The 144179-nt window shown below is 38.7% G+C and overlaps 1 protein-coding gene across 1 annotated transcript; it reads right to left on the bottom strand.

The window, feature by feature from the left end:
* Positions 1-62377: 62377 nt before the first annotated feature.
* On the bottom strand, positions 62378-64345 carry LOC134536424 (basic proline-rich protein-like). Its single transcript, XM_063376137.1, has one exon. The coding sequence runs from the start codon at positions 64343-64345 to the stop codon at positions 62378-62380; it is 1968 nt and encodes a 655-aa protein (XP_063232207.1).
* Between the last annotated feature and the right edge of the window lie 79834 nt (positions 64346-144179).

Raw genomic sequence — 144179 nt, 5'->3', positions numbered from 1 at the left:
ATTGTCTTCACACGTGTGACTGCGTCAAATGCAACTCGCCTGTGTGTCGATTGAATGGACTACAGTGAAGAACCTTCCAGAACTTTCTGTAACTGTTCCAGACTTTCTATTTCAATCTAGAGAGTTTGAGAGGCAAAAAGAGTGAGAGAGGGATACATTTAGGGTACAAATTCTCGGGGGTTTTAGGCAGTTCAGGATGGAGGAATATATATATATATATATATATATATATATATATATATACACACACACACATAATAAAATTTGTCAACGTCTAGCGTTTGAGTACTTTTAAAGTTGGTTAAGTTGGAAAGACTTGGTTTTTAGAACAGAAAATAAAATATAAAGAACTCGTCTACCATGCCAGTTAAAGACCATCTTACATTGGTTGTTAATTGAAAATCGGTGATGCTTAGAAATAACAATGTCATGGCTAGAATAACACTATTATCCTCCAGACAACAATTACTATAATGCTTGGTCCAGGAATAGTGAGCAAGTTATGAGCACGCACATGCGCGGTGTGGAGTACTCGGGGTTTGGGAGCTAGCTGTCCACGCTGTGACGGCTTATTGGAAGTGAAGAAGTGAGAGCAGCTGCCGAAGCGAGAGAGGGAAAGGGCGGGAAAGCTGTAAACACGGACTCAATCCAGGCGCGCAGGAAACATCGGGAAACGGGCTCCTGAAGTGTGGATTTCACGGCACTTTTTTTTCTTTAGATATTTTCTTCTGGTTGTTGCTGGCTTGTAGTACAACCAGACTTCACTTCTTGTTTCAAAACTTGTTTACCCTTTTATTTTGTGCGTACCTAGGTGCATTTCAAAATGTTAAGATATAGAAATATAATTTTTCTACTTGGTGTTAGATTGGTGCATATTTTTGGTTCCAATGAATTAATGTTTGTTACTTAGTTTCTTTACAGTTTAAAGTGATGGCATTATCCATGAGTAACAAACTCTGTTAGCTTCTTCTGGGGTCACTGCAGTACATTGGGTTGTTACAAACTGTTGAAAATGATAGCGAATGAAGTCAAATATATATTTTAATTTTCTTCAAAAGAGTTTTCTAAAAAAAAAAAATTATTTCTGTGTTTTTGTGAAACACGCTGACACAAGATACAGCAACTTTTGCTGATTTCATGATTTGACACCAAAATAAATAAAATTAGATATTTTGTTTAATTTTAGGAGTGGTGACGGTAGAAATAGTACGTGCAGAGAACCACCCAGTGACTGCGACTTGGTAGCTTATCACGTGACATGTGAGGTGGTACTGTAGCGACGACGTATTGGATTGGTGGGGGAAAGAGAAGTATCCCCGAAAAAAAAAAAATCCACAGACTCACAGCGACGCTTCCACCAACTATTGAGGCACATCAGCATCAACTGCGTGCGTATTGTTCCATAACACGGATTCTGTGCACCAAACATAGGTGCGCGCCAGTACACACTGCATCCAGATTGTTTTATTCCACGGATTCTGAGAACAGTCCGGCTGTGGCCACGCCGGGAATGAAACCCGGACAACTCTATTGGGAGGCGTTCAACCACCGCGGTCCGTATTGGAACTAGACAGTCCTGAAGATTCACCACAGGGAGAATTAGTCGGAACAATTCTACGCTTGGGTTACGGAACAGTCATTTAAACAATCGATAAATATTCATTTATTTTTGCATTCGGAAATTTCAAAACGCTTTTTTTTTAAAGACTGCATAATATGGCAGTATGATAAAAAACAAAATAAATGAAAAAATGCAATCAGTCATCAGATTTAAAGTGTCTGTCTGTCACATGAGTAATTTTTTATCGCCTTGTAACCAAATACGCCAGACCACCATTTTCAAGGAAAATAATAATTTGGTCACCATCAACTTTAGAATATTGATCGAAAAAAAAGTAGTTCCGCGTCACTTGTCCTGCAATTGTTCAGCAAGTAATTTAAGGAAGCAGTGACAGAAAGAAAAACTTTCTGACTTCGGAAACACCACAATTCAGTCATTCCGCGCCTGAAGGCCGTATTACGTGCGTCAGCTAGAGGACAATGAAGACCATAAGCCGCAGGAAAAAAGAGCGCTTTTGTTGAATACTTTCCTGCGGGGCTGCGGGGGGATCATTGAAAATAAACTTTCTACGGCATTTATAGGGGGACATTTGGTGGAATAAAACTTCGCGTCCAACGAAGATTACTCCACAGCATGCAGATACATAAGAGAAAAAAAAGAAGATATAAAAGTTATTTCACAACTTTCAGCAGGAAGAAATCGAGGGAACAAAAAATGTATCCGAGAGGAGAAATTCGGTTTGACAGTGGACGAAACGAGGTCCAACAATGACAAAGTTTGAGCAGCTGTCTGAGGACTAACCTTGTGAAGTCACCGTGTCTCGTAATTCAAACAGAATGGACGTTAACTTAAAAAAGTAAATATAAAATACAATTTAAATATATGAACACAGTTTAAAAAAAGAGAGATAAATCTTTCTTGCAATGAAGGTTGGTTGAATTTACTTAGTGGCAGAACGAGTTAAGCTATGAAAATGTTTTATAGTGCTAACAATATTTAAATGCATTTAAAAGAAGAGTAGTATATAAGTGTATTTACGGGGTCAGGGTTCAGGGTGGGGGGGGGGGGGAGGTGGTGTAGACCGTCATCTTGAATTGTGACGTCACGGCCCCAACTTGGATGAAATTGACCCTGACCTTCCACTTTGACCTTCATCTACAAATCTAACAAAAATAGAAAAAAAAAAAGAATCAAAATCTAAAAAATATGCCAAAATTGGCCAAAATCTGCTAAAATTTCCAGTTATAAAAAACCGCCAAATATCTAAAAAAAAATTGATGATAAATTTTTTTTTGAGATTTATTTTTGAGAGAAGATTTTATTTTGAGAGAAAAAATCCGCAAAAAATTCATAAATTTGGAATTCTAAAAATCTCAAAAGACTTTTGCCTTAGGAAAAAAAGGGCCTAAAAGCAAGACGCAATAAGTCACTGAGGTCATAACCTTGACATTTAGGAAGCAATGGCCGACTTTTTAAATTATTACGTAATCATTGCAATTTTCGTTACGGCCGCCAACTTGAATATTATCTGATTTCAATGGGAAAAATTTTAAAATCAATAAAAAAATTATATAATAAAATTATAATAAAATACATTCCCGGATTTTGAATTATGATGTCACGACCGCCATCTTGAAAATCCGTAATTATTTAGCTAGAAAATCAGGGAATATTTAAAAATTATAAAAAATTTAAAAATAAAAAATAATTTTTTTTTTTTAAATAAAAACGCACTTAAATCATGTAGTAATCGGTTCGAACACGATGAGTGTTAGGTAAATAAAAAAAATGACGCCAGATCCTTCCTCCATGGAAGCCAACGACAGACTGACGTCCCACCACTAATCCTACTAATATTATAAACGTGAAAGTTTGTCAGTATGGATGTTTGTTACTCTTTCACGTAAAAATTACTGAATGGATTTTAATGAAACTTTACAATAATATAGCTTGTACATCAGAATAACACATAGGCTACATATTAATATGAAATTCCATCCGTAAGGGAGTGAATAAGTGAAAATTTAATTTTATAACAGAAAAAATCATAGGTCATAGACATACAAATAGTGAGTGAGTGTCATTTCTTTATGTCTGCCACACGATCATACACATAGTAAGGTCTTGCAAATTCATATTATTCTCCTTGGTGAGACCAGCCCGTGGCTAGCAAAATAAAGGTGCTAATAACAGTTTGGTTCTTAACCTCGTCAATAGATAGAGTTAGCTTGAATTTTAAACGTACCTTCGTTCGATGCGTTTGTCATGTCTTTAATTTTCTTTTGTTTGTGCCGTATGCGTTCCTATACCATTTATCCGATTGCGATTAAATTTTGGTGAGTTGTTATGCGGATGCCCGTGAAGGTTTCTGAGACGGTATAACTATTTTGCAATAGTAGGAGCACGAATCGTTTCAAAAAAATGTGTTTATTTCATATTATAAAGCGGCACTTCGTCTGTTTTTGTTGTCTAAGTGCGCACGCATGACACAATTTATTTAAATATAAAAGAGAGACAGAAATAGAGTGATATATATATATATATATATATATATATACAGAGTGAGATTGAGAGAGACAGAGAGATAAGTTGAGATAGAGCGAGGTATAGAGAATGAAATGGGTTAGATAAAGAGATATATAGATGTATAGTGTTATATAGAGATTTATATATAGAAGAGATATAGATAGTGGGAGGTATGTATGTAGATATAAAGAGATAATAGAGATAGAGAGATACATAAATAGAGATAAATATATATTTAGAGATATGGATGGATGATTTGTATATGTGTAACTACTTTAAACATATTACAAAACAAAATTGAATGAGACATAGCAATGCATGCTGAGCATTAGTTAGATAATGGAATCATTTCAATATTTGTAATCTCTTATTTTTCAGCTTTTTTCTATAGTGCTTTATAAAGTCTAGATTACATACAGACCACCAATTTTTCGATATATATAGGTAAATAACTATACACTGGCAGAACGTCTGTCGGGATCTGAAAGTGATATAAATTATTTTGCACACTTGACATTCAAATTAAGAATACAATTACTAACTACATCTGAATTCGAAAAAAAGTTCCCTTTCACTCTGTTTTCAGCCCGGGCAACGCCGGGTACTGCAGCTAGTGCCTAGAATAATGTATCGCCAGCTAGTATGACACAACACCCGCCAACTTGTTTTCGTCTGCTGGAGGCCATTTCTTGTTTTCGTTTGCCAACAGTATGTAATAGTTCCTCCTGCACCAGGCTTCAGTCTGTGTATTGTGAATCCGGACGCCATCTTGGATCGTGACAGCCATTTTGGTGTCAAATGTTCTCATAATTCCTAATAAATGACTCAAAATGACTCAAAATTCCTAGGAATTTCCCTATTTCGAGGGGAAATGTACTTTTTTAAGGAAAAATTTCCAGTTTTAGTCTTTAAAAATGCCAATGGCTTGAAAAGTCCGCAAAGTGGCTTAAGAATCCATATCTACAAACTACCCTAAGACACCGAGGTCATAATATTGAAAATTAGGATACCATGACCGCCATATTGAATTATGACGTAACCGCTGCAATTTTCGTTAAGGCAGCCGTATTGAAAATTTATAATATTTATGCTAAAAAATCGAAAAAATTATTAAATATATAAAAAATTCATGAAAGTTTAAATAAAAAAAACAATCCGCTATCTTGGATTATGTCATCACATTCACCATATTGAAAATCCGTAAGATTTATAAGAAACATCCGAAAAAAATTAAAATTAATAAATATTTAATTAATTACTTTTTAATAAAATTAAAAATAACGCACTTACGTCATAAAGTCCTCGGTTCAACCTGGCAAGGACAAAATAAAGTAAATGACGACAGATCCTTCCTCCACAAAAGCCACCGACAGACTGGTCTCGCACCACTAATGCCAAGGTACATATCGCCAGATCGTATAACGTTACGTCCGCAATCTGTTTTTCGTCTGCTGGAGGCCACCGTCTTGTTTTCGTCTGCAAGAAAGAGCTACCACCATGTTAGTTTCATTTTTACCCACTAGAGTGCATAATCTTTTATAATTACTGTGGCAATCGCCACTTGAAATTTAGATGCCATCTTGGAAATCTGTATTTATTTAGCTAAAAATTCGGAAAAAATTCAAAAATTCATAAAAAAAAACTTCAATTAATATACTGATTGAGTCGATCTATTTCCGTCCTTGGTTCAATACTTGATCAATGCAAAATATTATTTTAGACAAAAAATACTTATTTAACAAATCATGTTCAAAATACTAAAAGGAGCCTAAGTTAATCATATACCAGCTTCCTATAAGTTGATATGACCACCATATGGAATATTGGTATTTATTTAGCTATAAATTCGGAAAAAACTCCAAAATTCATCAAAAAATAACAATAAAATAATGATTGACACGATATATTTCCGTCATTGGTTTGATTCTCGGCCAGTGATAAGGAAAAATTAAAGCTTAAAATAAATTTAATCACTCCAAGATGGCGGTCTGCATCACGGCACAACTGCCTGAAGTTTGTCCTCGGGGCCCCATTTATATACAACTAAGATGTTTCCTTTATATCCAGGTAATTCTTACGTGAACGCAAGACATGGCTTCAGCAGTGTCGAGTACAGCTACTGGGATGCGGAATATATGCGCGCACACACAGAAACCTGCGATGGAGGCGCTCAGCATTGGCGGTTTTCTCACTTTCCCGTGTCCTTCGAACCGACTCAGCGGCTGCTAGATTGCTGCGAACCTGGGAACTGGGTCGTCTATCAAATAAAATCGCATACCATCCTTCCAGCCAGCATCGAATAAGTCGTCGCTTCATCTTCACGCGCAACACCAAACTGTGCAGGTCGAGGCTTGTTGTAACCTGTTGTGACCTGCGATGAATCCACGCAGACATCTAAACGTCAGATGGCGCTTACTTAGGCGCAGCTGTTCCGGCAGTCTTCCTGCGTCCAGGCACCATGTGGCACCCGAGGTCTCACACGTCTTCGCCCTCTGAGGCAGTCATCACCGAGAGTAATGACAATGACCAGTCCAATGACAGTGCTGCTGTTCCCGAGACCAGTGAACCAGTAGGAACGGCAGTCTGTGCAGCATTAAAGGATCTACTTATAAAAATGTTACGTGCCTTAACTTGAGGCGTTTGCTACGCCTCCATTAGTTTCACTTTTATAATTAATTTGTAGTTTTAACGTCTTTTGTATTATTAACGTCTTTTTAAATTGATTTGGTTTAGATTATATTATATGATATTATAGATAGTTTAGCGCTTGTCTCACACTCGCCCTGAAGTATGGTTAAAACAAAAAAAAAAAAAACATTACGGACTTTTGCGGCTCTGCGTTTGTGTTTCCACGAGCCAACACCGCGGCGCGCGCGGAGCGGTGTGACGTCATGGGGAGGCGTGGACGAGCGAACGACTGTGGCTGGCGAGCGGACAGACGGGGCTAGCGGCTGGTGGAGTGCACTTCGGCTTGCGGGAGCAAGCGTGTTGGACTGCAGCAAAATGGAAGCCAGTATTCCATTCACCAACGCTTCGAGCAGTGCCCAGCCCGGGGCTGTCATCCAGCGTGCTGCATGGACTGAAAGTAAGCCTCGACGCACTTGATATTAACAACCAGACATCGGGTTGAGTTTTCAATGGAACGAAAAGCAGAGCGACTATAGTGATCACTAACTCAGATCTTAATAGCATCAGAAATCTTTAACGCCGTGAACTAAACTCTATTTCTTTTTTATGTTGGGCCGCACGAGAAAACTATATTTACTGCAAGTGAGACTTGGACGTTTTTTTTATGCTGTGGTGCGGGATGTTAGGCACGGATTATAGCATCACAACTAGAGACCGATTTGACGAAGAGAATTGGGGATGTGTCAAAAAACATTTATAGACAACTACGTTATCCATGATTACTTTTAACGGAGTTGTTAGGGAAAATCTAAGCTTTCTTAAATGTTTGTAAAATTAAGCGTAATTGGTAGTTGTTATGATTGGTTATATTAGATGCATTTTTTTAAATGCAAAATCGCGATCTGCAAATTTGTGTCAGTTGTCCTGTAGTCAATGTGCCAAGCCAATACCAAGCCGTAAAATTAAATAGCAAACAGGCAGTGATGTACTTAATTATTTTCCATGCCGTCTTTTCCTGCTTAGGGGCTGTTCTTTTCACTGCATTTACACTACTGACCCAGCTGCGATTTCTGGCTTTAAACCCGAGCGCCTCAAGCAAGGCCTCAAACTTTAAAAGCAATTTTGACGTTGTTCTACCACTGTATATTTATTTACCCCCCTCTCTCTATCTCTCTATATATACATATATATACACACACACATATATATATCTATAATATAAAAATGAATCGCAAAATGTGTTGGTAAGTGCATAACTCAACAACGCCTGGACCAATTTGGCCTTTTTTTTTTTAAATGTTCGTTGAAGTTCAAAGATGGTTTTTACGGCGAGAAAAATTCGAATAATTGCCGGAAAAACCCTAAAACCAGCCCTTTTCTTTTTCCCATACAAACGTTTTCTAACTAAAACGAGCACTCATTGTTGTTTAAACAATGTAGGTATGTTCCTAACGTCAAAGAGTCAATTTGCACTTTATTACCTCTGTACAAAGTTCAATCATATCTATCAAGACAGTGTGCGTTGGAGCACAGATAAACAAAAAAAAAAACCGAAATCGAATAGTTCAATTTGGTCGGCTTCGCGATATTATTTCATTTGTTTTATTTTAAAATTCATCAGTTTTCAAATCATTACATCAGTAAAACAAAACCAGCGTTACCAAAAGTATTTCATAAGTTTAAGTTTTTATTATTTCATTTCCCTATTTTAAATACGGCTTGAAGGATTTGACTTCAATTCATATCAAATTAAAAAAAAGTTGAAACAACAAACTGTCAATTTCAGTGTTTTTTTTCTTGGATTTTAGGTTACCTACCCTAATGAGTTTGCTTTTGTCAACTTATACACGAAACAAATTCTTACCTATATAGTGTTTTGTGCAGTGTTTATTTACCTATGATCGTTAATTATTGCATGTGACATAATAATCTATAATATAGATATGCCTCCTATTAGACGAATCAATTTAGGTAGAAGAACCCGAAATGCTACAAACCAAGCTAATTACCGATCTAATCATGCACTACAATGAAAATAAAAATTATTATATTTCACATGATTAAAAATAAAGAGATTACTAATTTTTTATTTATCTTTTTATTTATATGTTTTATTTAATTATATTTCTTATTCACAACACCCTATCACCAGGGTGACGGTTCTGTTCAGGAGAATTTTTTGCCCCGACTATAAAATATGTAGGAACTAAAAAATGTCACATTACAAATCATTTTGACAGGACTTTATTGCAATTTAATTAGGCAGTACGAAGTCTGCCGGGTCAGCTAGTATATATATATATATATATATATATATATATATATATATATAAATGGATGGTCTGTATGTAATCTAGAATTTGTAAAGCGTTGTAAAAAAAAAGTGGAAAAATGAAAAACTACTGATACTGAAAAGATCCAATCACCTAGTTCATGCTCGGCATGGGTGGCAATACATCATTATTTTTTTTTAATATGTTAGAAGTAGGTACATACACTCATACAGAGCATCTTTCTTTATATCTCTCTAAATATATATCTAAGACCTATGATTTTATGTTATAAAAAAAGATTTTACCTATGGAAATCGGTTGAACGATATAGAATTTGAAGCGCTGTAACTACATCTAGTGGAGATTTGCAAAAATTTATGGCATAACGAAATTCTACATGAAAAAAACAAAACAAATCTATGTGCCAAATTTCATAGTGGTTGGTCAAACGGTATCGGAGTTTATCAACGTCTTGTATACCAACATCAATTCAGCTATACTAATAATAAAACTGTTCGAGGTAAAAACTCTTAAATAGTATGAAATGATGAAAAAACTATTGCAATTGGTTACTTACATTATTGAGAACTCAAAAATATAGTTTTTAAAATTGCTGTCTGTTTGTCTGTTTGTTCTAGCATAAATCAAAAAATACTGGACGTAATTTGATGAAATGTTTTTTAATGGTAAGCTCTTTGGCTAACTTAGAAACTAGGCTATGTCTGAATACAAAAGTCTACCCCTAACGGAGTGAAAAAGTGTTATATGGTTTAATTATAATTAATTATATCTCTGAAACTCATAAAGCTTAAGAAAATATATCGGGTACCAATAATTAACATTCGAAAACTACTCACAACAATTTTTATATTTTGCAAATTTCAAACTCTAAGTGGTGAAAAATGGTAAGTAAGTTTTAAAAGTTAATAAGTATATCTTCGAAAATTTAAATAGGCATAATGAATGATTTCAGTTACCAATAATGGCCATTTGAAAACTCTCATCCACTATTTATATGTTTTGCGAAATTCAACCCCCAATGTTAAAAAGGGGTAAGTATGTTATAAAAATTAATAATAATATCACCAAATTTAGTTAAGTGTATTGAATTATTTTGGGTACCAAAAATAAACATACAAAAACTTACAACAACAATTTTTATAGTTTGTGAAATTCAACCTATAAAGGACGAAAAAGGGGAAAGTATGTTTTAAATATTAATAATTAATTCAACCCTTAATGAATGAAAAAATTGGTAAGTATATTTTTATTAATAATTATATTTCCGAATTAAATTATTAAGCATATATTAAAATATTTTGTCTGCCAATAATAAACATATGTAAACTATAAACTACAGTTTTATTATTTTTACAATTCCAGCCATAAAGTGTGAATAAGTGGTAAATATGATTTGAAGATAAATGATTTAAAATTAGAATTTAATCAAGCACAATAAAAAAAAAATGGTTACTAATAATACACACACGAAAACTACCAATCACTTTTCTACCATTTCGCTTTCAAACAGTTAAGTGTGGTAAAAGGGGTAGGTGTATTTTTAAAACAAAAAAATTGGAACACTTTCAATTCAATTAGATTTTTAAGTAAGATACTAAAAAAATCTTAAGTTATATATTGCTAATTTTTTTCGTTTATCAAAATTCGTCATTTAATTTGGGATTACGGAGAAAGTTTTCATTTATTTAAAAAAATCTTGTCTCTAAAACTAATTGTTTTATTTAAATTAATTGGTAAAAATAATAAACTAAATATTATTAATTGCAATATTCATCCCCTAACGGGTGTAAAGCTGTAACGTTAGGAGTAAAGAATAAAATGCATATTTCCGAATTTTCTAGATCTAAGGATTCGATATTTAGAATGAACAACAAGAACATAGAGTTACGAATTGTAATTTTTCAGTTTTTCCTGATTTCGTCTTTTAAGAGTGAGAAAAGGGGGCAATATTTGTTTTATAATAAAAATTTCATAGCTCAAAAACAAATAAATCTATGTATATAGACACAGTGCATGAATAACGTAAATAATAAATTATGTAGAGTTTGTTTAACCTTTTTTCTATATTCGTCTCTAAACCCAGTATAACGGGGGCACGTTAGATTTTATAGTAGTAAATCATTTATCCAAACAAATTAAGATGATGGTAAACAACTGAGGAAGAACAAGGTAAAATGTAAGATTAAATATTACTTTTAATTTTTAAATTTTTCTATATACGTAGTAAAATATGTAAAATGTATTTGATTAATTTTATTGAACAAGTCGTATCTCTAAAGCTAATCGAACGGAATGTAAGTTATGTGGTATTATTTACAGCCATGCAACATCTACCAACTCTTTCTTACAACATGCTCAAGTTTTACTGTTTAAAAGGTGAAATTTTGAAAATAGTTAACATTAAAAAATATATTTTTATCAAATTAAACTTAATTTAAAATAGGAAATGTTTAATAAACATACTTTAACTTAGCTTCTATTATACAACATTTTCCGAAATATCAGCTTTTAAGTTATAACAGGGGTTAATATAATTTAAAAAATAAAATTGTTATGGTATGCATAAAATCATTATTGAAAACAATAATTTTAACTCAATGTAGTATAAGTTAGTTATAATTGTTTTAGAGTTTACATCTGTGGTTAAAAGAAATAAAAAGGTTGAGTTTGGTTTTTGTCTGGTTAATAGACATTGCGATATTTATTTAGTTCTTAATTTTTACATTGGCGTCCCTGTAAGAAAAAGCGTGAGGGGTAAAAAATTTGGGAATTTTGTTTACGTAATACTAAATAAACTGAGAGTCAACTGATATGTTGTATAATGAATTTGATATCTATATTTTATATTTCAAAAAATATGTGATTTTAATAAACATCCTTAAGTACTTGGAGGCGTTTATAATAAGGTGAAATTATTTAATAATTCTAGGAATATCTTTAACCATAGTAAATTATATTTGTATAGCAAACGATGGCATAAACTTTGTTAAAATAATTTAGGCGAGAGTTTAAGAATTTTTTTAAATTGTCTATCTCATGAAATGAAAAGAAGGTTAGTGAGATTTCCTCAAGATAAAATATATCTTCTAACACTCTGAAACAGAACTTTTAAAATGAAATAGTTAATCTGTACTAAAAAAATGGCCCTACGAATAACTACTTGAAAAATATCATTCTTAAACTGTTAAGTTATGAAATAAATATTTAATGCATCTGATAATTTATTTTGTCTATTTATTCAGCAAAAAAATTTGGAATTTAACCCATAAACTTTTCAATTGTAAGATTTTAGCAATACTCAGAAATTTTGCGAGTGAAACCGCGGGTTATTAGCTAGTGTATACACGTATATGTAGCTACATATAAAGTGTAGATCAACCAAGTGTTTGTATGTTATGTATGTTATGCGAGGACTCTAGTGGTACACGGAATTGTTACGAGGCGCTAGCGACGATGCCGGCCGGTCAGGCGCGCAATAGCCACCAGCCTCCGGGAGGGGCGCGATGCAGATAGCACCCTCACCTCTGAGGTAATCCGGTTAGCACGGCGCCTCTGTACCTCCTCGAGAGTTTTGCACGTTTCCAGAGCCCCGTCTGCCTGGAGTGGTTCACACTGATAAAGAGTTTGGCGACTATTAACAAAAATAAATATTTCACGTTGTGGTAACCAATTACTAACGTTGACGGCAAAACCTTATGTGCAGTTATGAAATAACAACAGGATTTTTGAGTAAATAAGAAATATTTCTGTCACGATTTTGGAAACACATATGCTTAAAGGGTGCAAAGTTTTATATTGACAGACTGTATGGTAAGCATTTCAAAGAGGATGTTATTTTCAGTGAACTACATTATCATGATTACCAAAAATTATAGAGAAATTAGTTCCATATTCTATCGTCTTATAAACCATCAAATACGTATTGCTAATGTAAATTTAGCTATGATAAGATAAGTGAAACACGATTCGATCACCAGGTAAGTGAAAGCGTAACACGAACTTGCAGGTAGCGCTGCTTTATGCCCGAGCGTCTTTATGTGACTTATATTCTTACATTTAAAAATCTTTTTCTTCACATATTTTTTTGATGAGATAAGTAAACTTTTATTGCTAACAAACTAACAGTCTTTGTAATAAAAAGAGCAGCGGTATGATTTACCAAACACACGAAAATATAAATATTTTGTGAACTGAAATGAAATAAAAAAGCACAAACTTTTTTGATAAGGTTAAATAAAGAGCAGCAGCACTTAAAACAAAGTTCATATTACTTGACATGTAAAGGACATGTAATAAAAACATGATGTATTTGCATTCTAAGAGCCTGGTAGATATTTTAACAGGAAGAAGTTGCGAAGTATAAACAACACACATTATTAATGAATCGTAGCACGGATTAAAGGGCAGGAACTCATATAAAAATGATGCTACAGCCACGAGAGTAAAACATGAAGAAATAACTAGCAGATGAAACAGTAAAGGCGGGCAAGATAAGGATTTACAGGACAGTGGCTTTTAGAGACAAAGTTTCTAGTATAATTACATCCCTATTAGTACTGAATATTTATACAAGTTTATTTAAACGAACGTTAAAAATATTTCTTGTAAATAATAAATATTTTGAATAAAAATCATTACTTTTATGCAATTAAATTTGAGATAATGAATAACTGGACAAAACAAAAAACAGCAACCAGTCACACTGAAGACCAAATTTTTTATCTATGTGTTACAGAACCACGTAAATAAGTCTGAAAATTGTCAAGTTTTCTTTTAAAGATAAACATTTCACGTCTGAAACATTTTTCCTGAAAAGTTATAAGCGATTGTCTGCAAAAACGTTCAGGATTAAGACATTTTCATACAAAAAACATAGGAAAATAAATAATAGTGAAACTGACATATTTTTTTTTAGGGTGCCGTAACTTCCTTAGTAAAATTTACATCACTTTTTTTTTTTTTTTTTTTTTTTTTACAGAGATTGAATGTGTCTATAAAACATAGAGCAGCTTTTTGACTTAACAGAGAATAGCAAAACCCATGCAGGAATAAGTACTATTTTATAACTATAAAGTAAATATATTATAAATAAACGTCGGAATCCAGTTATAAACTTACATTAATGATATTGTTAAGAACGCGAGGACCGCGATGCCAGGTTCGGAGCTGGCTGGCAGCCCTGCATGGCCACTGGAGTCAGGCGCCGTGTCACGTGCCGTCCACTGACGTAAGACATGCCACGCGTGCCTGGCCGGTCGTCACTACCTCCTCCCCCCGTCGCTCCCCGCACATCGTCCTTCCTCGGCACTGTTATCCATCGCTGAGCAGCCTGGGGAATTCCGCGGGCCGCCACGCGGAGTGGCGTGAACAAGCGACGCCTTTCTCGTTGTTTCTATCGTCGGATCAGCCCAGGATGACGCGACTCGTCTCAGCTGCTCTCGTCGGTTCGAGAAGGGCACCTAAGAAGCCGACGCCAACCTCCGCGACAGTTCCGAGCGAGTTCCGAGTTTTCGGAGAGTTACACGAGTGAAGGGAATTGCCACATCGGTGAGGGTGAGAGACCGCCCTGGGAGTGGCGCGACCCGGAGTTCGACTGGATCAAGAGAGTGCGACTGAGTGGCGCGAGACTGCGTGTGTGGACAGGCGCGAGGTAAGGGGCGAACCACTGTTGAGCCAAGCTCCAGTGAGGAGTGCGAACTGCGGAACTTGACAGTTATCGAGTGACTTGTGAATACACATTTATAAGTACCCAACGATTTGTGATGGGACATTTTTAAGAACAATTATTTATTATTATTTTAAATATTAGTAATAAATAAAACTGAAAAACCTGTTTGGACTATCCCCTACGAACGTAGTTCTCCTCACATTTTGAATCCAAACAATATATTTATGTTTAGGATTATTATTCAACTGAATGTCTTCGTTACAGAAGAAAACTGCAAAAACACAGATAAAGAGTATTGCGAAAGTAATCGCACATGACCTTGACTAAGAATGTGAAAGGGCCAAACCACTACGAATTAATGTAAGTTAAGTTTCACACAAGTTCAAAACTGTTTAATATTTATAGCATACATGCCATGAAAAATTTAATTTAACCAAAAAATTGGGTTTAATGGTTGTTTAATATTTAAATTGTATTGTTTAATAGGTTTAAACATTTTCATATATATATAAGGTAAGATGTGTACATTAATATTCGAAATATTTTTCCTGGAGTGATCTCAGGGAATTATGGACAGCCGGACAGGATGGTGGGCAGAGGTTTCTCTCCATGTCCTCCGCTCAGTTACTCGTGTGTCAATATTGCCTTTATAAATATAACCATGCCACTACAAAACCTTGTTACGATCTATTTGGGAATGTATGGGTTCGTAAGAAATAGCCCAATTAAGTTCTATTAATTACTAATATTTACATTAGGTACTAATAAATAATTATACTTACAAATGTCCAATAACCTATCTTTGACACTTAAAAATGTTAACTCGCAAGTCTGTCAAGTTCTACAGTTCGCACTTCTCACTGGAGCTAGGCTCTTCAGTGGTTCGCCCTTTACCTCGCGCCTGTCCAAACACACACACACAGTCTCGCGCCACTCAGACGCACACTCTCAATCCCGTCGCTCCGCGACGCTCCAATCTGAAAGGGGGTCTCTCACCCTCTTCGCCGATGTCGCACTTCCCTTCACTCGCGGAACTCTCCGAATTCTCGGAACTCGCTCGTAACTCGCACGGAAATCGCTCGGAATTACGCGGAACTCGTCGCGGGACTCAGCTCTCACGCGGCACTCTGCATGGTGGCTGGCGTCGCTGCTTGAGTACTGGTGGGTTGTCTTTCCAGAACCGGCGAGGGCGTCCGTGAAGAGTCGCGTCATCCCGGGATGAAACGACGCCCGAAAAGTCCAGAAATGTAGCGACCATTCACGCCACTCCACGCGGCGACCCGCGGAATTCCCCAGGCCGCTCAGCGAAAGATAACAGCACCGAGGAAGGACGATGCAAGGGTGTGTGTAGGGGTAGGGGGAAACGAAAACCCTTGTAATCCAGCCAGGCACGCGTGGCATGCCTTATGTCAGTGGACTACACGTGACATAGCGCATTTCGTCAGTGGCCGTGCAGGGCCGCCAGCCATTTCCGAACCTGACATCGCGGTCTTGTCTATCGCGTTCTTAACAATATGGTTGTTTGTGTCCATAGGTAGCACAATAAGTAAAACCGGGTAGCTGCCCAAACGTCAATCAAGTTCCGAACAAAAAGCAGGCAAGAAGAATGCGAGGACTTCTGTGGAGCTGCGTGATGCTCCATTGGTGAGATCAAGTTAGACAAGCCAGGCAGGCAGCATAGGCTCGGCATGGATTAGCAGGGATTACAAAAATTCACGGGTAAGAAAATATCTGTGATAGGCTGCACATTTGCACCCACTTGAGCCCATAGTGTTTATTGTTTATTTCTCGTGTTGTAACAAGTTTTGAATGCGATGGGTGGGACTAGGTTCTCTTACTAAGTTGTTTGACATAAATCTGAGACTCCTCTATTGCTTGTGCAATTGGCACCAAATACTATGATAGATCATCGCTAGTCTAGCTTAAGGCGTATCGATATAAACTTTGATTTGCTATTACCATGTATGCCTGCACTTAGATGACTACCCAATACGTTAAGCAACGTTAAATAATATTCCCAGACATAATTTTTTTCAAGGTGGTTCAAGATTTCTTAGTTTTTTAATGTAAAAATATAAATATTACGTATTTATACGTTGCTAATGATATGTCATGGTTAAAAGATATCTTTTATTCTAGGAATATTTAGGTTCTTTTCAAAATTAAAAAAAAATATAATAATGACACCTATTATCTGCTTCAAACTAATGTTTCACAATAAAAGGTTAAACATACATATTCAGCTAAATATTCAGTAATAGTTTGTTACAATTTTAGTATAAAAAGTCTATTTATTTTCTCACATAAGCGCCCAAAATAGTCAATGGCACGCACCCATCCGGTGCCACTTGCTAGCCAAGAAACCACTAGCGGTGTCCCGTGCGAGTCAGATCACTAGCGGTGTCCCGTGATAGCCGGGAGATCACTAGCTATGTTTTCTAGCGTCTACTGTATGTGCGCGCTATGCATATTTCAGTGCGTAGTGACCGGGACCACTCTACATGTTCCTGTTCAAATTAACACTTTATGGGCAGCTAGTCTTTAACAAGAGATTTAAAATCAAGAGTATTATAAATGTTACAGTTTATTCTATTAAAAGCTAGATAAAACAACTAATTAAAAAACATGATTGGGTTTGTGCTCAAATTTTTTCAAAATAAATGTGTAAATTGGTCTCATGTATTAAGTCTCAGGGAAACGCCAAACAGAATAAAAAAAAGTGACTGAGTCTTTTAATCTCGCCAGTGATATGTAAACTTTTAAACTCGGAACGAGAAAATTTGTGTGTTCTCATGTTGTTCATTCTGCAAATAAACTGATAGTAAGAAAGTCGGATAAGATATTTAATGTAAAATTCTTTAAAATAATGCCGAGTGTGATAAATATATGGATAAATGATTATTTGATTTTCAAATACCAAAATTTCTGTATGCAACTCACACACATAATTTCTGCGCACACTGTTAGAATTCACTGCCTCAATCGTAAACTTTTCTTACCAACACAAACGCAGATAAAAGCACGAAACAGAAGGTAATTTTAAACTCTTAAAAAATGCCCCAATTAAAACCAAAAATACTTGAAATTAAAAGTTATAAAATGCTGTTATGGACCTGGTTTACGTAAACTAATTTTATAAAATTATTGCCTATACTTTTAAAATTGACAAACAGTTAACACATTCGAAATTATACTTTATGGCACTATTAAAAAATTAGCCTGAACAATTTTAAATCACATATTATAATACTAAGTATATGTTTTATATATTTTTTTGCTTACATGACTGAAAACAGTCAGAACATATTTCCTGCAAACAATATTTATTTATGTCAATGACGTAGTCGATATATTATCAATTCGTTAGCGAAATCAGCAAGCATTGAAAACTTTGACTACAGGAAATAATCAAATAGTAATATTATTTATTTACTACAAGCTAATGCCCGGCATGCATTGCATTGCCTCATTAATTATTATTTTTTAATTGGTTTGAAGTAGGCTCACATTTACAAAACATCTCTCTATCTCTCTCTTATTCTCTATCCCTTTATTTACCTCTTTATGTACATCTCCATTGTACGATAACCTATTGCATAGTATATGCTGAAAACTTTGTTTTATTGTAAAGTAATTTTATTGTTCGTTGACCACAAACTGAGATGACCTCATTTCGGTATCCCAGACAGTATACTCTATGTATACATGCTCTTTGCATTGTTTCTAGTCGTTCACCCAGCGTTTGTTGACTGGATTTATATTGAAAACTATATTATTCTATGAATAAATTACTACTTATAAGAACCATATGAACACTGATATTTAAGTTAACCATTTCATGGACAGTTCTGTACAACTTTGTAAGTATTTTGATGTTATATGTCATATTGGCACCCAGTTTTGGAGGTAACCTTTAACGGCACTCATTTTAAATGTAAGCTAAAGTTGTTCAGCATTGTTAAGTAACATAATTTTAAAAAAAAAAAACACGAAACGAAACGAAAAGAAAAGAATAGAGACTGGTTCACAAAATGGAAGTTTTGTTTATGTTAGCTTTGTAAATTGGAGCATATTAGTAACGTTAAGTGTGATAATTAGCTATTATTCTGACAAGAGGAATAACTTGAAAATTTCTCTACTTTTTGGTGAAACATATATCGCGTCAAATTACATGCATGATAGTATTTTTCAAGATTAAAAATATAAGCTTAAGATTGACTATTGTGCTTTTGATAATCCATATTCAATGTAGGATGAGTTTTAAAATTATATTAACTATTCTCTCATCATCATGTAATCCAACGAACTTAATTACAAAATCTTATTAATTTTGTCCTCATATATATAAAATTGATAATTTTTTGTCTGTATAATATAAATATGTAATTTATATCAGTGTGAGATGAAGATTCCTATCTTTTAGCGATTTCAGTTTAGTCGTGCACATAAAAATATAACTGATGAAAAATATTACTAAAACCCCGAGAATTTAACAACTTTAAAATATACTTGAGATTTTTGGTGCTTTCTTACCTAAGACCTATTTGAAGTTAACTGGAAATTTGCTTACATATGTGCCCATTCTATATCTTCATCCAACTAGTTTTAGGTTGTTGATATTATCATGATTAATTGGAATATGATCATAATTTATTACGCTAAGAAGAATTTTTATCCGTGAAGATTAATTTGTGGTGCTTAAGTGTAATGTTGTATATTATGTGTATATTCATTATGTTATGCATTACCATTGGTAAGAATAATATGTTTAAAAGGCCAAATTAAATAACAAAAGTAAATAATTCATATTTTGTTGGTTTGTTACCGTTACACTTAGTTTGGCATCTTCTGATGTAAAATCATATTTTAACTAAAACACGCTCATCACATAAAGTAGTAGTACACCACGTAACTCTCTATCTTTCTATATTTCTATGTACATATATACACACACATATCTACATCTCTTTACCCCTTTATTACTACCACTCTTTATCAATCTATTTTTCTCTATATATATTTCTTTATTTATATCTATACTTCCCTTTATACACATCTATCTCTAATCTCTATAACTTTATCTATATGTGTATCTATATACGTCTACATATGTATATATCTTTTTCTCCTTAAATATATCTCTATCTAATTCCCAATGCTTTTTTCTAGCTCCCTCTATCTCGATATATCTCTATATCTCCATCTATCCCTTAACCTCTATTTAGTTCTCAAAATATTTATTATTCGATATTTCTCTATCTTTTTGTATCACTATCTCTCTTTTTTCTTTTTTGGGTTAATTTAACTCAATTGTGTCATGTTTGCGCATTCATACACCGAAAAAAAAAAAAACGAAATACCGCTAAACTATATGAAACAAAAATATTTGTTAAATCCTCTCACGCACCACCTTTTTTTCATATCACACACGAACTAAAATTACGGTTTTTGTATCTGATAGCAATTATAGCGCATTCATTCACCAAAAACACATGGACTGCCACAAAATTATACGATATGCACACGCATGTAACGATTCGTGCACCACCTACTGTGGAATGGTGGTAATAAATCAGAAACCTTCTCGGGCATGCGCATAGCATCTCACCGAAGTTTCATAGCAATCGGATGAATGGTATAGAAACACAAACGGGACCAACCAACAAACATTCATTTTGATATGTATAGATTAACCTTTTAAATTCTACGAATTGTTTTGCTATCTTATTTATTACCAGTTGACTTCAACTTCAGAACAGACACTCACTCCTCAGACTAATACCTAAATGGATACGACTCGTGCGCTATCATTAGAGGAAAGTGCCCAAAAGTGGACCCCCATTTTTTTTAAAATAAAAACACATATAAAACTGTAAAAAAAATGTTTTTAAAGCATGGAATATTTACTTTGTTAAGTTGTAAAGCATTTACATTTGTAATTTTGGAAAATATAATTAAAAGTTGCTTTAAAAAAATTATTTACCAAATCCTTACACTTTGACGATTTTAAAAATAGTTGCCTAAATCAGACCCCTTGTAAAAACAATGAAAATTACAGAGTAAAATAAATAAGGTATTAAATTAAAGAAAACATAATATCCATAGTTTCAAAATATACGCAATATAAACAGTTACTGATTAAGTTTCAAATAAACCTACAGAATGTAAAGATACAGAAGTTTTAAACAGAATTACATCATTTAGCGACAAAAGTCGCAAATATAAACGTCCTGTTCAGCCCCTGCACAATCCACATGGGCCCAAACTAAGCACATAACACACATGACCCAAAGTTCCCCTTTAGATTCCTCCGTCAGACAATATAAAAGAGAAACTGTCATAAAATATTTACTGGTAATTAGGTAATTATCCGATACGATCCGCGCGCTACCTATAGTACACAAACCCCCCCCCCCCTCCGGTTCCTCATGTTTCGAAGGTCAAATGCGCGAAATATCATAGAGATAGGTTGAACGGTGCGGTGCATTAACAATGAAATGGCGAAATATCATCCAGATTAATTAAATTCTTCATTAAGGTTTGGCTTTATAGAAATCTCAATTAGACAGTGAGCCTCCTCGAATTTCAAAGGTCAAGTGTGCAAACTTTCATCGCAATCGAATGAATGGTATAAGAACGCATAAGAGACAAACAAACAAACGATAATGCATATATTAATTTTTTTATTTGTATCACGCTGATACAGGATCATAACTTGAATATTCATATGTTCAATATAAACATTTTTACATACATACAAAATAGAAAGTGAGATAGGTACAAATTAAATAAATACGATTATTAAATTTATAGATACAAAGTAAGCACAAAGAAATTAGCCACCTTACTACCATTAAAATAATTTTATTAAATTAATATTAATGAATCATTTTTATTTAAAAAAAAAATAATTTCATACATTGGCATTAATTCTATGGTCGTTTATTAAAGAGACAATTTTCGGTGCGATTAAGGGTTTTTACAAGTAAGATTTTGCGAGTTCATTTATTGATTATTGTATGAGCTTAAGTAAAAAAATTATATAATTAGTTTATTCAGAGTGTAGGCATTCATAAAACCTTTAAAAAAAAATCTGACGCAAATGAGTGATTTTCTTGGCACCATCTTACTGTTTTATTTATCCGTACTTCTGATAAACGTTCAGGGGGGTCACAAGAAGTTTATTTATTTCTTTATTCCAAGAGGGTCCTTATTACTTAAGCTTTAGGCAGTCTGTCCGCGGCCAGTTCTGCTGCGCTAAGCGGCCGGACGACGCTCTATAAGCAGCGGGTCATGCTTGTCTCGCCTGGCCGCACGCACCGCCTCCAGTGTCCCGTGCATGGTGCGTGCCTTCAGGCACGGCCGGTTAGACACCCGTGTTGTGTTACTATACCACCTGCGTGCCAGAGCGGCCAGCACCACGCCAGGGTGGTCCCCACCCCCCTTCCGGGGACAGCTTTAACCAGGCTCGTCGCTAGCCTCCTGGTGCAGTGGCCTGGTGCGCTTCTGCTGTTCTTCACCATCTGAGTCGGGAGTGCGTCCGCGGCAAATTAATCATCATGCAGTTACTATAATTACGGGATTTAATCTTTTGCCATGTTACTTTTTTTAATGTTGAAGTATTTTTAGTGTGTTTTGACGTGACAACGTCTAATAAATCGATGAACGCCGGCTGCACGCACGAAAAAGGATAACTCATTGTCCCTGTTACGCACATTGTTCCGTTACGCTCATTGTACGCTTGCGCCGCATCTATCTCTCTTCCAATCGATTGGAACAACCATCGATTTGACTTTTTCGAGGCACATTAAACTTTAAACACTCCCATTCGTTTCCTACTTTTCCCATCATCGTCCTATCCTTAACAGAATAACACAGATTGGAAGAAGTTAAATAGCAAACATGTATAAAAGTTATAGTTAAAATAATCTCTTCGTTAATGTAATAAACATATTTGAATTAATGAGTGCAAATAAAAGTAAATTTATCAATTAAATTGTACATTTAATTTCACTCCTTCTTTGTATCCATACAAAAAAGTGATAATTCAATAAAAATTATTCAATTTTATTCATAAAATTATGCAATCATTTAATCAATGTTTTGTTATGACGTTGTCACGTTAAACTATCGTCCGTAAACCGACTTTACAGACAACCAATTTTTAGTGTGTTTTTTTTTCTGGTTTTGCTACTGCCATATTCTTCGGACTTTGAGTTGGTTTTCGCCACTATGGATTAGCTTCTAGACATCCCCACGTTTGCGGTAAGTGGAACCACCAACCTAACTTAACTTTTTGATCGAGTTTTTTTTTATTCATAATTGACATCAGTTCGTTTCTTTATCAGCTCTGAATTTATCACTGCCTGTTCTCGTGTCCTCAATCAGTTTAACTGTTGAAGATCTTTCTACTTCGTTTTCTCCTCTAATTTCTCTGTTAGAACTTTCCTCAGGAGACGCGCCTCTGCCAGAAGCAGGAGCTGATCAGAGACCTTCCCTGATTGGCGGCCAGCCCTCCGCACACACCCCCCCCCCCCCCCAATACGTCCGGCGCGCAGTATCCAGCTAAGTGCAGTGGGATGTGAATTATCTAAGTACACCGGTTTAATTTTGGACAATGAAATTTAAGTATAAATAAAGACATATTGACTAAGACACATCCATTAAAGCTCATCTGCTAAAATGCATAAATATTTGGATTTTATTATTAAAATAATAACATTTTTTATAAAGTTATAAAATATTAAAAGATAATAAATTATGATTATAACTCTGTTATGATCAGTAAAATTATGTAAACTCGTAATTACTGAAAACATTTTGTTACTGTCACTTTTATTTTGCATTTAGCAGAACACTTTTTTTTAAAAATATACTTAACTTTATTATCTGTTGTTTTTGTTAACACATCAATGGATTAAAAATCTACCTTTGAATCAGCAAATACGAGCTACAAAACCAGAATTATTTCATTTCTGTCAGACATACTTTTATTACTAGATTTACCTTTCGATCCACTTAAATGTAGTTTTGTTATGGTGTTTTCCTTCTCATGCGCGTCTTCCACTTTAACAGCACATCTGATATCTGGACACACATCCAAACCTCTAGGTAAGCTACGGTGATAATAAGCTCTTCAGTTAGTGGAAATTACACATTTTTTTTTTAAAACACAGAAATAATTTTACTTGAGTAGTATTTTTACATCCATTGTCATTTCTTATATGCAAATAATGATTTTTTTAACGATGCTTCATCAGCTCATTAATTTTTTTAAATATTTATAAGTTACTTATAGGTTGTTTGTTTATTAGTCTATAATTCTCCAATGCTTGTTTTATTATTTTTTTTTCATCTACAAAATTCGAAACCGTAAAAATTTCATCTGTAAAATAGAGGAAATCAAGTACAATTTAATAAATCTTAGAATGAAAAATTAAAAGAGAAGTTAAGCAAAGGTATGCTTAGTCATTAAAAACAGTTTTTTATTTTAAAGAGTAGCAAAATAAAGAATTTATACACTATGACATGCAAAATTTTTTTTTTTTTAAATCTGCGAGGTAAAATTTGAGATATGAAGCAAATTTGCTATCTGCATACTTTATTAAACCTTTCAAAATATATTTTAAAATAAGTTTATAACTTTAATAATTAAAAACAAATAATAAAAATGATAATATATAGGTAGATCATTATTTTTTTATTATGAAATTAAAATTTCATTTAATAATCTTCTCTCTCAAAAGCCTCCAGAAAATTAATTTGGCACTTAAGTTTTAAAAAAGCTCTTAGAAAAATAATTGAAATTGTGATTGGGCGTGGATGGCTTTTTAAACTATCAGCTGTAAAAATGAAAAAAAGTTCCCTGTGAGGGTGTTTTCTTTCACTGGAAAGAATTCAATAATAATTTACAATCAGCCGCAAACTCATACGGTTTCTTTCTTGCGCGCATTAGAGCCCTTAAGAAGAAAACAGTCGCTGTGCACTGAGTTTAGGAACTTGCATGAAAACTAATGAAATATTTAACACAAGTCCAAGTGTGTCATGTATCTGGAGCTGCTAGTTGGAGATCCAGGCTCCAATGACATGCATTAAGGCGTAATAAATCTCAGCGTGTTTAAAGTAAAAATGACACCAATTTCATCACCGTTATACTGTGCATATTTACTGACTATATTTTTAGTAAAGAAAGTAAACTAAACGAAACCATTTAATAAAACTAACGAATAACGTAGTCAATTTTTTTCAACTGTTTCAGTGGGATTGTAAACATGTCAGACCTTTGTGCTACTAGAAGGGCTTATTATACAAATAATATAACTTAAATAAGCCAAGCATACTGTAAAATGTCTAGCTCGGACAATCATCGAGTTAGGGAAAAAGCCTAAAATTTTACGAAGGTATTTGACAAATTAAGCTCATTATTATAGTTAATGTAAAATATTCCTTTACGTTAAGACCTTTTAAGAATTATTTTTTCAACCAAAAAAAAAGGTTACTGTGTTGTATCATAATTTTTCTACGGCACACTTTAAACTTTTTTTCTTATTACTCAAAATGAAAACAAAGTGAATTGTGGGACACAACTCTTGATTTTAAAAGGCAATCTTTTTGCATGTGTTTAATTTTTATCAGAGCAAAACAAATTAGTAGTTTTGGTTGTTTTTGATGTATCAACAAATTACGCGGGAGTTTAACACAGGAAAAATTACTATTAACTTCATGAAATAGCCAGTAGTATTGACGCTTAGTCTTAAGTTTTCTGTTCTGAGATCCAATTATTTTTCTTTTAAATATGTTGAGATAGGGGAAAGTGAAAATTTAAAAGCAAAATATAAAACGTAATCAGTTATTTCATTTTCATATTTAAAATAAAGTATAATTATTTTAAAAATAAACAAAATATATTTTTTAAACATTTAATATTGAACTTATAGTTGGCAAACACCCGTAAGCTGAATAATAGCTGGAAATTGTACAAATTTGTAATAAATTGTTAGAAGTCGAGTCTGAGGAAATCATTTAATGGTGATTATACTTTGTGCAAAATATTAAAAACTGTTATTGTGAAATCAGTGAATGGTTTTTTTTTTGTCAGAAAAGTGGTTCCCTTGGGTTTTGCGACGAGTTTCCCACCAGTTTTCAGAAGCTCTGCGTGTGCTGCAATGATGATCAACTAACCACTCTAATCGCTGGCATTCGGCAGCACATAGCAGGATCGTTCTCAAGCCACGTTATCTGAAGTTATTGGCGGTACTTATAGTTTGGAGGATTATCAATGAGTAAACATTTCAAGAAGTGACTGCTTTCCAATAATCATCCATCAGAGAGCAATGCCATCATTCATTAACATGAAACATTTAAATTTGCTAAACGATCACTTACATCTCAGGAATCGATATAAGAAATATTACCAGATTTTTTAAAATATTGAACTAAGTAAAAAATGTTGCACTTAAAATATTTAATATTTATAAGTTCGTTAAATTTTAAATTATAATGATCATACATGCATGGCTGCAGTCACTGACAACTAATTTTTTTTTTTTTTTTTTTTACTTCTAGCCGCGGATTATTGCTCGTTCACTAACAAAGTGCTCAAATGAAACGTACATTTTCCCTTCTCCGGAATAGGTATTTCTGGCCCATGTTTACATTAATGCTACACGTGCCTCGTCGTTTTTTTTATTTCCACGTCCGCGCACTCGTTTCCGTTCGACCAGGCACATAAAAGAGTACCGCAGGAAAAAAAAACGAATGATATTTTTGAAGCGATGATTCGCGGGCCGTCATACGTCGGCCCCGAGGAAGACTCGGCCTGTAATGGACAAGTTGTCAGTGGCGTGCGTCGCGCAGACTGCGAGGGAGGGGCCTGGCTGCCAGAGTCGCCGTCACGCCAGATCTCCCGCGGGCAAGATGGCGCCGCCCGGAGTCGCGGCCCAGGGCAGAGACAACTACTATCTGACAAGCAAACATCATTTCACTATTATCTTTGAAAGATTTGCGCAATGGGAGTGCAAGACTTGATGTAAGCTTTTGGACATACGCCATTGCTAAGCACATGTATGTCTGTAGAAGAAAACTAAAAAATACCCAAAAGACAAAAACACATATTAAGCAAAAAAATTTGCTGTTGTCAACAGGATATAAACACCACATAATATTCCATAACAGGAATATCGTCAACAAACAAAGAAAAACAAAGAAAAATGGACTAAGAGAACGAAAAAAAACCCCACAAATATTGACAGCACAAAGATATTGAAACCAAAAAAATTCAGCACAACAGTTGAAACGAGACAAAAACACAACAAAATGAAAAGACGAAACAAACACAATAGTTTTCCAAAACAGAAAATAGCATTATGAATCGATTTTACTCACGGCAATTTCACACCTAATTACACATCATATAGGATGTGCCCTATATAAATTACATATAATTATGTTTAAACGACGATTAAAAACATCCCTTCAACTGGATGATCTGTTTAGCTAGTAGAATTATCAGATTTTCAAGGGGATTGAAACCCAGGCTGTCTAGCCAACGCCGTAGTCATTCCAAACCTTTTCTTAACTTAATTAAGGACGCTAAACCTAAGCAACATGGCCTCTCATTGATCGTTGACATAATCAACACATTAAAACAAAATACAGACATTCAACAATGCATATTAAAATACTAAAATGTCTCAAATTTAAAACGTTATTTTTCAACAATGAAAGTTCTTTTATACAAATTAAGTGCAAAAAGTTCAATTTGCCGTTTAAGTCATTAGTTCCCTAGAGGGGTCCTGCTAATTGAGGCCTCAATTTCACTTGGGCTACGCCGTAGAGTGTAGTACTCGTAGATACGTCCAATAAACAACAATAGAGCAAAAACATGAAAATGTAAACAAATAATAATAATTAAAAAATGTTATTTATAATAAAAACAATACATTTCTGTGCACGGGATAGTCATACAACAGCACAATACCTTATTAAAATATAAATAATTTTTAATTAAAATAAAACGCATTATATCACGGAGAATAAAATATGTAAGCTTTAACTGAAAATTATGATAAAATATCTAAAAAATTATTAAAGAATTACTTATTAAATAAAGTTTTATATTGATACATTTACATCCTTGGTTTGATTCCTTGTCACTGCTAAGAGCAATTAAAAGTTAAAATCATTTTAATAATTGATCAATACTTTTCGTAGAATTTTTTATTAATTCCTACTACGAAAAATGACTATACAGCATTCCTGCATAGCTGAGTAAATACGTTAATATCATTTTGTATAGCATTAGGGCTGCATTCGGCGCAACTTATAAGAGTGCTAACTGCAAACATATAGGCCAAGTGTCATCTACCCACGAGGTCTTATTTATTCATATTAAGTATGCAATATACCCAAGGAAAACACAATTGCAATCATACAGAACGATGTCTCCTAACCACGAGGCCTAATTTTTTTTTAAAACAAAGGCATTAGTTACAAACAAATATGACCTGTTTAAGTCAGAAAAAACATGAGTTTACATACATCAGACCTACAGTATATATAATCTATTACAAGCAAACAGACCAACTTACTGAGAACGTTATGTGCTAACTATAGGACCGGATGTCCCTGAAAAAATGTTTTACGGATTACTATCAGACTAAGAGGTATTAAATAATTAACTATTCAGTCCTGACTACAAATTTGACTATGAACATAAGACAGAAAAGACTCACATATAAACGAGCATTCAACTCGGTAGGATAGAATCAGTAGGATACAATCGGTAGGATACCACGTGTCGCTTAAAAGCTGTTTTTTTTTCGGGATTTTATTTTATTTTTCTTTGATTGAAGACTTTTCAAACGACTCTGGGATAAAGCTTTTTGAAGGTCAACATGGAAATAACTTTTGTTTGTAATCTACTGAGTTTTGAAGTGAAGCTGTACTTTTGGTTAGTTGTCAGTCAAGGCCCTGCCTCACATTCCAGCGCGGGCCTACCTTGTGTTACCATAGGCTTCTCATGCAGCGCTAGACAGTCTCACTATTATCCACGCTCCTGGTCACACACAGACGTGCAGTCTCGTGCGCTACCAGAGTCCATCACGCACATCATGCAACAGGTTTGCACTCCTACTGTCAGCCTGAGCGTGATTAGAAGAGACCTGCAAAATTCGCGGATTCATTTCGTGATATGATAAAATTCAAATAATTATACCTTAGTGCTGCTTCTACCACTGGTTCACTGTTAATCTCGAGTAATGAGGGCCAATCAGAGACCCTCGCTCAAAGAAGTGTCGAATCACAGACACTCAGTCGAGACGACTCACAAGTCAGCAGCCAATGAACAGTTGGCATTTGCCCGAGTGTGTAGAGTGTAGCAGAGTCTATCCTGGAGGTCACTGAATCCTCGAATTTTGCAGGTCTCTAATGATTAGGTGTCACGGCTGTGTTATGCAACTTCAGTCAAGTTTTCCATCTCCAGTTGTGGCTCGTTTGAGCACAAGAGAGCACGCAGGGCGCTGCGTTGCGAGACGCCGCATTCAGCCAAGCAAACACGGGTCTACTACGCTCGATGTTACCCCCCCCCCCCTAACACACTAGTGTCGACCGCTCTCTGTCGCCAAGCTCCCTCCTTTTCTTCTCTCCGACAAGACCACAACGGCCGCTACTTCTACCTGGTGCAAACTTTATGGACTAAACTAATGCCTCCGTAGTTCTTACATTCGCCGTAAGGAGCGCCACCTCTCGGGGCATCCACCACTCTAAGGCCTCTCTTCCCATTCATACGACCATTTAAGAACGCCCTTATCCTCCATTGCTCTGAGCGCACTTGTAACTTCTGTATGTTTGAATCTCCACTAGTTCCCAAGATCGCCATGCAGCCCAACCTTACAAGGCGTTGCCAATTTACACCCCCGCTTTCAGCCTAGGCAACGTTATCTTTTTTTTAATGACACAAACCACCACCCCCCCTCATAAATAGGCGTGACCTCTATCCTTCACGAGCCGTCTCTTCTAGTACGCGATTATGACTGTTCATCTCTCTTCGTGTCTTCGCCTTTTCTGCTCGAAATTTTGGCGAGGAAATGTCTGTACCGCAGTAGTCGCAATGTAAGTGAAGGCACTTCCTTTTTTTCATAGTTTTTTTTTCAATATTGAACCCGCAGACTGACTTTTATTTCCTTTTTACTCGCAAGCATGCTTTTTTTTTGCGTAGTGTGGGTTCAACTTAATATCCCCTCCTCCCTCCCACCAAGTCAACCTCCTCGGATGGCCTGCAGCCAAATTCTCCGACATCTCTCGGATCCCTGTAGCCCACGATTTCCGGGCCCTTTTATTTTTGGGCTCGCTTTTAATCGCTCACTACTACACGCGGATCTCCTCCTTGGAGCACGCAGGGAGATAAATCTCTGCGAAAATGAAACATAAATGGTTAAAAATGAAACGTAACTGTAAAGTCACACATTTATCTCGCTTTATTGTAAGTGAACACAGTACTTCCAAAATTATTATTAAAAAATCACTTTTATCATTAAGCAGCCGGCAGTTCCTTTTTTGGTAGCTTCATGTTTTTCAGTTAGTAAGCCTAATCTATTTAACCCAAAAATAATGTAAATGTACTTACCTTGTTTAAGTTTTAAAATTCATTATTAGTAATAAACCTCGGAAAAACTATAAATTACTGCCTTACTTATTATTTGTTCTCGATCGGTTGGATCGTCCATAATGCCATAACATAAGTGCAGAAACATAAGTGAATTTTGTTAGTAAAAATATTTTTATGTAAATTTTTTCATGTGTGCAACGTAACATACAATTTTTTATGTAAGCGACATAGGTATGCGCTAATATTGCCGCCTGGAGGCAGGCTAGCCGCCAGCTTCTTTCATCGCCGCGGGGGTCCAACGCCACTTTCAGAAGTTGCCTGCCTGCGTCGGCCCTGACGTCATCACCACGTGACCAAGTGGCGGCTACTGTATGGGACATTCTGGAAAGAAATGCTCGTTACGGGGCTCGCTGGTATAAAGAGGGGAGCCCGGAAGACCAAGAAGCAGAAGCAGAGGCAGAGGGGAAGACTGTGTGTCCACTACCCGAAGCTGCCTTCACACCGCACCGACCGCTGCCACGGAGTGTCATGCTGCCAGTCAGAGAGGCATCGATAACTCAGCTGGACTTAGCCGCTGAGCTCTGGTAAGACACCGATCTTCATTTTGCAACAATGACTTAGCCCATCTTAGTCCGAGGACGAGTGCAGAACCTGGAACGAGTACACCAAAAGCGAAGAGGTAACGAGTAACGCGACTTTGGAGTTGTATAAGTTACGTCTACAAAATACATGTGCAGTACAACTAGACTTCGGGAACTTGGTAGCAAGTAAGCCAAGTTGACAATACCGGAGTCTGTAAGCAAATGAAGAGCATTGCAGTTTGTTGTTAAAAGACCCTGTTGGAAACTCACTTGGATGATGATTTTTGTAAAATACATTACTTGCGGATGATAATATAAGTAGCAAAAACAAATACACGTGCCAAATTTTAAGTCTGTAGGTTTCGTGATGATTGAGTCAGTGAAGTGGTATTTCGCATACGTATAAATGTAAATACCAAAATATAAATATAAACTTGATTATTTTTAAATTTGAATTATTGAATCATAATTAACCAAACATTATACTTAGATCAATGTGTATTTTTGTTTCTCACATAAACCTCCGTTTTGTAGTCAGTTAAAGCGCAGATGCGCTCGATGTTATGGGATTTAAATCCATTGTACAGCATGGACGTGCGCAATGTTTGGGGTGTAAGATTATATAAATATATGCTTTTAAGCCTCTCGCTGATCAGCTCCCAGTAAAAAATCAAGAGCCTTAATATGCACAGTTAATTTTTAACTAGTATAATTGAATTGACTTGTAAACGCGTGGTAGCATTAGAAATGTGTTCTTCCTTGAAGGATCAAGAATCAGTATTAAAAAACGTAATTTTGTATACTTCTCAAGTGTTTGAAACATATTGAATCAAGCACTTATATCAGAACAAAGAACAATTTTTTAAAATTAAATGTTAAATAATGGTAAATCAAAACTCACATAAAATGTACGCACTTATTATTTTCACAAAAATTATTAAATGTTTAATAAATATAAAAAAGTTCATAATTCGTGGTACTTGCGATAGGGGGTGAAATATTGCGAATACAGGCAGAAATAACAATACAATTTGGCCTGTTTTTTGAACTCAAATGGTGCACCGTTAAAAGGAACTTCTTAGCAGATGATATATACGCGCAGTTCACAGCAGCCATAATTTTTTCTGCGGATCTCCAGCGAGGTGGATGCGCACAGGAACAAAGAGAAAGCTTAAATGCATGACATGCACGGGCATGTGGACGGCAATGCAAATCAACACAAACATTGCACCGAGGAGGTTTTTTTCCAACAAGACGTGTGCGATGCCTGCACCACTGCTGAATGCCGCAATTTTGAGCAGTTTTTGTAATGTTTGCTTGTGTGATTGTAAGCTATTTCAAAAAAAAAAAAATGTTTTGAAGTGAAACATTTTTTGGGCGCGATGGGAGCAAAATTTGAGGCCAAATTTTAATCCAACTTTTTCGTGAAACATTGTTGTGAAACGTTTCTTACGTGAAAATGGTGAAAATAGGTTGCGGACGGTGTAGAGAACTCGCTCCCTTGAGCGGGCTCCACGTGGCGGCGTGCGGCTCAGGTTGAACCCCGCCATGCTGCAGGGATAGGCGGGTCGCGGCGGTAGGGACCCGCCTGCGCCTGACTTTCTGGCATCTAGTAAGGGAGTATGTGGGCAGAGGGCAACACAACCGGGTTTGAGGTTATTTTGAAGTGAGTAAAAATTTTGTTAATTCATGTTTATGTAAAAAAAAAAAATCTCTTATATTTCTCATTCTCTCTCTCTCTCTCTGCCATTTTACCCCTTACAAAATACTTACGAGTCGATGTTTGAATTGCCAAAGAAGTTTTACCTTTCCATGTGTACTGCGTTACGCAATCTCTTTTTTAGTACGTCTGTATACTGTCATTCCATCTCATTCGGTCTTGTTTCTCTTAATTTTGTAAAACAGCACGTACTGCCCTCTAGCGCATCATCGGCATAATTACGAACATAAATTCCACGGTGATATTTGATTATCTAGTTTTGTTCTATATCTACATTGCGAATGTACCGCGAGTTTTGAAACATTCTGTATGTGTATTGTATCTGTGGACTGCGTGCTCGGTATTGCTGGCGGAGATGTGGCCCAAACAGCAGGCTACCAGAGTATCGCGTGACCGTGTGAGGCGGGGTGTTGTTCTGCGAGCTGGCGCTCGTTACCGGCGCAGTTACCGGGGTAACTACATCTCCGGTATCCCGCCACCCCTACCAGCGCCACCCCTACCAGCGCTACCCGGGAAGGGGTGGTGCTGCCTCGCCAGTCAGCGCGCCACTAGCTGGCAGGCAGCCAACCGGCGGGCGAGAGAAACTAATTATACCTACTGATACCGCAGCATCCCGCGGATTAAATTGCACCGGTAGAAATTACAGTAATTTAACGTGCTTTTTTATATTGAAGAATGCACCACGAATAAACAAATAGTTCTTCCAAATTGCAAGAAAACGGGATCTTCGCAAATAATACCCAGCAGTGTTCCGACATTTAAATTATGTTTTTTCTTCTACTTTTAAAACAATGTAAACACTCTTGTGGAAGAAAGAAGAGTTTGTTTGATGTAGAAATTGAGAGATTTGTTTTTAAAGTTTTATCACTATTCTAAGATTTTTCTTGTGCATATGTAACTAAAGTACATGAACTCAGTAGACCTACTCGCATATTTAAAATGATATACGTAAATTTATAAACATTCCTGGATAATTGGTACCTACATTTCTTCCTAAATCTAAGATTAATTTTTTTATGGAATACTCGTGAGTTTTACCTAGAACGTAAACTTAGCAAGCTCTGCTAAAAAGTAGAAGCTAAGTTAAAAACTACAAGATTTTAAGTGCTCATTAATAAGCTACGCAAGACACCAAAACAAAACTCAAGTACTGGGAATATTTTTAATTACTTCTATTCAAACAAAAAAAGCACGTGTAAAGCAGTACCTGTGATAGAAGTGAAAATTCTTTGGCAATTAAAACCTTGACGTATGTATGCATGAATGTAAGTATGCATATATGTATATATAATATATTCATATATTGGCATCTCGGAAAAGGCTCTTTACGATTTGAATGAAAATTCGTACTTTGATAACGTTTTGCTTTACAGATATATCCATACTGATGTCTTCTTTAAGACAATTTTAACACAACAATTTTTGTTTCAAAACGTTGCTTTAAACCAGTAAGCGCCAACTTTTAAATTAGCTACTCAAGTTGTAAATTTTTAATTAGATACTCAACAACACATGGTGTAAGACTCATTGCGACAAGTCTGTGTAATATCATAATAAAGAAAATAAAGTACATACTTTTGACTTATCAAAAGGTCAACTGAAATGTTCCATGCAGCGACACAAATTAAAAATATAATTGAATTTGCCATGAAACTACACAAATCTGAAGACCAAACTTTTTAATTTCTTGGAGTGGACTTAAGATTATCAGTTTTTATGCCTGGAATGTTGTATGTAGCATTTTACCGAGTAAAGCGAACAAGTAAATTAAAAGTACTACTCCAAAATGAAAATCCTCGACATACCCGCAACATAGTATTGAAGGAAATATTAAGTTAAGTACAACAATTTTTAATTAATGACAACTGTGAAGTGAAAATGAATAAAAACCATAATATTTCTGATTATTTAAAAAAAGTATTGAACTATGATCATTAGAGATGTTTTTTTATTTTTCTGACAGCAGTTCTTAAGTAGGTAGGAATATAGTAGTGATAGCAAAATATTGATATATATATAGATATATATAGATATAACGTATTTTGTTTATACATGTAACGTATATAATTTTAAATCCAGTGATTGGAATAGGTAGAGTTATGGGTAAACTCTAACAGGTAAACACTAATATGTAAAATCTATCTATTCCGGTCACTGCACAAAATATTCCACACTAATACCTCGTATAAATAAAGAAATAAATAAATACATAACAAATATTTTTTGATAAATATAAAATATCTTACATATTATGTACCTTGGAAACACCTCTAAATATTTGGATGAAAATTAATATTGTGTTAAAATTTTGCTTTTAATTTTATCTGAATATGCATCTTCCTTCAAAAACCACGATTTTAACAAAAATAATAATAAAAAGACGCCGAGCGAAGCTATGTTGCACAGGTACTAATTAAAATACGGTGTGTAATATATTAATTCGTGAAAAATAATTACGCTGTCAAACTAAAGCGCGAAAAGCATTATACTAGTAAAAATATTTAGTTCCACAGCTAAAAAAAATATTTATAAAACCCTGTTTAGAAATACTGATAAACATAAGTAATTAAAATAATACGAACTTAAAAGAATGCCATTTTCTTGTGAATATGGCCCGTGGCATGGTGCACGACAATAAGCTCAAACTCCGCTGCGTTGCCCTCAGCCCAAACACTCCCTTACTAGATGCCAGCAAGTCAGGCGGCGTCAGGCGCAGGCGGGTCCCTACCGCCGCGACCCGCCTATCCCTGCAGCATGGCGGGGTTCAACCTGAGCCGCACGCCGTCACGTGGAGCCCGCGGCCCGCCAAGTTCTCTGCACCGTCCGCAACCTATTAGAATCAGAAATCGTTTCACAACAATGTTTCACGAAAACGTTGCAGTAAAATTCGGCCTTGAATATTTACTCCAATCCAACCAAAAGACGTTTCACTTAAAAAAAAGAGCGCGTTTAACTCAGTACACGCATTAAATATAAATAATACTTATACAAGTCACCAAACTATGAGACAAATTGTGTGCACTTTTAAAGTTAGTAGGACTGCCCGCCACGAGATGGCATTGTAATCGCCTCGACAAGCTGGTGGCGCCGTTGTGCGGTGGACAGGGGAACTACCTTAAAATATTGCTCTTTCACTGTCCGAACAACACGCGAGTAGAAAAAATGAAATAAAATAACTGTGCCTTTTTACGCTAAGGAGAATTATAATTGTTATTTTCAGCATTTTTTCATTGTGTATGGCTGAAATATAGTATGAAGGATAGTAAGTGATATTTGACAGCCAAACCTGTGCTTTAAAAGGGTATAAACTGAATGATCCCTTTAAGTACGTTGAAGGGTATGATCGATTAAGACGACACATGCGGAAATGTGCGAAAAACGGACTGGACTTGTGTTCCTGCACGTGCTTTAGACTTCGATTTCCACAAGGCCGTGCGCACCCGAAAGAAAGCTTTAGTGTTGGATCAGCGGTGAAGAAATGAGCTGTTTCAGACGGCAGGCCCGAGGCTGGGTCCGATTTATGGAATCAATCATTTATGTTTTATATTTATAACGTTTAGCCGACATTAAGTCTTAAGAGACGATTAAACGGTACCACAGTGAGTTAAAACTGTGGTGACATGCATTAGTGCGGAAAACAGGAATACCAAATATTAAAAAAAAAATATCGGCTGAATTCACCTTTTACAATTGCAGAAAAAAAAATTATTTACGTCGGGAGTGTCCAATGTAATAAATAATCGTTTGGGTTTAAAAAAATAATTATATTACATTACGTTAAAAAAAACTAGGATTTATTTACATTAAGTAGACTACAGTTATTAATTCCAGAAGAATTAAAATTACAGATAGTAAACATAGCTTGTTTTTTAAACTTCTCGTATGTGGCGGCTTTATAATTACACATCATATTGTTTTACTCGCGTAGTGTTTAATGGATAAACTTTATTTATTTTAAAAAAGGGCTTTGGTAGCTTCCAATTAGCAAATAATTCCTTTTTTAAAATTGGACAGGTTTGGTCAGAAATTTGAAAAATATGGTGAGGAAAGATATTTTAAATCGGGAAATTATTTGTGAGTCCCCTAACAGACATACTAATTACACAAAGGTCAGGAGTCGGTGAATCGTGTTTCAATTAATTTTTTCTGAGCAGATTATTTTCATTAAATATTTTCCCAATCATTTTAAATCCATATCATGTCACTAAATTATTTTGTCATTCTCGTTGTTCCCTGTGTTGACTGTGAATTTTTGGTAGACCTGTATGTAAAAAAAAAAGATTGCAGTTTAAGAGCTTATCGTCAAATAAGTATATTTAGCAAGATTCAAATTAAATATTAGAAAAATAGCAGACTAGTTCCCGCGTCAAGAACTATCGCAAGATTTGCGAATAATGGGGGCAGAATGCGCCGCGCTACTAGTCCACCCGCCTCACAGTGGCGTCATGAGGGAGAGGGAGAGGGAGGTCCAGGCGCTGGCCATGTGTCTCTCCTCACGGGCGGCTAACTTCTTCGAAGAAGGCATTGAGAAGCTTGTTTTACAATGTGACAAATGCCTCAACAGATTTGGCAATTACATTTAAAAAAATAAGTAAGATCCTGCTGATTTGTTGGTAGTGAAATTATAAAATTTAACTTTGTCTTTTATTATAGCCCATCGGATGTTGAGAAAAAAAAAACACTGCCCTCGTATGATAAGCTGTTATGGGTAGAATCGGAAGAATAACATCTGAAACAATATATTTATTTAGTAATCCATTTTAATTAAATATTTTTTATTTTGATTAGTATTTTGCGATTTATTGTATACTTACAACAGGAACACATCAATTTCCAAAGTTGCTAGTCTCTTGCTATTTTGGGTGTGCTGGTTTTATTTTAATCCAACATTGATTAAATGAAAACTTCATAGGTTGAAGACCTTCACAAATTTCATCATAAAATAAAACAACCAAAACTTTCTACAGATTCCCAAGGAGAAAGGGGGCAGCTTGTTCCGTAGTCTGTTTTCTCCAAGGCCATTCATAAACCAGCGAACTTTATTTATAAGACCAAAAAAAATATCTCGGAATAATAAATGATTTAAAACTTTCCCTGTCCACCACAACCAGCTTGATGAGGCGATTACAATGCCATCTCGTAGCGGGCAGTCCTACTAACTTTAAAAGTGCACACAGTTTTTCTTATCGATTGACGTCTTATAGAAGTATTAGTTATATTCATTGGCACACGTGATAGAAGAAAAACTTCTTTGGCAATTTATACCTCGAGTTTATCGTAAAGAGTATATCTTTTTGAATGAGTATGTACCTATTCTCTGTACATTTCGCGTCAGAAATGTTTCACAAAAAATTGCATTAAAATTTGGCCTTGAAATTTTACTATCATCGCGCGTAAAGAAGTTTCACAGAAAAAGTCTTTTTCTGCGTCGTAAAAATTTTACGTGAACATTTGCGAAGAACACTGAGATGTTCGTAAAATAACGGGTAGCTTCATACGTGAACGAATTCTAAAATAACTTACTTTGAACATTAACTCTCAAGAATTATCTTGGAGTATCAACAAAACCATAACATCGTTTTTATGCCTACAGCTTTAACTCAATTTTTTCTTCCACGCGCATACTTTTCATGATTTCAACAGAACACACAATACATAAATTTCGTAACTTCAGTAGCTGCTAAGAATACCCGGTTATTTGAAACTACGGAAAACAATTAATTAATTTTATGATAACTCTTCGTTGAAAGCACTTAAATTTACTGTAATTTTTAACACTGTGCAATTTGATTTTTAAAAATACGGCTTGTATAGTGTTAAATGAATTAAATAAATGAGATTCTTGAGAGCGAATCGCGTCTTGCTAGAATGTTATAAATCATGCTATTATGGAACATTTTTGTTCATGTTCCCACTTGACACAGGCTACCACTTATCTCTGTGGACGCAAGATGGTAACTATAGCTCTCAAGCGCAATGCCACGTCACCAGCATTGAAAGCATTAACATGCCCGAGCGGAATTGCCGCTCCATTAGCATAATGACTCTCGCAACAAGGAGATGAAACGTTCGTCCGTGAGACTGAAAATGTTATGGTTTCCACGTCACACGGTAATGCCAGGCTTAAATAGGGGCTGCGAATCTCTTGAGCACCATCCCTTCCCTCGCAGATAAATACCACTCCAGGGGCGGGACTGGATCTACGACCCTCATGCGAGATTCATGGTCCCCGAGGATCTATTATTCAAGCAACCTGCATTTGTTCTATCTATCTGTAGGAGTTTTCACGTTTTATGACCCTGGCTTGAATAACGGAACAACTTTCTTAAAGACAATGGTGAAGTCAGAAGGTAACAAAATAGAATGCCATAGGTAAAGAAACGAATTAAAATCCCAGTTAGTCGAATACTGAAAAACTACGTTTGTCTCCTTTTTTTAATTTATTAATAAAAAAACAAGTCCACCACAGTAAAATAGCAACAAAATTAAAAGGCAAAACCAATAACACAGCTCTTAGTTTACCCACCCACACCACCAGAAATTTCGGCGGGAAAAAATATAAACTCTTCTACAACCATATTTGAAAACTAAACAATATTTTTCAGATATTAGCATAGTTATAAAATATTTATGCATTGTTTTTTATAGGAAATTTCAAATGATATAATATGGTGGCCAGTTTTACAAATTTATGTGGTTCTTTATTACTGCTTGAAATATTCTAATAATGTAATAATGTATTACAATAATGCAATAATCAAAAAATGGCGGTCACCACTGTAGTAAATAATACTTTATTCAAGTAGGTGGAAATTAAACTAATATGATGTCTGTGCCCTCTAGCAGACAAAAACATGATGGTGGCTGTATCGTTATCCAAGATGGCTGCCATGAACTCGTACTGGCTGATGTAATATCTGCCTTGGCATTAGTGGTGAGGGGTCAGTCTGCTGGTAACCTCTGTGAAAAAAGGATAAGTCTCAATTCTTTTTGCCCTCACTGGGTTCGAATCAAGGACTATATGTTGTAAGAACATTTTTATTTATATTGTATTACATGAATTTTATTATAAAATTTCTAAATTTTTCTAGATTTTTCTCATTACAATTTTTGATTTTCAAGACAGCTGGAAATGTTGTCATCCAAGATGGCGGTCGATAGCAAGGCCAAAGTTAAAGGTCTTTACCAGAGGCTTACTGGAGGCTTGTAAATGGGGAATTTAAGCCTCTATGGGGACAATTAAGTCCCCTGACATTTTTTGGGGAATAAATGGGAAAATTTTCTTTGTAATGGGAATTATTCCTTTAGAATAAGGACATTTATAGGAATTTTGATTATTTTTGTGTCATTTTTGAGGTTTTTTTTTAAAGAATTTTAACCAAAAATGGCCGCTGTGACTAAATGATGGTCGGTCATTGACTCCATCCATAATCCTAAACCAGGAACCACTTCCAGGAGAAACCAAACTATTCTACTTATTGGCCTATGGCAATGGATAATGCTGACGGCCATTACCTAATCGTTACCAGATCGTGAGCTACCAAGACCCACCCTGCGTTTCGAAAGATTATAACCAGTTTACAAATCGTGAATATTGGCAATGGCTAAGGGCGTTACATCGCGTTGTTTTCCACAGATGCTTAAGAGACGTGACCTAAATAATAAAAACGGACCTGGAACCACTTTATTGTAAGGTCGATGCTCATGAATGTAGTAATGGTGGGAGGATAGTATACAAGTCGTGACCCTCGCAACATGAGACTGACGTGTTAGCGACCATGAACATCGATCCTCGGTCAGCCGGGGGGGGGGGGGGGGGGGATATGGACACACTATTGAACCGAAATCATGTTTATGAAAAATGCCCATAAGGAAACTAAAACGTTATCTTTTTTTGAATATTAACGTGAGTCAAAGTTCATCATTTTTTTTACTGAATATTAACAAATATAATTGTGTATAATTTTTATCTCTTGTGTGAAAACAATTGGTAAATTTACTTAAAAATAATTTTCGTTTAAAGTTGGAAAATGTAAATCTTTGTGGTGGTTCCATTGACGAATTGCAGAACAAGTATCGATGTTCCAACTCCACACGCCAGATGCGAAGTGTTACGAGTAGCGGGTGAAGGTGGATAAAAACCACCGAAGGAAAGGAATTCTTTGCAGGGTTAGCGTTCGAGGGCGAGAACAAAGAATTTTCACGAATAAAATGCACAGGACGCGCGCCGGCGACTGGTAGTGAAAACACGGCTGCCTCGCGATAGTTGGCCGCTGTGATGGATGGATCCCGAGCACGGAACCATGGCTGCTGTGACGCCGGTGTGAATGGTCCATGCGCTAAGCGCACCAATAACAATCAGGTTCAGGAGCTTGGGCTAGTGCCAGCATCCGTGGGCGTCACAGCAAAGTGACAGGAATTACCACGGAAAAATATGCAACATCGCAAAACAGAAAACAGCTACACAAGTTCTAACGAAACATGGTAATTAATCATGAAAATATGTGCCGATTATTTTTCGTCACGGGTTTTGCGCACGCGATAATAAATTGTTTCGAAATATTATATTTATAAAATTAATTTTTAGTTTGTCAAATACTTTTTCTCGAGTGAGAAACTGCCGTCCAACCCTCTGATCCGGTGATGCTCGACTTCTGTGACGTCAAGGCAGCTGCGATTCATTTAGAAATTGACAACATGCATCAAAAGTTCCGTTGTCAACAGAATACAAGGACCATAAACAAGGTTATCATTCGTTATCACGTATTTCAGTCTAAATTCACATTTAAAATAAAAAATTAAAAATAATTAATTCCACGTGAAAAAAATAAACACATGTCTAAGTTTGTACACAAAAACAATAAATGTAACTAATAATATAAACATTTCAAATAAAAATATTTGACTAAATATACAGTTTATAAAAGAATGGTTTTTATCGTCTAACAGTTTTCCTGTTAAATATATAGGAAAGATGATTTACCGTAACATAAAAAATATGTTAATTCATATATATTTACTATTCATTGAAAAAAATTAGTATTGATCGGCTTAACGAACCATCTAAGACGTGATCAACGTGCTTTGTAAAATAAAACTCAACTTTTTAAAATGCACGCACATTTTTATTACTGACATGTGTACTTAACTTGAGACATGATTTTTGACCGTTGAAACTACGCTAAAGGTACGCATTCTGTTTTGCCTGGAAGTTTCTCTCGAATATCTTCACGAGTTGGTTAGCTAATCGATGAAGATCTGGCATTTGGTTATTTTAAACGCGTTTGGCTGACTGAGCACGATACGGGATACTATGTGTAAGGTTATAAGGTAGTTTGGTGTTTTAGGTTCTAAATTAATTTTTGGCTCTGTCTTTCAAAAAAATTCTTTCAATTGTTTAAAAATTAATTTTGTAAACTTTATGAAATAGTTTTTTTTCTCGTACGAACCCACCTTCCAATTTGACTAATTAGATACTGCAAATGTTATTTTTACATAATTATTTATCTCAAGAAGATATAGCTATTTGTCGCCAGTAAATTAATTTAGCGTATTGTTGTCAATCAACGTGTTAAAAATTATCCGTGGTTACTATATCTTTTGGACGATTTTCCATCATCTCAAACAATGGTGTTGCCATGACGTTTCTTCTATTAAAAATACTTGAATGGCCTGGATTTGGTAGATTTCTGATGGTATTTAATTTTTTAGCGGGGTTAAAATTTGAAATTTTCGTATTTTTCCCGTCGGTTTAAAATGTATAGTTTATAGCACACCTAAAAGTGGTTTAGAATGTGTATAGATGAGTGAGTGAGCCAGTGAGAGAGTCGAATATCAGGCTGTAGTACATGGGCGACCGATAATTACTCGGTGTTTTTTGTTGTTGTAATTTCTTGGTTTTTCAGGGAAGATACCTAGTTAGATAAACTTATAAAGCAAAACTTTAAATAAATATAAAATTTTATCCAAAATGTTTCAGCCGTTTCCGAGATACCAGAGTTGTAAGTATTTTATTTAAAAAAAACATTCTTTGTGATATATGTATTAATTTATTCGAGCAATTTAAAGATTAATGTTTTATGCTGTGATGGGAATAGTGTACTTATAAGAGTTTACCCATAACTATACCTATTCCAATCACTGGATATACGAGTAGATAGATTACATATATAGACAATATATGTACGTTATACATATGAATATTATGCAATCCTCACTATCCTTCATACCTACCTTCATAAGAACTGAAATTGGTGAAATTAAAAAAAAATCACTAATTATCATAATTACAATTATGGTTTTTATTAACTTTCACTTAACAGTTATTATTTAAATTTGTTTGAACTTAACCTAATACTTCCTTCTATACTTTGTAGCGGTTATGTCGAGGGCCTTCATTTGGGAGCAGTAACTTTAATGTACCTGGTCGCTTTACTCATGAGGTGAGTCTTGGTTGGGTGAAGTTTGATTAAAGTTAAATGTTTTTCTTAAAGGTTTCCTGGACATTTTGAACTGCACGCATTGGCTAACAAATGCAAACATACGACCAAAAATAAAACTAACACGACTCATTGACTGCATAATATAACACAATAATATTGTATTGATATTGGACGAGAGTGTCATCTATTGAGTATCTAATTTAAAAATATAACTTAGGTTGAGTAGCCAATTTAAAAGCTAACAACAGATGGCTCTAACGAGCTTTAAAGCAAAGTTGGGAAAAATATATATTGTTACGAACGTGACAGACCGGACCGCGATGCCAGGTTCGGTGCTGGCTGGCAGCTTGCCCACTGACGTAAGACATGCCACGCGTGCCTGCCCGGATTACAAGGGTCGTCGCTACCCCCCTCCTCCACTCCGCTCCCCGCGCGGCACCGGACAGCCTGTGGGAATCCCGCGGGACATCACGCGAGCGGCCGATACCCTTCTCGAAGCTTCGGGCGTCGCTTAGCCCCAGCCACGCTCGTCACTTCTGGAAGGGCGCCAGGGTCTATATAAGCCTGGACGCCGGCCTCCGCGACAGTTAGTGCTCGGTGAAAGGAAGTGCGACGGCGGCGACGGAGGTCCACGAGGAGTGCTGCGGCGAGAGTTGCGCGAGGGGCGCGGCCCAGCGAGGTCTGCGGTGTGTAAGGACTTGAGATACTGAGTGCGAGTCATTGATTGGTAGGCATTTCAAGTAATATTATGTATTAGTTTCTTAAACATTAGCATTCAATAAACATTTACAAAAAAAATAATATATTTTTTTGCGTTAGTTTCGTTTTTCAAGGGAAGACATCTACACACATAAACTTGAAAAGCAAAACGTAATCAAACATAGAAACAGTTTCTTTGCTTGCAATACATTCTTTTTTCTACTTCTATATAAATTTTCTGCGATTTCTAGAATAAAATGGAATTGTGAGAGATTTTAGTTATCCATTACAAAACGTGCATGCAGATATTCGTCGTCGAAGAAAATGTCGAGACGTTTTGGCTGTGGTGACTAAGTTACGAGCGCATATGAGTTCGCTTGCAGAGTATGCACGCTCCAGCAGCTGTTGGTGAGCTGCTTGCTCCGTCCGCCATCTGAGCCGTCCTAATTCACCGTGAATGAACTGTACACGGCTCCCGACTCAGGCGGGTTAGTGGCGCAGGGATCTGATTGCCTGGGGGGTGGGATGGTTGTGTATAGGTGGTTGATGGAGGGAGGGGGCTGAATAGGGGGATTGAGGAGGGGGGGTGTATAGGTGGTTGTAGGAGGGGGTAGGGGGTATAGGTTGACGAGGGAGGGGTATGGTATGTATAGGAGGTAGGGAGAGGGGTTGAGAAAGAGGAAAAACCAGCCGGCGCCCCTCATTAATTGCGAACTGCCGCAACTCGGCTAGAGTTACGGGGTCAGGAGGTCGTGTGGGGGAGGGGGTGAAACACCAGCACCTGAGCAGCGACGGCGGGTCTGCGCCTCGTGCGTCCTATGCAAACAACGGAACGCTCGCTACTGCGGCCCCGAGGAGGCGGGTTGTTGGTTCTACCCTCCACTTCTGTCGTGAAACTGCACGGCGGATAGCGACGAGACAAGAATTAGCGCTTTTATGTCCACGCGGTCGTGGCCAAAACTAATACTTACACTACAGTTACTACTTGCTCTTAAAGTGATCTTTGTTCAATCACATGGAATCTCCTATTAATTTTTCACGAATGCCTCACGAAAGGTTTATAATGTCTGCCAAATAAAACACCTCTTTTTGCTGTTTCATCAAAGAGTCTTTATTTTAAATTGAAATTAGTATATCCTACAAATATTATAAACGCGAAAGTTTGTAAGTATGAATTGATGTTTGTTACTCTTTCACGTAAAAACTACTGTTGGATTTGAATGAAATTTGGCCTACAGCTAGCTTATAACCTGGATTAACACATAGACCCCATATTAATATGAAATTCTATCCCTAAGGAAGTGAAAAAGTGATAATTTCATTTTATAACAGAAAACATCATAGGTCATAGACATACAAATAGTGAGTGAGTGTCATTTCACTATGTCTGACACACGATCATACACATAGTAAGGTCTGGAAAATTAATATTTTTCTCCTTGGTGAGACCAGTCCGCTTAGGCGCTAATAACAGTTTTGTTCTTAACTTCGTCAATAGATAGAGTTGCCTTGAATATTAAACGAACCATCGTTCTATGCGTTTGTCATGTCTTTAATTTTCGTTTGTTTGTGCCTTATGCGTTCCTATACCATTAATCCGATTTCGATGAAATTTTGGTGATTTGTTATGCGCATGCCCATGAAGGTTACTGAGACGGTATAACTATTTTTCAATAGTTGGAGCACGAATCGTGTCAAAAAATGTGTTTATTTTATTTTATATAGCGGCACTTCATCTGTTTTTGTTGTATAAGTGCGTACGCATGACACAATTTATTTAAATATATAATAGAGAGAGAGATAGAGTGATATATATATATATATAAAGAGTGAGATAGAGACGGAGAGATAAGTTGAGATAGAGCGAGGTATAGAGAATGAAATGGGTTGGATAAAGAGATATACCTATATATGTATAGAACTATATAGAAGATATAGAGATAGTGGGAAGTATATATGTTGATATAAAGAGATAAATAGAGATAGATACATAGATGTATATAGATGTAGATAGAAATAAATATATATATATAGAGAGAGATGGATAGATCATTTGTATATGTGGAACTACTTTAAACATATTACAAAACAAAACTGAATGAGGCATTGCAATGCAGGCCAAGCATTAGCTAGATAATGGAATATTTTCAGTATTAGTAATCTCTTATTTTTCAGCTTTTTTCTATATTGCTTTATAAAGTCTAAATTACATACAGACCAGGTAAATAACTATAAACTGGCAGAACGTCTGTTGGGATCTGAAAGTGATATAAATTAATTTTCACACTTAACATTCAAATTAAGAAGACAATTACTAACTACACCCTGTGTTCAGCCCGGGCACCGCCGGGTATTGCAGCTAGTGAAACAATATTTTTAGAAAGTAATATTACAGATATAACAGAAGCAACAATGAATAAAATAAAGTTAAATTATAATTGTAGCAATGCAAAAATATTTTTGTTTAACATGCCTGCTTTAAAATTTAATTCCAGGGCACAAATTATATATTAAGAGATGTTAATGATCTTACCAAGCTGTTTAGGAGATGAATACGTATGCATGCATATTTAATATGCTAAGCATATCAATGCACATTTTATGTATATGAGTATTTGTAACGAAATATGTGCTACGCGTAGTAGTAATGTAATATGAATATGCATGCTATATATACATATATGTATTAATCGTCTGGATGACCGAGCTTCTCGTTTTTTTTTGTAAATTGTGTTTTTTAGAAATTATATTTAAATACGAATAACATTCTGATGAAATGATGAAATATGAATGGTATTTTTTTCAGCGGCCACACGCTGTGACGCACGCTCTCGTGAAGCATCCAAATCGTAAGACCTTTCTGCTCGTGTAATGTTAGTCAAGTTTTGCAAGCATCTTACTTTAGCAGCACGTGTGGGACGAGCGGAAACCTGATTATTTTCATGAAGGTTTTCTTGAAATGAGTCTTCACTGTATGAAGTTTGAGAAACCTGACCAGTTTGATGACGATGTTCTTCAAGGTGTTCTTGAGACGAGTTGCGGCATCGTGAAGTTAGATTGTTTGTAAGAGTTTTTTTTTCTAAGGTCGTTTAGGCGGGATTTTGCAAGACTTCCGTTTGTTTCTCCGCGTGTTACTCGTTACCACTGGCAACATTTTGTTGTGTTTCTCCATGTGTTTCTTGTTATTCCTGGGAAGACTTCTGTTGGTGTTTTACATGTGCTGCTGGTGATTCCTGAGAATATATTCGCTCCAAGCATTTTTTTTCTCGATATAAGACTTAAGTTGTATTCCTTGTTTCGTTTAATTGGCAAATTATTTTTTTCCAAATTAAAAAAAGAATATATATTTTAATCTGGTGAATTCAAAACTAAAACATTCATTACTCAGACGATTTATATACATTAAAAAAGCTGATAAGCACTATCATGCGACCGGGAGAGAGCTTTCTGCAACTCACTTTAAAACAAATAATATTTACTTGAAAATAACACGTGACGACAGTAGTAGGGTTTGGCCGAGTGTGGGACAGGATCCAGGGTGAGGTGCGAGGTGCAGGACAATGTCCTCGTCCGCCATCTTGAATGACCTTGAACTTGACCTTGAACATTGACCTTTAAACTTGACCTTGACCCCGGCGGCCATCTTTCATTCAACCATATTTGAACTCGTAAATATTCTGCTATTTTGTTTTATAAGACAATCCGCTATCTTGAAATCAACTGACTCACTCTACAACATTGCAAGTTTCGTTACGGACGTCATCTTGATAATCCGTAATTGTTAATCTAGTAAAGATAGAAATTTTTTAGATTTATAACAATTAATTAATACAATTTTGATAAAATTAACAATTCTGTAATTTTTGTATAATAAAATTAATAAAAATTCACATCATGGCATCCTCCATTAGAACCCAGTTAGGTTACTTGATTAAAAATGACGGCTCCCTCCTCTACGGAAGCAACCAGAAGACTGACCCCACACCACTAATGCCAAGGAATATATTACATCAGCCAGTATGATGTCATGGTGACCTTTTTTTCGTCTGCTAAGGCGCTGTCGCCTTATTATATTTAGTTTTACCTACTAAATTGCAGTTATTATTTATTATTTTGATTTTTGCCATGTTATCAGCCAAAATGGCCGCCATATTGAAAATCTGAAAATTATTAAGCAAAAAAATTCGGGGATAATCATAAATTTTTTAAAAATTACTAATTATTATATTGATTTAATCGTTTAATAACAGTGCTTGGTTAAATCCTTGATCAATGTAACAAAGGTAATTTAATTAGATTTTCCTTTATTTACCAAAAAAAAATTACGGGTTCGAGAAAAAGAACATGTTGGAAAAAAAATCAAAATTGCGAATGAAAAATTACTTAATTTATACTCTACTACAAGAACAAAAACAAACAAATCACTAGTGTCTCTCGATTTCTGCGTCTGATAACCACGAATTAAAGTGAGGTGGGAAGCTCCACCATTCGATGTAGTATCATCTATTTCTTCATTTGTGAATCTTCTCCACGAAGTACAAATTGGGACACATCATTGGCTGAATCTTTCGGCATAGAAGCCACTACAATTAGGCTTTTGGTCCAAATCATAGAGGTAGTAGGTACTAGGCTCCGATTTGTGAACGTGGGTCACACGGAAAAGTTTAAGACTCCATTTCGCAGTGAAAATAGAAACCTTTCTCGAAGATACCTTTTTACTTCAAGATCCGCACAACGTCACCCATGTTAGCTAAAAGGTTTCGTGGATCTTTCTTCTTCCTGCTGGAAAACACTGTTCCAAGGTTGTGATATTCCTTCAAATCCTTAGGCTTTATTTTCATGGTAGAATGCACCGTTCAGTTATTAGTTTCAGCAAGATATCCAGCCACTTGTAATTAACATTAGCTGCGAAATATCACTACTTATTGTTGTACTAAGTTCTGTTAAACCTTTCAACAACAGAAGCTTTGTCAATGCTAAATTTTGAGCAGTGTTTGATGTCAAACATTTTCATCAAAGCCTTGAAGGTCGCAATGTAGAATTCCCTGCCGAAATTTGTTTGCAGGGGCGATAGTACCTATCTATCGTGCAAAATGTTTGACATGACGTCGATTGCATTCCTCGATTTCACAGGTCTGGCCCAAGCGAATTGCTATACACAATGTTGACCATCCACATTTACTTTCGGGAATATGGTATAATCTCAACAAGTTCCAACTGGAATAAATAATCCACTCCCTGCACTACGACTTTGCAACGAAGGTATTTACGTCTTGCAGGAACGTGAAATTTGCGAGTGATTCCAGTTATACTTACTCATTGTATGTAGCCTGCTTCCCTCAGTTCTTCGAGTATAAAGACTATTTCTTTGATGTGCGAATCATTTTCTGCACTAATTATATCCAGCAGCAGTCTCAGACGATCGACCAATTCGTTTGGGTCGTCCTCATAAACATAGTCAAAGTTCTGACCATTTTATATAATTTTTAAAACTTTCACCATGTACTGCTAGTTCAATGAAGAGATAGGTGAGAATGTAGATTTTTCGTGCTATTCGTCTTTATATAGGCCACTTTCTGAATCGTTATCGCGAAAACGTGCATGAGTTAATTCTAGAAGTCTTTTGTACTCTTGAAAATCTTTGTGAGAATAGCCCTTAGCTTCCCTGCGAGAAAAAAATTCGTACAGACCTGGAGTCTCGTGTGATTTATTATTTCTCTACACATAAATTTCCTGGTAAAAAGTCTATTCTTTAGCACCGAGGAACCATATTATGTTTTCTGTAAACTCTGCTGATCGTGTCATTATTCTGACTCATGAAAGATCTCAGGTATGGCCGGACCATTGAATTAATACTTTCTTCTGCATAGACTCTGTACTCGTAAAGTACTCTTCATCTCGAGCTTGTTCATATTTCCTCTTATTTGCAGAAGGCATCTCATCATCAACTTCTGTCTTTACACTGGTGGTTGATTCTTCCTTATTCTTAAATTATTCGAGGTGACTAGTAATTGGTGAAAAAATATATCTTCATTTTAACATTTCAAGTGGATGTCTGGCTCTTCTGGCAAGTATATATTTTTCACGAAAAAAGACTGTATCGCACAATGAAGGTCATTGGCAAAGTCCGACACTGTACTGGCTGAAAACATATTGTCAAGTTTCAGAATTTCCCGGTAAAGCCGCCTGCAAATGTCTGTCTTCCTTGGCACAGGCAGGTTGGGTGTCGCCACAGCTGCACGGGAGCGCTTGGCGGGTCGGACTGTGGTTGTGCTGTCGTTTCTGGGTCGCTCTGTGGCGAGACGGGGTCTTTGTCCCTCGGAGCGCGAGCAACGTGGGTCCAACTCAGCGAGTCTGTGCCCTGATTACGAAATTTTGGGTTGGTGGGCTGAAACCTTCTTGGAAGGGGGTGCTAGACTTTTAAGTGCGAGCCTCGGGGCTAACTCCGACAGTGGTCGGTGGAAACGAGTTCAGGAGTTGAAGATGTAGGGCCTACTGGACGGGTTGTGTCCCATGATGAAGAATTCGAAGACTTTGAAGAGAACACAAATCGTTGATACATGGGACACCCTTGTTGAAGTAAGTCTCTCTAGTTTAAGACCATTGCAGAAGGTATCATGTCAGTTTAAGCTTGCTTTAATGCTAGTAAAAGTTCAGTGAGCAAAGATTTTGATACACTCTCTTGTTCATTGGTCGTAAGGGTAAGTGTAGCTGGGTTAATGATGAAGAGATTTTAGGTCTCCTTATTTTAATTATTTTTATGTGAAGACTGACTGTAAACAATTTATAATTTTGGTTTTATTATATAAAATAAATGTATATGTTTGAAACCTAGTGTTAATGATAATTTTTATGTACAGCTCTCCAGACACTCTCTCCAGACATCCTGTATGGGATGTACAAACTAGATCTTTAGAGCCAGGTAGTAAAAGTTTTTAGTTAATTAAGATCGTTTATAATTAGAAGATACCTCTTGCCAAGCGAGAGCAGAAAGCGATAAGAAAAGTTTAACGAACCCCCTTCCCCAGTACTGATTTTAAAGTTTATTAATCCCAAAATTCCATAGTACCTGTCTTCTACTTACCTCTATTTAATTGACTTTTATTTTTCTTTACATAATTTTAAACCCTGGCACCACAATACTGAAAGTCTTCCATTTATATGTACTTTTTATTCTGCAGAATCTTCTTTTGCTGTGGTATGCAAGTTTTTTTTTTCATTGCCAAGTGAGTTTGTGATGCATTCAGGTTACTTTGAAAAGCCCTCAAATCTTCACGTAATTGTGAATTCGATACTACGAAATGTTGCGAATTCGATAATTAGAGAATTCCACTCGCTGGTCGATGGCTAGCAGGTACTCCAGTTATCCGTTAATCGTACTTTCTACTTTAGAGCCGGTAGCAAATTGCATTTAACGATATCGGCGTCGTGAGACTTGAGAACTGTATGCAGTTCGGTAGTGCGACTGCTACGCCTGAAAATCGAAATGCTGTGACTCATGTTTGACGATAAACTGATTGAAACCTTATCGGTACCGGCTTTTATATAGAGCCAGTACTTGACTATAGGTAACTATGAATCCATGCTCGTTTCCCAGCACAAGGAGCACATGTCTTTGAAGTCCTGAGGTGTCATGTCAGTGTTTACATGATCGTCATAAGCATGACGTAAATTAAGTTCTTACATGCAAAAAAGTACTCAGTACTTAGCTTATATCTCTGTTACATAGACTCCCCCTTTTGTGCCCAGCTTAACAGAGTATGTTCTGAGTGCATGAGTGAACAATCCGAAAACACAAATAAATATTTTATCTTTAGAAATTTTTTTGAACATCTGCATAACATATTTTTATGTAGGCTGCAAAAGAAAGGCTAATAGGCAGTCGCGCTTGCAAGGAATATTTCAAGATAAGTTCACATAATACGAAATCCATATCCAGAAATACAGCTAATAGAGTTTATGGAAGATAATCTACAGCATGATATACGTACATTCAGTTTAGTGAATAGCCCGACTTCAATCGAGGAATTGAAAGATATGGCTTTGGAAGTGGAAAATAGATTCCTTGTTCAAGCCGAAAGTAATGCTAGAAGTGAAAAAAACCTGAGAACGAAACGAAGGATGGGACAAAGAAAATAAGAAAGTGCTTTGTGTGTGGTAAAAATAGTCCTTTGCCCAGGCATATTATTTTAGGAAATGGGATATATCAAAGAAAATAAAAATTTTTATATGAATGTAAAAGAGAAGGACATAAATAGAGATCATGTAAGGTTAATTTACCAACAAAAGAGAAAAACGAGAGTAAATTAGAGAGTGTAGTCAGAACAGAGAGGAAAATGTTCGTAAACATAGAACCTGTTTCAAGTGTGGACAAGTGGTAGTAGAGTGTGGTTTCGATCCACGGACCTCTGGGTTATGGGCCCAGCATGCTTATATTTTTGTTATTACATAAGTAGCACTCATTTCCTATTTCAATATTGTTTTCTTTTTTAAATTCTGAAATCAAGCATCACAATTCTAGACACACTTGAAGTACTACTGGAATCATCCTCAAAATTATTTAATAGACCAAGAGCAATGGCCATGTGTAGAGATGGCAAAACGTTTGAGGAAAATCTCTAGATACTCTTGTTTCAACCACAGAATAATAAGAAGCAAACAATTCCATGGTGCCACTTGAAGCATTTCTGTTAATATGCAAAAGCAAAAACGATACATTTTTCAAATAGCTTATTCTTAGAAATGTGCTTCAGTCGTCATGATCTGTGAGGATGTTGCTATGCCCATTCAAACCTTATTGAAGAAATACTATTTGGAAACCAAAACCATTCCCCATGGCCCTTTACTGGTTGTCCACCAAGAACCTCCAGACCTTTTGCCCTTATTATTTTGTTTTATTTTTATATTATAATTATCAGTAGATCCTATAAATGTCCGACCTGTGTATTTAATGTTAGTACAAAAAAGAAAGTAAATGTGGGAAAATGTTCTACTTTCAGTAATCTCATTACCGATTTAGATTTGTAATACAGCACGTTAAGGGTAAGGATAGTAGTGTGGCAGAGTTGTAAATAATAGTTAATGAATTTTATAAACTATTATTTGCTCAAGTATGTACTTTGTAACATGTATGTAGTTTCTACCAAGTATTTTAAAGTGGAAAAACGAGTCCTTGTTCAAGCCTAAAGTAATACTAGGTGTAAAGAAAAATAGCCGGAGCAGGAAATGAAGGACGGGAAAGTGAAAAATAGGAAGAAAAAGAAATTCATGGGTGTACATTTTATAGTAAATTAAATTATTGATATTCTTGAGGACTAGAAGTTGAAATAATTTGTGAAACTATTATGATATGTTATTAGTGTTTTTATTGCATTTGGTACACACTATAAAGTAGTTTTGTTTATGATTAAAAATATTCACGAGTTTTGAGCTCGTTAAAAAATAATGGTAATATGTTGATTTTTCAAATGAATAAAAATTATTGTGAAAGATTTATCGGTCAAGTTTAACATGATAATTGTTAATAATTTTTGATACAGTGTGACTGCCACATAGACACTACTTACCTTTTTTTTTTTTTGCGTGGAATAACCGCACATTCAAGGTGTATCATGCAGTTCTTGTCATTAAGGGTATTGTACACACTTTAATTAAGGCAAGTGTTTTAAATTTAAATTTTTATATTTGCAGAGCTCGGCAGGAATAAGGCAGTATATTTGGAGATCAGTCATAACGAATAAACTGAATTGTAAACTATCAGGTTTTTAGCCAAAATTGGGGGTTTTTGTGAATAAATATGTTTATAGTATCACTCAGTACTTAGCGTCTATCTCCGTTATATTTATCCCTCTTTTACATCACTCCTGTCATCAATGATAAGGGAAGGTGTTATAGTATTATTTAATCACTCTTTCATATTTTCTGGTGGTGTTTTCCCCATGGGAACCAGTAGTTACTCCTTTTACATACCTTGGTAGTTTCTTCATGGTATTCTACAATCACTTCTTGCATATATCCTGGTGGTTTTAAAACAAAAGTTTTCTCTGTTACTTTTGTTTTGTGTTTTTATTAGTGTAACATGACATGTATTTGGTGTCAGAATGTAAAGAAAGTACTTAGAATGAGTTTTATTCGTGTATTGTTGAAGCTTTGGTATAACATGTCATGTGATAATTTTTTAATTTTTTTGTCATAATTTTTATATTTTATATTTTTGAGCTATTTTAATATTTTATCTCAATAACTTCCATACATTTTTTGTTTTGTCACAAGTATTTTCAGCATATGTTCATCTTGTGTAATAAAGTGTGTGAAAAAAGACGCGCAAAATATGTATAAAATTACAAAGACTTTGGCGACGTTTTACACTCCCTATATTAAACTAAGTGAATATACTTATAAAAAAAATATTTGTGATTGTATAAAAAAGCAAGGAATGTTATTTTAAAATGAAGGGAAATAAAAGATTTTTCCCTTCCAATTATTTCTAAATAGTCTCTTGTATGTGCTGAAATATATTTATCATTTTTACACATGTAAATAATACAGAGAATTAAATCCACTCCACCGAGTATATATGCTGGTAAATGAAGTGATAAATATGAATTCTCTGTAGAAGATTTCTCTTTCTGAATCGATTTGATGATCGATTATTCAAACGATACGATTCGGCACATCAGCGGCCGCTTAATGCCGTTACCGCGCGGCTCCGCTGCGCGCCCGGGCCGGGACACATCTGCCGAAGACGGCCGCCCCCTCCCCCCCTCCACGCCCCTTCTCATCTCGCGTGTGCTGAGCCCCGCAACTTTAATCGAATTTCCGCGCGCGGGTTGTTGGGTAGGGAAGTGGGTGGTGCCGGTCCGACAGAAATTGCTCCCGCACGAAGCCGTTTCCCTCGATCAGCAGAAGACGCAGGGGCTGCTGGGAGCTCCACGTGATCCGTCCCCGAGCCTTGTCCCCGAGCCTTGTCCTCGAGCCTTGTCCCCGAGCCTTGTCCTCGAGCCTTGTCCCCGAGCCTTGTCCCCGAGCCTTGTCCTCGAGCCTTGTCCCCGAGCCTTGTCCCTGAGCCTTGTCCTCGAGCCTTGTCCTCGAGCCTTGTCCCCGAGCCTTGTCCCCGAGCCTTGTCCTCGAGCCTTGTCCCCGAGCCTTGTCCCTGAGCCTTGTCCTCGAGCCTTGTCCTCGAGCCTTGTCCCTGAGCCTTGTCCCCGAGCCTTGTCCTCGAGCCTTGTCCCCGAGCCTTGTCCCCGAGCCTTGTCCTCGAGCCTTGTCCCCGAGCCTTGTCCCTGAGCCTTGTCCCCGAGCCTTGTCCTCGAGCCTTGTCCCTGAGCCTTGTCCCTGAGCCTTGTCCCCGAGCCTTGTCCTCGAGCCTTGTCCCCGAGCCTTGTCCCCGAGCCTTGTCCTCGAGCCTTGTCCCCGAGCCTTGTCCCCGAGCCTTGTCCTCGAGCCTTGTCCCCGAGCCTTGTCCCCGAGCCTTGTCCTCGAGCCTTGTCCCCGAGCCTTGTCCCTGAACCTTGTCCCCAAGGGGGCTGGTTCTGCCTCGCCGGAGCCGCACTGGGCTGTTTTTTCCCCCAGACCTCGAGACAAACAAGTCAAACAAGTCAGAACGAAAAGAAAGTACTTGAAATGAGTTTCCTTCGTGTATTCTATCTACTCGTAAATATTCTTGCAGGTGAATCCTTAAATATAAAACTGAAAACAGCACAGATAGTTCTTTTAAGTGTTGTTTTGTATTAAATACCTACTATGCACAAATAATTTCTTGCACGAGACGTTAAAACGAGGAAGCATGTACTTAATAACTCTTAGGGATTGTTAGAGGTCAGGTACGATACAATTTCAAACGACAGTTGCAGTTTTATTCGTGTTCCATCCAGAGAGGCTTGCTTAAAAAACACAAAATTAAAAGGAGTTTTCTATAAACTTTACAAATTCTAGAAGGAGCTGACCGTAACAGTTAAATAGGTCCACCTAGAACGGAAACCACGAGGCCACACTGGCATGCAAATTATAGGACGTTCAGGCGTGTCCTTGGGCGAGGCTGTGACACATGTGGAGTGTGGTCTCGCAGTGTCACACTAAGAAACTTGTATTCGGCTGCCCTGTTATTTCAAGTCAGACAAACAGAAATAAAAGATTTTAGCATTATCCTATAGTACACCTTTTAATATTTTGAATAGTTTTGTTCATACTTTTAAAACTATTGTTACGAAGATGCTAGCGACGAGAACGCACAATCAGCACGCGCGCCAGCCTGCGGTAAAGGCTCGATGCAGATACCACCCGTCCCACCATTACCGCTACATGCTTGATCATACAATCAGCGGCGCCTCTCTACCTCAACAGAGTGTTCGGCACGTTACCAGAGCCCCATCTGCGTGAAGTGGCGAAATTATAATGTTATTTCTCTTACAGTTTGGAGTGTTAAGTCAGGGATGCTGATTATGCATCTCTTCTAAGGGCTACGAGAGCTTTCCAGGACGGGGCTGAGAGGTAAGTGAACGAAGAGGATGACCTGCTAGGGCAGTGAAGTGATACCTTGGCGAGCGATAGCGACAGGCTTCATGTGCGAAGTTGGAGCATCAGAAACCGAAGTATCCTGGACGGTGTTGTGTGTGCTGCGGACAAGTGAGAAGTGTGAAGCAGTGTGTGAGACTGAGGTGTGCTTGTGGTAAGAGACGAACAGTAGAGACAACCACTGTCGAGCCGAGCTGATAGAGTAAAGAGAAAAAAAGTAGACTTAAAAAGATTTTATTGATTTGCGGATGGACATCAAAGATAGTTGTAAACTAAGAAAAATTAGATTCGTTAATTATTAAATAAAACTGCAATTAATTAATTTGGGTATACTTTCTGGGATAGTTTTTCTTACTCGTAACTTTAGGTGTCAGAAGAAGGGACTATCCTAATTAATAGATTTGTTTTTTTTTAAATTAAAATAATTAAAGAGGTTCACAATTTAAAAATGGAATATAGTATTCGATATTAAAGTCAGAGATAGAAACTTTAGTTAGTAAGAGTGTGATAAAGTTTGTGTTAGTTTTCCGTAAATGTTTAGGTTAGGCCATAGGTGAAATTTGAGTGTACTTAATAGGTCATAGGTGATAGTTTAAGTGTCAGTGCATGTAGATGGGGAAGTTAGTGGATGACGAACATAAGAGCATAATAGTTTTCTTGACCCAGATGAAGAAAGAAATTATTGATAAAATGGAGAGTATCCAGAAATAAATGAAGAAAAAATGTATAGTGGACAAGAGGAGAAGAATAATGAAATGAAATGAAGAGTTTCCAAGAAGATGAGAAGAGTTTTCTTAGACTGAGATTGAGGCCATTGAAAAAGGGCCAAGAAGATTTGAAGAGTATCTATAAGATACAAGAAATAGGGTGGTTTTATGTCTATTTAAATTAATTTCATTCGCTACAAAACAAATAATTGTTAAAATTTTACAATCGGTAATGTATATAAGACTGCATATTTAAAATATAGATAATGGTTGGTTGCTGTAAAAGAAGGAATGCAAGGTAAAGCTATGTCTGCACAAGAAGAAAGGACGAAGATAATAGAGGAAACCAGATTGAAGCTAGAAGGGGAGATGCAAAGTTTGGAGTATCATCTCGCATAACAATAACAACACTTAGATGAGAATGAAAAACTAAAGGCACAGCCATTGGCTCATTGAACATTTGGTAGCGGCTATAACTGAAGAATCTCGAGAAATGATAAAGAAGCTACAGCTGTTGCAAACCGGAAGGGTGTGTCTGGGGAAATTCAGGTGGATGTTTCTACCAATGGTCACCCAAAATTACAGCCACCCACCTTCGATGGTCAATCTGCGTGGGCTGTCTACAGGCAACAGTTCGAAGCAGCTGTGGAAGTGAATGGTTGGAGACAGGAAGAGACGGCTACAGCATTTGTCTTGGCACTGCAATGATCTCCTTTCGAGCTGCTGCAGACCATAATGGTTCCCGACAAGAGGGAATATTCACTCTTAGTTGAAACTCCAGAACTCAGGTATGGCGTCCAACATATGGGTGAGGTGTACAGGGCTGCTTTAAAGGCACACTTACAGCGATCCTTGGAAACTCTTTGGGAATTCAAGAGGCTAGTGTACCTTGCTTACCAAAAGAGGAAAATTTCGATAGCAGCTAGCTAATAATCAATTTATTGAGGGACTCAGGGATACAGAGGTCCAGCAATACCTTCGTTTGGCTAGCATTAAGATAAGAAGAACGGTATTGGAACCGGACTGCGAGGGAAATACTAAAGCTACCACCATCGAAGTGGAATTCATCAGGGTTCTGAAGATGCCGCTGAGTGGTACTCAAGGCTCCCAGTTCAGGAGGACAGGAGGTTACCATGGTGCTTTGCCTTCCAAGATCTTGGGAAAGTTAAGTGGAATTGTCCGACTCACAAGAATCGTAGAAAGAAGAGCAGCAGGTTTAAAAGGGCGCACTTCATCTCTTCAAGAAGTGATAGACCATAGGGTCTTCGCTGTATCCTTAATGGTAGATGCAATGTCAGTGTACTGTTGAACTGATGTTCCAGTAGTATGAGCTCCCTAGACACCCAGGACGAAGACTTCCTGTCACCTCTGCTGACCCGACGCCATCACGTGACTGGTCGCGCTCGGTGTACTGCTGATCGCTGATCTGCCCCGTCGTTAGCTCGCCTCTTCTCTTGCCTGCGGCAGAAACCAGTGACCTTCATCGCACTATACAGTTGGTCCATGCAAAGTGTCCTCTTGCTAGAAGATCCAGACTTCCAAGTGATATTGATCGCCTTGATAAACTTTAAATGAATGAAGAACCACTCACCATTAAGGCAGAAATTTATGACCTAGTACCAATTGCATAGAAGAGGAAATGTGAACCAGATCGAGGAGAGGAGAACTCACGAATACCTACTTTAAGCACTGGACAATTTTTTTGGAAAGTTAATTCAATGGTGCGGCCATACCTGAGATCCTCCACGAGTTGGAATAATCACATGATCATTCACTATCAGTAAAACTGTTCTATGTATTAATTTCAAGCCAAAATATTAGCCATTCCACAATTAAATTCATTCAGTATCGCGAATACGAGCACATAAGTTCGCTTCCGTCGTCACCATTAAAATTATCACAACGCATGCTTTTTCTACAACGTTACATTAAATTGAATCAATGTAATGAAATCTGTACTGTCTCTCGTGACTACTACACTCATAAGCACACTCATTCAATTCATTTCTTAATTGTTACTTAATTCTCACTGTATACTTGTTGTAACAATGACCTATTATTAAGATATTCCATTCCACCTTTTTTTCTGATACAAATTCTATTACTTCACTAGTACTAAAACCTCAATTTTCGCTCCTTGTATCACATCAAATTTGATTTTAACTGCAAGACAATATTTTTTCTATATCTGTTACCAATATTAAAAAAATATAATTCCTGCTTGTTCCCCTATTCATATCTGTTATGGTTGGCCTTCAAAAAGTAATACCTTTCTCTATGAATGTTAACATAAATAAACTCATGCGGCTACTTGTAGACTAGTATAATATCGCAATACCATTATTACGCCATGCACACAGTGCACTGACGTCATAACCACGTCATTGCTCACGGTGTCATGAAATAAATATCATTTACCAACAATTTTTGACGTGACAACGTCTAATAAATCGATGAACGCCGGCTGCACGCACGAAAAAGTGTCCCACTACGGATGTCCCACTACGGATGTTCCTGTTTGCTTATTGTACGCATGCGTGGCATCTCTCTTCACGCTCATTGTACGCATGCGTGGCATCTCTCTTCTTGCTCATTGTACGCATGCGTGGCATCTCTCTTCACGCTCATTGTACGCATGCGTGGCATCTCTCTTCTTGCTCATTGTACGCATGCGTGGCATCTCTCTTCACGCTCATTGTACGCATGCGTGGCATCTCTCTTCTTGCTCATTGTACGCATGCGTGGCATCTCTCTTCACGCTCATTGTACGCATGCGTGGCATCTCTCTTCACGCTCATTGTACGCATGCGTGGCATCTCTCTTCTTGCTCATTGTACGCATGCGTGGCATCTCTCTTCACGCTCATTGTACGCATGCGTGGCATCTCTCTTCTTGCTCATTGTACGCATGCGTGGCATCTCTCTTCACGCTCATTGTACGCATGCGTGGCATCTCTCTTCTTGCTCATTGTACGCATGCGTGGCATCTCTCTTCACGCTCATTGTACGCATGCGTGGCATCTCTCTTCTTGCTCATTGTACGCATGCGCATGCGCATGCGCATCTCTCTTACACACGATTGGAACGACCATCGATTTGACTTTTCAATCATATTTTCGTCGTTTGAATTATTAATATTGTGTAATTTAACGATCGTCCACCGATTTTCAGAACAATCGGTACGGTCATTTAAAAGTAATGTTGAATATTCAAATACGTTTTGAACCAACAATGGTGTTTTACAGTTACACATTATAATTCAAATTACAACCGGGATCTTTTGCACAATGTTATAAAAATATTGTAACACCTTATAAATAAGTTTGGTGTATTTGGGATGCGTATTTGTTATAAAATCGAGTTATTAAAACGAAATAATATAATTCCCCTACCATGAACACAATTTTTATAAATGTATATATAACATCTGAAACCATGGATTATTGAATATGGCCTCGTGGGTGAACGATCAGCGGCGCTATCTGCTAATTGTAAACATGTCGGTTCGAATCCCGGCAGGTACGAAGATTCTATTGTACTTGTAAAAATAAATACGGCGCACGTAACATTTCAAAAGTAATAAATATATTTGAATAATGAATGCAAATAAAAGTAAATTTATTAATTAAATTGTACATTTCATTTCACTCCTTTGTATCCATACAAAATAGTGATAATTCAATAAAAATGATTCAATTTTATTCATATAAGTCTGCAGAGGTAGATTTTATCATACAAATGATAGAAAAATTTAAAAAAAATTCTTCCTTAAAGAATATAATATTTTAAATGCCTTAATGGTTTGGTTGCAAAAACCTATTACGGCTCAGTCTCAGGCCGAATATGATATTCCCTTTTCTTCTGGATCAATCATTTCATCATGTTTTGTTATGACGTCACGTTAAACTATCGTCCCGTAAACTGACTTTACAGACAACCAATTTTTTTTTATATATATCAGCAAGTAAAAATCTTTTGTAGAAAGTCTGTTCTATGTACATATACATGAAAAGCTATTTCGTGCAACTATCATTAATAAATATGTTCATAATGAAAATAAAAATCTGAATAATGTTATTGTTTAGCTGTAGTGATAATTTTTTTTAATATGATACTTGGTATATCTCCACGTTAGTTTGTGACGACAAGATATTTAGCTGCTTTTAAGTGTGATATACTTAGAAAGTCAAACCTAACACCTTTCAACTCTCACGCCTTCATTTAGCACGTGTCATGTGCTGTACATTATAACTTTGGTCTTTAGTAATGGTTTTGTTATTTTATAAAGTATTTTTTGTATAAAAAAAAACCTTTACAAAAAATTAATCTGTAAGAATTCTATCAAACGTTTGCACTGTATATTTACGGGCAGTGAGTAGAATAGTTAAACAAATACTTACAGACTCATAGCCGAGCATTAACAAAACCCTCAAAAAACTGTTAGTACACGTCAAACTCACTCTGTTTATTCCACGTGCATGTTTACGCGTTTACAATGAAACATTTCTTGGAAGACGGCATCTAGCATCGTTTGTACGAAGATCTCGTTATCTGGAACTAAGAAGAAGTATCTGCTTATTTGAGGTGTTTTATGTTTTGAATAATCCATAATACATATAGTAAACGGGTTAAAAATAATACTTTTATTTTCAAAATACCTATATATACTGTATTTTTTAATTATATATATGGAAATGACGTCGAGTACCTAATGTTTACACTAATACCCTCTGGGGAAAAAATGAGTATATATATATATATATATATATATATAAATGGATGTTGGTATAGATAACATTGATAAACTCCGACACCGTTTGACCGATCACCATAATATGTGGCACGTCAAAGTGTTTTTTAACGGAGACGGATTTTATGCTATCTATTTTTTTTGTAACCCTGTTCGAGATAGCTCTGCAACGCATCAACTTTTATATCGTTCAACCTATCGCCACAGATAAATTCCTTTTTATAACAGAAAATCATATGTCATAGACATACAAACACTGAGTGAGTGTTATTACTCTGTCGGCCACACGGTCTGATACTAAGGTCTGGCAACTTCCAATCCTTCTCCTTGGCGAGACCCGCCCGCTTAGTAGAGCTCGCTGAGGCTATCGGACTAACGGCGCTAATAGACGTTTAGTTTTGAACTTGGAAGGTAAATCGCTGCGGCAACGCCGAGTACTGCAGCTAGTCTCGTATAAAATATAAAATTTAGCAACTTGAACAGTTTCACATAACTTCACATGTAACTCGCAGGAAGCAGCTCACCAGTGAAGTCACAGTTGCACGGAACACTTCACAGCCAGAAGCCGGCACTTTCCCGGGAGCTCAGCTCGCCGCCAGTTCCAGTGTGGCGGAGTTGTAGCGGAGGGGGCTGGAGGGAGGGGCAGAGACACAGCGGCTCTTTGAGGCCGCGTAGGAGCGAGTCAACAGTAGCTCTCTCCACGCGGCGGGCCCTGGGCGTGTGGGGGATGTCTGCCCCCGGGTGTGTGGGGGATGTCCGCCCCCGGGTGTCTGGGTGATGTCCGCCCCCGGGTGTGTGGGGGATGTATGCCCCCGGGCGTGTGGGTGATGTCCGCCCCCGGGCGTGTGGGGGATGTATGCCCCCGGGTGTGTGGGAGATGTCCGCCCCCCGGTGTGTGGGGGATGTATGCCCCCGGGCGTGTAGGGGATGTATGCCCCCGGGTGTGTGGGGGATGTATGCCCCCGGGTGTGTGGGGGATGTCTGCCTCCGAGCGTGAGGGAAAGTCCGCCCCCGGGTGTGTGGGGGATGTATGCCCCCGGGCGTGTGGGGGATGTCCGCCCCCGGGTGTGTGGGGGATGTATGCCCCCGGGTGTGTGGGGGATGTATGCCCCCGGGTGTGTGGGGGATGTATGCCCCCGGGTGTGTGGGAGATGTCCGCCCCCGGGTGTGTGGGTGATGTCCGCCCCCGGGTGTGTGGGGGATGTATGCCCCCGGGCGTGTAGGGTATGTATGCCCCCGGGCGTGTGGGTGATGTCCGCCCCCGGGCGTGTGGGTGATGTCCGCCCCCGGGTGTGTGGGGGATGTATGCCCCCGGGCGTGTAGGGGATGTATGCCCCCGGGCGTGTGGGTGATGTCCGCCCCCGGGTGTGTGGGAGATGTCCGCCTCCGGGTGTGTGGGGGATGTCTGCCTCCGAGCGTGTAGGGGATGTATGCCCCCGGGCGTGTGGGTGATGTCCTCCCCGGGCGTGTGGGTGATGTCCTCCCCCGGGTGTGTGGGGTATGTCCGCCCCCGGGTGTGTGGGGGATGTCTGCCTCCGAGCGTGTGGGGGATGACCACCCCCGGGCGTGTGGGGGATGTCTGCCTCCGAGCGTGAGGGAAAGTCCGCCCCCGGGTGTGTGGGTGATGTCCGCCCCCGGGCGTGTGGGTGATGTCCGCCCCCGGGTGTGTGGGGGATGTATGCCCCCGGGCGTGTAGGGGATGTATGCCCCCGGGCGTGTAGGGGATGTATGCCCCCGGGCGTGTGGGTAATGTCCACCCCCGGGTGTGTGGGAGATGTCCGCCTCCGGGCGTGTGGGGGATGTCAGCCCCCGGGCGTGTGGGTGATGTCTTCCCCTGGGCGTGTGGGTGATGTCCTCCCCAGGGCGTGTGGGGGATATCTGCCTCCGGGCGTGTGGGGGATGTCTGCCCCCGGGCGTGTGGGTGATGTCCTCCCCCGGGCGTGTGGGTGATGTCCTCCCCAGGGCGTAGGGGTGATGTCCTCCCCAGGGCGTGTGGGGGATGTCTGCCCCCGGGCGTGTGGGTTATGTCAGCCCCCGGGCGTGTGGGTGATGTCCTCCCCTGGGCGTGTGGGTGATGTCCTCCCCAGGGCGTGTGGGGGATATCTGCCTCCGGGCGTGTGGGGGATGTCTGCCCCCGGGCGTGTGGGTGATGTCCTCCCCCGGGCGTGTGGGTGATGTCCTCCCCTGGGCGTGTGGGTGATGTCCTCCCCAGGGCGTGTGGGGGATATCTGCCTCCGGGCGTGTGGGGGATGTCTGCCCCCGGGCGTGTGGGTGATGTCCTCCCCAGGGCGTGTGGGGGATGTCCTCCCCCGGGCGTGTGGGTGATGTCCTCCCCTGGGCGTGTGGGTGATGTCCTCCCCAGGGCGTGTGGGGGATATCTGCCTCCGGGCGTGTGGGGGATGTCTGCCCCCGGGCGTGTGGGGGATGTCCTCCCCCGGGCGTGTGGGTGATGTCCTCCCCAGGGCGTGTGGGGGATATCTGCCTCCGGGCGTGTGGGGGATGTCTGCCCCCGGGCGTGTGGGTGATGTCCTCCCCCGGGCGTGTGGGTGATGTCCTCCCCAGGGCGTGTGGGGGATATCTGCCTTTGGGCGTGTGGGGGATGTCTGCCGGGCAGCAGCGTCACTACTCTCTCTGTCGCGACCCTAGACATTCCACAACTTCCTGCATTACAAGTTAGGTCATATGATGTAAGACAAGTTTTAATGAGCAAGTGTTGGGAGTACCAAAATGTAGTTCTGTTTTCAGGATTCAAAATGTGTCCGCTCATCTTGGATTTGCAACGTTACGTTTGCCATCTAAATTGTCTTGGACCCTTAAATTTTACCATTAAATTTTATTTTCACCGTGGCCATTACCTTGAACATGCAAGACTGGCTTCATATTTACGAATTTTAAGATACCACAATTTTAGTTAAAATGTATAAATATCAACAAAAAAATTAATATGCCGCTGTCTTGGAGGGTGTATTGAATTTTTAAAACAAGCTTACATAAGATACAAGTGTGATAAAAATATAAGAAACTAAAGAAATGGGTCCGTGGCCAGCACACGCATTAGAAGTGGAACATCACACGTGGAAGGACAGAAACATGTAGGGTACACAAACATTTGAAACACATGTACAACAGTGTTAGCCTACAAGCGTACAGGCAAGTGTGCAGTTATGCGAGTGTATAAAAACTACGTGTACGTATCTGAGTGTAAAATTATGTGAGTGAGCAAGTATTTAACGTTGAAAGTATTCAAATACGCAAGTATATAATTATATAATTATGTAAGTATGCTTGTGTGCATGTATGCAAAAGTGCATGGTACTGTATTTGGCACAAAACACATATTTCAGAGCCCCTATAGTGAGCGTCAAACTTGCTAGGTGTGCACTTCTATATAAAGATTTTTTCATTATATTTTTTGTAGCTATTAAGCTTTGTAGATAAGTAGCTTTGTACATATGTATACTTGTAGCCTTGTATGCTTGTAGCCTTGTAGCCTTGTAGCCTTGTAGCCTTTTAACTTTGTATTCCCTGTAGCCTTGTGGCTATGGTTGAAACTGATTGGTTTATCTTAAATTTATAGACATTATAAATATTTATAAATTATGAATATTAAAAAACTAAATTAATGCAAAATGTGTTTCCTTCGCATGAAATTATGAAAATGTTTGTTGTTATGACTCACATATTATACCAAAAACCATGGTTATAGCCAAGAAATTGGTGGTCCTTAGTTTGTTACTAGCTTAAATGGTGTAAGTATTGTGGGTTGTATCAGCTGAAATATAAGTCTAGTAAATCGCATATTACTATAAACTCGATGGCATCTTTACCATATTAAACGCAGAATTCGAAGGTAGTTGTACCATCGCCGACGCAGACCCTGATGGAAACGACGCCAATAACTGCGCTGCACTCGAGGGAAGGGGTACCATCGTACCCTACAACACTAAAGGAGACTTAAATGGGTGCAGTGCCGTATGCAGAGGAAACCTCCCTTAATGCAATTTCGTCAGCTTAAGATTATTTAATATCTGTAGTACCACAAGCATTAATGATGTTCAACGAAGGTGTATCGTCGTCTTCCACACATTGATGTTGCCACTGTGGAAAGATTTTCTCGAACAACAGTCATGCTCGTCGACGCAATAAGAGAAAATGAGTTTAGAATCCTCCCAGAAAATGTTTAGTTGTGATATATGCCATAAGCTATTTTACAGAATAGATGATATGAAAACCCATTTGAAGACAAGCAAACACAATCAATTTACTTGTCCCTCCAGAGTTGAAGTGTATGTTACTGGTCGCAAGAAATATAAAATTCAAGTTGGGAAAAGGTTAAGGAATTTTTCTATCTGGTTTTCGAGGAATACCCGCATAAAGAAATATTTAATGCATTAGTTGATTTATCAAAAACAAAAAAATGAAGTGCACTGTACACATTTGTGTCACTAAATTTTTTAGTTCGGTTTGCATTCTTGGGATTCCTTATCCCGAACAGGAGCTTGTCGAAATGTTAATAGATACCTTTGATGCTGAAGTTATTTAGTATTGCTTGGGACCTAGGACCCTTGTAGACATTTAGGATTCGGCAAGGGCTAGTCGCGAGTAAAGTAATGGTTCGAGGGAGGGGTGTGGTTTACAGGGAGTCATGTGTGTGATAAAAGGAACCACCAATTCCCGTGTTATTTTTGAGAGGGTCGCCGAGTGGAAGGTGTCATAACTAAACAAACGGGAGTTATCGAAAAGAGAAAAGGAAAAGTAGGAAGTGAGGGTTTTTTGAATCTACAAAATAACAAGATTAGTTTTGAGGGCGAACCAGGAAGAGTACACGAGCAGCGAGTGTGCCCTGAATAAAAAAGGAAACTGCCGCCAGAATAGAGGCTGGATGTAGCAAATAAATTGTGTGGGTTTCAATTTTTTAATTTAGGCAGCTGATGAAACCAGTTGTCATGCTTGTAAACCTAAGCCTTATTAGTAGTATGTATTGGCCGGTCCGGCGCCAGGGTCCAGGGGGTGGATTGAAGATTGTGTGGATTGTGACGTCACGGCGGCCATCTTGGATGGTTGTGACCTTGACCTTTGACCTTTAACTTGACATTTGTCCTTCTAAATGTGCCAAAATTGCCCAAAATTGGGCAAAACTTACCCAAAATTCCTCAAAAATCGCCAAAATTTGGATAAATTAAAAATTTCTCTTTTCGAGGGAAAAAATCCCGTTTCGAGGGAAAATTTCCCGTTTTTAGTCCTTAAAAATCCCAGCGGCTAGAAATGTCCATATAGAAGCTCAAGCATCCATGTCTAAAGCCTCCGATAAGCCTCTGACGTCATCATGGAATATGTCATTTTGGATTATGACGTCACCGTTGTATTTTCCGTTACGGCCTCCATCTTTAAAATCTTTATTACTATCCGATTTTCATAAAAAAATTTTTAAAATTCATAAAAAATTTAATTAATAAAATTTTTATGAAAAATAGTTAAAAAAAAACATTTACGACACGGAGCTCGGAGTCCTCGGTTCGAACCCGGTAAGGGCAAAAAAAAAATAAAAATTGCTGCCGATCCTTCCCTCACAGTGGACGCAGGCAGACTGACCCCACCACTTATGTCAAAGTATATATAACGTCACCTAGTATGACGTCATGTCCGCCATCTTGTCTTCGTTTGCTGGAAGTGATCATCATTGTATCGTCGGCTAGAGTGCGCTGATGCCACGTTAGTTTAATTCTTACCCGCTAGAGTGCAGTAATCATTTATTACCGAGGTGCCCCCGCCATCTTGAAATTTGGACGCCATCTTGAAATCATGTAATTATTTAGCTAGAAATGCGGGAAAAATTCCAAAAATTAGTTAAAAAATTGACAATCATTCTGCAGATTAATTCGATCCGCTCCTGTCCTTGGTTCGATACTCGATCGATGTAATAACGTTTAATTTATGTAAAAAAATAATAATTTAAATAAACCATGTTCAAAATTCTTAGAGACTTTAAATCCTCTACTATCATTATCCTATAAGCCATCAATACCAACATCTTGGTAATTTCGTAATAATTAACCTAGAAATCCAGGAAAAAGTTCAAAATTCATTAAATAAATTTGCAAACAATATACTGATTAATTAATTAGATCGACTAAGGTCCTTGGTACGATCCTGGAAGAATGACTCACTGCTCGCATTTATAACAAAATATATGCGGGAATGGAATGTATCTGTGCCGATAATAAATAAATGTCTTCTTTGTATGATTAATATTGATGCTGCAGTACTGCTGTTCTGTTATTTTTGTGTCCACGGTTTGCAAAATCGAGACAAAGTCCTACTCGAGCATTAAATGACACAGCATTTGAATTGCGCAAGCCCAAGATGACTGACGTGCATGGACAGATATGCAGACCGACGTGAAGGTTGACCGACGGCCATATATTCCCGAGAAATAAAGTTAAGTTTGGCGGTGGTAAGTTGGCAACAGTGAATGTGTCACGCAGCAGGACCAAAGTTCAAGGGTCATCGCTGCCCTTTGATGTGCTCGTCAGTTGCAGCCGGTGGCTGTCCTGTGCTGTGTCCGTCTACCCTCCTCAAAGCCCGTCTGAACGAGAGTGAACGTGCTGATACAGCGAGTATTGACCTACCTCGCCCCACAATGGCAGCTTCCACCTCGGGCTTTCCATCGTAAATACGTGTCAACTACACAATAGTAGTGTGGATGTATTTTATACGCCACTCTTCCGTGATGCCAACCCCTACTTTCGTAATAATTACATTCTATTACTGGTTTGTCCTCCGTTACGACAGTTTTCAATTTTAACAATGAATTTATATTTTGCTGCACGCAGGTAAACTCTTTGAATAAAATTACAGTTTGAATCTAAATCCGCAAATTCTGAGCACTCATTTACAAGGAGATAAAAATATACAGAACCTAAGAATCAGCTAAACAACTACATATACAAGTTTGGAGATTTTAACTTCATTACATTTTGAAAGTAAATTTTTTATTATGTTTATTTGGAACTCCGTTAGTCTGAATAAATAAAATAACAGTGAGATAATTAGGAGTTAATAATATAAGAATAAATAATTGTGAAAGTGTTTGACGATTTATATTAATCAAATATGATTTAATTGGGGAAAGTTTAAAATCATCAACCCAAAGAGGCAAAGTTCTACTGTAATTTTTAGCATTTAGTTTTATTCACAATTAGGGCTTTCTGAAGTTTCTTATATTTAATATAATATTTAAAAAATTGATAAAATTGATATATATTTTAAAATACACACTAATATGTTTTGAAGCTTAAAGAGTTTAGATAACAGGTAAGGTGTTAATTTTAAAACTTCAATAAAAAATTGGTTTTCTGTAAAGTCAGTTTACTGACGATATTTTAACATGACGTCATAACAAAAAATTGATAAAATAGATCATTTTTATTTTAATAATAAAAGAATAAATACTTGAAATTATACTGGTAATCAGATTTTTAAAATGCAAGAATAATTAACCTTTATTGCCGAAATTGTAGTTGTAATAAGCAATGAAAACCACATTAACTTTTCACTTCACTTTATAAACAGTCGACGAAACAGTTCACGTGTAGATGACTTGTAATTAATTTTAAAAACTGTCGTTTAGCTATAAAGTTTAAATATAATTATGAACAGATGAATCACCATAATTTATTTTAGTCAATTGTAACATAACCTATTATTACTGCACTCGCCGACAGATGCTACTTTTTTTTTAATAATAAAGAATAAATACTTGAAATTATACTAGTAATCAGATTTTTAAAATGCCAGAATAATTAACCTTTATTGTCGAAATTATTGTAATAAGCACAGATTAAAATTCGTCGAGAATATTTTCCGTTTTATGTTTTCCAGTGCTCAAAATGATATGCAATTGTGGCCCCGGGCACGAAATTTTATGTATAATTCATTAATAATAACGCCCCTCGCGATAAACAAAGGAAAATATGTATTAACGAGTGCCTGGTTGCAGCGGAAGCTGATAGATCGTTCGGTTCGCGTCCGTCACCGTAGATGGCAGTACCGTAGGGTAATAATATTTAGTTTTTATAATACGATTTTATAACAAATACGCATCCCGAATATACCAAACGTATTTGTTATGTGTTACAATATTTTTTAAAACATTGTGAAAAAGATCTCGGGTGTCATTTGAATTATTATGTGTAACCATAAAACACCATTGTTCGTACAAAAACGTATTTGAAAATTCAACATTACTTTTAAATAACCGTACCGATTGTGCTGAAAATCGGTGGACGATCGTTAAATTACTTAATATTAATAATTCAAACGACGAAAACATGATTGAAAGGTCAAATCGATGGTTTTTCCAATCGAGTGGAAGAGAGATGCGGCGCAAGCGTACAATGAGCGTAACGGGACACATCGTAGTAGGACAATGTGCGTTACGGAACACGTTTTTGTGCGTGCAGCCGGCGTTCATCGATTTATTAGACGTTGTCTGGTCAAAACTATTTAATGAGAAACTTGAATTTAGTGCAAACAGGGTAGGTTAAAGTTTTATCTCCCATATTTAAACAATCAAGAAACACAAACTATAGATTATAAAAATCTTGTATGAGATCTTTATGAAGAAATTATGCAGAGTGATAAGTTCTATTTCAATATGTAATTAACATTATTTTTACGATTATGTTTTAAGTGGTATTTCATTATGTTAATAATTGCATACAATAAAAAAATTACGAAATAATATATTTATTTTATTGGCTATACACAACAATTTCTAAGTTAAAATATAAATTTATAAAAGAAGATGTATATTTTAATTGCTTGATACATGCTTCAAATTATTTTAATAAACGACTACAACTTAAATTTGGGTGCATAATTTTTTAATGACAAAATAATTTTTTTTTATTTGTGAATCTGCATGTATTATATCCAAACTTATTGGAAGTTCAAATATGGATTTCATTAGAAAATGTGTTTTAATTTAAATTTAAAATGGTCTAATGTACCAAAATTATTATAAAACATTTGGATCGAATATCTTGTACTATTAATTATAATGTAAGAACTAAATGATCACTTCATTCGATAGCTAATTTTAAACCAAGTAAGAGGGGATCGAAATTTTAAACATTATGTAGTAATTCTGTTTTTAAATAATAAATATTTTTTAGAGATGTAGATGATTATAAAAATAGGTTATGTTTCAAAACCCAAACACGTTTTACTTTCGGTACCTTTAGCTGATCAGCCCTAACCACAGAGCCAAAACTTTGGATAAACAGTAATTGCAGTATGGAATGAGCGACATAATTGACACGTGTTAACGGCTCCCTGCTGTTATGAACACATCGATCCAACTAACACGGCCATTACAGGTATGAAAAGAAGGAGGAGAAGGAAGATACTTATTAAAGTGAGATGATAGACGAGGTTGCTGTCTCTTACGCCACCTGAGTCAGTGCAGAGTACTCGGGGACGCACCACAACGCCGAACGTACAATAGCGCCGAAAACCATAACGCCGAATGCCAAATTGACTACAACGCCGACAGCTAGAAAACTGCTGTGTACTACAACGCCGAATTACCACAACGCCGAAATACATTAACGTTGATAAATGTCATTGCAGGACTGCCACAAAGGTTAAGTTAGGTAAGGTTAGTACACAAATTCATTCAGTTGTTTTTCATTTTGCTCCTGTGCCCCCCCACCCCCCGCCCCCCCTCCCCGCAGCAACTTTTTTCGGCGTTGTGGTACACAGCAGTTTTCTATCTGTCGGCGTTGCGGTCAATTTGGCATTCGGCGTTATGGTATTCGGCGTTATTGTACGTTCGGCGTTGTGGTATCTCGGCGTTGTGGTAACGACCCAGTTTACTCCCATGTGCTCTGTACCCAGCGGGTCACGCAATACTGCAGGTCTTCCACCTCTCTTGAGACCAGCTCGTTGTTCATTGCTGCATGCTGCATCTTCTTTTGTGTTTCGCAAATTATATTACTCACACTATTACCGAGAACTATAACTAATACTGTACCTTATACTTACATTACACATAGAAATACTTCAGATAGCGCAGAAATACAGCTCTTAAGTGCAGTATTAAGTCCACCGCACACACAATCTGTTTATGCACGTAATATTTAATGGTTTGACAAATGACGAAAATCAGTTAATTTTCTTTAAGTTGCCATGGTGATCATAATAAAATAATAATGATTTTCATACTTTTATCAGCATAACTTTATCGTTTGCGTAATTATGAACCTAATAATTGTCTTTTTTTCTCTTTAACATTTAAATTTAATGTTAGGTTTTATTTGTATTTTTGCGTGGTATGTGGATATTAAATATATGATTATTTCCCAGCGCATAACTTGTGAAGGCCAACACATCCTTCTTTATAAAAATCTAACTGAACGATATCCATGCGCAGGTTTCATCCGTATTTCCATTCTTCCATAACCTTCAACATTGTCCACAGATCACTGTTCACAATATCGCAGTTAACCACGAGTTATGCCTTTCTGACCTTGTACGCTTTATCTTCTCCAAAGTGCGAACCGTTTGAGTTAATTATATGATCCCACATGGAAACTAAATAATTCACATAACTTCACCTAACCTCCGAGCCAAATTACAAATATTATATATAAGCTTCAACATTCACTATTGCTCGTCTTTTAAGAGACATACTCGAATTACTGTAATTAATCTTGAATATGTAGAACCCATATGGAAGCTTTAAAGCACAACAATTATAAAACTTATTTTTGAACGTTTTCCTTTTTTTTAAATTTTTAATACGTGTAACCTTTTGTGGCCTAGAACAATGCCTTAATTAACTTCTGATGTGCAGTCATTCCATTACACGAGGCCATCTGGGAGATGTAGCCTGAGTTTGATCATCACCCGGTATTTTGTATTTAGGGATTTACCACATAGATATCTTACTATTTACCTTAATTTTGTATGTATCATAAATGACACTGATTTTAAAGTAAGACGATTGGATATCCAAACCATACTTGTAAGACTCGTAAATTAAATCTTTAAAGTCCCTCATTGAGCTCTGATAAATTCTTACAGAATCAATAACTGACAATTAATTTTCATTACTATGCTAGATAAGATGAAGTTTTTTTACTCGCCTTTAGCTACATAATTTTTAATGTACTTAGTCAATAGGAAATGATGTGTGTATTTCTATCGTAACATGACAAATATTTGTCTGTGTTTTTAAATATAAATATTTGGGTTCTTGAAGTATAAAATTTTACCTGCAATTAGCAATGTACGAATAGCCTTGGGCCCACGCATTTTATTAAACTTTGGACGAAATTCTAACTTGGATATCTGTGCTTTAAATTACTCAGTTACTAATATGGCACAATAGCCACAATTATGTCACAACCACATCCGCTTGCTACCTTCACAAGACTGGCTTCGTGCACATAAGCGATACATATAAGTTTTAGTCGGCTGCCATAGAGTACGCGCGTATAAGCATATGTCTCTACGGCTGTGCTGCGGTAGACAAAGCCCTCAGGCATTCCCATGTTGAGAGTGCAGGCGCAACAGACCGCAAACCGCAACTCAGAGCTAACCAACGATCTTATTTTCTTTCGAATTCAGTGAACTGTGCGGTATTCATAAGAAACCTAATAACCTAACAGTTGATAAAACTTTCGAAAGAAAATGTTTGCTAACTTTAATTTTTTATTTTTTGGTCGTTTTTTGCTGGGAATATTCACATTAATGTTTCAGATTATCTATTTTCCAATATGGAACAACCAAACCACTATGTAAAAGCGTCACCACTTCCCCTAGGTTATTGCGAGTTCTGCTGCCTTTTAATAGTGTGTCACCTGAGAGGGGAGTGTTCCCCGGTTGGCTGCAGCTGTGGGCCAATCAGAACCTTCCTATCTTCTGGTCGGCCCACAACTGCAACCGATAGGGAAAACAAGCGCCTCTTAGGCGAGAGTATTAAAAGGCAGGAGAACTTGGGACTAACCAAAGTAGTTTAACAGTTCTCTGGTGATGGCGACTGCGACGTCGACCGAAACATCGGTTATATCTTCGCATTCGATGCGGCTACAACCCAGAAGCCAAGAAACACCAAAATTTTTGATTTTGGCATTTCTCAAGCGCGCCGTTTTCTCAGTGGCCATATCCCGGCTGTGCAGTTGGCCCCTTGCAGCAGACATCTCGCCGGGCGGGGAACTGTCTCCTTTGAGACGTGGGAGGGGGAGGGGGTGCAGGCGGAGGCACAGAGGAAGTTCGAGTGTTCGCCGCAGAGGGCGCTCCGCAAACACCCGCCCTGGGCAAAGAGCTGTCTCGACTCTTCTTGCGCGGGCCTGCCCAGCTCAACACTGCGAGGATTTGGTCCTTGGCGGAGCGCCTGCTTGCGCTCGGTTCTAAAGAGGATTCTTCACTTTCTCTTCTGTGTCTGCACTCGCATCATCAACAAAGAGCACCAGTTTGTTTGTTTTTTAACGGGTCAACTTGAAAAATTAGCGAAGCGATTGAACTAAAGTAGCTTGGCATCTGGGTTGTAGCCGCGTCTTTGGCGAATTATTGGTGAATTATTCGCCAAGAACATCCCAGAAGCCAAGCTACTTCATAAAAATGGCCGGGAAAGCCTGCGAACATTATTAACCGATTTAAATAATTCTTTCAATTATAAAAATAGTCTTAGTTAAATTTAAAAAAAAATAATGGTTCCGAAAGATATAGCAAAATTGGCAACAAAAAAAGTAAAAATATAATAAAATTGGCTTTATTATGGGCTAAAGCTGAAAAAACTATAAACAGAATGTTTACGAATCGCTGTGCATAAATACAAAGGGCGATAGGAAACGCCCAAACAGGTAATTTTTTTTCACGAACATAAAACGTCCGAAAGCGAAACCCTGCAAAGTAACACTTGCGAACAGTAGCACGAAAATTTAAATTTTAAGGCTTTAGGGGACTACTCCACGGGCTATAGACAGGATCGAGAAACTCTGCCCGGAAGAGGAAGACTTATGCCAATAAATTATCTGGTTGGTCTCAAGTCTTCAACAAACTGAATGGAGCTGAGAATTAGTGAGCTTAAGCTAAAGAAAAACTAAATCTTTATTAGATTGCTAACTTTCGCAAGTGTTCCTACAGTAGAGTAGAAATTATGTAATTAAATTGTTTTGTTTCTCTAGCTTGTCACTTTTTTGGTGATATAAATTTTATTTGTCCTATTTGCATCAGTCAAGGGTCAAACCAACTTGATCGAATCAATCAATATTAAAAAAAAAAACTGAATTTTTTGATTATTTTTAAAATTTTTTCCAAAATTCTATCTTAAAAATTATATTTTCAAGATGATGGCCTAGACAGCCGACGAGATGGCGGTGAGCCTGGCAATAAATAACACTGCGCCCTAGCGGCCAAAAAATAAACTAATATGGTGGCAGCACTCTCTGGCAGATGTCGGCAGCCACCTCCAGCAGACGAAGACAAGATGGCCATCATGACGTCATACTGGCTGATGTAATATCTGCCTTGTCATATGTAAGTGATGGGAGGTCATTCTACTGGTGGCTTCTGTCGAGGAAGTTTTTTTTTTTTTTTCATTTTTAATCGAATGACCTCAGTGGGTTCGAACACAGTACGCTTTTATAAATTGTATTATTAAAATTTAACTTAGTAATTTTTATGATTTTTTTTTATATATTTTTTTCATTTATATTGGTTAATATATACGGATCTAGATGGATTGATTTCTCGCCTACGAAAACAGGTATTCTGTAACTTATAACGAAATTTTAGACTTTTTTTTTTAAGAACGCCAATACATACAAGAATTTATCGTTTATTAATAAAAGATGACGAGAAATTATATAGTCCTTAAAATTCAGTGATTTATAACTTGTAATTTTATCCTTGCAGTAATAAATCGTCAAAAGTTCGCATGCTGTGACTTAAGTCACTTTTTACCTCACCATCACCTCAATGTAACACCCAGAACATTGAGGAAATGGTGATTGATCATTCCTGATAATGGCTTAAAAGCATAAATTATAATTAACATCGTCAAAAACAGTCACTTCTATAAAAACATTCCGTTAGAACAGTTAAAATCTACACTTCACTGATTGATTTGGAATTCCCTGAAACATGGGTTGAACCATTCCTGACCAAAAAGTGTCTTAATGAATTATCCATGTAGTAGACCATGCATGGCCACCCCTAGTTTAAACTTCATATGTATTTGATACGGAGCTAATAAGACGAAGATACAACCCACTCCATTCAGGGGGCATTAGGGGGAATATGTCATCTGTCGTGATCTGCTCAAGAAACTCTATCCCAGAATTTAAAGTAAAGAGACTGCTACAAATGATGAAAAATTTAAGTCAGGATGACTAATCGAAAATTTTAACCAGCGATATCCTTAATACTGTTACGAGGATGCTAGAGACGATGCAGCGAGGCAGGCCATTCAGACACTTGCGCCGGCCAGCCCGGGGGTGCAGGGGAGGCCCCACATCCCGGACAAGTAGCGCCCGTCCCTCGGCGGTAATCCGAATAGGAGCGGCGTCTATCTCTCTATCTCTCGAATGTTCGTCCTGTTCCCAGAGCCCCGTAACTAGGACACCGTTATTCTCGGAGTTTCGAGTGTTGATTCGGCGATTCTGATGACGCGACACCTTCGGAGGGCTTCGAGACCGTTCCAGCTCGGGACTCGGCCAGTGTTCAAGACAGCCGCCGGTCTGCGGCGAGTGTGCGAGAGTGACAGAGTCTGCGGATCATCGGAGCGACCTGTGAGGGCAGTGAAGTGAAGAGGGCGAGTGGTACCTTGGCGTGTCCGAAGATTTGTGCATCCGCGTGTTGAATGTGTGGTGGACGTGAGAGTAGTGCGAGGCAGTGTGTTGATAGAGAGGCGCGCGGTAAGAGACAAGCAGTAGGGAGAGCTACTGTTGAGCCCAGCTCCAAATAAAGGCTAAATGAAAGATATTAAATTGTGGACATTCATTGTAATTTAATAAAAAAAAAAGTAAATATTAGTCAATAAATAAAACTATAGTTGATTAATTGGGTTTTCTTTCCGGAACGGTTTTCCCCACTCGCAACAAAACAACTCTAAAGTTGACCCGGTGGGTTGTGTTGCTTGGTTCTTTTTCGTATTTGGGTGAAATTAAAGTTGGTATGTTATTATAGTATTTATTAAAATAAAAAAATATGTATCTCGATAATAGCACATTATTAAGATAAGTAGTCACTTTCAAACATTGAGAGATGAAACACTTAGCGAATGAAGGGATTTCCATTGATATAATAAGTAAAATTTTTTAGGTAAAACTATTTGAAACTTCAATTTTAATATTTATAAGAAGGCTTAGATTGTTTCAGTTAAAAAATTTGGTTTCGATGTATCGAACTGTAATGTTGATCAATAACTGGCTTAGTTCTATAGAACTAATTTTAAAGTTACTAATCTGTTAATTTTTTTATCTCTGCATTCAATTACATGTTTTGCTGAAATAAGTCTAGTATGGTTAACACATAATACTATTTTGTTTGGTTGAACCATTAACAAACACAATGCTTCATAAACTACATATCTGACTATAAAGCTCCCCTAAAAATAATAACACAAAACACAGTGAATTAGGTATATTTTTGCTTTAATATCTGTTCATTACAATCAGTAGCATGCAAAGTTAATACATTCCGAAAGCGAACTAAGCTTTTTAATCAAGTAACGAAACAACCTCGGTAATAAAAAAGTTCGACCCGTTTAGCTGTAGAGAACTGATCCAAAAGCGAAACATAGTTGTTAGTTGAGAATACCAAATAACTGGAACTCCAACTATTTAAAAATTATTTACCAAATTGCACAGTTCATTTGAATAATGTTATGAAAATCAGAAAAATTGCTTCCCGAGAGAGACAGAAAGTGGTTCAAACCGAGCGAACACAAAAACTGTGTTGAGAGAGACGCGTTTGTTGTTCTCACTTAATTAGAACAAATCAAGTTCACAAAAAAAACTGTTTGAAACAAAACATATTTCTCTTGTTTGCATGGACACTCATCCGCATAGCCCCAGGACTCGCTCGCGTCTCATAACTGGCAAGGAAAAGAAATACACGAATTTCAATCAACATAATCTAAGATTAAAGCATTAACTTGTAAATCCTGGAAGTGATTTCCAAATACCTAACTGGAGCCACTTGCAAATATTATCGTGCAGCTCACTCCACACACCACACAAGCTTTATTTGCTTTGCCAGCACTAATAGCTAAGAAGAGCTATATTGGCAACTTCGCATATTCAAACAATTCTGTCTTTGCTGTTCTTTAATACAGAAAATATTGCTATTGAATAAACAAGAATAGTAGGAGACACAAACACAGCTGAACTGCCGGCGCAACTACACCACCACCCGTAGTGCCCGCCGCACTACCAGCAAGTGCTGCGACAGAGAGACGGCCGGACACGTGTCCCGATGGTGAGCCTCCCACGAGGCCACAACGAGCCGCACCAGGAGGAGGAGGTACCGACAGCTGCAGCGGACACTGAGACGCCCGAAGCGAGGCTCCCGGCAGCTGTCACGGCACAGCTCGCCATGCCAAGAAAGTGGACAACTGAGGAACACGAAATAAAACAGCCTCAAAGACGAAGGCACAACAGGAAGACTGCCATGGACGTACCGACGCCCGAAACCAGAGGTCCCAACGTGCCCGCCAGACAGACCAGTTGGAACCCCCCGCGGGTGAACGTCATCTCAGACCCCGGTCACCTGCCCGACGCTCCTGACGACTGCTGCGATTCCAGCTGCCAGGACAGCCAGGCCAGTGTTGAGGAGGGTGAATATGAACAGTGCCATTGGACAAGGAGGCCGCACCACACTCATGGCCGAGCCTAACCCGTGCGTGTAGCACACCACACGCGCATCCAGCAAGGCAGAGCTCAGAAGCTGGCGTTCACCGCTAGAGGCCCTAACATGGCGGCAGAGTGGGCCTCCTTCGCCACTCCCCCTGTGGTTCTAGTAGTAGCCCTACAAGTGCGAGTCACCCATGAACTGTCATGTAAGGAGTGCGACGTGTGGACAGCGTTTGTGTTGTACACATGTGATCACAGCGTGTCATGATAATTAGACATAGTGTAACTTGTGACTGGCTATGAGAGGTACATAGGTGTGCGCACATGATCTGACGTCCTTTTAGATCCCCGCCATTCGACAGCGGGACATGTAACTGCCGTGACGCGATTCGACCTACGTCAAGCGTCGCGACACCTCCTGCTGAGACCGCCTGCTGTCCGGACCTCGACTACACGCACTGCCCGAGAGCTACCCAGCTCAGCGTGTGCGCCCGACACCTCGACGTAGCGACGCCTGGCGTCCCTCAGAGGCCGTGAGACACCCGTGCCTTAAAGCCCGAGTCCCAGCCCTGACCGCAGTGCAGCTGTGCCACACTCGGAACAAGCCACAGCGACCACCGCCTGGATCTCGGCCAGTACGCTACTGTAGCACGACATCCATGGGACAGTTAGTACCTGCAGCAGCCCCCAGATGGTAGTTAACAAACATTATTGAATAACTTCGTAAACTGTACGGTGGCTGTTCGGTGTTATTTAGTATAAGTTTAGTAACTATTGTGTATATAAGGAAACACATGTTCTATCCAATCAGCTGTAGTGCTGTTAATCATGGTTGAAGACAAATGAGATAAAGATAGGTCAGGAGCTAAAATGTGATCTAACTGTACATATATATAAGCCCAACCATCACTGGAAGATCTTCCTACCCCCCAGTGTTACACTCCTCAGTCACAACAGAGTAAACCCAAGTTATGTTACAACTTTGTTACAATTCACTCTCCTGATGACTTGGGGGGAAACTAGTGGATCTTTTGGTTTCAGAAGGCAAAATAATGATTTCGTCTAGATATTAGTACATCTGTTTTTATTTTATGTTTGATTATTTTCACAATGGATAGTTTATAAATTGATTAAGAAAAAATATATAACACATATTTATAATCACAATATTATTAGACAATTATATGGATGATTAACACAAATTAAATAAAATTCGTAACAATAAACATCTTAAGTAGTCGCAGACCCGGAAACACGATCAACATCGTGGTTCAATGCTAGTCCGAAAAGGTTTAAAAAAAACTGAAGGGCTGGCGGTTGACAATTGCTGGACGAAGTGGAACAGCTGACTGGATGTCAGAGGGCCTTAGTCATCTGGCACTTGGAAACTGATCTGGTCCTTGGAACGTGTCCGGTTCACGTAATCTGTCCGGTTCTTGTACCCTGTCAAACAAGGAGATGGCTTCCAGGATCAGCCCGGATGTGCTGAGCTCGCAAACTCGCGATTGTCGCGGACGTTTCCATGATTAAAACAATTAATAAATAACTGATGATGAATAAAACATGACTACTCCTACGAGGTAGAGCTACATGGACTGACTAAAGGCTATTCACTACAATTGTAGGGGTCATATTCATTGTCTAGCTGAATACATCTTAAAAAAAAAAAAAAAAACGGAGAGGCATCCTGATGAAGATACGAAGCAGTCAGTCCTGAATCGCGGTCCGCAGTAAAATTGGGGCGGCAGCGACACGTAATTAAAACGCGAAGTTAAAGAAAGGGGGGAAGACTTCGGCTTTAGGACCGAAAGGTTCCGAATATTACCAAGGGGCTTTTCGAGAAGTACTGACTTCGATATCTCAAAGTTGGTGGTACTGGCCGATGTCGGCGCGACCTACTGAGGTGTGTCTGAACTAAGTAGAGGTCGACTCACACGAGGCGACTGCTAGCAGCATGGGGCTTATGGAGCGGACTAAGCCAGCGCTCTGGTGGCCGGGGAAGGAACTACGGTGTACTGGTTACTGCGGGAGACGCCAGAGGGCAGACGTTCAGTGGGCGTTCAAACACCCAGGGGAAGCGATTCGCATAACTACCATCAGGTAGCATAAGCATGTAATTTTTGGGACTGGAGTCGTTGCCTTAGGATAGGCCGACCCTGGCCGGGGTTAGTGTCTGGTAAAATCCCTGGGGCAGAGTTCCCAGGAAAATGTTGTGCCGGAAATTTGGTATTTCGACAAATTTTTTTTCCTAATTTTATTATAATATTTAATTATTTTTGAAAATTTTATTTGCTCTATAATCTGGTCACTAAAGGGCGATTTACACTTTGTTACGCTGGTGTACTCCCCTTAGTTAAACTTTGTGCCAGTAGACAGAAGCACCTTTCCCAGAGACGTATCTGATCTTCTGCAGATCTAAGACTTCGTTGGCGGCCCGTTTAACATTTCCCTCGCTTCCAGGCACGTCCCAGGTCTGTAACGTTACTTCACTTCATGACTAAAACTGCATACAACAGCTCTGGACGAGTTGTTACCATTTCTCAGAGACGAGCTGACCATAGCCATTATCGACACGAATACGTTTTAGGTTCACTCCCCGACAGTCACGACTAGGACGCTCGTTCCCAGCCTCGTTGCACCCCCACCCCTCCCAGCTCACTCCGGTTCTCAGAATTTAGTCCAGGACCAATGACTGGTCGTAAACCCCGCCAGGCAGTGACAGTCGTCAATGACGACTTGCATAAAAAATGTGTGTGCAAAGATGGACCACCCCACGACATCTAGCGGCAGAAACAGTAACATATTATCTTGGCCGCCAGAGTGCAGCTCCTGACTGCGCCTTTAACCCCTGGTCTAAGGTGACGCCTCGGGCGAGTCGATTCTTTTTTATTTCAGACACCCCTCAACAGGTAGCGCTAAAGTCGGCCAGTGCTACCAACTTCGAGACATCAAAGTCAGAGTTTTTTATGATTCCCAAACGGGGAACTTCGGATCCTTTCGGTCCGGACGTCCCAGTCTCCTCCCCTCCACTTTTGGTTGAACATTTATTTTTAATTTCGAGACGCGGTTCTTTGCGAGACACTTCGCGTCGCGACTGCAGACGGACCGTTTGTGATTATCGGCGGATCGACAAGACACTGCAAGACTTCCATCCGGCCGCAACCGACGATGTAGTCCACTAAATAAGGGATGCTATCCCTGTAATCTGCTTTAAGTAGTTTAATCCGTCTGCATAGCACAAAGTGTAATAGTTATTTTTCTTTTAAATTATTTCTTTTGAAATGATGAAAACGTCCGCGCTCAGCCGCCTATTCGCAGGATCCAGTTCCTGGCTGGCGACGCTTCAGAAAATAGAAGCCAACTTCCCTGTCTGACAGGGTCCGAGAGCCGGACGCCGAATTGGCATTTTCATCTCCCTGCCACAACAGGACACAGGCGCCCTGGCATCATGTTCCCGCGTGATCTCCGGGGAACGAAGCCCCGACCTCCGGTGCTACTGTATCTTTCAACCTTTTTTTGAATTTTCCTAAATTACGCCATCAGACGCAGTTCATCATATAAACATAATTTCTGGACTGAGTATATATATACTGGGATAGTTTAAACATATTTGTATTTCTTATTGGTTTATGTATTTTTTTAATGAAACTTTTTATAAAATAATTTAGGGCTAGCCCATATTTCTTTTTAAATATATCTGAGAGCTAATTAATTATGTAATTGAATTTGTATGTTAATGACTTTTCTATCTGTTATAAATTTTCCTTTAATAAATTTGACGTGATTATATTCAGACGGAATCAGACCTTGTTTCTGTTTATTTCTAATATCATTGTGAAACCTAAAAGATCCCCAGCACAATGTGGAGAGGTGGGGTGTGTGGGGACTGCTGATGACAGTGGGAAAGGGGCTATACTTAACCCGGTGGCGTGACTGTACGTTGGTGAAAATGGCTCGCGTCAGGCTAGGTCTTAGAAACAGCCTGCCCTGAGAGCTTGCAGGACATAGGAGTTCTCATCGCGTTTCGGAGGCGAATTACAGGCGACGTTCGTGCGCCAAGGCGGGAAGAAACGGATACCAGTCTGACTCGCAAAAGACTCGGCAAAAATCGGATCTAGGGCTGGGAAATTTGGGGAGACAGGTCTGAAAAAGATTGAATGGGAGTGTACAGGAAGAGGAAAAAGTTTAAGTTCTTGCAGCAAAGGGATGACTGGAGACATTATTTTTTAAAAATTCAAATTTAAAATTGTGCAAAAATACTAGTTGGCAGCACACCAGTCAATATGGGGGTTATAAAACCTGTGCCATCATCCTGGGTTATCATTACCTCTTCATCCTCTCTCTCTCTCCCACCACTAGCGACTCCTCGGAGACCTCCCCCACCCCCTGACGGAGCTGCCACACTTGTGGACTGACCAGGCCGCCACCCCAGAGCTCCATGACACAGCCACGTCCTCGGTGAGCCACACTGGACCCCACGGTCCCCTCCCGCCTCACGGTGTGAGGCTGCTCTTCCACAGAGCTGGCTCCGGGCAACCAACCTCAGAATCCGCAGCGACGTCCGCCACGTCTCCACATCCCCTGCGAGATCGGCCCGCGACCACTATGAATCATGAGTACGAATAGGAATTTAAAGAAAAGTAATATTGTTGAGTTTACAACTCCCTGACACCTTCTTAATGACCGTGTACATGTTTGGCAATATGACGGCCCGGAGAGATATCGTTACTGTAATTAGCAACAAATACACTTATAATGTCCAGGGCATTTCGCAGGCAGCAGGGCCTCGCGGGCTTGCAGAGATAGAGGAATGTAGCTGCAGTGTTCTCGCGCAGGGCGAGGAGATAGGTGCTCTCCTGAGCGAGACAGACTGAGTGGAAGGCAGATTTATTGGCTTCGTTACCGGGCCGCTGCCAAGAACCAGCGCGCGCTGCCCGGGCGCTTATTCCAGGTTATTATTTCTGCTATCTGCCGGTTGGTTCTGAGGTTTGCAGAAGCGGGTCCGGTAATATACTGCGGGAAACCGCAGCCAGCCTATTTGCGGTGATTCCTGGCGGCGGAACGCTCCTGCAGTGGCGTTACATGAGGTCATTGTTTTTACTTATATATGTATTTAAACAATTCATGCCTCTGTTTATTTTAAGGTTATGCTTATACCTTTAGAAACTAAAATATTCTTCTTGCGTGAAATAAAATTTGTGTTTGGATATTTACAAAAAAACTTAGTATAAATATAACCATACACCCATTCAGTCAAGTGCCTATGTATCTATCTTATGATGTTAAATTGTAAATGTTTACTATACTACTGGCGTTGTACTGATTCATGTCTCTTTATTGAGTTGCGGATGGGGCATTATATAGTGGAAAGTATCAAAAACATTTGACTCCATCACCAGAGAGCAGAAAATTTCACGTTTTTATTTGAATCCACGATGGAATTCATACCAAAAACGTTTGAACGTTTATCACATTAGATCATAAGTAAGTAGATCGACAAGTACCAAATGAAAAGAATCCAGTACAAACATTACTTATGTATGACATCGAATTCTTTATGCTACACTTTTGCACATATAAGCTACCATTTACATATATTAGGGACCTTAATGTTTTGAGGAAAACAAATACTTGTTTTAAAATACCTTATTTATGAAATATCAGCTCATACATATTCTACTTTGGAGGTGTGAGAACTTGTGGTTCCTCGTTCTGGCAAAAGGATGACAGGCATTAAAGGTCAGAGTAAAATTATTCTAATAGATTCGGTGAGAATTTATAGATATTCTCTTTTGTAAAACATTCGTGCGTCGCAAATAAGTGACAAATAAGTGATAAGCAATGCCGTTTGTTCAACAATTCTCACAGTACTTAATTTTCCTCTTTTCAAGAATCTTTCAACAATAGACACTAATATAAATAGGTACAATGTTTTCCGTAAAGAAATGTGAAATATTTTTTTATGCAACATACTGTGATCATGCCCAAAATATACATAGTACGTTTTTATCGGTGTATGTGGTTTTACATCATTTTGAGATGAAATGTGTTTTATTTCAGCACTCAAATGGAAGATAAAATTAACTCAAATCAGACAAATTGTCGTTACTTACCGTTTTGTAGGCACTGCAAAATATTTTTGAAGGTAAATAATTAAGAATTATGTTGTACTGCTTCTAAAACTGTTTATATGCAGTGCAGTGTTTAGAGGGACATACAGATGCAAGGAATTTCCCAGAAACACCATTGTTCATTGAACAGATCTCCGGACATTCCGCTGATCCATTTGGAGTTAGGCTAAAACACAAATTCTATACAAATGTGAGGTGGTTTATTTGAGAAGTTCCGGTTCCATTAGTGAAATGTCAAGTGATTCGAAAGATAAGTTGCATTGAGAGCCAGTAACTTTTGGCTCAATGACGCAAAGAGGCATTTAAATAGCAGTTGCAGCCCAACCTGTGCAAGAATATAACGATTTATGTTATAGCTCACAAGAGAATGAGTTTGAGAAATTTTCGATTTTCCATCCAAGCTTAAGGGATCATACATTTTCTCAAGTCAAGGTGGCTTTTGAAAAGTCTGAAAACACTGTGCCACTGTCTCACTTCCTTCATTTCTTCGACATCGAAGCCTGTTCCCGCATGAAGCACCGACCGCGTGGTGCCTAGAGCCCAGAGCCAGAGCAAGCAGCCCCACTGGCACTGCGGGACACAGTGAGTGAGTGTGTCGGGAGCCCAGAGCCAGAGCAAGCAGCCCCACTGGAACTGCGGGACACAGTGAGTGAGTGTGTCGGGAGCCCAGAGCCAGAGCAAGCAGCCCCACTGGCACTGCGGGACACAGTGAGTGAGTGTGTCGGGAGCCCAGAGCCAGAGCAAGCAGCCCCACTGGCACTGCGGGACACAGTGAGTGAGTGTGTCGGGAGCCCAGAGCCAGAGCAAGCAGCCCCACTGGCACTGCGGGACACAGTGAGTGAGTGTGTCGGGAGCCCAGAGCCAGAGCAAGCAGCCCCACTGGCACTGCGGGACACAGTGAGTGAGTGTGTCGGGAGCCCAGAGCCAGAGCAAGCAGCCCCACTGGCACTGCGGGACACAGTGAGTGAGTGTGTCGGGAGCCCAGAGCCAGAGCAAGCAGCCCCACTGGCACTGCGGGACACAGTGAGTGAGTGTGTCGGGAGCCCAGAGCCAGAGCAAGCAGCCCCACTGGCACTGCTGGACACAGTGAGTGAGTGTGTCGGGAGCCCAGAGCCAGAGCAAGCAGCCCCACTGGCACTGCGGGACACAGTGAGTGAGTGTGTCGGGAGCCCAGAGCCAGAGCAAACAGCCCCACTGGCACTGCGGGACACAGTGAGTGAGTGTGTCGGGAGCCCAGAGCCAGAGCAAGCAGCCCCACTGGCACTGCGGGACACAGTGAGTGAGTGTGTCGGGAGCCCAGAGCCAGAGCAAGCAGCCCCACTGGCACTGCGGGACACAGTGAGTGAGTGTGTCGGGAGCCCAGAGCCAGAGCAAGCAGCCCCACTGGCACTGCGGGACACAGTGAGTGAGTGTGTCGGGAGCCCAGAGCCAGAGCAAGCAGCCCCACTGGCACTGCGGGACACAGTGAGTGAGTGTGTCGGGAGCCCAGAGCAAGAGCAAGCAGCCCCACTGGCACTGCGGGACACAGTGAGTGAGTGTGTCGGGAGCCCAGAGCCAGAGCAAGCAGCCCCACTGGCACTGCGGGACACAGTGAGTGAGTGTGTTGCGAGCCCAGAGCCAGAGCAAGCAGCCCCACTGGCACTGCGGGACACAGTGAGTGAGTGTGTCGGGAGCCCAGAGCCAGAGCAAGCAGCCCCACTGGCACTGCGGGACACAGTGAGTGAGTGTGTCGGGAGCCCAGAGCCAGAGCAAGCAGCCCCACTGGCACTGCGGGACACAGTGAGTGAGTGTGTCGGGAGCCCAGAGCCAGAGCAAGCAGCCCCACTGGCACTGCGGGACACAGTGAGTGAGTGTGTCGGGAGCCCAGAGCCAGAGCAAGCAGCCCCACTGGCACTGCGGGACACAGTGAGTGAGTGTGTCGGGAGCCCAGAGCCAGAGCAAGCAGCCCCACTGGCACTGCGGGACACAGTGAGTGAGTGTGTCGGGAGCCCAGAGCCAGAGCAAGCAGCCCCACTGGCACTGCGGGACACAGTGAGTGAGTGTGTCGGGAGCCCAGAGCCAGAGCAAGCAGCCCCACTGGCACTGCGGGACACAGTGAGTGAGTGTGTCGGGAGCCCAGAGCCAGAGCAAGCAGCCCCACTGGCACTGCGGGACACAGTGAGTGAGTGTGTCGGGAGCCCAGAGCCAGAGCAAGCAGCCCCACTGGCACTGCGGGACACAGTGAGTGAGTGTGTCGGGAGCCCAGAGCCAGAGCAAGCAGCCCCACTGGCACTGCGGGACACAGTGAGTGAGTGTGTCGGGAGCCCAGAGCCAGAGCAAGCAGCCCCACTGGCACTGCTGGACACAGTGAGTGAGTGTGTCGGGAGCCCAGAGCCAGAGCAAGCAGCCCCACTGGCACTGCGGGACACAGTGAGTGAGTGTGTCGGGAGCCCAGAGCCAGAGCAAGCAGCCCCACTGGCACTGCGGGACACAGTGAGTGAGTGTGTCGGGATCCCAGAGCCAGAGCAAGCAGCCCCACTGGCACTGCGGGACACAGTGAGTGAGTGTGTCGGGAGCCCAGAGCCAGAGCAAGCAGCCCCACTGGCACTGCGGGACACAGTGAGTGAGTGTGTCGGGAGCCCAGAGCCAGAGCAAGCAGCCCCACTGGCACTGCGGGACACAGTGAGTGAGTGTGTCGGGAGCCCAGAGCCAGAGCAAGCAGCCCCACTGGCACTGCGGGACACAGTGAGTGAGTGTGTCGGGAGCCCAGAGCCAGAGCAAGCAGCCCCACTGGCACTGCGGGACACAGTGAGTGAGTGTGACGGGAGCCCAGAGCCAGAGCAAGCAGCCCCACTGGCACTGCGGGACACAGTGAGTGAGTGTGTCGGGAGCCCAGAGCAAGAGTAAGCAGCCCCACTGGCACTGCGGGACACAGTGAGTGAGTGTGTCGGGAGCCCAGAGCCAGAGCAAGCAGCCCCACTGGCACTGCGGGACACAGTGAGTGAGTGTGTTGCGAGCCCAGAGCCAGAGCAAGAAGCCCCACTGGCACTGCGGGACACAGTGAGTGAGTGTGTCGGGAGCCCAGAGCCAGAGCAAGCAGCCCCACTGGCACTGCGGGACACAGTGAGTGAGTGTGTCGGGAGCCCAGAGCCAGAGCAAGCAGCCCCACTGGCACTGCGGGACACAGTGAGTGAGTGTGTCGGGAGCCCAGAGCCAGAGCAAGCAGCCCCACTGGCACTGCGGGACACAGTGAGTGAGTGTGTCGGGAGCCCAGAGCCAGAGCAAGCAGCCCCACTGGCACTGCGGGACACAGTGAGTGAGTGTGTCGGGAGCCCAGAGCCAGAGCAAGCAGCCCCACTGGCACTGCGGGACACAGTGAGTGAGTGTGTCGGGAGCCCAGAGCCAGAGCAAGCAGCCCCACTGGCACTGCGGGACACAGTGAGTGAGTGTGTCGGGAGCCCAGAGCCAGAGCAAGCAGCCCCACTGGCACTGCGGGACACAGTGAGTGAGTGTGTCGGGAGCCCAGAGCCAGAGCAAGCAGCCCCACTGGCACTGCGGGACACAGTGAGTGAGTGTGTCGGGAGCCCAGAGCCAGAGCAAGCAGCCCCACTGGCACTGCGGGACACAGTGAGTGAGTGTGTCGGGAGCCCAGAGCCAGAGCAAGCAGCCCCACTGGCACTGCGGGACACAGTGAGTGAGTGTGTCGGGAGCCCAGAGCCAGAGCAAGCAGCCCCACTGGCACTGCGGGACACAGTGAGTGAGTGTGTCGGGAGCCCAGAGCCAGAGCAAGCAGCCCCACTGGAACTGCGGGACACAGTGAGGGAGTGTGTCGGGAGCCCAGAACCAGAGCAAGCAGCCCCACTGGCACTGCGGGACACAGTGAGTGAGTGTGTCGGGAGCCCAGAGCCAGAGCAAGCAGCCCCACTGGCACTGCGGGACACAGTGAGTGAGTGTGTCGGGAGCCCAGAGCCAGAGCAAGCAGCCCCACTGGCACTGCGGGACACAGTGAGCGAGTGTGTCGGGAGCCCAGAGCCAGAGCAAGCAGCCCCACTGGCACTGCGGGACACAGTGAGCGAGTGTGTCGGGAGCCCAGAGCCAGAGCAAGCAGCCCCACTGGCACTGCGGGACACAGTGAGTGAGTGTGTCGGGAGCCCAGAGCCAGAGCAAGCAGCCCCACTGGCACTGCGGGACACAGTGAGTGAGTGTGTCGGGAGCCCAGAGCCAGAGCAAGCAGCCCCACTGGCACTGCGGGACACAGTGAGTGAGTGTGTCGGGAGCCCAGAGCCAGAGCAAGCAGCCCCACTGGCACTGCTGGACACAGTGAGTGAGTGTGTCGGGAGCCCAGAGCCAGAGCAAGCAGCCCCACTGGCACTGCGGGACACAGTGAGTGAGTGTTTTGCGAGCCCAGAGCCAGAGCAAGCAGCCCCACTGGCACTGCGGGACACAGTGAATGAGTGTGTCGGGAGCCCAGAGCCAGAGCAAGCAGCCCCACTGGCACTGCGGGACACAGTGAGCGAGTGTGTCGGGAGCCCAGAGCCAGAGCAAGCAGCCCCACTGGCACTGCGGGACACAGTGAGCGAGTGTGTCGGGAGCCCAGAGCCAGAGCAAGCAGCCCCACTGGCACTGCGGGACACAGTGAGCGAGTGTGTCGGGAGCCCAGAGCCAGAGCAAGCAGCCCCACTGGCACTGCGGGACACAGTGAGCGAGTGTGTCGGGAGCCCAGAGCCAGAGCAAGCAGCCCCACTGGCACTGCGGGACACAGTGAGCGAGTGTGTCGGGAGCCCAGAGCCAGAGCAAGCAGCCCCACTGGAACTGCGGGACACAGTGAGCGAGTGTGTCGGGAGCCCAGAGCCAGAGCAAGCAGCCCCACTGGAACTGCGGGACACAGTGAGTGAGTGTGTCGGGAGCCCAGAGCCAGAGCAAGCAGCCCCACTGGAACTGCGGGACACAGTGAGCGAGTGTGTCGGGAGCCCAGAGCCAGAGCAAGCAGCCCCACTGGCACTGCGGGACACAGTGAGCGAGTGTGTCGGGAGCCCAGAGCCAGAGCAAGCAGCCCCACTGGCACTGCGGGACACAGTGAGCGAGTGTGTCGGGAGCCCAGAGCCAGAGCAAGCAGCCCCACTGGCACTGCGGGACACAGTGAGTGAGTGTGTCGGGAGCCCAGAGCCAGAGCAAGCAGCCCCACTGGCACTGCGGGACACAGTGAGTGAGTGTGTCGGGAGCCCAGAGCCAGAGCAAGCAGCCCCACTGGCACTGCGGGACACAGTGAGCGAGTGTGTCGGGAGCCCAGAGACAGAGCAAGCAGCCCCACTGGCACTGCGGGACACAGTGAGCGAGTGTGTCGGGAGCCCAGAGCCAGAGCAAGCAGCCCCACTGGCACTGCGGGACACAGTGAGTGAGTGTGTCGGGAGCCCAGAGCCAGAGCAAGCAGCCCCACTGGCACTGCGGGACACAGTGAGTGAGTGTGTCGGGAGCCCAGAGCCAGAGCAAGCAGCCCCACTGGCACTGCGGGACACAGTGAGCGAGTGTGTCGGGAGCCCAGAGCCAGAGCAAGCAGCCCCACTGGCACTGCGGGACACAGTGAGTGAGTGTGTCGGGAGCCCAGAGCCAGAGCAAGCAGCCCCACTGGAACTGCGGGACACAGTGAGTGAGTGTGTCGGGAGAGACGAGGCACTCACCTCTGGCGCGCGGCTTGGTCAGCAGCTTCTGCACGATGTTGTCGTAGACGACCTCCTCAGCCACGCCGGAGTCCTTCACCAGGCGTTCCTTCACGGCGATGCAGATGTTGTACTTGCCCAGCAGCGTCTCCAGCTCCTCGAAGGCCTGCCACACACGACATGCCTCCATACCTTACCGGCCTGCTACACATGACATGCCCCCGTACCTCACCGGCCTGCCACACACGACATGCCCCCGTACCTCACCGACCTGCCACACATGACATGCCCCCCGTACCTCACCGGCCTGCCACACACGACATGCCCCCGTACCTCACCGGCCTGCCACACGCGACATGCCCCCCGTACCTCACCGGCCTGCCACTCGCGACATGCCCCGGTACCTCACCGGCCTGCCACACATGACATGCCCCCCGTACCTCACCGGCCTGCCACATGCGACATGCCCCCCGTACCTCACCGGCCTGCCACACGCGACATGCCCCCCGTACCTCACCGGCCTGCCACACGCGACATGCCCCCCGTACCTCACCGGCCTGCCACACGCGACATGCCCTCGTACCTCACCGGCCTGCCACACGCGACATGCCCCGGTACCTCACCGGCCTGCCACACACGACATGCCCCCGTACCTCACCGGCCTGCCACACACGACATGCCCCCCGTACCTCACCGGCCTGCCACACGCGACATGCCCCTGTACCTCACCGGCCTGCCACACACGACCCCCACACCTCACAGGCCTGCCAAACACGACTCTAGCACCTCATAAGCCTGCCACACACGACATGCCCTCGTACCTCACCGCCCTGCCACACGCGACATGCCCCTGTACCTCACCGGCCTGCCACACACGACCCCCACACCTCCCAGGCCTGCCAAACACGACTCCAGCACCTCATAAGCCTGCCACACACGACATGTTCTTCTACCTCACCGGCCTGCCACACGCGACATGCCCCCGTACCTCACCGGCCTGCCACACATGACATGCCCCCCGTACCTCACCGGCCTGCCACACGCGACATGCCCCGGTACCTCACCGGCCTGCCACACGCGACATGCCCCCATACCTCACCGGCCTACCACACATGACATGCCTCCGTACCTCACCGGCCTGCCACACGCGACATGCCCCTGTACCTCACCGGCCTGCCACACACGACCCCCACACCTCCCAGGCCTGCCAAACACGACTCTAGCACCTCATAAGCCTGCCACACACGACATGCCCTCGTACCTCACCGGCCTGCCACACGCGACATGCCCCTGTACCTCACCGGCCTGCCACACACGACCCCCACACCTCCCAGGCCTGCCAAACACGACTCCAGCACCTCATAAGCCTGCCACACACGACATGTTCTTCTACCTTACCGGCCTGCCACACGCGACATGCCCTCGTACCTCACCGGCCTGCCACACATGACATGCCCCCTATACCTCACCGGCCTGCCACACGCGACATGCCCCGGTACCTCACCGGCCTGCCACACGCGACATGCCCCCCTACCTCACCGGCCTACCACACACGAAATGCCTCCGTACCTCACCGGCCTGCCACACGCGACATGCCCCCGTACCTCACCGGCCTGCCACACACGACCCTCACACCTCACAGGCCTGCCAAACACGACTCCAGCACCTCAAAGGCCTGCCACACACGACATGTCCTCCTACCTAACCGGCCTGCCACACGCGACATGCCCCCGTACCTCACCGGCCTGCCACACACGACATGCCCCCGTACCTCACCGGCCTGCCTCACACGACCCTTACACCTCACAGGCCTGCCAAACACGACTCCAGCACCTCATAAGCCTGCCACACACGACATGTCCTCCTACCTAACCGGCCTGCCACACGCGACATGCCCCCGTACCTCACCGGCCTGCCACACACGACATGCCCCCGTATCTCACCGGCCTGACACACACGACATGCCCGCGTACCTCACCGGCCTGACACACACGACCCCCACACCTCACAGGCCTGCCACACGTGACATGCCCCCGTACCTCACCGGCCTGACACACACGACATGCCCCCGTACCTCACCGGCCTGCCACACACGACCCCCACATCTCACAGGCCTGCCACACACGACATGCCCCCGTACCTCACCGGCCTGCCACACGCGACATGCCCCCGTACCTCACTGGCCTGCCACATACGACATGCCCCCGTACCTCACCGGCCTGACACACACGACATGCCCCCGTATCTCACCGGCCTGACACACACGACATGCCCGCGTACCTCACCGGCCTGACACACACGACCCCCACACCTCACAGGCCTGCCACACGCGACATGCCCCCGTACCTCACCGGCCTGACATACACGACATGCCCCCGTACCTCACCGGCCTGCCACACACGACCCCCACATCTCACAGGCCTGCCACACACGACACCCACACCTCACCGGCCTGCCACATACGACATGCCCCCGTACCTCACCGGCCTGCCACACACGACATGCCCCCGTAGCTCACCGGCCTGCCACACACGACACCCACACCTCACAGGCCTGCCAAACACGACTCCCGCACCTCATAAGCCTGCCACACACGACATGCTCCCACTCTTCACAGGCCTGCTCCACACTACATACCCCCATACTTCACAGGCACTACTCTTGTTTCAGGCCACGCAACTGGGGTGACCTTACGGAATGTTGTAGTTCAACATATATTCAGAACCCAGATGTAAGGGTTTATAATGACCTAATTTCGTCATTAAAAACCGTGTATTTCGTCTTTATTGTCATTAAATAATAAGTACGCAATAATGAGTACACACGAAGCACACCTACATTCATGAATTACTAAAACCTTATTCTTTCCGGCCATATATTTCACCATACAACAAAATCAGGTTTTTTTTTCGTAAAATTCTTGTAGATGTTCCTTATTGGTCTCCAGCGTATTTAATTCCGATAAAGGGTTATTAATATAGGCTACTGGGATGTTGGTACCATCAAACGTTTTCTGCAATTCATGGAAATGTTATGAATTATGATGATAAGAATAGAGCTTAATCTTTTGGTGGTTCGGTAGATTTGTAACTGCCATTTGGTGAGCCTGTTTCAAAAGTGTACTCTTATAATTTAACTGCTCATTTTCTCTCTGTATTTACCAAAATATTACATTTTAACCTTAGGATAACATGGTTTTGTTTGATAAAACAAACTTTCTCGTGGATTCGTTGAATTTATATAATCAATAATTTGCCTAAATAAAAAAATATATTTTTCTCCAAAGTAATGTAAAACACGTTTTCCAGAAAACATTTTGTATCCATCACACCAATGTGATAGTAAATGTGCAATATTTTTATATATAGCTTATAAATCAAACGTTTGGACAAAGTTTTTGAAAAACCCTTGTACAACGTACAATATTTGTATTACTTTAAGGAGGACTTATGGCATGTAAGGACAAGTAAAACTTGCGGATACGTTAAGCGATAGGATACAATATTGTCTAGATTTTGTTCTTTTGTCTGAAATATTACGTGATGAATTGTTAGCTAATAAGAAACCCTTATGAAAAAAGACGTAATTAATCACGAGGACGCGATTTATACATCGCTTGCATGAGCAGCCTATACAATAGTGATATTCACCAGAGAAGGCCCACATAGAGAACTGTGGATTTTATCGGAGATGTTAAAAACGCGTGTTTTCCAGTGCAGTTACTTTATATGATGGAAACTTTTTTTTTGATTATGCACTAGGAACCAATATTAACTTACGTTTTGTCAACACCATTTTTCAAATCAGGCGATGGCAGGAGTGTTCATTGCATTTGTGAGTTTGTTAAAGTAATGAAATCCAAAGTCGCATATATTTACTTATTAGATATGAAATACCAAATAATCATAGCGATGAAACTTGCTACGAGGTTTAAGAAACTCAACAACGAGCCAACAAAGCCTGTCGTGAGAGTACTTTCAGAGAGTCGTATTAGGAAACAATCAGGTCAGTGCTGAAGACAAACCCCCTAGTGCACAGCCTGTAAGCGCGTTTTGCTGTCACACGACACTTAAGGCATCTACGAGCCCTGTTCACCGCCAGACTCCAGCCGCAGATGCTCAAAGCGGTCAGTAGTACAGCTAGCTGGTAGGTTGGCAGGCACCACCAATACGTAAGTTAGTGCAGTGCGGAGCGACCAATCATCAGAAGTCCCGCGCAGTTAACAAACGAGTGAGTACGCCTTCAAAAACAGCGTAATTGTTTATCAACAGCATACTGTGCTCTGTACCTTCTAGAATAGTCGATCTAACTGCCGCCGTTAGTGAATTCATCCTGTGACTGTCAAGACTTCAATCACTCGGTACAGTTACACATTAGAGATAGTAGACCAACTCACCTGTAATAGCGTGGTGAGACGTCAGAGGTGGTGGACTAAACTGTACCACATACTAACTTTAGGACTTAAAAAAGCGTGCTCTGATATTTAAAGGAACTCTGATACAACACAAGTGTCGGATTAAATGTCTGCATTTCCACACGCTTCGACATGTCATCAGCGACAGGTTTGGTAACGAGTGGAGAAACAGAGTTGAATGTATAGCAGATGACAACATCTTCTCTAATTGTTTTGTCTCAGATATAATTTGAGAACACAATGAAATACGGTCTTGAGTTTATACTCTGCTAATGGCAAATTGCTTAGATGACAATTTATACACCATATCAGAAAAAAATGTAAGAAATATTTTTAATTACTCTTGGTTGAACACATTGACCTTAGATTACCTAGTCGAACCAATCTTTATTCTGATAGTAGCTATCATACAATTTGGTTACGCATGGGAAGTTATTTATTTATTTGAAGAATTTATTGGTTACTGTTCAATGGGCAATTAACAATTGGAATCACTTTATTGCAATTTTTTCTGCTTTCTATGTGCATTTTAATAGTATTTCTTACATATAACGAGAAAAAATATAAAAATGTTTTACGTATCCAAATTCCACTGCAGTTTTTAAAACGCTTTAATTTTTCTTCAAAAAATTACCAAACACAATGTATAGTGATGCCTGTGTTGGCTTTGAATACGAGCTATGAACACGCACCACCACACCAAACCCAAAACACCAAAATAACAAACGGATTGCCTACTAAACCCGTGTACAATATCACATTAGAAAACATTTTTGTTCTCGACAACTGGATATCGGACGGACAAACGATTTGTTGGCAAAAACTGTTGAAACCAGGTTATTGTCCTTAATTACCTCTTTTTAGAAATACAAATTCAGTATTTACATCTGATGCTCTTGATGAAATACAAATGGTAAATAAAATTCTCGTTGTCAATTTTACAGTACAAAATAATAAATAATTCATTACATTACATAGTCGTGTCTAAAAATTTTGCTATCTATGACGTACATGTGGCAACAAATAATATTTAAACAATCACAGCGCTTATAGCAGAAATCGAGAAATAGAGAGAGAGAGTAAATGCCCATTCTAAAGTACACTACAATCTAAGGTGACTGTTGATAAAGCAGCTAAATCAACTATTCGAAAGAGAATGAGCGCAGAAGGTGAAGAAAGGTATTTAAGTCCATGTCACCACATAGATGCAGAAATATATTTGATTGCAATTAATTAATATTTTGTAAGTTATTATAAATTATTCAAAGGCAGACGTGCTCTCTTTGAATAAAATAAAACGTTCGCGAAATACAAAAAAAAAAATATCATGAAACTGAAACTTGTTGGAGGTCTGAGGGGGCGATATCGGAATTCAAGAGGGTTGAAACAAGAGACGCACCTTTAGTATCTTCTCCTACAGAAGCGGAGGGGAATCCCACGTAGCTCCGAGGTCTCGACTCCCCTGCGAGAGTTGTTTGAGCGGACCGACCTGTGACCCCGCCACAACAAGCACTCTCACTCTCACATCACTCTCGCCGAGTCGATACTTGTGAGCGGGCCAGCTCCGTCTGTGAGCGACCTTCTGCGAATTCGCGCTCCGCCCGATAGGTTTTTTCGTTATGGAAAAACGTTATTCGGTTCCGCTGGAGCGTCCGGTTGAAATATTCGCTGTGTGTTTTGTTTGCTGCCTGAGCTCCATCACACGCGTTATTTCAAAGTCCTTTCATACTTGCTTCAGTGGACTCGCCAAATATTTTCTGACTCTGCGCATATACAGTTATAAGCAAGTGGGCAGTACGTCTAGGAGGGAAGAAGCGCAGTGGTAATACGTCTAGCTCTCCCTCTGGAGTGTCCTGTTACGCTCACTGTACGTATGCGCGGCATCTCTGTTACACTCGATTGAAACAACCATCGATTTGACTTTTCAATCATGTTTTCATCGTTTGAATTATTAATATGATGTAATTTAACGATCGTCCACCGATTTTCAGCACAATCGGTATTGTTATTTAAAAGTAATGTTGAATATTCAAATACGTTTTTAACGAACAATTTTTTTTACAGTTACACATAATAATTCGAATTACACCCGGAATCTTTTGCACAATGTTTTAAAAAATATTGTAACACATTACAAATACGTTTGGTGTATTCGAAATGCGTATTTGTTATAAAATCGTATTATAAAAACAAAATAATATTATTCCCCTTCGGTGCTTCCATCTACGGTGACGGACGCGAACCAAACGAATTGTGATATTTATCAGCTGCCGCGGCAACCAGGCACTCGTTAATACATATTTTCATTTGTTCATCGCGAGGGGCGTTATTATTAATGAATTATAAATACAATTTCGTGCTCGGGGCCACAGTTGTATATCATTTTGAGCACTGGAAGACATTAAAACGTAAAATAGTCTCAACGAATTTTAATCTGTTATTTTCATTGTTTATTACAAGAACAATTTCGGCAATAAAGGTTAATTATTCTTGCATTTTAAAAATCTGATTACTAGTATAATTTCAAGTATTTATTCTTTTATTATTAAAATAAAAATGATTCAATTTTATTCATAAAAGTATGCAATCATTTCATCAATGTTTTGTTATGACGTTTTCACGTTAAACTATCGTCCGTAAACCGACTTTACAGACAACCATTTTTTTTTTCATCAGCATCGTTTCTTGATCAATTATGATTACAGTTGGAATATCATTTATTAAATATTAAAGAGTAGTTGAGATAAACGACTACTTTGCGGAACACCTAATACCATGAAATTGCATTTGCAAATTTGTAAGATAATTAAAACATATATACCACGCATTGCTTGACGAGGCCTAAAATTGATGTTTTTTTATCATAAGATTATGTTGGAAAGTATCAAAGGCTTTGGTCATGTTGAAATAAATACAATATTTTATTTACATCTGGATTTATACTGGTACACACACTCATATATATTTAAAAAAAGCGTGCGTTAAAGACGATATTCCCGATTGAAAACTATGTGGTTTTACAGAAACAATATTTTTAGGAATAAAATTCATGTACCTATAAATATGTTTTCGTCAAAAACTGCTAAAATACTACAAATCAAAGGTTTCTGACTAGAATTTAACAGTCAATAAAACTTTAAGAAAATACATGCCGATAAATGGTTGAACACACACGACTCACTGACTGATTCACACTTAATTAAAATATTTTTGTACAATAGCAAAAAAAATATATATATGTTTTAAATGTTTGTTTGAGCTTTATTTATAACATGTTGGAATGGTAATGCTACAGTTACTAAAAACTAAAACGCTACAAAACTACAAAAAATAGTTTTGCAAAACTCCGTTCCCCCTGAGAAACCCCCCGAATAGCCACCGCATGGGGAGCCCAAGAAAAGAAACGGGCTCCCTATTTGGAAGCCACCTGGAAGATTTTTTCTGTTCCACCCACCGTTTCTTTGGTAGCCTGACTTGTTACAGGGGATTGTATTTCTACCAGATAAAATGCGACCATTTTTTCTGGGAAATCCGCCTTGGAGGAGCCGGGGCGCGAACCCGGGTCCTACAAGTCACAAGGCAGGCGCTCTACCCCAGAACCAGAGTGGTAGAGCGGATACTTGCAGTCTTCTTAACACTGTCATGATGTTATTCCACGAATTACTGTAGTTTAGTGTGTTATTAACACGTGCAGTACTTGTAGTAACATCTAATTTCGTTAACGAACAAATTTATGTGTTCTCACGTTGATCGTTAAGCATGAATTTTGTAATTTCATAACAGTGAAATATAATTTGTATTACTAGTCTGGAAATTTTTTAGGTGATTTCCTGCAAACAAACTTACAATCCCGCTGTACAATAATTATATAGAAATATAGACCAGTAAAAACATATGTAAGAGCTTTTCACTGTCGATAGGAAAGTTATTTTGAAATAAATGTTAGATATTAAAAGAGTGGGTTTAGTTAAAATATGCGTGTGCTTACAAGCACGAAGTTATTGTATAAACATTTAATTTATTTGGTTTTAAAGCCACAGAAAAGTTAACTTGTTTATATTACTTTTGGCTCTCTTTTGTTTTACAGTGCTTAACATGAACAGCTAATCCCTGGAAAGCTATTTGAACAACTGTTTGCAAATAAATAAATATTGGAGGTACTGGGGCAACACGAAGCATAAATGGTAACACTATTTAGTAGTGATACAGTTATTTTCATGTAAATGAACAAATTAACAAATAGTTAAGGTTACACGAATATTTCTGTTGCATTAACAAAGAAAATTTACGTTGCATAACGGCAAACAGAATAAATCAACGATGAAAATTAACAGAAATAAATTGAATAAACAACGGCTATACAGAGATTCACAGGTGAACCCAGCGATGTGAAGAAACAGTGATGACAGCATAGAAAACACCGTAAGCAACAGTTGATAGAAAAAATCCCAGATATTTTGAAAACCACAACGATGATAGCGCAGACTAACACAATATATTATTCCTAGGAGAACAGTTGCGACGTTTCGGGAAAGATCTTAAGGCACAAACAGACTGATGTTTGTCATGATATACAGTTTAATTTGTAATGTGGTTGTACGAAACTACATCTTGAATTAATTTACCTATTATTTAAAAAATTGTTTTTCTGTTGAAATTTTATTTAATGAACTATATTGAATTTGTTGATATTCACATAGATACTGACTTTCTTTAAACAGATTTGTGTTTTGTTTGTTTTATGTATATATTTGTTTACACTTCTGTTAACAAGGCACAGGTATTAGTGTAGAGAAGCTTATTAAAAAAAGGAACCTGTTTCTGTAACAATAAGTGTCAAGAGCGTAGTAAAAAAAAGAGGGAAGTTAGGGTTGCCAGATTTATTTAGACAAACAATTTTGTTTTACAAAAATCAATGGCAGGAATTTCAAAAAATAGTTAAGGGATTGTCAACTAACCTAAAAATGTATTTTCAAGCATTATCTTTGTAAAAGAGTTTCCGGAGGAGGGACTGGCTTCTGCCCTTCCCTTCCACAAATACTGTCTACACCCATGGTAAATGTGTAAACAAAATCACATGTAGTTACACGCACTAGTACAGGATATACTCAAAAGACGTGAATTAAAATTTAGGAGACCTTAATGTTTGATAGTTGTACTTACAATATTACCTAGATTTCAATAATTTTTCAAGACATGTGATGATAGCCTACAAACATGGAGTACTATAGTCTGAAACTACTGTATGTATTTGTACTATTATGCAATAATCGTACACTCACGCCTGTAGCATAAGGAATCACTACAAGGCAATCTAAAGATGAGAAAAGATACAATATCGAAGTTTATGGACCAAGTTGTAAGACACTATATTCGTATTCCAGAGAACATAGGTTCAAATCCCGACTGGTAATTGTCATATCATTTTGACGTGAAACGTCTAAAAAATCTCAGAAAAACATATGGGTACCAGAAAAAGTCGTGTATCATCTTGCTTTAACATTTTTCTAACTATATAGGCTTCGGCCTGAGACGCGCTTAGGTCTTCCTTACCTATGCCTCTCAAATACACTTAGTTTTAATATAGGTTCGGAAAAAATTTCTGTTCAGTGTAGCTTACGACTCAGATGTGATAGCGCGGTGATTCGTGTGATTGTGTATAGAGAACTGACAACAATGGGCAATACAGATTGTACGTTCACCAAAAAAACATTTTTTTGATATTATGCCTTTGGGTTCTTATTTATCATATCAATGGCCAATGTTAAACAGAGTTTTCGTCGAATATTAATTGAAATTAATAGTAAGCTACCATTTAGTGTCTGTTTTGAATTAAAATTTTTAGTAAGTAGTCAATTTCTTGTTTTTCTTGTTTTTATTTTAAACCATTGCACTAAAAGCGACTCGCTAACGTAGAAGTTTCACTTGAAACAAACAGCCGTAAGTCTCGATACAGCCCCACCGATTTTTTGACCTGACAACGTCTAATAAATCGATGAACGCCGGCTGCACGCACGGAAAAGTGTCCCGTAACGCACATGGTCCCACTACTATGTGTCCTGTTACGCTCATTGTACGCTTGCGCCGCATCTCTCTTCCACTCGATTCGAACAACCATCGATTTGACTTGTCAATCATGTTTTCGTCGTTTGAATTATTAATATTATGTAATTTAACGATCGTCCATCGATTTTCGGCACAATCGGTATGGTTTTTTAAAAGTAATGTTGAATTTTCAAATATGTTTTTGTACGAACAATGGTGTTTTACAGTTACTCATAATAACTCAAATTACACCCGGGATCTTTTGCAAAATGTTTTAAAAAATATTGTAACACATTATAAAAACGTTTGGTGTGTTTGGGAATCGTAATTGTTATAAAATCGTATTATAAAAACGAAGTAATATTATTCCCCTACAGTGCTATCATCTACGGTGACGGACGCGAACCAAACGAATCGTGATATCTATCAGCTGCCGCGGCAACCAGGCACTCGTTAATACATATTTTCCTTTGTTTATCGCGAGGGGCGTTATTATTAATGAATTATAAATAAAATTTCGTGCCCAGGGCCACAGTTGTATATCATTTTGAGCACTGGAAGACATTAAAACGTAAAATATTCGCGACGAATTATATCTGTGGTTTTCATTGCTTATTACAACAACAATTTCGGCAATAAAGGTTAATTATTCTCTCATTTTAAAAATCTGATTGCTATTATAATTTCAAGTATTTATTCTTTTATTATTAAAAAAAGGAGCATCTGTCGGCGAGTGCAGTAATAAAAGGTTATGTTACAAATGACTAAAGAATTATGGTGATTCATATAATTGATTACATATATTTGATTACAGATTATTTATATGAAAACATGTTCATAATTATATTTAAACTTTATAGCTAAATGCCAGTTTTTAAAATTAATTACAAGTCATCTACACGTCGATTGTTTATAAAGTGATTCTTTTATTATTAAAATAAAAATGATTCAAATTTATTCATAAAAGTATGCAATCATTTCATCAATGTTTTCTTATGACGTTGTCACTTTAAACTATCGTCCGTAAACCGACTTTACAAACAATTTTTTATTATAAATTTATAATTTTTTCCCTGATTTTCTAGCATAAAAATTCCGATTTTCAAGATAGCGATCGTAACGATAATTGTAGCAGTTAAACCATTATTTAAAATGGCGGAAAGTTCTAGAAAACAAAATGGTGGATCCAAGATGGCTCATGGGATCAATGTTACAGGTAAAGGTCATAGATCAAGATCCTCCAAGATGGCCGCTGTGTCGTCATAATCCAAAGCTTGAACCCCGGCTCAGGCTCCACAGCCTGGCGACGGCCAGGGCCAGGATGAACTATTGTTTACTACTCATGTTCAAAGTATGAGAAATCTGTATCCGTAAATTTACTCTGGGTTTTAAAACTGCAAACGATCTATTTCCCTTATGAAGTGTCTTGAGCTGGAAAAAAAGTATCCTTCAAGTTAATTAAACGTACTCGGCGGGGTTTTTGGAGCGGGAATCCTTCATTTCACAGACGAGAGAGCCACACCCGAAGTTCCCCGAAGTACATGCTCGCTTTTTTGATTTTTGATTTCACAGTATCTTTAATGTAGCTATCCTAACCAAATCAACTGTCCACAATGTTTTAAGGTATTTATAATGTAGATAACCTAACCTAATTTACCATTAGTTATCATGAGTTACAAGGGACAAAAAAAAAACCGAAGATGCACGATCGGGCGTTTGGTTCTCTCGTCTGTGAAAAAAAGGCTTCCCGTCGTTGGAGCAGGCACGCAGGCAGGCATGTTGACGAGACCTGGCTTGGTTACGGCAGCACCCGCTCATTCAGTCCCCTCCCCCCCTCATGAACCAGCACGTAAATGAAGCCCCGCCCTCATCGATCACACGCCGTCGGGATCCTTCACTCGTGCCGCGCGTAGTTCCCTGTCTGGTGACGTGCGCCGTATTCCCTGTCTCTGGCCGTCTCTGACCGACTCGGCTCGTGCGCACTGGCGAGCCGAGCGGTGCGCGGTCCGCTCGTGAATGGGTCGTTACCACAACGCCGAACGTACAATAACGCCGAATACCATGACGCCTAATGCCAAATTGACCGCAACGCCCGACAGCTAGAAAACTGCCGTGTACCACGACGAAATACAGTAACGCCGAAAAATGTTGCTGCGTGAAGGGGGGGAAGGGGGGGCACAGGAGCAAAATGAAAAACAACTGAATGAATTTGTGTGCTAACCTTACCTAACCTAAACTTTGTGGCAGTCCTGCAATGACATTTTTCGGGGTTAATGTTTTTCGGCGTTGTGGTACACAGCATTTTTCTAGCTGTCGGCGTTGTAAGTAGTCAATTTGGCATTCGGCGTTATGGTTTTCGGCGTTATTGTACGTTCGGCGTTGTGGTATTTCGGCGTTGTGGTGCGTCCCCCTCGTGTGAATCACTCGTACATGTTCGCGGTAACAATTTGTTTTAATGAAAATCCCACGATCCATTGGACAAGTGAACCAACGACGAACGTATGATTGTCTACTTTTAGCGGTGGCAGCGGTCATGTCCTCTCACGAGGAAAATGTAGCATTGTTGGTGATGGGTGGTGCAGCCTTAGTAATGGCTGGTTTGAAGGTTAAGAAAAATAAACGCCGCCGTTGGTGGCGGACAGAGTTGTACATAAAACGTCTTGGCGGAGAACTGTCTTAATGTTCTGTCTTGATGTTCGCTACTGAGTTCTTATTTAATTTAGCCATTTAATGTCCCCTGTTGTGTCGGATGTACATTCAGATGGCTCAGATAATAATTAAAGTTCACAAATAATGCTGGAAAACTTATATTTAAAGTAGATTGGCTTCTGGGTTTGTAGCCGTGTCCTTGGCGAATAATTAACCGACGTTTCGGTCGACATTGCAGTCGCCATCATCAGGGAGCAGTTACCTACTGGTTATGGCGACTGCAATGTAGACCGAAACGTCGGTGAATTATTCGCCAAGGAAACGGCTACAACCCAGAAGCCAAGCTACTTCAGACAGTGGCCGTGAAAGCTTGCGAACATTATTAAACTTATATTTAGTATTTTTTAAGTAACCAAATAAACATCTTTTTTTTCCAGAAACTTTGGTTCTAGCATTTAAAATTGTGTAAAAATATACCTTTTGAAAGTTTAACTTCTTTGGGTGCGATGAGGGTAAAATTTCAAGGTCAAATTTTAGTGGAACTGTTTTTGTGAATTTTTTTTTGAAAGTCTTGTCTGACGCAAAAAGGGCAGAAAATAGGTAATGTATAAATTATGTGTTTTGAAGCATCAACGTAATATTTGTGCAGTGAAGTTGACGAACGACCACGAGGTCATGCAGGTGTTTGTGTGTCCCGGGCGCCAGATTTGCGGTATGTTTAACTTAATTTTGTTTGTGTTAAGTTTTTGCTTAGAACAGCATTAATTTATCTCTTTTAATAATTTTTGCTCCGTTCATTGTAATGTCATGCATGTTTTTTTGTGCCTGTCGCGATTCTCCTTTGCGTCCTGCGTGTACACGCTTGTTCATGACATTAAGATTCTAATGCTGCTAGCATTTGACAAATCATTCATGTCATGATTTTCGTAATTGATTACCTTGTAGCCGCATTACGTAAAAAATTAAGCATGAGTTAGAAACACATGGTTGCGGCCTAAATGTAAATTGGTTTTAATTCTTTTAATATTTACTAGAGGCGTAATGTTTCATATATTTAGTGTGCCATAAATTTCTACATTCAAAAAGTATATTGACGTGTTTTAAATTAGCACTGTTTTGTATTTGCATTGAATATTTGCAGTTGGCAGTTTTGTACTGGTCTAATCTTGGCATGCCAATTTTATTGCCGTAATTTTTCTTTGGTGGTTTAATTTTTGTATAACTTTTAAGCACGTTGTGCGTATTCTTTATTTACTTTTATATTTATTTTATGAATAAACGTAACCGATACATACCTAACAAGTTTTTGTTATTACAGTCATTTCTTAATAACTGTATAACACACATTTTCTTATGCTCTGCACTGTGGGTACTAGAACCCAACCTGGTTTATAAACAGTGATTCGTCTTCCTTGCAGTCTTGTAGTCTGTCGGGACCCGTGTAGTCCCGGGAAGCTGGAACACATTTTTTTCATATTAAACCGCAAAATGTGTAAAAAGGCGGTCAGTTTTTATATTATAAAACTCATACCTCTAAAGCTTTTAAAACTTTATATTACTTATGCGAAATGATTGATTAACATGCAAAATTTTCCAATTATTTTTTAAATTCTTGCTGAAATTCTACATTTTAAGTGGGGGAGGACTTAAAATATGTATTGAATAGTAAAAAAAAATCTTCTGATAAAAAAAAACACATTTATGATATTGGATATGATTAATATACATACCTAGAATTAACTCTACTTATTAAACGTTCATTGTAATATCACTTATTATGTTTTAAAAGGGGTAAGTATTACTTAAAAATAAAATAAAATCGTTTTCTATTTACTTACACGTTATTGTCAGAATAAATTATAATTAAATATAAATATAATTTATTAAATAGTTTTGAATTCTACATTTTCTGTATAATATATAGGGATAATTTTATTTGGTTACCTGATATTGCCATATTTACTAAATTTGTAATTCTGAACTTTTACATTGTCATACTTGCGTGACATTAGGCAAGGAGTAAAAATTTTAGGATTTTTGTTTAACTAGTACTAAGCTTAAGTAATATTCAACAAATACTTTGGAAATAATTTTTATACCTTTAATCTATATTTTAAAAAAATGCTTTTATTTTAATAAATCTTAAAATACTATAGGTATCTGTAATAAGGTAAAATTAAATAATTATTAATTTTTTACCAAAATAAGAAAGCGCAAACAATGGTATTTTATTAATTAAAATGAAATAGGCATGCATTTAACATTTTTTTTAAATTCTCAAATTTATGAAATGAAGTAAGAGAAGTGATTTCATTAAGGTGAAATATACGCTTAAACAAACTGGAACGAGAGTTTTAAAATCAAATATTTGATATTTACTAAAAATTACAAATTTCATGCCTAACCACATTAGAAAATTTAAACCTGAAACGATTGTTCAAGTTAATTAGTGTTTTATATGCCTTCCAATTTATTGTATATATTCTAGTTAATATTTTTTACAATTATCCCATAGTATTCTTACAACGGTAAAATATCAATAATGTGTAATTCGTGAGCGAAGCCGCGGGTTTTTAACTTGTTTTAAATAAAGTCACGCAGATACGCCGGTGAGCCTGCTACAATGCCTGCCTCTCTCTATGCGCTTGGATTATAATAATATAATGCTATTTATGTCTCTTTTACACTTATAACAAAATAAGTAACATACCACAAATGAAAATAATACCATCTCGTGTGTGTATTCCGATAATGCCGTGTATGCTTATGTATTTAACTCAATAGTTTTATAAATATTTTAGATGTGAAAATCATCCATAATTTGTTTAGACTCTAGTTGTAAATTAATACTTTTTTTCGAAATGAATTAGTTTTAAACATAGATATAAGTTTCTTATTTAATGTTTGTTACGGATTTTGTATGTTAATATTTCAAAAAATGATACTCAACAACATAATAGAAATAAATAATTGAGCTTCGGGTTTTCAGGGAAAAGTAGTTTTAGAATTTAGTATTTATGAAATAAGTATAAAAACCTTTTTTTTGAGGACTCTTGTTGTATTTTAATAATAGCAAAAAAGTCTTGTAAATATTTGGCAAACACCATTTTTAACCAAAAAACGAAATTTGAACGCCAATTTGGTTACAAGTCAAAATGATTATTTTTTGTTATTTTTAATATATAAAATCTTTAAATACATTTTTTTTGGCCCAATCATTGAAAAAAAGTAAACTTAATTATAGTTTGTTACATGCCAATTGAAATAAGTAAAATATGTTTTTAAGGTTAAATCCTAATGCAGAGAGATTTTTACGGGATAAGATTAAATGACCGAATTTGCAAATGCAGAGAAAAAAAATTGAGGCCATTGGTAGTATTTTATTTGGGTCAGTGCTTCGCTTCATGAAAAAAAAAAGTTAAGGAGCAATGTAAATATTCTCGAATAAAGAGTTAAGGAAGGAAAAAAAAAGTTGTAGCAAAGTAAAGGGCAGAAGTTATGTTAACCTCCCAGGCTCGTGAAACAAAATGGTGCGTGCGCGAGGCGGCGGGCTTGCCAACTGAAGAGAAAAGGAAGGACCCCGCAGGGACAAGGGGTGGGTGCTGCAAGGGGAGATATTGGCTCTTAGTGGGGCAGGGTGGTAGGCCTGCGTCTCGGGAAGCAACGGGGCACAGCTGATTGGTCCCGGCTGTGGTAGGAACAGGGGCCAGAGAGATCCCCCCTCCCCCCGCCAGGAGGGGTCCATGGAGCAGGGAGGCTGTGGGCCGAGCAGATGCCCGCTTCTCGCGTCTGGGAGATGAGACAGACTCAACATTACCTACCACGATCTCAACCCACCGAGATAGAGGAGACAGCTGTTGAATGTAGTGTTAATATTTACAGTATGTACATAAAAGAATATCCCAGTTCTAAATTTAACAGTACCAACTGTTAAGCGTTGTTAAAGTGTTGGTTCAAGGTGACCAACTGAAACAGTTTTAGATAACGATTGTGCGAATGCTGCTTTTTTGTTTTCTCGCCTGCAGCACGAAAGAACTGCTCTTTCCCCAATTAGTTGAGAATGAATCTGTAAACATTATTCTGACAACCCTATGGAGCCCCTCCTCTTTGGAATCTCTGTGTACGAGAGTGGTTGAACTTCGAAGCCCCTGAACGTTGGAGCATTTTTTTTCTCCGGCCACCACGCTCACCTGACATAACGCCATGCGATTTTTTTACTTTAGGGCTTTATAAAAGATCGTATCTACGTTCCGCCGCCACCTAATGATTTGCCAGAGTTTAGACACACAAAAATGAGGCTGTTGCTTCCATTACTCCGGATGTGTTAACCAAAGGACTGGACTTTATGTTGTATGTATGTCGTATAACATAAAGTTGCACAAATTGAACATTTGTAAGAAAAAAAATAGGTTTGTATACCTTTAATTTTTTGTATGATTCGTTGTATATAGTCTAAATTAATATGACATACTAAAACTGGGTTATTATGTTATAGTCACTCTAAACTAACGTAAGACTTTTGAAATCACGTATTTCATTAGTACACGCATGTCGACTGGCGGGAATGTATAAAAACGGGAAGCGAAACCAATGTTTCGAAAAAAAATTCTTGCTCAACTCGTATAAATTATAATTTAACACTTAGTAAATATACGTGTATATATACACATAATAAGCAAATCAAAAATGTGTTTTGAAATTTTTCAATTTAGATTTTTAGTCTAAATTCCGATGAAAACATTTCTTTGCCGATAGCAAAGACTTTAGAACTTACACACATGAAAGCAGCACAGTGAATACACACGCAGAGTCGCTGAAGTAACCGCCTGGCAAGGCCACCAATAAGCACGTAGGAATTATAGTTTTCTGTCAGGTTTTAAAAAGAGATTTTAAATAAAGGAAAACATTGTTCGCAACGCTGTATATTGTAAATCACGGCAATGATTTGTTTTTGTATTTTATCGCGCAGGCCCATAGCGGTGCGTTACTAGGATTAAAATCTGCAGTGGCAATTGGAGAATAGTTAGATTCCGCAAAAAATTTAAAATGAGCACGTATTTATTTTGTGCACTTTTACCGCTTGCATTTATTTAAAAAGTAAGCGAACTATAAGATTTTAAATTTTTTAATTCGCTCTGGTTATTACCTAATTTCTTAAATGTCTATGTCCAAAACCAAGGTGTAGATTGGAAAGTGATGAATGAGCCATGCACTGAGTTGTGTTTTGTACCGGTGACAGCTACACAATGTGACAGCTACACAAGGTGACATCCACACAAGGTGACAGCTACAAAATGTGACAAATACACAAGGTGACAGCTACAAAAGGCGACAGCTACAAAAGGTGACAACACAAGGTGACAGCTACAAAAATTAATAGCTACCAAAGGTGAAAGCTACACAAGTTGACAGCTACACAAGGTAACAGCTACAAAAGGTGACCACTAAACTAGGTGACTGCTTCACAAGGTGGCAGCTTCACTGGGACTTGACGGGGTCATTAGCTCAGACTGGCATCGAAGTCCTTTTAAAAGTTAAAGGTTTCCTTTGCCAGTAGCAGGTCAGCTTTATACTTGGTAAACGAAAAAAAGGAAATTAAGTAACAACAAGTAATTTTGAAGGTATATTTCTTTAGGCGCGTTATCAAAAATTTATGATAGTGAAATATTACGATGAGCGCGCAGAATGAAACAATTATTGACAGGATTAAAAGAGGCTACACACACATAAAGTCATATACATGCTTTAAATCATATATTTTCGTGATTGATATGGATTACTTGCCTATATTATTAAAAAATAAAACATTTTTATATTGTAAATATTAGTGATATACATTTTTTTTTACAAATTTTTGAGTTAACCTTAAGGACAAAGGCGAATAGCTGTTAGGCAAGGCGATTCATAAAGATGAGTTCTTCAATGAAATTCAAAGGCCTTGTAAGTAATGTCGTTTGTTGGCCCCGGCAGATGGCCTAGGCTAAGGCTTATCCCGAAGTCTGTGGAAAGTTTAATGAAGAGGAGCTGCTTTCGTAATTGTTCATTGGCCAACAGATGTGTTAGACAGTATTTCCCAACTATACTGGACGCGTGATACTTCTGTTATTGTTAAACCGACTGCTCTATAGTCTGGAGGTGAAAACTATGCCATAAACCAAATTATTATTAACAAGACACTAACTCTGCTCTAGTTTTATCACAACATATTCTGTAGGCAAACATTTTCGTGTTGGTTACCTTCCGTGAATTTGTAGTCCCTCCAAATAATTCATGGAAAGCTGATAATACCTGCATTGATTTTTACCGCTTATAATTTGAAAATAAATTTTAATAGTGCATGTTGTATTTATAAATATTTTTCCGGGGGCTTTATACGTTACTTAAAAAAAAGGTTTCGCAAAATATATGTCACTATTTTTCCTCCTAATTAAAGATGAGCTGAATACCAACCCTTGAGCAAAAAATAAATGCGGTTCCTCTATTTCGTTTTAAGAAAAGAATACCATAATTTTTGAGCAGTAAAAACATAAAACGGCATTTTATGTTAATTATTATAAAAACACTTTAAAACAATTATTAATCGTATTTCTGCACCCAGCAGGAAAACCAAAATTTTCATACAACGGACAACTGCGACTTTAATTCTGCTTAAAAACTTTAAGCGTGTTGTAGTAATGAGAAATTCAAAACGCAAGATTTATTCCCTCCAGATGGAAACAGAGTTCTATCATTTGGAATCATTGTGACTTCAACAATAATAATGAACCAGTCTTGGCGATACGTTTCCTACAATCAGACTTCAAACAGAAGACTTTAATGGCCAAACTTAACCTTTATATGCTATCAGCGATCTTCCCTTCAGTAGCTTTGAAAGGAATATTTAATAGCGTCTTGCCAGCATGTTTCCAGAAGAATAACAAAGAACACCACCTCGCCAAAAACCATTTTACAAACAAAGACCTATTCGATGGAAATAATTTAGGATGCGAAGGCTGCGAAAGAGGGTGAATCGTAAAATATAAGGATAAATATCCATAACGTATTCATTTTACAGAAACTGAAATTTTAAAATGGATATAAAAATTGTAATGATTTTATAATATGATGGTTTTAATATTAAAATATTGTGTACTAACTTAAAATTTTGACTTTTCAAGTTGCTGGACTGGCCATAAACCAATGCCCATTTATTTTGTTTGTTGAAACTTTATCGTAAACTATGAAATAACAACATATTAAAAAAAATATAAAAAAACTTTATAAAAAATATTATAATTTAATTTGAGGTAAAGGTAAAGTTTCTGCTTTCCGACAGAAGGCTTGATAGGGGTTCATATTGCCACTTTAAGCCTTAGCTCGTGCATTGTTCATAATTCCACCTTGATGTACCTTTAGCTCGGGCAGGCTTTATTTTGCTACCTTGATCTCCAGCTCGGACAGGTTTTATACCGCCTTCTTGATCTCAAGATTGATAAGGGTTCATATTGCTGCATGGATCTCTAGCAATTTCAGAGTTCATATTGACATTTTGAGCTCTTGCAGGGTTCATATTGCCACTTTTAACTCAAGCTCTTGCAGAGCTCATATTACCATATTTAACTCTAGCGTGGGCAGAGTTAAAATTTCTACACAAACTCTAGCTCAAGAGAGGTTCATACTGCCACCTAGATCTCTAGCTCAAACAGTGTTCATATATCTACCTTTAGCTCTACTTCAGCAGGGTTAAATTGCAACCTTCATCTCTATCTCGGGTGGGGTTCACATTGCCACCTTAAGCTTTAGTTCAGTTAGGTTTGATATTGTCACATTTAGCACTATCTCGAGTAGGGTTCATATAGCCACATCGTTCTTTTGTCCGGGCAGAGTTCATAAAGCCACACTGAGCTCTAGCTAGTACAGGGTTCATATTGCCACAAAAAGCTGTAACTCAGGCAGAGGTCATATTGCCACATTGAACTATAGCTCACGTGGGGCATATCGTCATCTTTATCTTTATTTGGTTCGGAGTTCATATTGCCAACTTATGTCCCAATTACTAGAAGGGTATATGTGGGGTTCCAGCATGGGCAAGTTTCATTTCGCAACCTTAAACTCTAGATCATAAATAGTTCATATTGCCACCTTGAGCTCCAGCTCGGGTGGGGATCATTTTTACACTTAGCGCTATTGCATACTTAATCTTTAGCCAGTGTAGTGTTTATATTGTCAATTTGAGCTCTTTCTCAAGCTGGGTTCATATTGTCACTTTAAGCTACAGCTCGGGCAGAGTTCATATTACACTCTTGATATCCCAATTCGGTAGGTTCATATTCCCACCTTGGGCTATAGTCTGTACAGGATTCATATTGCCATCTTTATATCTAGCTCGAAGTTCATATTGCCACTTTAATCTCTAGCTTAGACAGGGTTCATATTGCAACATCGAGCTCTAACCTCGGTGGATTCCATATTGTTACATATAGCTCTATTTTAAGAAAGGTTCATAGTGTCACCTTTAGCTATAAATCATGCAGGGTTCGTATTGCTATTTTGAGCTTCATCACATTAAGTTCGTATTGCTACCATGAGCTCTAGCTCGATAAGGATTCATATTGCTACCTTAAGTTCAAAATCTGGCAGGTTTCATATTTTACCTCAAGTTCCTAGCTTGTTCAGGGTTCATATTGCCACGTAGAAGCCTACCTCGGATGGAAGTCATATTGCCATTTAGAACTCTAGATCGGGCATGGTCACATGGCCACCTTAAATTTTAGCTCGAACATGGTTCATATTGCCATATTAAGCCATAGCTAGGGTGAGGGTCATATTTCTATCTTGAGCTTTAGTTCAGGGATAATATTTCCACCTTAATCTCTAGGTAGGGTGATGTTATATGATGCGTAATCAAGATGTCCGCCCAGATGACCATGCCTCCCAGGATCTATGGGTGGTGCTAATGTCACTTCACCACGCTGGACCATTCACATCCCTACATCTCAGGCCAATGGCTACTAGATGTCCCACAATCATTCAGCTCTTAACCACTATTTAAATTAAGTCTGATAGATTTATCTAACATTATGACTTTATAAAATGTATTTGCATTACTTAAATTAGATGGATTGTTTTATTTAACTAGACTAATACATTAAAGAAAATTGGTAGAATAATTGTCTAACTAAGAGTATTTTGCCACTCTTCCAGTTACCCGGTTTTCTAGTAAAAGTAAACACTTCGTTTTGGTGTCTACATTTAAAGTTTCTAGTATATTGCTGGCTCCTTAATGTCAATAAATGTTTTGAAATGTAGAGTGACCAATTATAAAACATAAGCAGGTGAAAATAGGTCATGCTAACGACTTTGCACTACAAAAGTGAATAATTGGTTCATGATTGTATTCTTATGCATACGTTTAAGCCTGGTAAATATTGCATTGAATCTATCATCTGTTTATAGTGTTAATAAGTTTATAAACATGAATTACCTGAGTAATGTAGGAAAGTATCTTAACATTTCTTGTAACTGTAAAACAAACAAATGATGAAAATTTCTAACTCCCGCCAAAGATCCAACCGAACTCCAGAACGCACGAACCGATTTCCACGGTTTTGCAGTCGGAAAGGTCTCGGGCTCCGTGAGGTTTATAGCAAAGAAAATTCAGGAAAAATTCAGGACAAACCAACATTTTAAGTAGATGGCGCCGGTGCGTGATACATTGTTTGACAGCTACTCATTGTTCTCTGCTCAGTTAATTTCATGTGACAAACCGGTATTGTGTTCACTGTGAAATTGTGAAAAAAAAAAGAAAAAAAATAAGTTATTCGTTTCCTAACATTTCAATTGGAAACCATCAAATCAACTACTCATTGTTCTCTGCTCAGTTAATTTCATGTGACAAACCGGTATTGTGTTTACTGTGAAATTGTGAAAAAAAAAGAAAAAAAAGTTATTCGTTTGCTAACATTTCAATTGGAAACCATCAAATCAACTACTAATTGTTCTCTGCTCAGTTAATTTCATGTGACAAACCGGTATTGTGTTTACTGTGAAATTGTGAAAAAAAAAGTAAAAAAAAAAACATATAACGTATATTGTGCAAATTTTTATTCAATTTCAACAGCAGGCATTTGTCTTTAAGGTCGTAAGTTGAACTGTGTAAATTATGTGGATCGTGCATTTGAGGTTAAATTCACCACTCTGTCCATAGCCCAAAATGCCTAGAGGACGACGTGCCAACATCGGCCGCCGCACAAGACATGCAAGCCAGCAACAAGTGTATTCACAGAACTTAAGCAAAGAAAGACAAAATATAATAAGAGAAAATGCCCGATTGAGACAACGCGTGAGCACACGAAGATCATTGGCATCATACAATCGCTTGGCATTCCAATATGATCCCACTGCGAACTACAGTGATGATGAAAATTTAGATATTGGACCAATGACGACTATATGCCGATATTGCAATGCGTTAAAGTTCAAAAGAGAAACGGCTGGATTGTGCTGCGCAAGTGGAAAAGTCAAACTGGATCCATTACTTACACCACCACAGCCACTGAAACCATTGTTCGATGGAAGTGATCCCGATTCCAGCCATTTTCTTCAACACATCCTTGAATACAATAACTGCGTTCGCATGACTTCCTTTGGAGCTAATATCATTCGAGAAGGCGGCTTCATGCCGACTTGCAAGGTAAAGTATCACTCACACGAACACAATTAATTGCAATACATAACAACTACATATACACCACACACTACACCATCACACGATCAGAAGTTACACCGTATTCTTAAACAAATGATTGTTTGCAATTACAGATACAAGGACAAATATATCATTTGCATGGTTCAATGGTGCCAACACCAGATGAACCGCATCAATTTCTGCAAATATATTTCATTTCGTCGATGGTGGATCAGCTGAATGTGCGGTGCAATATATAGGGAACACAACAGTTAAAGAGACGAATTATTGAACAATTGCAAGCATTTTTTCACGCTAATAATGCTGTGGTTAATATGTTCAAAACAGCATTGGAACGAATGCCATCGGATACGCACAAATTTGTCATAAGAGCGGATTGTACCCCAACAGGTGAACATGTGCGAAGATTCAATGCACCCACCGTTAATGATGTTGCTGCAATTATTGTTGGCGATCCAACTAAATCGCGAGACATTGTCGTTCAGCGAAGAAGCAATATCATGCATCGTGTAAACGAGACACATCGTTTGTACGATGCGTTACAATATCCAATCATTTATTGGCAAGGGCAAGACGGATACGACATCACGTTGAAGATGGTCGATCCAATTACAGGTACAATATTCACAAACTAATTATTGCTATTATTGCTATTATTGGTTGTCGCAATGACAATTAACAAGTCGCAAGGCCAATCGCTTAGTGTTTGCGGAATAAATTTAGAAAATCATTGTTTTTCACATGGGCAGTTATACGTTGCGTGTTCACGAGTTGGGAAACCATCCGCTTTGTTTGTGTTAACGTCAGACCAAAAAACAAAAAATGTGGTTTACCAAAGAGCACTTCAATGAAACGGATAATTTGCGGACACGTATAACGCTTCGATTCAGTATTTACTTTGGATTCACTTTCATTTACTTAGAGAAGTTCAACTAAATAACACTTCATTTTTGTAATCGAAAAGAATTCATTACTGTTGTGAAATGAAATAAAAATTTTTCCTTTTCAAATATAAAACAAAAAAAAATTCTTCATCTTTTAATCACCAAACGAAATGTTACATAAAACGAAGCCATTTGGTGGCGAAACGGAGTTCGCCGGGTTTGCTAGTATATACATACATATATATATATTGCTATGTGCACAAAATCCATCCCATGCTCACGAACGTACTATTAGTAGTTGTGAATCAATATTTTTGATATTACGGTGGTCAAATTTCAAATTTTGTGCCCATTTTCTATGTTACTGTTGAGTTTAAAAAATTTCAATTTCACGTTTTGCCATTTGTCAATCTAAATGATTGAGAACATTACTCGGTGAAACGAAGCCGAATGTTCTTAGACTGGCACACGGCACGGAGGGGGTGGCACAGCCAATTATGTTTCATACCCTAATTCTTCTGGAACACCTCTGGAGATGGTCCAACTCACCGCCACGCAAATAACCATCATGAAGTTTGGCAACAGCGAACAGCAGTGTAACTTGCAAGCGCCACGAACAGCTTAGAGAAGTGCGTGCCCATCCTAAAGCGAATGGATCCCCGCTGAGAGATGTCCTCTGACGGCCCAGGATGATATTGGCGGGAGTAACTATGACTTTCTTAAGAGTAACTAGTTAGCAAGTAGCGACCTCTCCGTGGTTCCCGCCACTAGTAGCCCGCAAGGGCGAAGCTAACGGCTTCCTCTGCGCTCAGCAGAGCCAGTGGGGTTACCAGCTCCAACTAGTGCTTCTTGCTGGTCCAAAAAATAATTAATCAAGCCTCGGATGGTTCTGCTATCGCTCGGAGCGCACTCGGGGCGATCTCTGTCCTAGTGAAGAGCTAAGCCCCAGTCACTGGCTGGACAGCTAGGGCAGTTCAAAGAGGCCTTCACCGGAACATGGGTGTTCTGGGCGACTGATGAGTGCCGGCGTGACGTCACGGATCAGGTGGGCGCCAGCAGAGTGGAAGTGACGGGGCTTTGCGCATCAGTCATGCAACTGGTTAGCTGAGTGTTGTCGGTGCTCCAGACGGGTTGCTTCAGGGTACCGCCATGGGAAGCCTTCTTTTCACAGACGAGAGAGTCAAATGCCCGATAGTGCATCTTCGGGGCTTTTTTTTGTTCATTGTGACTCATGATAACTAATGGTAAATTAGGTTAGGTTAGCTACATTATAAATACTTTAAAATATTGTGGACGGTTGATTTGGTTAGGATAGCTACATTAAAGATACTGTGAAATCATTAAAAAGGTTTCCTAGCATGAAATTCGGGGAACTTCGGGTGTGGCTCTCTCGTCTGTGAAGTGAAGGCTTCCCGTCCCGCCATAGCCTGGTCTCCCAACACCCTGCTGGTCGCGGTGGAATGGCGTATCGTTTGGCCGCGCTCTTGGGGGCCCCAGCGGGGATAACGGCGTAATACCTAAGAGCTCTGGTTTAACAAATGAAAAACAGCTCTTAGATTATTTTCAAATGGCCTTTGCTACACGGTATTTGCTACTCGTAATAAATTTGACAATTTTTATAACTATGAATTATTGTTTGAATAAATCATTTTCACTTGGTTTGTAAAAGTTAGTAATCTCACTTTCACCAGCTGGGAAAAACTGTACCTTGTGTAGTTCCATCGTCCACATTTTTCTGAACAATAATGAAATTCCTTGAAAATTTTTAACAATCTGATCCTGAAGACGTGTCTTTGTATACAATTAATGAATTTTCCATGTTCCATAGTATTGGCTTGAGAATGTTGTATCTAAGGCATTTATACTAGTTACAGAAACAGCACTGTGAATAGGATTGTCAATGTCCATGTCACTATAAAGAAAAATCGAGCAAGCTTGTTGCACATAAAAATAGTAAATACTCGTGAATTTTTTTTATAGGAATGTATTTGAACCACAGTAAAATAAACTGAAAAAGGTGAACCTAGTAGCAAAGTGGATACGAGATGAGTGGGAGATGTGAGACGGCTGAGCGACGAGTAAGAAGTAGCGACACTGTTGGAAATCACTGTTAATGTACGGACTTTTCAACGAAGAATCAACCTCAAATAAACGAAGTTCTGTTCGTAATTTCAAATAACTGAATATTTATTGATACTATGCCGTATTTTGATTTTGGAGTTCTATGCTATGTTATAAACAAAGATAAACACACAAATGGACAAAAGAATGTTCTTAACAAAGTTTTGAAAGGTTTGTTTACATACCAAGAATATTCTTTTGATATTTTTTTGGAATTATGTTCAAAGAAAGTGTACTCAGTGTCCATAAATTTACGAAGATGTCCGTTAATTTATAAAGATCCCTGGATAATTTGCATCCAATGTTATTTGTAAATTGAAGGTGAAAATCTTTAACAGTGTAAGAGCTCCAGGAACAGAAATAGATACCGTTGAAAATAAATGTAATATTCCAATCAATTAGCACACATCTTATCGAATACCTGCGTAGTTGGAATCCAGAGAATTTCACGTCGCAAACCGGGCTGGCGATAAGATCCATGCAGAGTATCTGTGTTTTCCAGTCTCAAAACCACTGTGAGTCAATTACAGAAGTAATGAAACAAAGATATGTTGGTATTCAGTATTCAGTATGAATCCCTCATGTAAATATATTTTATGAGCACCTATAGTTGGTTTTCGCTAATTAGACAAAGTATACGGAGAACCAGCATTATTTAGGCTGCTTTCTGCTTGCAATTGGAAACACTGTAAATACTTGCTTGCATGAAAATACATACAATTAAAGGATATGGTATGCGTGGTTCATAGAGAGCACTGGACATTGTGACTTACCCTACACCATGTACAATTGCGTGTAGTGGAGAGTAGAAAGGCTTTATCACTGATACGTTGCGCCTGGGGTGATTGGGCGGTAATTGTCAAGCTGCTGATTAAAACACCGTAGCAATTTGTAGCTGTGTTTTTGTTCGGTGCGAGCACACAGCTTTTGCTTTGTAGACAAAGTGGTACTCGTACGCGTTAGATTTTTTATTTTTATTTTTAAAAGCTGTGTAGTTTCGAACGTTAACTCACATGTACCACGTGGGGGAAATAAAGAACTGGTGAAGTTTTTTTGTGTGCCTGTTGCCCTGACAACCCAACATTACAAGAGACAAAATGCAAACTGGTTTCCAGCTCTGGCACTTACGTTAACACGTAAATGTGTCCTAAAGTAAAAATAAACAGAGAGACACTTTAATCTGGGAAACTTCAACAACAGCTGGCATCCCACAGGCTAGGGAAAGACCGTGTTCAATCAGAGAAACTTTCATTTATGTTTACAAAATTAATTAAATGTGAAAATTGTAATTCTGTGGATATGTTCTATCTCGATGAAAATTTTAATTAACAAATCAACTGAATAAACTAACCATTAGCTGGTGTCCAGCGGTTGACCATGGAAGCTGAGCTAAGCAATAGCATGCGTGGAATACTAGGCTTCTTTTAATACTGCATGATGTTGATTGTGGCCCTACCATGTATCATAATATTTGGTAAAAGATGCATGCAAATTAATGTTATCAAACCCGAAATTAAATTATCTATATCAGTAGCTACCTATAAACTTTGCTTGTCTTTTGTCATCGCTCGATGTATCGAACATAAATCAATACTCTTATATTTATTATGACATTATTTTTCAGTCCTTCAAAGAATAAAAAATTTAAAAAGGTTAAAACCACTAAAATAGATGTACCTTACCTCATATCATTGCCTGTAATTTCATTAATATTTTAAGATGATGTCTGTGATAACAGGAGTAGAGTTTATTAAAATATGATTTAAAAGCAAATCCTTAAGTAGCTTTTAACATTTTACATAAATAAGTGGAAATTAATCACAAAACTTTAATTCGGTGTTATTTTTCTGTTGAAGAAAATCAAAACATATAAAGGAAACATGTAAATGTGGATACATGAAAACATAGAAAAATGGAAATCAATGAACGCGTCATAAAATAAAGACGCGTGCACATAATTTCAAGAAAAAAATTTATTAAGTAAAACCCCAACCAAATGTGGTAAACAAAATAACTTTAAAATTAAAGAAACAAAGCGTCACTCTGACCTATTAGCAGGCCTCTTTGAAAAAGGTGCAATTCAAGTTCATTCTGAAGTGTCAGGTAAAAAGTGCAGGGTGGTAATTACCAATGCAAATTAAAGTAAAAAAAAAGTATATGAAGATGTAACACCTGCAGTGAATATTTATAGGTGGACGTAAATGTGAATCATACATATTTCAAAGCGTTTCTTTCAAAATATGACGAAACATAATTTAGTATTTAACTGAGCATTTTCGAAACATAAAGATTTGTAACTATTAATTAGACATTGGTGAAGTGTATCGTCTTACTTCATGTGAATGAATAATAATATATATAGTAGAATTAAACCTCTATTAACAGAATAATTACATTTTTATGCATTCATAGTACTATGAAAAATATTTTAAAAGTTGATATAAAATATATATGTTTAATGTCTAGGTCTGAGGCTAAGAATCCACTATTTATAATTTTTACATTTCATGTTTCGTAGTAAACGCAAGTTTTTAGGAAACTTTTTAATATTATTGTTTCCCAAAGACGCTTATCTAGATAATATTCACGCAAAGTTAAACAAATGCGTTTTAATTAGACCCAGGTTTAAGCCAAGTTTAAGCCTTGGATAATAGTAGGCTCAGTGAGATTGCTGCGAAGGTCATACCTTGATCCGGTAGTTGGACTCCTTGTATCGTTTACTAGTGGATAATGACGGAACTCCTGCCATGATGCTATGGAAACTAACTCTTTTCAACACATGGTGTGGATGTAAACATTAGCTCATTTCAACTACAACTCCGTGATGCCATAGTTGAATTCCTCGTACAATTCACCAGTAAACTGGACTAGGGTCCTGGCATGATGCTTGTGGAACAAGGTGTGGATGCGGAGAATGGTACTCCTCACCTTGATGCCGTAGTTGGAGTCCTTGTACAATTCAACAGTAAACTAGACTAGGGTGCTATCATGGTGCTTGTGGAGCAATGTGTGGATGCAGAGGATGGGACTCCTCACCTTGATGCCATATTTGGACTCCTCGTACAATTCCACGGGAAACTGGACTAGGGTGCTATCATGGCGCTTGTGGAACGAGGTGTGGTTGCGGAGTATGGGACTCCTCACCTTGATGCCGTAGTTGGACTCCTCGTACAGTATGGAGATGTAGCTCCAGTGGAAGAGCCGCACCATCTCCACCATGGCCTTCACCTGGTAGTGGTCGGACGGGATGGTGCGAAAGAAGTACTCGAAGCGCTGCTTGTTGCTCAGCTCGGGGCTCGTCGAGAAGAACGACACCTGCGGGCAAACAATGGAGCGTTCTCTCCGTGCCTGGCTTCCTTTTTGGCGTGTGACATCTCAGCTCTCAGCTCTCAGCTTACAGCCTTCGGCTGGAGTGATTCCGTGAATATACTTCAAGTCACATGGAATGGAAATTTTTAACCACTGTGCTGTCAATTGGGGCGGTTTACCCGAAGAGAATCTGTAAAGTATTATCTCTTGTGTTAATTTTGATAAAATGGGCAATGGTTTGATAAAAATTAATTTCCTTGCCGAATATCATGCTCAAATCTAGTGTTTAGTATATATTTAAAGTATTTTTCGCTTTTATCAACGCCGTTTCATTACATAGATTAAATTTTCTGTCTGCTTATCAGATGATACAGTAGTCGACGTGGCTGTTCCGGCAGCTAATACTAGCGGTGGTGATGGAATCTGCACTTGTTTCACGTCCAGACATGTAGTGGAAAACATAATTTGCGTATATTTATCAGGCTCGGCAATATTTTAAAGTTATCTACGATAAGTTTTGCGTCTAGGTCTCGTATTATAATTTTATTTGCAACATGAGAACTCACGAATTTGCTCGTTACCAAGGTTGATTAATTTATTTCGGGATTTGATGTCTTTTTGACCACGAGATCAATAGAATGGGAAATAAAATGGACACAATGCAAGGGAGTTGAAGAAGGACTCGGCTATGACCAATATTATAATCCCATTTAGTTTTTTGGCTGAATGATTTTGGGAAACAGCATAAGTTGAACGGAATTTATTATTGAATTTTTGTGAATACAAATCCAATGTTTACAAGTAGTGCGACCTCACTTGGTAATGTCAGCGCTCTCAAATAATTGCATGGTCACGGTGGTTTATTGGTCAGACCCCCTGCAGACAACCGAGGCGAACTGGGCATGTATTCCCAGTTGGGTCGAACCTATATTCTCTTACATTTTACAACGTAGTTGGAGGTGAATTGGTAAGCTTTATCAAAGAGACCCACAATTATTGCGCGGATCCATCGGCTGGCACGTATGCATCCGATTCTCGTTGATGATTGTACTGTGCTCACAGAGAAAAAGGTTTGTTTGAATCAAACAAATATTTGATAATATATGGCGAAACAAATATTTACTTGGCGGAACAAAATATTTTGTTAGCTTAACCAAACTCGGTAAATAACAAAAATGATTTGTTACACCTAACCAAATATACATTTGAGTTGACAAAATCTTTTTGTTGGGTCAACAGAATCTTTCCTACTGCAAAATAATTGTTTGAATAAACAAAATATATTTATTTCGCCATATACAAACAAATATTTTGTTGAGACAATTAAACCTTCCTCTCAGTGCACTGAGAGAAAGGTTTGTTTGCCTCAACAAAATATTTGTTTGTATATGGCGAAATAAATATATTTTGTTTATTCAAACAATTATTTTGTAGTAGGAAATATTCTGTTGACCCAACAAAATGATTTTGTCAACTTGAAATGTATATTTGGTTAGGTGTATTTTTGTTACTTACCGAGTTTGGTTAAACCAACAAAATATTTTGTTCTACTAAGTAAATATTTGTTTCGCAATATATAAAGAAATATTTGTTTGATTCAAACAAACCTTTTTCTCTGTGAACGGTTCTCTGTTTCCCACGCCGATTCATTCCGACAAAATTGTTTCCTTCGATTCGCCTTGATATATATTTGTCGAATAACACGCTAAAACAATCAACACTTGACGTGAATAAGCTAGGGACTAACGTTTTTCGAGAAGAAATGTTTGCAAGATGGGCGATTATTAGCCGTATATGTTTAACTTGGAAAAATGTACATTTTTGAAATAAATAACAAAGCAAAAAAATATACCCTGTGCACCCTAGACTCTGGTGGTTATCATTCGTCTACTAACTCTTACTTCCGTGGCGTAATAGCAAGACGTATTTGACCAATAAGTTTTAATCCTTCAAAATTAAGTATATTTTCTACATCATTGCTGTTTCAATGTTTTCCCGAAATATTTTAAATTTAATGTTTATTCCATCAGTAGCATCATAAAAAAAATTGAAATAGAGATCATACACATGGCAGTACTACAGATATCAGAACAAATAAATGATAGAAACACAAACCGTAGAAACATCATCCTAGAACCACATATGAAAAAAAATTTCACATGACAGAACTTCACTCTTGAGAATATTGAGGCCACTTGTGGCGGCCTCAGTCGTCTTGATTTTTATTATTACTTTTATGGTGCGTAAAGTTTGTTTTAAGATGAGTAAATTGTTTTATAATATTATTTATAATATTATACTAGTTAATGGTGTATGTAAATTATTTTTTTATTGTTATTTTTTAATCATATACTTGTGTTATTGTACGCTTATTATTCTTATTCGGTAGTGGGACCCGCTAGAAATAACGAGAACGATCGAGCGGAGTGAGGTGTGGCAGTAGAGTAGGGGGGTGACGTCAGCTGACGTGAGAAAGTGAGGCGACGGCCAGCTGTTTTGCGGGAAGTGTGTGTTTGACCGCCGGCCGCGGAAGTACTTGGTGCAGACGAGAATTTGCATTTCAGCGATGAGCTACGAGTGTTACGTTACGTGATTAATATTGAAGATGACGGTAATGCCACGACACCCTCGGCGAAGTAACACCAGTGGTGGTATATGAGAATGCGATATCGTGGGACTAGTGCACTGGCCATCAATGTAGCGCGATGCTAGAGGCGCTAAAAGGTGAGCGGGGTTTACATCCGACCCCGGCGGACACCGACTACAGAGGTATGCTTCTAGAACAAGTAAGTGCGAGAACTGGATTTGTACTTTTTGTTCGGCTGGTTTGACTTGCGGGCAACGTGTTTAAAAACAGAGTGCGGCGATGGAAATTGCTGGTAGAACTATCTAGACTGAAGGACGTCACTATTTCGTTTTTCCACCCTCCCCTCCTCCGTAATAGACTTTATGGGACTTTCGTTTATTTTAAGTATAGTGTAAGAGTGTTTGTATGCAAATGTCACCAACGTACGTTAAATTTAATTATAGCAATTTAAATGGTATCACGAATTGAATTTATAGGTTCCTTTCCTTTTTTACAGTACTTAATGTTGGTCATTTTATTTCTGGTAATTCATTATATATATTATAACTATCACAATAAGTTTGGCAGGGCTGTCGGTCAATTTAGTACGTTAATGATTTCTTTTGCGCACTGGTCAAATTTTAAGCCAGTCCATGCGCGTCTATTTAAGTTAATTTTACTACACTTTCATTATCAATATGTCAGTGGAGACGCGTATACAGGACTGGCGTGGCGAGTGCGGACGTGTTCAACTACCCCGGTATAAGGGGGGTTGGCCACAATATTATGCCAGAGAACCACAAATTTATAACGGTCACAAGGTAAAAACCCACAGCTTAGAACAATGCAACGAATAAACACGTAAGTTAAATCATAAATACAGTAAAACCTCTGCATAACAAACTTGAAAGATATGGATACACATAGATAATACAACCTTAATAAACCTCAATATTAATTTCTTTATTAATATACATATATGTAGAGCAGATTGCAGTTATAAAATCGTTGCAAGCACTATTGTTTGACTTGTGTTACATAAAGTGTATCGTCTACAATTTTTTGATAGGATTTAGTTTTCGCCAAATTGTTCGTTACTTTTTTTGTTTGGCCAATACGTCCCGCCAGTAGCGAGGTCAGGAGAGACAGTGACACAGCGGCGTTGACTAGGGGTGTTGGGGATGAACAGCCTGTGGGCTTCCCTTGGGAAGCCTACGATTCACTCGTCCTTCTGGTCATACCCGAATACTCACGTTCGTGCAATTTCGTGATGTGTGGGAAGCCTTCTTTTCACAGACGAGAGAGCCAAACACCCGATCGGGCATCTTCGGTTTTTTTTGTTCATTGTAAATAAATATGGCAGTGGTGATAAAAGAAAAGACCATAAACAAGGCAACGGTATTTATTTGTACGCCGCCATACGTTTCGTTTGCCGTGTGTCCGTGAATGTTTATTTTGGACAACTCATAATAACTAATGGTCAATTAGGTTAGGTTAGCTACATTATAAATACTTTAAAACATTGTGGACGGTTGATTTGGTTAGGATAGCTACATTAAAGATACTGTGAAATCATGTAAACGGTTTCCTAGCCCTGGATAGCTACATATTAAAAAGTTATTTGCTAAGCAACCATAAAATGATTTTACAGTATTTTTAATGTAGCTATACTTACCTAATATAACCAACCATCCACAATGTTTTAAAGTATTTATAATGTAGCTAACCTATCCTAATCGACCGCAAAATTTAATGCCACACCGGTTTATACAATGAGATAGAACGGCGTATGACGTATGAATAAGCTACATCCCAAAAAAATACACCTTTTGTGGTACGTAAAAAAAGCGAGCATGAACTTTGGGGAACTTCGGGTGTGGCTCTCTCGTCTGTGAAATGAAGGCTTCCCATTCGGGTATGTCCAGAAGGACGAGTGAATCGTAGGCTTCCCGCCTCCCTTGGAGTGTTCATAGATGCCAAGGCTGAGCGGACAGGAGTAAAACCGTGTGCCACCTCGCTCGTTAAAGTGTGTTCCTGTCATGTACGTAGCCCTTTTTCTCTTACGTAAGGATATTAGCTCGTGAGGCTTTACTATCTCGTATCTTAGTAACCGGTAGCCTTGTTCCTTTTGCAGAATGCTCTAAGCGTTACCTATCTGGGACTACAATTTTTGAATAATGAAAATAGTGATTTGTTTTATGTTAGAAATACATTTAATTAATCATTCATGTTGTGGTTCACACATCAGAAAACCGGTTTACTTGTTCAAAAGTAACGTAACTTATCATTTTAAAGTGCTGCACTAGACACACACAGAAAATTTTTGTGGCAAGAGATCATCTGCGACTACTTGAAAGTATATGGAATTCCAAGAAAGGTTTACTCGGTGAATGAATTAAGGTTTTTACGCCTCAATTAACCTTTACATAGTGAAATATCAATGAGAAGTGAAAATATGAATGTTACGAAGCAAGTAGTACTTGCATGGAAAGGTGATAGGGAGTACCCTATGCAAAAAAAAAAATTATTTTGTCCTATGGGAAGTTAAAATCGGATAAACTTATTAGGAGGCTAGTGATCTGAAAATTATTTCGCAGTAACATATGTTCTTAAGTATAAATGATTTTTTTTAAATTATTGCATATGTGTACAAAAATTTCAGAGTATTTTCCACGTAGTATGATAAAATTTAATGGAATAAGTGATCAAAACAATTTGTTTAATTTGAGAGCGGCTTTACTTAAATAATAAGATAATTTTGTGCATAAAAACCAAATATGTATTTGTATATAAAAACTGATTAAGAATTAATAACCAACATTCGAAATAATTTGTTATAAACGTTTTCGGGAGTTCTAAATAGTACTTTGATGCTAATTATAAAAATTACGGCACGTTCCACAAAGAAGCTTTATGGAACTAAAGTCATTCCTCTTTTTAAAAAATGTGCGACGTTGAATCTTGAATTCTCTCCATTGCCCCCCACATTCGATTAAGGGCCCTGGACACAGGAATGGAAACAGGCTCCCTCCCCTCATTTTACAGTCACATAATACATTATAATTGAGTGGTTTTTTCTTAGCTAAACTCTTTTTAAAATTTTATTTAACCTGAAAATACAGCGTATAATTATTATGGTTACTATTTTATTGGACCAAACTAAGCTTTATTTATAAAATATTCAATATGTTTTTGACGTGACGTCTAATAAATCGATGAACGCCGGCTGCACGCACGAAAAAATATGATTCATTCTCTCGTTTCGCACATTGTCCCGTTACGCTCTGTCCCGTTACGCTCATTGTACGCTTGCGCCGCATCTATCTCTTCCACTCGACAGGAAGAACCATCGATTTGACTTTTTCGAGGCACATTAAACTTGAAAAACTCCCATTCGTTTCCTACTTTTCCTATCATCGTCCTATCCTAGCAGAATAACACAGACTGGAAGAAGTTAAATAGCAAACATGTATAAAAGTTATAGTTAAATAATCTGTTGGTTAAAGTAATAAACATATTTGAATTAATGAGTGCAAATAAAAGTAAATTTATCAATTAAATCGTAGATTTCATATCACTCCTTCCTTGTATCCATACAAAATAGTGATAATTAAAAAAAATGATTTAATTTAATTCATAAAAGTTTGCAATCATTTCATCGATGTTTTGTTATGACGTTGTCACGTTAAACTATCGTCCGTAAACCGACTTTATAGATAACCATTTTTTTTTTAGTTTGTAAAAAAAATTATAATAGTTAAACATTTAATAATAAACAGGGCTGGTCCCGGGCCCTGGACCCAGGGGTCCCCCCAGCCCCACCCTTGTGGGGGCATGGCTCTCCCACTCTGCGAGATGACAGTCTCCAGGAGGGTGGGGAGGAAAGCTTCCCTCGGTGAAAGGGACGGCAGCAGCGGGCATTCAGGGCGGGCCGCCGTCTGAGCGCGGCTGCCAGTGGCCGAGTCGCTCCGCTGGACAGAGCACGGCGGTCCGGAGGGCGGCAGTCTAGGTCTCAGCGAGTCACGAGCCGCCCAGTGAGAGAACAGCGTGGCCAAACAAGATTGTCCCAGTTTCAGTGCTTGTTGCGTAAAGGTGGTCAAGTCAAAATTCCTATATTGAATTATTTACTTTTAAAATTGATAAGGGATATTATAGACATTATTTTCAAACAATTAATGAGTTTCCAAATTTCTAAAGCAGTTAATAAAGCTAAAAAAAACTAACTTAAAAAAAACCTGATCATTTTCAATCACGATTTTCTCAAAACTATGATTTTGGACTTAACCCCTTTTACGCAACAACACAGGTATAATAAACGTTTAATTTAATTGTAGGTAAACTAACCTATTTTTTCTAACAGATGTTCAGTATGCGCACCTTTAGTTACAGGGCAACACATCCAACCTAAAATCCAATTCTTCCCGCACTTTGGTTACCAAGTCCGGAGTAATGGAAGACACTCCCGTGTCTCAACTCAGGCAAATCATAAGGTATCGGCGGTACATAGACACGATAATTCATAAACCCCCAAAGGAAGAAGTCGCATGGCGTTATGTCAGGTGAACGTGGAGGCCAGCGAAAAAGAGCTCTGTCATCTCGACCATTGCGACCAATCCAACGGTCAGGGACTTCAACGTTCAACAACTCTCGTACAAAAAGATTCCAATGGGGAGGAGCTCAATCCTGTTGACAAATAAAGTTCACAAGTTCACTCCCTACTAATTAGGGAAGAGCAATTTTTTCAGGTAGGTGGTGCTGCAACCGAAATAAAACAAACAAGCAGTACTCTCACATGCGCTTATCTAAAACTGTTGCATAAAACTTAATCTGTGACCTTTGAACCATCTCCCCACAAAGCTTACAGTTGGTACCATTAAAATGTATAACTTTGACATTATTTTTTGGACAGAATGTATAATATCATATTATAAATTTTGGAGCTTGCCAGCTAGGCTGTTACAAAATGCCATCATTTTCTTTCGGTGTTAACTTTAATGATATTACTAAGTAATCGATTCGTTATTAAAACATGTTTAACTCACTTTTCTTTTGTTGAATTTTGACCTGAATACCTCGTTGATATCTTTAATCTTAATGTGGCATTTCGTTTACAAAAACAAACAACGATCGAAAACATGAGTAAGGCAATTGTACAAAGAGTCTTTTGCAGAAAATTCTACGTTGCGACATTTGCAGCTCTCAGTTTTTACGAAGCGATATTTTAAAAAACATCAAAACCTGCGAGGGTAATTTTTTTTTGTCTTCTGAGAAAATGTTTTTGCTTGGAATCACAGTATGTGGATTTTGAAAAAATCTTCACACTTTGACATCTGCATCGCCTGCACGTGATTCCAGCAACAAAGAAACTATGCAAAGTTACAGTAGTACAGGAAGAAAATGATGCCAGTTTTCTAAGATTAGTCACAAAGGATTTGATTTTTGTACAGAATACTCTGATAGATTTACAGTTACTCAAGCTGAAGGATTAGAAAATATTACTGATAACCATGCCAGATATAAACTGCTTTACAGAAAAAATGAAAAAAATTAGAAGTATTTAAAAGCTAGCAATGATGATGCAACGATGCCAAAACGATGGAAATGACGTGTTAAACTAAATTATAATGATCAAGAATACGATGGTTAATGGAACTATGACGACAGTGTCTTTTAGGCTGGTGTTAAAACGCAATACTTCAGAGATCTTATAAATAATAACAAAAATTCCAGGAAGATGACAGCACCAGAAGAGCTCTATTACATATCATGGAAAGTTCCTAACAAATTGGTTGATCGTCTGAGACTATCGATGGCTTTGTTTAGGGCAGGACACTTCTCGCCCTACAACGAAATAGCTTTATATTAATAATACCGAGTAAAGCTGGCTACATGCAATAATGCCTTGTCTTACCTGCTTGTGTATTAAATTGAAAAATAAATTTTTACTTGGATTTCAAAAATGTATATTATTTCTCGTAATCTGATTTCTAACTTTTTCGTTGTATCCTGCAAGTCCGGTGATGATGTATCAATGTGCCTTATCCCTGTGACGAAATCGTATCCCTGTGATAAGAACGTATCCATGTGGCGAGATAAGTTTCCTGTTCCGTATCCCTGTGACGAGATCGTTGTCATGTACCATATCCTTACGACGAGATCGTATCCCTGTGACCAGATTGTATCCTTGTGCCATTATCCCTGCGATGATATCGTATCCCTATGATTTATCTCTGCGTTAAGATCGTATCCTTGAAGCGAGGTCGTATCCCTGCAATGCGATTGTATCCCTGTGTCGAATCGCTGCAGCAAGATCGTATCTCTGCGTCGTAACCATTTGGCGAGATCGTATCCCTACGCCGTATTCCTGCGGTGAGATCATATCCCTGTGATGATATTGTATCCCTGCGATAAGATCGTATCCTTGATACGTGGTCGTATCCCTGCACCGTATCCCTGCGATGAGACTTTATCCATACCATGAGATCGTATCCCTCTGTTGAGATCTTATTCCTGTGATGTGATCGTATCCCTGTTATAAGATCGTATCTTACCAATTTGAATTTTCCTTCAAATGTATGTCCTTTTTGTTGCTTGTGCTTCCTCTTCTTGAATATGGTTCCTTTTTGATGAATGTGCTTAATTTTTAGAACGTGCTTCCTTTTTTTAATGAATGTGTTTTTTTAATAATGTGCTTCCTGATTTTGAATGTTAATCAACATGACTGTAGACAGGCCATGATTGAACTCGTGGTTCGCAGAAAATTAGTCTATACTACTGACATTGGCTATAACACGTTTAAAATGTTGTTCGCGTATCGACCCATACAACATTTTTGTTCGGAGACGCTTGGCCTATGCGCATGATTTTGTACATGATGTGTTTAAAATGTTGGCCGATTATCGACGAAAAATACCTCTTTGCTACCAACTGGATGTGGCTGACTACCGAATGTCATGTAGAACTGCCCTGAACCCACATGTCATGGCATGCAGAAGTCTCGATTCGCCTTCTAGGGTGACTGTAGGAATCGAGAATCGCTTTTATTTTGCATGTACTTGTAGAATTTCTGTAATTTTTTGTTTTCTTCGTACTTTTGTTTTTTTTCTCTTGTCTGTCACTCTAATGGTATTTTTTGATTAAATTATATTTTTCTCTTCAAACAAGGATCAAACTGAGTCGATCAAATCAATTATTAATATAATAAGTGTTTTTTAATAATTTTTTTCATTTTTTCCCTATTTTCCAGCTTAAAAATAACAGGTTTTCAAGATGGCGGCCAAGACGTCCGACAAGATGTCGGAGCCACGGTATTAAATGGTTCCTGCACTCTTACGGGTAAAATTGAACTAATATGGCAACAGCGCCATGTAGCAAACGAAAATAAAATGGCGACCTCCACCAGACGAAAACAAGATGGTGGACCAAAGATGAATGTAATGACGTTTTATCTGCTTTGTCAATATTTTTGGGAGGTTTCCCTTCCGGTGACTTCCTTGGTGGAATTAAAATTTTATACTAAATTATTTAATTGATTTAAAAAATTTTCTCATTAAAATTGGGTATTAATTATGAATTTTCAAGATGTCTGCCGTAACGAAAATTGCAACATAAGGGAGTGGAGAGATCAACTACAAAATGCAGCTGTATCTTCAGAATCTAAAAAAGTATCTGTGACATCAGATTTTAGATGGCGGACATGTTATTAGAATTCAATATGGCGACCATAACGAAAATTGAAACGTTCGGGGATTGAGGCGCTTGAAACCAAGATGGCGGAATCTAAAATGGCCACTGATATCTAAGTTAAAGGTCAAGTTCAAAGGTCAAGGTTAATGTCATGACCTATGATGGAACTTTTGTGGAACATCCATTGACCCTCTCGATAGAATATCGCCCCTATTGGTGGAAATTAGGCTTCTCTCGAAGGAAGTTTGGCTCTCTTGGATTTTTTGCGTGAAAATATTGGGCAATTTTCCCTAAAAACGGGAACTTTTCTCTCGAAATAGGGAAATTTGAAGGAATTTTGAGGAATTTGAAATCATTTTAGAAGAATTTGGAAGGTCTAGGTCATCCAGTATAGTCGCCTTGACGTCACATCGGTCGGTCATTGAACCCATCTACAATTCAGAACCAGGATCCAGTAGCAGGACCGGCTATTATATACTACTTATGTACACATATCAAATATATGTATTTACTTTACCTAAGAGTGGAGGCATTTTATTGATCATTAATATTTTAGTATAACTATAAATGTTATATCTCACATAAGGATCTAAGTCGGTTGCCTGTGTATCGTAAAAGTAAACACACTATAAAAATAATAGTACACTATATCTAAGCTTTTCTGCTTTGAACATAGATTTCATAAAACCAACTATATATATAGACACTATTTTTTCTGTTTGTAAATTATCTGTTGCGGACACTTTTTATTAATTGTGAAATAACGGTATTATTACTTAAAGGCCAATCATTTAGTTCGCTTGGCATAAAAATATCCTTCGAGAGCAGTTTTACTTCAAATAATTTTTAATCGTGAAACTCCAAAAATTTATATACATGTGAAATTTGGTTTCAAAACTATATTGCAATGTCAAGATAAACTGCAAATAAAACTTATTTTTGCAAGTTCAAATTTACACTTAAAAAATTTCGAAATATTTTTCCGTTAACAATGTTTTTTTTAACAACCTGTTTACAATACTATAAAAAAATCAGATATATGTTGAAGGTTTGTTGTTTCGCTCTTATCTGTCTACTAAAACAACGTGTTTTTATGTAAAGTGAAAATATTGAAGTGCCTTTAAGAATTTACATTATGTAAAGGGGGGAAAAAGTATTTTTACACGAATGATAAACAAATGGTGAAATATTTTAATACTACAATCACATTGCTAGCTACTACACTTAGACTCACATCTTGCGATGCACTGGTGGTGACTGCATGGCGAGACAACACCCTCCAGCACAACTGTCCCTGCCTGCAGTAATCACCATGACGCAAGTCCCAGCTTACATTGTTAAAATATACGCTATTTTGGGGTTTGACCTTTTGATCCTTTAAATCCAGGACAGATTTTTCACCGTGCCCCAGCCTCATAGAAGCATAACTCGAAAGTAGTAGTTTTTTTTCACTATTACCTTCCCACCTCATTCTGTGTTCATAGTAATAAAATTATTGTACAGTCATTAGGATAACGTATAATTTCCAATTTCACAATCGATACGATAGTTAGAAGTAGGTTAAAATTGACTTTCCTTATTTAATTATATGGTTATTGAGTTGCAAGTGAAGCTAGTAAAAGCATGTTGAAAATCCTTCAGATTTTCCACAGTACTTAAAGAATACATCTCTCGTAGCAGACGGCTGAGCACCACAGGTGGCCAGGAAAGGCGGCGCCTGCGACTCTCTGCGGCCGGCAACCCGCGCGACCGAGGAGTGCGGCGGGCCGGCGGGCAGCCCAGGCGCGCGCAGGGGGCCGCAGGCAATCTGCCGCGCGGAGATTGATCTGTAATTGATAGAGGGGAGCGCGCGGCGGGCGGCGGGAAACGTCGTTACCAGACAATAGCGAGGGCGGGAAGACTGCTGCGCCCCCGGGTGCGACCCCCCCCCCCCGCCTCCACCGCTTCCAACAGTCCTCTCCCCGGGGCCGGCCTACTTCACTGCTACTTCTACTCAGCACTTTTAAACAATACATAAACGTTCACGTTTAAAGTTATTTAAATGATTCATGCAATGGGGAATTTTTTTATTTTATAAAATTTCTTATACACACATCACTAAAGTTTTTTTGCACTGCTTGACATGAGAAAAATTCATAAATATCATAAAAAGAAGAAAATAAACTAATACATAAATCCACAGAAATCAAGTCTAAATCAGCTGATTTATAAAAAAAATATATTTCCCAACGATGAACCTAAACAGGTATAATGAACAACACAAAGACGACAACACTGATGAACAAAAGGGACTAAGTCAGATATCGGGTGTTTTTTGTGTTCAGAATTATTAACCTTTTCAGAATTTGAACTTCTTTGTGTACTTTGTAGAGCTATTACTCTCCGGGTTTTTTAATGTGAGATTCTTTTTTTCAGCCGTTCTGTAATCCGGCACCGTTCAAGCCAATTGCGTACAGGATTTTTTTTTGTTGAGTTGTTTCATTATTTTATGTTATGTGCCACGCCTGCACAATATTAGAAATGCGTATGTAGGTACAGTGTATAGCAATAAAGCAGATTATTACAACTTAATTAAAAACATTATTGTACTGCTTGTTATTTGTGTATTTCAGTTTAACTTGTATTGATGCTCAATGATTCAGAAAAATCGCTAAATCAGCAAGGCCGCGTTCCTGAACCGAACAGTTTGAAGATATTTTCCTCAAGTAAGAATTTGGATAGAATATGGCTGCCGTATACTTTACCTTGCAATAAAGTTTTTAGATAAATACTTTTTAATTATTTATGTTACCATCGTGAGTTTAGCATTTATGTTTGGATACAATACATGTGATTGAATGCAGTAAATATAAGAGAGCAGCAACATGAACATACCTTTTTTTCACTCAGGCCACAAACGTTAGAGACAGAAGATTAATGATAACCACCAAATTTGTAATTGCACAGGGTTCTGTGAACTAGAGCCTGATGCCAAGAATTAGGCTTGCTTCCTAGCCAAATTTTCATCTAAAAATTAATATTTATTTTTATTCCAACATTGAAATTATGTGAAGAGAAGGGAGGCAAAAATATATTAAAGTTGTTAAAAAAAACTTGATATGAAAAATTGCAATATTTTTTATTTTATTTTGGCATTTACATATTTCATTTCCCGTTTTTTCTAAAACTTTCGTAAAGTAAATTCCTTCCCTACCCCATCTTTTCCAGGACTTTACCAAGCTGGACGTCTTAGCGTTGAAACATTTTTCATTAATAAATTATTTTCATAATTGTTATACACATTCTCATGGGAAAAGTCCTTAGAAGTCTTGAATGGAATCATACAAATAACAATTTCTAGGAAATCAAACGTAGTGTTTATTATTTTGTTTCCATTTTAATTTTTTTATTTACTTTTTGAAACCTTGAAGTAACCTTGGTTTAACCAACAAGTAGTTGAGATGATTTCTTTTTTCATCTCAGACTGGTCTTTGTCACCAGGTAATCTGACCCTTATTCATAATGAATTCTAATTATTTAACGCCATCGTTTGACATTAAATAAAGTTATGAACTGATAATAAGTGGTATTTAATATTTGGTTAATATTTTAACTTATAGGATTTAATAATTTTATAGTGTATCAAGATTATAAATATTTTCACCCAGCGAAAACACCACATAAAGGGAAATAAGGAAAATACAACTTGTCTATTTAAAAATATTACCAATAAAATACACAAGTTTAGGATACTTCGATGTTTTATTTAAGTAAAATTTTTCCTTTGACTTCTTGTTTTTACCCGTTAGTAGTATAACATTTCTTAAAAACAACTATAATTAAAAAATTCTTAAAACAATTATATCTATACTTCGTTGATTCACGAAATAAACTTTTGTAGTTTGACAGGATTGGTTAAATAACTCACTTTACAAAGAGAAAAAGCTAATAACCTGGGTCTTTAAATGCACCATTTAATTTTTTTATGTTACAATTTTAAAAATAGGTCGTAATTAATTCGAAAGTTTTTCACTAAAGAAATGAATCATACAATTTTAGCTGTATAAAGATTTCTTTTAAAAACAAAACTATTACATATTGAAATTTCTAATTAAAATGTGTAACCCTGTTTGTATTTTTAGTATAAATTAAGTATTGCCTATTTATAACTTCCTTTAATGTGTATTCGAGAATATATTTTACTTTGATGAAATCACAATGACTTCGAATTTATTTCATGAAGTAGCCATTTGAACAATTGGTAAAACACAGTCTTGTTTATTTTAATTCAGTTAAGTCTTCGTTAAAACTTACGATTTTACTTCTTTGTTATGTATATGTACACAGTAATTAAACTTTTTACCTTTTTAAAGATACATATATTATGTTAAGATTTTAAAAACAATCGCATTTTTAATGAAATTTAAAATACAGATATATAAATATTATATAACTTTTCAGTTGATTATTAACTATTCTTAGTTATAATCAAACAAACTTCCCGAATTTTTCTAATCTTTTCTCTTTCACACACACACCGGAACTTAACCAAAGGAAACCCGTTTTCTACCGTAGGTGTGAAATTTAAAAAATAATATGCTAACATATATATACATTTGAATTGATATTGTGTAACGTTACATTTACTGATCAAGATAATTATTTAGTTTCCGTTTTTTACAATGATATTAAATCCTGTTAAAACTTTGATTGTAATATTTCGGAAAAGCATGTAATAAATTATGTAATATCAAGTATCTTGATTATTGTTGCAAAAATTTTAAATTAAGTTTGACTGAATTATGAACTTTTTTTAAAAAATAAAACAATATTAACTATCTTTTACCCTCTTTAGAGATTGAATCTCAGAATGTAGTGAAATAAGATTTGGTAGATTTGGTACGTCTATAAATCATATTACATACCTTACTTTTCACTAGATTAGCTTCAGAGATATGATTTATTAGAATGAAAACTTCATTTTTCACCCCCTTTAAGTTGTATAAAAATTGTTAAAAAGCTCTACGTAACTAATTATTTAAGTTAGTCATGCACATATACTAACCAATTGATAGATTATTTTAGGAATACGGTTTTTAGCTATAAAACATTATCTACCCCTTTTTCACCCACTTTGTAGTCAAATATCACGAAAACGTAACAACCATGGAAATTTACTTACTATAAATGTTATTCCTGCTCTTTTTTTTAAACTATCACTTGTATTGCTGTGCGTATGAAATGTTATTTGAAAAAAAAAAAATGGGTGCGTTTACTGTACGGGCGTGAGAAGTTATAGGCCTACTTCTTTGGCATCATTAAAAAATAGTCTTTAATTGCATGCAAGTAATTAATTACAATAAAATTATAAAAGGGCTGGACAAAGATAGTAAACACAGTCAATAAAGTTCAGTTTAAATTTGAAAAATTAAATTAAAAATAAATTTAGAGTATAATAAATATATATGACATAATTTGTACTAAATATTATAAGATTCTTAATTTTAAATATTAACTATTGATTATTTAATATTTTAAAAGAAAATAAATAAATTTAATAATAAATTCAAAATTTAAATTTAAGTTTATTATTTTTAAAATAATTATTATTTTCTAAATTTAATATTCAATTTTCATTTTTATCAAAAGTTTTTTATTAATTTTTTTTTAAATAAATATTTATTATTTATTCAATTTAATAATAAATATTAAAAATTTTAATTTTAATTTGATGTTCGATTTTAATTTTTATCACACATTTTTTATTAAATGTTTTATTAAATTTATTTAATATGTAAATATTAAATAACAAATAATTAATATTCAACATTAACAATTTAATAATATTTAGTATTAATTATATTAAATAATAACATTTTAATTTATATAAATAAATAAAACATACGGGTAGTTAACCTAAATTATATTGGAGCACTTGAAAAAGTATATAAGCACAATTTTTTTACTAATATTTACGAATAGTAAATAATATTAATCAAAATATTCAATTTAAATCACCACTGAATATAATTTAATAGGACATATATAATTTGCACTTGTTTGAAACTAAAATACGTGTTGTGAATGTAGAAACTAGAAACATGTGGATAAATATAAATATGAAAATAGTGATCAGAGGCGGTGAGCGTGCCAACATGCGCTACTAATAGAGGTTATATTTCTATTTTGTTGGTAGCTTTTTTTCGAGACTTAATGACTGATTTAGCGGGCAGCTTCAACCTGTTAATTTTGTGTTACAGTGATACACGCGCATTTTAAAATTTAACTCTCATAATTTTTTCATAACGTGCCTAAATAAGTATAACTTCAAAAAAAGTAAAAAAAAAAAAAAAACCTACCACCGAGTTTTGAATCACGGCCCTTCAGAAAATTGACCGCTCAGTATAACCATTGTTCTGACAGAAGGTTACGAGAAAAATGTGTATTATATTTAATGTAATACCAAAATAATGTGGTTTTATTAAACCTTGGAATTTACTCTTTATTATGACTATTTTAGTTTACCAAAATAAATTCCATGGTAATTTTACTACCATAAAGTTTCATTTGGCACACCAATACGTTTTGTATGTCCCTAAATGTTGGTTTATGTTCATACACGTGGGTCCGCCATCTTCCTGTGAAAATGTCGTCATATGGTGCGCGCGCAGCTTCAACCTGTTAATTTGTTGTTACTTTGATGCGCGCGCATCTTACAATTTCACTCTCATCATTTTTTCATAACGCGCCTAAGGAAGTATAACTTAAAAAAAATTAATCCGTTTTTATCCACTTAAACTTCTAAGTTTAAAAAAGGGAAAAATTACAATTCATGACTTTATCTTAGGTACCTATATTATTCATTTCAGTTTAAACCTATGGGCCTAGTAGATTCGGAGTATGCATCTTTTTCTTAAAACCAAACTTACCCCATTTACATTCTTTAGAGGTGGAATCTCGCAAATTTGTATTATTATTACAAATTATTTCGTATCCATTTTATTAGCTTCAAATTTACTTTTTTTAATAAATTAGTTGTACCCTCTTACTATCCCTTAAGAAAATAATTTCGACAATTGGAAAAAATAATACAACACATGACTCTGCATGCTTGCTGTTCTTTCTTGGTTTCTTAACTCTAGTACTAATACATTCTGAAGGAAATATTTTTATTTTAAACCATACACACGCTTTTTATGATCACTAGGGTTGAATTTCTAAAATAAGTTCAATGTAGTAATTGTTTTGTAAGTATATTATTGATACGCGATATCCTTTACTTTTCTTCATAACCTTACAGTTAAGACTAATTATTTTAAGATATATTACTGCCTTTTCACCCCGTTAAGATAGAATTCTATTAAAATTATATAGGCTATATATACTTATAAAGAGTTTGTGTTGACAAAACAACCTAGTTATTAAATTGGGTTAGTCAAAATCCATCAAATATGTTTCGAGTAATGGTACCAACAATAAAAACGAACGCACAGAAAAACATAAAATATTTTTGAAATTATATTTTTGAGTCGTGAAAAATGTTAAAACCCATATACAAATTTTTTTCATCATTTATCCAAAGCTACTATAGATTTTTTTGGACATTTTTATTGTTAGTATAGATAAGTTTTGGGGAGCCTTGTAAACCAGGTTAAAAACTTACGTCTAATTTTTTTGAATTATTTTTAAAATGTGGTATGGTAAATTTTTGCCATATATTATTTCTTTTCTGATCAATAAATAAACCTACCGCCAGAGATTCCATGCGCCGTGCACAAAGACAAAGAGCCGGCGAATGTAGAAGCTACCAAGTCGCAGGCAACAGCAGGACCGATGACTCCGTGTTGCACCGCTGGCAGGCAGGCGCGCCAACTGCGCGGAATCATTTGTCTCGCTCTGAGCCGCGCCTTGCGCTCGCATTTGTCTCCTCCCTTCACGGGTGCTCCTATCTCTGTTAGGAGCGCGGGAATGAATGGCAAGCATTACGGAGCGCTAATCAGCCAGAAGAGCTAACGAAAGGTTAACGAAATTCCACTCCTAGCTGAAAAAATTTCCATTTTCCTCAGTGCCAGTAGAAATCAATTATTTAAGGGTAGTAGAAACATTATTGAATTCGACGACAGTTAAACTCTTCTGCAGCTGAGTTGAATATTCCCTTCAACGGTCTTGATGACTCTGATAGAGTAGAGAGCAAGTGACAAGTGAAACACTTAAGGCTCGGTCCCGCATCTTGAATATTAAATTTTCGGGTCATTATTATTTGTTAAAGGAGTTCCCTGTATAGCTTGGCTTTTGTTGTTATTCACTTTCTTTAACAGATTAGTATTTACTAAACTTTATTTCTAGCTGTTAAAGTCACGTTAGTAAGATCATAAAACGAATACTTGCATTACTTAGCACCGCTTTAAGGAAAAAAAATTGCGAAGAAACATAAAACGCAAGAAAGATAATACTATGATAAATTTACGGGTCTAAAATAACAGTAATGATATGAAAGTGAAAAGACAAAAATCGAATGTGAGACCAAAACTTTAACTCAAGAAATGCAAAATTTAAAAATCAATCGTTCGGCAATATACAAATGCGCAGGAACTGCATACATATATTGAGTTTTGCTTTATGAGGTTTTACCATATATATATATATATATATATATATATATATATATATATATATATATATATATATACTTAAATGTACTCGTAGACGTATCCTACATACTATAATTTTGCTAGTGCAAATGTTTTAAGATGAAGCTAAAATAAAAAGGTTTAAAAAAAATCGGTTGTTTTTTAAAGTCGGTTAACGGACGATAGTGTAACGTGACAAAGTCATTACAAAACATTGATGAAATGATTGCAAACATTTATGAATAAAATTGAATCATTTTTATTTTAATAATAAAAGAATAAATACTCGAAATTATACGAGTAATCAGATTTTTAAAATGCAAGAATAATGAACCTTTATTGCCGAAATTGTTGTTGTAATAAGCAATGAAAACCACATTAACAATTCACTTCACTTTATAAACAGTCGACGAAACAGTTCACGTGTAGATGACTTGTAATTAATTTAAAAAACTGGCGTTTAGCTATAAAGTTTAAATATAATTATGAACAAGTTTTCATATAAATAAACCGTAATCAAATATCTATCATCAATTGTATGAATCACCATAATTTTTTAGTCTATTGTAACATAACTACATTACTACACTCGCCGACAGCGTAATGGAACACAGCGTAACGGAACAACGAGCGTAACGGGACACAGTGTAACGGAACAATTAGCGTAACGGGACACAGAGTAATAGAACAATGTGCGTAACGGGACACTTTTTCGTGCGTGCAGCTGGCGTTCATCGATTTATTAGATGTTGTCACGTCAAAGATTAAATTTTTCGAAGAGACTGGAGCTTCGCAGAATTCACGTGTCTGGTATGGACATATATCAGGCTGTGCGGATGTACGCTTGTTCCTCGGAGTCGTGGGAGAGGTGACGCCCGATCTGAACGGGAAGCGATGGATGGAGGCCATCAGTGTAAGTCAGAAGTCCTACTGTCTCCCAGCCCGTCATGGCATGCGCGGGTCAGCTGAGCGAGAGATCAGATTTGCAGACGTGACTTATTACTTCCATCATCAAGCCCAAGTGAGAGACCACAAATGGTGCACGTGCGTCTCGATGGTACTTTAATTAATCATTTCATTACAACTGGCAATATATTTATGTAGAAAGTGTCAAAGTTTACTATAAATAACTCTACTATAAATAACACAGATAACTCTTTGCAATTAAAATATTTGCAATGATGTCTCAGGTTTTATGTTAATGAGTTGGCATGACTGCCGATGTTTCAACGGGTCATATATTTTTTTATATCATATTATTTATTATTTAGATGAAATCTATGGCGTTTTTGTAAAACCTTTATTCTTGTAACCATGCATACAAATATCTGGCATTAAATTTATCTTGTGCTAGTCCAGCCATTCGTCTTATGCAATTTAAAAGGATTTGTTCTGTTACAATAAAAAATACTCTCGCTAAAAGATGACGTGTTATTAATAACAATGAAATTTAAAAATAAAAACTTTTTGTGTAAAATTTATGTATAGAGACGAAATTACGTGCTTAGATTCAGCGTGATATCTATAAATAACGAAAATTACTGAATTTTATAAAGTGCACTCTTATGCATGAAGTAATATAGAAAAATTTTAAAACTATATTTTTATCATTTGATTTTCTTATACATCTGCTGGAACCCATTTAAGTAAATGTTTTTTTAATCATTATTACATTATTAAGAGTTTTAAATAAACATATCTTGAATGAAAATATCATTGAACAAATTACCTAATGCACGAAACATAACTAACATAATTTTTGTTTGCCACATGTTGTATCTTTATGTTGGCACATATTAATCCCTATTCAGTAATGTTAATTGAGCTTATCACATAATATTTTTTTTTCAACCGTACACCTTAATTTTTTTTAAATTGAGCTCTCATTTATAGATTCCCTTTATTTGAAAATATGGCAGTTGAAGAAAGTACGAAAGTGAGATGTGTGACTTACGAAATGCTTTATTTCTTGTTACTTATTTATGTACATGGTTAGATAATTATGACATTATTAATTGTTATAAATAAACATATCACAAATAGACAAAATTATTGAATAAAAGTCCTGTAGCACGAAACTTAAAACGCGGATCACTATTTATGACGCACCTAGGAAAACGTACGTATGTTAGTATGAAAAAAAAATAATTGTACCATTAACCAATGCAGACAGTTGATAGTGACGTATAAAAGGTTGGAGGTACGATATTGTAAGGACTGTTCCTGTCACGCACATAGGCTTGACGTCTCGTTGACAGCGTGGTGTTGAAACACTCAAATAACGAACAACTCGTGTAAGGCATACTGAAGAAGGCCTCCTCCACTGCCCATAGTTAAAAGCCGTCCTGGCATTTGGCTGGAGTGTTTTTCGGGAAATCACGTAGAGTCGACATCAGGATTCGAAGCTGGACCCTCAGGAACGAGAAGGCAGCAACTCCCCGATGCGCTACATTGCTCCACGCAACTCACAGTACACTTATAATGCACGGTTTTTAATGTTCCCTTTGTAGAATATTAATTCAGTTTTTATTACAGAATTTACAATTTTACGCATTTTTCTCAATGTACAACTCTCAACGTTCTTATTATCCAAGTGAAACAAAACATGAACTTTAAACTGCCTGCAACGAAAGAGACAGGCAGTAAAACTTATTTTGTACGAGTAAGACATTGTGTGTTCTGTGACACCGTGTGTCTGCCTTGTAGCCACGTGAGTGCCATAGCCCTGCTGGGAGAGTAAGACATTGTGTGTTCTGTGACACCGTGTGTCTGCCTTGTAGCCACGTGAGTGCCATAGCCCTGCTGGGAGAGTAAGACATTGTGTGTTCTGTGACACCGTGTGTCTGCCTTGTAGCCACGTGAGTGCCATAGCCCTGCTGGGAGAGTAAGACATTGTGTGTTCTGTGACACCGTGTGTCTGCCTTGTAGCCACGTGAGTGCCATAGCCCTGCTGGGAGAGTAAGACATTGTGTGTTCTGTGACACCGTGTGTCTGCCTTGTAGCCACGTGAGTGCCATAGCCCTGCTGGGAGAGTAAGACATTGTGTGTTCTGTGACACCGTGTGTCTGCCTTGTAGCCACGTGAGTGCCATAGCCCTGCTGGGAGAGTAAGACATTGTGTGTTCTGTGACACCGTGTGTCTGCCTTGTAGCCACGTGAGTGCCATAGCCCTGCTGGGAGAGTAAGACATTGTGTGTTCTGTGACACCGTGTGTCTGCCTTGTAGCCACGTGAGTGCCATAGCCCTGCTGGGAGAGTAAGACATTGTGTGTTCTGTGACACCGTGTGTCTGCCTTGTAGCCACGTGAGTGCCATAGCCCTGCTGGGAGAGTAAGACATTGTGTGTTCTGTGACACCGTGTGTCTGCCTTGTAGCCACGTGAGTGCCATAGCCCTGCTGGGAGAGTAAGACATTGTGTGTTCTGTGACACCGTGTGTCTGCCTTGTAGCCACGTGAGTGCCATAGCCCTGCTGGGAGAGTAAGACATTGTGTGTTCTGTGACACCGTGTGTCTGCCTTGTAGCCACGTGAGTGCCATAGCCCTGCTGGGAGAGTAAGACATTGTGTGTTCTGTGACACCGTGTGTCTGCCTTGTAGCCACGTGAGTGCCATAGCCCTGCTGGGAGAGTAAGACATTGTGTGTTCTGTGACACCGTGTGTCTGCCTTGTAGCCACGTGAGTGCCATAGCCCTGCTGGGAGAGTAAGACATTGTGTGTTCTGTGACACCGTGTGTCTGCCTTGTAGCCACGTGAGTGCCATAGCCCTGCTGGGAGAGTAAGACATTGTGTGTTCTGTGACACCGTGTGTCTGCCTTGTAGCCACGTGAGTGCCATAGCCCTGCTGGGAGAGTAAGACATTGTGTGTTCTGTGACACCGTGTGTCTGCCTTGTAGCCACGTGAGTGCCATAGCCCTGCTGGGAGAGTAAGACATTGTGTGTTCTGTGACACCGTGTGTCTGCCTTGTAGCCACGTGAGTGCCATAGCCCTGCTGGGAGAGTAAGACATTGTGTGTTCTGTGACACCGTGCGTCTGCCTTGTAGCCACGTGAGTGCCATAGCCCTGCTGGGAGAGTAAGACATTGTGTGTTCTGTGACACCGTGTGTCTGCCTTGTAGCCACGTGAGTGCCATAGCCCTGCTGGGAGAGTAAGACATTGTGTGTTCTGTGACACCGTGTGTCTGCCTTGTAGCCACGTGAGTGCCATAGCCCTGCTGGGAGAGTAAGACATTGTGTGTTCTGTGACACCGTGTGTCTGCCTTGTAGCCACGTGAGTGCCATAGCCCTGCTGGGAGAGTAAGACATTGTGTGTTCTGTGACACCGTGTGTCTGCCTTGTAGCCACGTGAGTGCCATAGCCCTGCTGGGAGAGTAAGACATTGTGTGTTCTGTGACACCGTGTGTCTGCCTTGTAGCCACGTGAGTGCCATAGCCCTGCTGGGAGAGTAAGACATTGTGTGTTCTGTGACACCGTGTGTCTGCCTTGTAGCCACGTGAGTGCCATAGCCCTGCTGGGAGAGTAAGACATTGTGTGTTCTGTGACACCGTGTGTCAGCCTTGTAGCCACGTGAGTGCCATAGCCCTGCTGGGAGAGTAAGACATTGTGTGTTCTGTGACACCGTGTGTCTGCCTTGTAGCCACGTGAGTGCCATAGCCCTGCTGGGAGAGTAAGACATTGTGTGTTCTGTGACACCGTGTGTCTGCCTTGTAGCCACGTGAGTGCCATAGCCCTGCTGGGAGAGTAAGACATTGTGTGTTCTGTGACACCGTGTGTCTGCCTTGTAGCCACGTGAGTGCCATAGCCCTGCTGGGAGAGTAAGACATTGTGTGTTCTGTGACACCGTGTGTCTGCCTTGTAGCCACGTGAGTGCCATAGCCCTGCTGGGAGAGTA

The sequence above is a fragment of the Bacillus rossius genome, chromosome 11 (genome assembly GCF_032445375.1).
Source record: "Bacillus rossius redtenbacheri isolate Brsri chromosome 11, Brsri_v3, whole genome shotgun sequence".
Lineage (NCBI taxonomy): Eukaryota > Metazoa > Arthropoda > Insecta > Phasmatodea > Bacillidae > Bacillus > Bacillus rossius.
The sequence above is the reverse complement of the archived record's forward strand: the minus strand, read 5'-3'. Positions and strand labels throughout refer to the sequence as shown.

Coding starts and splice junctions, on each gene's coding strand:
- LOC134536424 (XM_063376137.1), bottom strand. CDS start 64,345: ATGTCTAGGGTCGCGACAGAGAGAGTAGTGACGCTGCTGCCCGGCAGA.